Source organism: Mustela nivalis (genome assembly GCF_964662115.1).
Source record: "Mustela nivalis genome assembly, chromosome: 6".
Taxonomy (NCBI): Eukaryota; Metazoa; Chordata; class Mammalia; order Carnivora; family Mustelidae; genus Mustela; species Mustela nivalis.
In genome coordinates, this window is record NC_139025.1 from 57,439,352 (window position 1) to 57,583,530 (window position 144,179).

Below are 144,179 nucleotides of genomic sequence, written 5' to 3' on the forward strand. Positions count from 1 at the left end.
TTTGTGTGTGGTATAAGGAAATGGTCCAATTTCATTTTTCTGCATGTGGCTGTCCAATTTTCCCAGCACCATTTATTGAAGAGGCTGTCTTTTTTCCATTGGACATTCTTTCCTGCTTTGTCGAAGATTAGTTGACCATAGAGTTGAGGGTCTATTTCTCGGCTCTCTATTCTGTTCCATTGATCTATGTGTCTGTTTTTGTGCCAGTACCATGCTGTCTTGATGATGACAGCTTTGTAATAGAGCTTAAAGTCCGGAATTGTGATGCCACCAACGTTGGCTTTCTTTTTCAATATCCCTTTGGCTATTCGAGGTCTTTTCTGGTTCCATATAAATTTTAGAATTATTTGTTCCATTTCTTTGAAAAAGATGGATGGTACTTTGATAGGAATTGCATTAAATGTATAGATTGCTTTAGGTAGCATAGACTTTTTCAAAATATTTATTCTTCCAATCCAGGAGCATGGAACATTTTTCCATTTCTTTGTGTCTTCCTCAATTTCTTTCATGAGTACTTTATAGTTTTCTGAGTATAGATTCTGTGTCTCTTTGGTTAGGTTTATTATTCCTAGGTATCTTACGGTTTTGGATGCAATTTTAAATGGGATTGACTCCTTAATTTATCTTTCTTCTGTCTTGCTGTTGGTGTAGAGAAATGCAACTGATTTCTGTGCATTGATTTTATATCCTGACACTTTACTGAATTCCTGTATAAGTTCTAGCAGTTTTGGAGTGGAGTCTTTTGGGTTTTCCACATATAGTATGATATCATCTGCGAAGAGTGATAATTTGACTTCTTCTTTGCCGATTTGGATGCCTTTAATTTCCTTTTCTTGTCTGATTGCTGAGGCTAGGACCTCTAGTACTATGCTGAATAGCAGTGGTGATAATGGACATCCCTGCAGTGTTCCTGACCTTAGCGGAAAAGCTTTCAGTTTTTCTCCATTGAGAATGATATTTGCGGTGGGTTTTTCATAGATGGCTTTGATGATATTGAGGTATGTGCCCTCTATCCCTACACTTTGAAGAGTTTTGATCAGGAAGGGATGCTGTACTTTGTCAAATGCTTTTTCAGCATCTATTGAGAGTATCATATGGTTCTTGTTCTTTCTTTTATTGATGTGTTCTATCACATTGACTGATTTGCGGATGTTGAACCAACCTTGCAGCCCTGGAATAAATCCCACTTGGTCGTGGTGAATAATCTTTTTAATGTACTGTTGAATCCTATTGGCTAGTATTTTGTTGAGTATTTTCGCATCTGTGTTCATCAAGGATATCGGTCTATAGCTCTCTTTTTTGGCGGGATCCTTGTCTGGTTTTGGGATCGAGGTGATGCTGGCCTCAAAAAATGAGTTTGGAAGTTTTCCTTCCATTTCTATTTTTTGGAACAGTTTCAGGAGAATAGGAATTAGTTTTTCTTTAAATGTTTGGTAGAATTCCCCCGGGAAGCCATCTGGCCCTGGGCTTTTGTTTGCGTGGAGATTTTTAATGACTGTTTCAATCTCCCTACTGGTTATGGGTCTGTTCAGGCTTTCTATTTCTTCCTGGTTCAGTTGTGGTAGTTTATATGTTTCTAGGAATGCATCCATTTCTTCCAGATTGTCAAATTTATTGGCGTAGAGTTGCTCATAGTATGTTCTTATAATAGTTTGTATTTCTTTGGTGTTAGTTGTGATCTCTCCTCTTTCATTCATGATATTATTTATTTTGGTGCTTTCTCTTTTCTTTTTTTTCTTTTTTTTTTTTTTAATTTTATTTATTTGTCAGAGAGAGAGTGAGTGAGAGCGAGCACAGGCAGACAGAGTGGAAGGAAGAGCCAGAGGGAGAAGCAGGCTCCCTGCGGAGCAAGGAGCCCGATGTGGGACTCGATCCCAGGACGCTGGGATCATGACCTGAGCCGAAGGCAGCTGCTTAACCAACTGAGCCACCCAGGCATCCCGGTGCTTTCTCTTTTCTTTTTGATAAGTCGGGCCAGGGGTTTATCAATTTTATTAATTCTTTCAAAGAACCAGCTCCTAGTTTCATTGATTTGTTCTATTGTTTTTTTGGTTTCTATTTCATTGATTTCTGCTCTGATCTTTATGATTTCTCTTCTCCTGCTGGGCTTAGGGTTTCTTTCTTATTCTTTCTCCAACTCCTTTAGGTGTAGGGTTAGGTTGTGAACCTGAGACCTTTCTTGTTTCTTGAGAAAGGCTTGTACTGCTATATATTTTCCTCTCAGGACTGCCTTTGTTGTGTCCCACAGATTTTGAACCGTTGTATTTTCATTATCATTTGTTTCCATGATTTTTTCAATTCTTCTTTAATTTCCCGGTTGACCCATTCATTCTTTAGAAGGATGCTGATTAGTCTCCATGTATTTGGGTTCTTTCCAAACTTCCTTTTGTGGTTGAGTTCTAGCATTAGAGCATTGTGGTCTGAAAATATGCAGGGAATGATCCCAATCTTTTGATACCAGTTGAGTCCTGATTTAGGACCAAGGATGTGATCTATTCTGGAGAATGTTCCATGTGCACTAGAGAAGAATGTGTATTCTGTTGCTTTGGGATGAAATATTCTGAATATATCTGTGATGTCCATCTGGTCCAGTGTGTCGTTTAAGGCCTTTATTTCCTTGTTGATCTTTTGCTTGGATGATCTGTCCATTTCAGTGAGGGGAGTGTTAAAGTCCCCTACTATTATTGTATTATTGTTGATGTGTTTCTTTGATTTTGTTATTAATTGGTTTATATAGTTGGCTGCTCCCACGTTGGGGGCATAGATATTTAAAATTGTTAAATCTTCTTGTTGGAAGGACCCTTTGAGTATGATATAGTGTCCTTCCTCATCTCTTATTATAGTCTTTGGCTTAAAATCCAATCGATCTGATATAAGGATTGCCACTCCTGCTTTCTTCTGATGTCCATTAGCATGGTAAATTCTTTTCCACCCCTCACTTTAAATCTGGAGGTGTCTTCAGGCTTAAAATGAGTTTCTTGGAGGCAACATATAGATGGGTTTTGTTTTTTTATCCATTCTGATACCCTGTGTCTTTTGACAGGGACATTTAGCCCATTAACATTCAGGGTAACTATTGAGAGATATGAATTTAGTGCCATTGTATTGTCTGTAAGGTGACTGTTACTGTATATGGTCTCTGTTCCTTTCTGATCTACCACTTGTAGGCTCTCTCTTTGCTTAGAGGACTCCTTTCAATATTTCCTGTAGAGCTGGTTTGGTGTTTGCAAATTCTTTCAGTTTTTGTTTGTCCTGGAAGCTTTTAATATCTCCTTCTATTTTCAATGATAGCCTAGCTGGATATAGTATTCTTGGCTGCATGTTTTTCTCATTTAGTGCTTTGAAAATATCATGCCAGCTCTTTCTGGCCTGCCAGGTCTCTGTGGATAAGTCAGCTGCCAAACTAATATTTTTACCATTGTATGTTACAGACTTCTTTTCCCGGGCTGCTTTCAGGATTTTCTCTTTGTCACTGAGACTTGTAAATTTTACTATTAGGTGATGGGGTGTGGGCCTATTCTTATTGATTTTGAGGGGCGTTCTCTGAACCTCCTGAATTTTGATGCTCGTTCCCTTTGCCATATTGGGGAAATTCTCCCCAATAATTCTCTCCAGTATACCTTCTGCTCCCCTCTCTCTTTCTTCTTCTTCTGGAATCCCAATTATTCTAATGTTGTTTCGTCTTATGGTGTCACTTATCTCTCGAATTCTCCCCTCATGGTCCAGTAGCTGTTTGTCCCTCTTTTGCTCAGCTTCTTTATTCTCTGTCATTTGGTCTTCTATATTGCTACTTCTTTCTTCTGCCTCATTTATCCTAGCAGTGAGAGCCTCCACTTTTTATTGTACCTCATTAATAGCTTTTTTTATTTCAGCTTGGTTAGATTTTAGTTCTTTTATTTCTCCAGGAAGGGCTTTTATATCTCTTGAGAGATTTCTCTAACATCTTCCATGCCTTTTTCAAGCCCGGCTAGAACCTTGAGAATTGTCATTCTGAACTCTAGATCTGACATATTACCAATGTCTGTATTGATTAGGTCCCTAGCCTTCGGTACTGCCTCTTGTTCTTTTTTTTGTGTTGAATTTTTCCGTCTTGTCATTTTGTCCAGATAAGAGTATATGAAGGGGCAAGTAAAATACTGAAACGGTGGCAACAGCCCCAGAAAAATATGCTTTAACCAAATTAGAAGAGATCCAAAATCGTGAGGGGGGAGAAAGGGGATAAAAAGAGGTTCATAAAGAAAGAAAGAAAAAAAAAAAGAAAAAAAAAGAAAAGAAAAGAATTTAAAAAAAAAAGAAAACACCTAAGAAAAATTTAAAAAAGAAAAAATATGTATATTAGATAAACTAGTAAAAAATCGTTAAAAAAGAAAAAGGTAACAGTTAAAAAAAATTTTTTTTACCCGAAGGCGAGAAAAAAAAACAAGAAATGAAAAAGAAAAAAATTAAATTACCTGCAAGACTAAAAAAAATCACAGGGAAAAAGCCATGAGTTCCGTGCTTGGTTTTCTCCTCCTCTGGAATTCTGCTGCTCTCCTTGGTATTGAAACCGCACTCCTTGGTAGGGTGAACTTGGTCTCGGCTGGATTTCTTATTGATCTTCTGGGGAGGGGCCTGGTGTAGTGATTCTCAAGTGTCTTTGCCCCAGGCGGAATTGTACCGCCCTTACCGGGGCCGGGGGCCGGGGTGAGTAATCCACTTGGGTTTGCTTTCAGGAGCTTTTGTTCCCTGAGCGCTTTCCGTAGAGTTCCGGAGGACGGGAATACAAATGGCAGCCTCCTGGTCTCTGGCCCGGAGGAGCCGAGAGCCCAGGGCCCCACTTTTCAGTGCGCCCTCAGAGAACAGCGCCCAGTTACTCCCGTCTGCCTGACCTCCGGCCGCGCTCCGAGCTCACCGAGCCTGCGACCAGTTCAAGGTAACACCAAGCTGTGAGCTCACTGTCGGCTCTGTCTCTGCAGCCGGCTTTCCCGTTCCAATACCTGCAAGCTCTGCGACACCCCCGATCCTTCTGTGACCCTGCGGGACCTGCGGCCACACTGACCCCACGTGGGCTTCGCCCCGGTTTAGCCTCTGGCGCGATGTCCCTCAGCGGAACAGACTTTTAAAAGTCCTGATTTTGTGCGCGGTTGCTCCGCCGCTTGCAGGGAGCTGGCCCCTCCCCCCGGGGTCTATCTTCCCGTCGCTTTGGATTCACTTCTCCGCCGGTCCTACCTTTCAGAAAGTGGTTGTTTTTCTGTTTCCAGAATTGCTGTTCTTCTTGTCTTCGATCTGCCGATGGATTTTCAGGTGTTTGCAATCTTTAGATAAGCTATCTAGCTGATCACCGGCTAGCTGAAGCAGTCTCAGCCTGCTACTTCTCCGCCATCTTGACTCCTCCCCCTAGTTATACTTTCTTGTTTTACCACATAACCTGCAAATAATGTTACCTTCCATATTGTACCTATATCACAATAGCATTTTTTATTCATTCATAGTCAAAGGGAAGTATATAAGTACAATATTATATAATTTTATGAATTTATTTAAATATTAAAATTAATGTTTGACATTTTTACCCATAAAATAAAATTTAAATAATTTAAAGACATTAAATACATTTAAAATGAAATCTATATTAGGATGTTAATAAGAGTTTAATATATTCTAGTTATCTGTTGAGAGTCTTTGTAAATTTTATATTCCTGAACTCAGTATATTTCAGTCTTGCTCAAGTTCAAAATTTACTTGCATAGAAAGTTGATTGAGTCAGTGTCACAAATTTATCAAATTATAAAATCTAACTCAACCTTAAAAATCTTCATGTAGGACCACTGTTTAAAAGAGAACAATTTATCAATGTCTAATGAGAAATATAAAGGTTTATAAGAATAAACACACATCTTCTGGTTAATGCATTCTACAAAAATCCAAGATACATAGATATAAAATCATTCTCAGAATATAGTCTGGCATGGATAGCATCACAAACAGGAAAATTTATAATAGATGTTTAAATTGCAATGCATTATTTAGTTTGAAGCATTTATTTATCTTTTCATTTAATTGCATTAATTAAAGGCCTTAAATGTGTGATGCACTGGGTAAGGTATAGAAATTCACTAAGATGCTACACCAAACTCCAGTATTATCTCCTGGAAATCTGTCAAAATTCTAGAAATATATGTTAATTTTAACCTGTTATCAAGGCGAGAAAAACACATAGCATTGTGTGGGAGTACAATGTGGTTAAGTCTACAAAAGTAAATAAGTAAAGACTAATCAAGTAGGTGGCAATATGTTTTTACTAACAAACGAATACTGTTACCTAGACAAATGGGTTTAGATTACAGAACTACATGCAGCATTTTCAACTGAAACATGCTTGGATGGACATCAATACACTTTTCCTTTATTACTTTCTTTCTTCTGTACCTTTTTGCTGCCTAATCCTTCTGTCAATTAATTATGTCTATTTGCTCATGCATTCAGTAACTTCTAGTCAAGTTTTATGGTCTTAAAGGCATTGTTGTGTGATATTATATACCTCTTTGTAGATATAATATGGGCCAATTTTGTGACTTAACAACAGGTAATTATGTCAATTTTCAAAAACTCAAAAAAGGAATTTTACTTTAAAACTGAAATATCATCTACTGAAAGATCACCTATCATCTCAAATAAGGGTTTCTGGTTTCAATAACTTATTTTGTATGAAAAGAAATAAAAGAACCATAATAGTATGGTAGTATATGGTAAATCTAAATGAATAATCATTTAATAAAACTGGAATCATGTTTTAGTGGTGCAACTTAAAATATGTTTTTAATCTTTAAAGAAAAATATAGACATGTAAGTATTGAGATTAAAAACTTGAATGAAATACTCATTGAGGAATTTTGATAATTAATATAAACTTTATCTTATAAAGAACTGTGTACATACTAGCTAGGTATCTTCAAAAAAATTTATTTGTAATCTTACAGAAATGGATTATTTTGCAAAAAAATTATATAGTTTATTGTTATTATTAAATATGGGAATTATAATGTTAATATAAACAATGTTTTCTATTTATCTTTCAAGATTTTCAAATAAAATTCAATATATATGAAATACTTTTATATGATATAAAATGATGTGATTTAAAATATTTTAAATAATTAAAAATGAGACATCTTAAAATATTCAAAATGACTATGCACCAAATTATATTCAAATAGACTAATTTGTCATAGCTTATATGTTATTAACACATTATAAAATATTTTTCTCTGCTATTCTGAAAATATTCTTCACAGGATGCAAAGTCCTGATTAAATAGTAAATAGTTTTCCTCTAAAATGTAGGACATGTAGGTGAATGAATCTTCCAAAATAGCTGGTGTATAACTTTGTGTAAAATAAACTGATCATTCAAAATATTAAGCATCATACCTCCATTTACAAGAACAAAAGTTATTCTTAAACAAGGTTGCCTGACATTTCTATCATCAATTTTTAAACCAATAAATAATAGCTGGCATTTTATAAAATTCTCAAAAGAAATAAAAACTAAAAACACAATCATCTGCTGATCTACATTATATTCCCATTATTTTGATAATCTAAGTTCAGAAATTTCCTACTGGAGTATCCATGACTTTTTTTATAGGTGAAATCAATAAATGATACTATTAGTAGGAACATTTACACAGTAAAAGTTGATCTAAGAGACAGGGCAAGGAGAAAGCTGTTTGCCTCTTATTTCCTTATCTTAGAAATAACACCATTATTTTTACCACATTCTATTATAATTTATATAATATATTATATATTTATTAGAAATGAGTCACAAAGTAAAGTCCACCCTTAAGTGGTGGAGAATTAGCTTTCACCTTTTGAATGACAGAAATATCAAAGAATGTGTGGACGTGTTTTCAAACCACAATCAACTCTCTGGCTATAAATTATTTACACCCATCCACATACAAAATACAGATACATTCCCCCCCTTTCCTAGCTAACTTCTTTAATACTTCATCCCCAAACAGCATCTGCTCAAAGGCTAGAATCTTGTTATGTAAGTCAGGTACATGGGAAGAAGTAGTTCTCCTTAAGTATAGCTTCTTGATTATAGTTTTCTTAAACTATAAAACTAAAGACATAAATTAGCTTCTCCACATACATATGGCATACAATAATAAGATAGGTTTGGGATAACTGCAATAGGCATTTCTGTTCAAAAAGGAGAATATTTGGAAACACAAAGGACTTCATAGCAATTTTGAAATTCAGCCTGGTACACACTGAAAGTTTGTTGGTTACATCTCAGGGACTGGGAATAATTTTTTATGGCTTGTAACTCTGAACTCTTCATCACCATTCTCTTTTCATGAAAGATAGTATGTGTTTGCAGGTAAGTAAATCTCTCAGCCTACTTCATATTTACAGAAATTTGGGGGTCCAAAGTTCTCAATTCATTTTGCATTTTCTCTCTTACAGTCTGATCCAGTGTGTTTCTACAAATATAACATGTTTGAAAACTGTGTGGTCTTCTGATAAATTTTACTGAAATCCACTTCAGTAGATAAAAGCTTCCCATAAATATTCTTTCAGATAATATCTACCTTTAGCTTCTACTGAAGGAAAATGTCCATAAGCTTATTAGGATCTCTATTACTTAAAATGCCTGGGGAACATCCTCAAAATCTATTCAGTGCCCCTTGTCTGACTTCATGCCTTCTGAGGCACCACTACTGATCTTTCTGGGGTCTTTCTTATTCCCTGAAAGTTATCTCCTTTTCCAAACCCCCTCCCATTTTTTGAGGTATAATTAAATAATACAATTATATTTAATGTTGCACACATGACCTGGTATTTGTATACACTGTGAAATGATCACCACAGTCAGGTTAATTAACATATCTATAACTTCACATAGCTACCTTGTGTGTGTGTGTGTGTGTGTGTGTGTGTGTGTGTGTGTGTGAGAGAGAGAGAGAGAGAGAGAGAGAAAGAGAGAGAAAGAATGAGAGAGAGAGAGAGAGAAGAACACTCTCTTAATTTTAGCATTAGTTGCTATCTGAAGAGGCTGAAATTTTCAAAATCAGAAGTTTAAGCTTATTTTTTGGTAAGAATCTTTTTATTACCTCACCTTTCCACTCTGAAATCTTCATGTAAATGTGAAGAAGATAGGTGACACCTTCAACATTTTGTCTGGAAATCTCTAGCTACATCACCAACTTCATGACAAATTTTCCTCACTTCTCTTTAAGCCCTCACTCATAGCCTCTTCAAAAGCCATCATGTCTTTACAAACATTTACTTCAACAACTTTCAAACTTTTAATAAGACTTTCCTCAAGGTTCTTTCAGTTGATGCCTAGTATCTAGTTCCAAGGACACTCAAATTTGGTTCCCTTTCTCTAAGGTAATGCTTCTGGTACCAAAATCTGTATTAGTTATCTACTGCTACTAATACATTACCCTAAAACTGAGTGCCTTAAAATAGCATTAATATTAATATTTATTATCTCACAGTTTCTGTATTTCAGGAATCTAGGGACAGTTTAGCTGAGCTTAGCTGGGTAATTATAGCTTGGAGTCTTCTTAAGATTGCAATTAATTGGTCAGCTAAGGCTGTAGTCATCTGAAGGATCCAGACAGAAACTGAAGGATCCAATTCCAAGATGGATATTGGAAGAAAACCTGTATTCCTTTTTGGCTGGGTTTTCTTTTTTTTTTTTTTTTTTTTTAAGATTTTATTTATTTATTTGACAGAGATACACTGAGAGAGGGAACACAATCAGGGGAGTTGGAGAGGGAGAAGCAGGCTTCCCACCATGCAGGGAGCCCAATGCAAGGCTGGATTCCAGGACTCAGGAATCATGACAGGAGCCAAAGGCAGACGCTTAGTAACTGAACCTAACTGAGCCACCCAGGCGCCCCATCTTATTGGCTGTTTTCAAAAGTCTCCGTTCTTTACCCCACAGATCTCTATAAGGGTTACTAGTGTATTCTCACATCATAACAAGTGGCATTCTACAAAACTAGTGTTCTCAGAGGAAGGAACATATAGGTGACAATGAATTTAATGACTGAGCCTCAGAAATCATTTACCATTACATCTGCTAATTCCATTGGTCACAATGAGCAACCCCTATATAAGGCAGGAGAGTATACACAAGGGCATGAATACCAGGAGGTGGTAATCACTGGGGGGCCTCTTGGAGGCTGGCTGCCATATCCACCAATTAAATGGAAATGTGAAGAGGGCAAATAGCATAATATATGCTAAATGTAGATTTAATTTCCTCTCTGAAGCTACTCTGAACTTAAAAGATAATCGTATTCATTTTACTGTAAATAATATGGAACAATAATATGGAACAGCATGAAGGAAATAATTAAGCAGTTAAAATCCTAATTCGATTCATACTACTAGTGGCAGAATGATTTAAATAAGAGATTGTGATTTGTATTTTTTTAAAGGGGGTATCTGCTATGTATTTTTTACATAATTAGTAATGATCTTAAAACAACAGGACACATATGGAAGACATAAGAATGGATTTTATATTTGCCTACAAAATCACAGAAGATTACATCTGCTTTGTTGTAAACATCTTGGAAAACACAGAGAAGAAAATGTCAAGGTTCTTCGTATGTAAGCTCCTTTTTTCTTAATCTCCTCAGGGACAATTGTATTTTTTATTTTTTTTAGGGGAAGGAAGTGAGCAGGAGGTAGGGTGGGGGGAGATGTGGAGAGGGCAGAAGGAGAGGAAGAGAGAGAATCTCAAGGAGGCTACACACCCAACACCAAGCCTTTTGCCGGGCTTCATCTCAAGACCCTGAGATCATGACCTGACCTGAAATCAAGAGTTGGATGGTTGACTGAGACACCCAGGAGCCCCAGTGGCTAATTTTAAATAAAATAAAACAAGTCCTGGCTGATTAAAGAATCTTTATCATTGGCTTTGACCATTCTGTTTATCAAAACTAATACACACACGCCACACACACAGACATACGCACGTGTGCACACACACAACTGATCAATGCCAGAGAAGAGATACACAATTCTCATTTTAAAAAAGCAATAAAAACGTCATTTTTTTCAGAATCATAAAATTCCATGTGGTTTTTCTTAAATAGAGACATTATCTTTCATTTCCACATGAAATTGGCTAATTCTTATACTGGTTTATATATTTCCAAATAGTATCTGAAGACTGAGTGACTAAAACATACATTTACAAATATTTTGATGCTTAGTAATTTAAATGAAACATCTATATTATTTACTATCTTTTCTTCTGTTAGAAAAGTTTGAATATAGGTTTAGGTAATGGTAAGAAGTCTATTTTTTTTTTTTTTTGCCTTTAAGAATGCCAATTTCCAACTCAGAGACAATTATTACCCAGTCATGTCTGCATCATACAATTTTTTTTTAAAGATTTTATTTATTTATTTGACAGAGAGAAATCACAAGTAGTCGGAGAGGCAGGCAGAGAGAGAGAGGGGGAAGCAGGCTCCCCGCTGAGCAGAGAGCCCGATGCGGGACTCGATCCCAGGACCCTGAGATCATGACCTGAGCTGAAGGCAGCGGCTTAACCCACTGAGCCACCCAGGCGCCCCCGCATCATACAATTTTTAAAAATATTCTACTCCTCTATGTATAACCAAGTTGTCATGTTCAAGGGGCCACAGTAAATGATTCAAAAATAGCTTCTAAATGTTTTGAAATACACAAAACCAAATTTAAACACAAGCAAATATAGATTATTTAGATGTATGTGTATCTGCAGTTCTTTGGCAGAACACTTACTAGAATGTGTAGTTTAAACTGTCTTATACTAAATGGTCAATTTAACTACAATAAACATTTCCAGGCTTATTTTTTATTAGACAGTCTGATAGGAGACACATTGGTCTGTCAGCCTGAGAGGTTCATTTTTGGTTTTGGTAGATATGTCACGAAAAGAATTAGGCAAAAGAAATACTGATAAATGGAGAATTGCCTCAACATAAAGCAGTCTTTGTTGAAAGAAACTATACAGGAAAACTGATGAGGAAAAGCAGTAAATCTATACAGATATATTTTTTGTAAAGACTTTATTTGTTAGAGAGACAAATAAAGCAAGAAGAGTGGCAGGCAGAGGGAGAAGCAGACTTCTCGCTGAGCAAGGAGCCCAACGCGGAACTTGATCCCTGAATCCTGGGATCATGACCTGAACCGAAGGCAGATGCTTACCCGACTGAGCCACACAGGCCTCCCTATAAAGATACATTTTTATAAACAGATGCTACATTCAGAATAATTTTTCCTTAAATAGCAATGTACCATTCTTGAATTATTTATTAGGAATCATTTTCTTGGCCCTCCTATAATTTGAAGTTTCGAATCACTTTAGGAGTCTTCAAAGAATATTGCCCAAGGAGGACTTTCCAGAACAGTTCATTGTTTTTATTCTGAAATAATTATAGATTCAAAGGGAGTTGCAAAAGGGGGGGGGGAATCCAGGGGGTCTCATGGTACCTTTCACTCAGTATACCAAAATGGTAATAACCTATGTAACTATAATACAATATCAAAGACAGAAAATTATCACTGGTACTATCCACTGAGCTTATTCAGATTTTATTAGTTTTACGTGCATGTGTATGTGCATGTGTGTGCATTTAAGACAATTTCAAATTCAGAGATGATTACAATTAACCAAGTATCATCTGCCATATCATATTATTCAACTATATCTTTTTTAAAAAAATATCCTATCCTTCTACATATAACCAAGCTGCCATATTCACGGAATCACAATCAATAAACTAATTTAAAGATAATTTTTAAATTTGTGTGTGATAGAAATTCTAGTAATCCCATAAATCCATTTAGAGAGAGTTGATATCGTTGTAACATTGAATCTTCCAATCCATGAACACCCTAGTCAATCTTTTTACATAGGTTTTCTTTCTTTCATCTTCATTTTGTAATTTTCAGCATATAGATCTATACAAGTGTATACCTATAGTTTTTTCATGTCTGATTTGAGTAGCAGCTTAATTCTGGTCTCATAAAGTGAGTTTGGAAGTGTCTCTCCTCTTTTATTTCCTAGAAAAGACTGTATAAAATTGGTGTTCAATTTAAGTGGTTGGTATAATTCTCCAGTGAAGTCTCTGGACATGGAGAGTTCTTTGGGGTGGGGAGATTAAATATGAATTAAATTTATGTAATTGTTATAAGGATAGACACATTATTTCATCTCAGTTGATTTTTCCTAGTTTGTCATTTTAGAGGAAATCATAATTATCTTCTTCCAAATTTTCAAGTTTATAAATGTCCAATTGCTCATATTTCCCTTATTATTTTTGCAATGGCTGTAGGATATGTAATAAGGCCCTTATTTCAATCCAGTTACAACTGATTTGTAGGGGGAGGGGGGTTTCTCATTATTTTCATCAAGACCGTTAGAGCCTATCAATTATATCGATTTTTCTTGAAGAACCATATTTTATTTGCTTGATTTTCTGTATCCTTTTAATTTCTCGATTTCTTCTCTTATATTTAGTATTTCCTTTGTTCTTCTTGCTCATGGTTTCTTTTCCCTGTATTTTTCTGTCTTCTTGGGTGTGGGTGGAATGGAACTTGGGTTACTAAATTGAAACTTCTCATTTCTAATGTAAGCTTTTAGTGGTATAAATTTCCCTCTTGATAACTACCTTTACTGCATCCCAAATGCCTTTTTTTTTTTAAAGATTTATTTACTTATTTTAGAGACAAAGAAAGAGAATGTGAGAGCAGGTCAGGAGCAGAAGGACAGAAAGAATCTCAAGCCCACTCCCTGCTGAGCTCAGAGCCAGAAGCAGGGCTTTCTGTGGGTAGTCAGATGCTCAACCAACTAAGCCACCAGGCATCCCCCAGATGCTTTTAAATGTGTATTCATTTTCATTTAGTTCTATATTATTATTTCATTTTCTCTGAAACCCCCTATTAAACCCTTAAATTATTTAGAAGGCTGTTAACTTCCTTCTATTTAGAAATTTCCCCCACTTTCTTTCTGTTACCACTTTCTGGTTTGGTTCTAGTACAATCAGAGAACACGTACTGAGTAATTTTAGTTCCTTTAAATCTGTCAAGGCATGTTTTATCATCCAGAATATTGACTACCTTGGTGAATTTTCCTTGGGCACTTGATAAACAATGTGCAGGGTTCTATATATGTCAATTAAAACCTGTTGATTGTGCCTTGTCAGATCTTCTACCTTCACACTGATTTTCTTTCTAAGCAGTTCTATCAGTTCCTGAGAGGGGGTGTTAAATTTCTACTCTAACTATGGGTTTGTCTATTTCTCCTTTCAGCTCTCTCAGATTTTGCTTCATGTATTTTAAGGCTCTGATTTTTGATGCATACACTTTTACAATTATGTCTTCTGATGGATCAGTACTTTTATTGATATATAATGTTTCTCTTTGTCTCTAGTGGTTTTCTTTTTCTTTTTTCTAAAATCTATTCTGTCAAATATATAGCCACTTCTCCTTTGTTTTTCTTAATTAAGATTTGGTATGTCCTTTCTGTCATTTAACTTTTAAATTTACCTATGTGTTACTTTGAAATGAGTTTGTTAGCAGTATATAGTCATCTCATGCTTTGTACTGAAACTACCACTCTCTGACATTTGTTTAAGTCATTTATATTAAAGTAATTATTAAAATGCATTTTACAGTTCCAGAAAGTAAAAGAGCACTAACATGCAACATACATGCACACTGATGGGGCTATGTCATAAAGATGGGGTACAAACCTAATATATAAAAAACACATAAGTCTACATGAATTCTTAAATAAATAACTGAATAAATGAATAAGTGGGAAAAATAGGCAATCACCCATGCAAAAGGATTCAAAAGAAATTATGGAGATATTCCAACTCAAATATGTGGAGCATAACTCCTCAGTCCTCGAGTATGGGTTGTGCATAGTAACTTCCTTCCAAAAAGCAGAGCATGGCAAGTGTAAAAAGAGATCTGACAGCACTGCCAAACCCCCATAATCAAGGTCAACATTAACAGTATCAATAGAGTGAAGAGTCATGTTGATAGCATGTACCCTTGATATCCTTGATTAAAATGGCACTTTATAACTCTCTTGTCTTCTTCCCAAAAATCCATAGCCCAAATGTAATCATGATGAAAATATCAGACCAGTCCCAAATGAGGGATATTCTATAAAACACCTGACCAATTTGACTTCTTCTTTGTGATGCAACATGGGGGCTTAAGTGGGTAGGAGAAGAATAAATGAAACAAGATGGGATTGGGAGGGAGACAAACCATAAGTGACTCTTAATCTCACAAAACAAACTGAGGGTTGCTGGGGGGAGGGGATTTGGGAGAAGGGGGTGGGATTATGGACATTGGGGAGGGTATGTGCTTTGGTAAGTGCTGTGAAGTGTGTAAACCTGGTGATTCACAGACCTGTACCCCTGGGGATAAAAATATATGTTTATAAAAAATTTAAAAAAAAAAGAAAAGAAATAGGGAAATTGTCCTTAAGCCACATTAAACATTAGAATACCTTAAAAAAAAAAAAACACCTGACCAATACTCTTCAAAAGTTTCAAATCATAAAAACCAAAGAAAATCTTAGGAATCTCATAGCCAAGAGAAGGCTATAGGGACATGAAGAATAAATGTAACATTGTTTCTGGTTTGTATTCCAGATCAAAAAACTGATATCATTATAAAAGTAAGAAATATGAATAAAGTTTGGCCTCTAGCTAATAGTAATGTATCAGTATTGGCTCATTAGTTGTTATAAATATACCATACCAACACAAGATATTAACAATAGTGAAAATTAGGTGTCTTTATACTATCTTCACAATTTTTCTATAACCTAAAACTCTTTCAAATATAAAGCTTATTTAAAAATAAAATAATAACAAAATAATTCTTCATAATGCTCTGGTACTATGTACCACTTTAAAAAAAAGAAATGATTTTCTGGTTCTTCACAGAGAGTCTATTCTGTCCACTTCAAAATCCATGATATCATACTTTAAATATCTGAACCTCTTTCTCCATTATTAGATTATCATATAAAATCAGCAAAAAGTTTTCCTGATTGTAATTACTTATGTATTTCCCATTTCAATGCATTATTAATAAATCACACTAATTCTTTCTATTCTTACCCTCAGTTCTGACAACACTTTGAAATAAGACTTTTCAATTACTATTTTGTGTCACTGGCTCACAAAAGAAAGAATTCCACCATCCATAGCAACTGCTCAGAAATGAATGTCAGGAATTCTTCCCACCTACTTTCAAGGTGATCATTGAATGAGGAGGGTATATGTGTTCTCATTTTATTTTTTCACTCAAATTCCATATCTCTGGGAGGAAAGTGATTTTGATCATGTGGCTGAATGAGCAGAGAACAGAATTTATAAGACTCTTGGGGAAGTGACTGAAATACAAAAATAGTATAAGAGTGCTTTACAGAAAAATTCCTAGGAACTTAAATTCTCTAGATCAATTATAAATGCCCTCTGATAGAGAACTTAAAACTGAAAAAAAAAATTAGAAGGAAATGTTATTGATAACAATGACATCACTGATTTTTCTAATTAAAGCCACAAATTATAATAATGATGATAATACATAATATATAATATATAATATCACTATAAAGACTCATGAAAAATATACATGAAAATATTTAGTAAACTGTAACAGTTGCTAAGTAAGTCTTTTGCTCTTCCCCAGAATTTGTCAATAGGACTCACAGCTGAGAAAAAAAAGAAAGAACACTTTTGAGTCTCCTCAATTCAGCCAAAGGCAGAGCACACTGACTTAACAGATTTCAACAAAAGACAGAAAATGATAGACAAATATGTTTACAGTGCCACTTGACCATATGCCAAAGTAAGCTAAGGCTTAGATGGAATAAAAAGACTAAGAATCATTGGGGTTGGAGGGCTTATTAAAAACATGGTATTAAGGGGGCTTCTGGGTGGCTCAGTTGGTTAAGCATCTGCCTTCAGTTCAGATCATGATCCCTGGGGTCCTTGGATAAAGTCCCACATTGTTGGGGGGGTCTCTACTCAGTGGGAAGCCTGTTTCCCTCTCTCCCTCTGCCTGAATCTCCCCACTGCTCTATTTGTGTCAAATAAACAAAGAAAATATTGAGGAAAAAAAACCCAAACCATGACATTAAGAAAAGAGCTTTTTCTCTCTCTGACTCATGGGAAGAAGTGAAAGTTGTCCCCTTTTCAAGGAACAAGCTGAGCATTCTAAATGTCATGGGTAAAAAAATAGAGTTTGTAGGGTTTGTGTACATAGAAGACAATGAAACCTAGTTTCACCATTAGAATTTTACTGAGCCCTTGAACCTCTAAACCAAGCCTTGGCACTATTGACACTTTTAACTTGATAAATTTTGTTGTAGGGTTTCTCTTGTGTGTTGCAGAATGTATTAGCAGCTACCCCTAGAAACCAGCAGAACCCACTCTCCCCTAATCTTAACAATCAAACATTTCTCTGAATGTTGCCAAATGTCCCATGGAAAGAAAAATCATGCCAGTTTGAGAAAACTGCTCTTTTTCCCACTGTAGTTCTGTTAATGTAGCACAGTGTAAAATGCAAGCGAGATGTGAAGGACATAAATAAACATAGATAAGTTGTCTGCATTTTGCCCATGAGAGTAGCCTGTAGCAGAAAGATTAAACTGTTCTCCAAGAAAATCACAAATACATCAATACCATTACTGAGAGAAAACAACTGGCTCTTATATTTATCCCAGCCTTGGAGTTGGTAAGAAAGGGAGCTATGTTCAAACACGTTGCTGGTACCATAAGTATTCCAAACAAAAGCCTACCTGGTTTAGGGGAAGAAGATATATTGAGAAATAAGATATGAAAATTTTATTATGCCACTATAACCCTTATGCCAAAATCAGAAAAGAATACAACACAATGGAAGTAAAAACCAGTATCATTCATGGATATAAATATAAAAAATTCTTTTTTTTTTAAAGATTTTATTTATTTACTTAATAGAGACAGAGAGAGAGACAGCGACAACAGGAACACAAATAAGGAAGTGGGAGAGGCAGAAGCAGATTCTCTGCTGATCAAGAAACCCGATGTAGGGCCCTATCCCAAAACCCTGGGATCATGACCTGAGCCAAAGGCAGACACTTAACCTAGTGAGCCACCCAGGCACTCCATATATAGATATAAAAATTTTTCAATAAAAAGTTAGCAAATAGGGGTTCCTGCGTGGCTCATTTGATAAGTGTCTGCCTTTAGATCAGGTCATGACCTGAGAGTCCTGGGATTCAGCCCTGTGTGGGGCTCCCTAATCAGCAGGGAATCTGCTTCTGTTTCTCCCTTTACTGTTTCCTCCTCTCATGCTCTCTCTCTCTCTCTTTCAAATAAATAAATAAATAAAATCTCTTTTAAAAAGTTATCAAATGATATCCAACAATATATAAAAGAAAGATATGGGATAGTCAAGTTGGAGTGCAGATTATTGTAACACGCAAAAAACAATGTAATTCATTATATTAAGTTAGAGATGTTAGACAAGCATTTCTATGGATGCAGAAAAAAGCATTTGGCAAAATACAATATTCATTTCTTTTAAATATTTATTTATTTACTTACTTGAGACAGAGAGAGAGAGCAAGGGGAGTGGCACAGGGAGAGGGAAAAGCTGATTCCCTGCTGAGCAGGAAGTCATACACAGGGCTCAGTCCCAGGACCGGGCTCAGATCATGACCTGAGCTGAAGGCAGCCACTTAACTGACTGAGCCTCATAAATGCCTCTGAAACTCATTTTTTAAAAATGTTCAATACACTAGGAATAGAAGGAATTTCCCCAACCTGATAAAGAACATATATGGAAAATCTATACTTCACATACTGGTGAAATCCTGCATGCTTTGATTTTAAGACAGGGACCAATACGAAAATGTACAATCTCACCATTTCTATTCAGCATTGTAATGGAAGTCTGTCAAAACAATAAGGAAAAAAAAGTAAAACAAGACTAAAAAGAAGGAAAACTCTTGATTTTCAGGTAAATCCTTAAAACTTCTAGAACTGAGAAATGAAACTTAGCAATATGCAATCAATATGTAATCAATATACAGAAGTTATTTCTATATACTAGTAATTAAAAATTAGAAAGTAAAATTAAAATATTATTTTAATGCTATTAAAAAACTAAAGAACTTATCCATAAGCCTAACAAAATATATGCAAACTCTTCATATTAAAAACTATAACAGAGGGACACCTGGATGGCTCAATCGTTAAGCATCTGCCTTCTGCTCTGGTCATGATCCCCACCCTCACCTCCCCTCCCTCCCAAATCCCCCCACCCCCCAACACCCTCATTGGGCTCCCTGCTCTTCTGGGAAACCTGCTTCTCCCTCTCCCTCTGCCCCTTCCCCAGCTTGTGTTCCCTCTCTCACTGTCTCTCTGTCAAACAAATAAATAAAATATTAAAAAATAATAATAAAATAAAAACTGTACAGAAAACAAGTGAGACAAATCAAGAAACAGACCGAATCATAGAGAACAAACTGATGGTTAACAGAAGGGAGGGGGATGGGTTAAAAAGGTGAGGAGGATTAAGAAGTGCACTTGTCATGATGAGCACTGGCTGATGTATGGAATTGTTTATTCACTATACTATATATCTGAAACTAATATAACTGCATGTTTACTAACGAGTTAAAAACTTTAAAATTTTTAAAACAGAAAAAAATATTGCTAGGGGCACCTGGGTGTCTCAGTGGGTTAAGCCTCTGCCTTCGGCTTAGGTCATGATCCCAAGGTCCTGGGATCAAGCCCCACATCGGGCTCTCTGCTCAGCGGGGATCCTGCTTCCTCCTCTCTCTCTGCCTTCCTCTGCCTACTTGTGGTCTCTGTCTGTCAAATAAATAAATAAAATCTTAAAAAAAAAAAAACTGTTGCTAAAATCAACTTGTAGTAAAGAGAAAAAACCCATTTAAAAAAAAAAACTATAGAGGCAAAGGAAGAAGAATAGCCAAAATAAAAATAAAAAGAAACACAAATTTAAATAATTTGCCCCACTCGACTTCAAGTCTTACTAATATGCATGCTATTCAGGATAGTGTGGTATCATTGAAAAGATAAACATATAAAGCAATTATACAAAAAGAGAGTTCAGCCATTCAATATGATTAAATAACTTTCAACAATAAGGTCCAAACAACTGAGTATGATAAAATATTTCCAAGAAAAGGTGTTGAAACAGAAGGTAGATTCTATAAGAAAAAGAACCCCAGCCCCTACCTCACACCAAACACAAAAATCAATTATATTAAATAATAATCCTAAATGTAAAATCTAAAACAATAAAGCTACTAGAGGAAAACATCAAGGAATGTCTTTAAAACCCTGGAAAGTGAAGATTTCTTAGACAAAATACAACATAACAGAGAAAAACATTCTTGATAAACATTCTTGGTATTCTTGATAAAAATTAGTGGAAAACATCTGCAACATATATATTTAAAAAGGGATCTATATTTAGAATATAAAAGAACTTTCTGCTTTCAGAACTAAAACATTAAATAATGAAATAAAAGATGGGCAGAAGACTTAATGAGGCACTTCCCAAAAGATATGCAAATGACCAATAAGCACATGAACAAGTATTTATCATAAACCATAGTAGATGAGATGCAAATTAAAATCACAGTGATATAGTGCTACACATCTACTAATACTGTTAAATGGAAAAGACTGAAACACCAAATTTTGGAGATTAATTTATAGTTGGTAGGGGAGTGGAATTAACAGCCACTTTAGAAAACTATTTGCCATTTATTAGAAAGTTAAACCATGAGTTAAATTCCAACCCTAAGCATTTATCCAAGAAAAAAGAAGACTTACATCCACAGTCTTGCAAAAAACGTTCACATTAGTGTTCTTCCTAATAACCAAAAATTTAAAACAACTCAGAATTCTATCCTAGGTAAACAAATATTTGTAAAATGAACTACTATAAACCAAGGAAAAAGAACTTCTGATACATGCAAAAAAAAAAAAAGAAATATTTTAACATGACAAACTTTGTGGCAAGTGAATGCAGCCACGCAAAAAGGGCTGCATAATTCCAAATATATAAAATTCCAGAATTGAAAAACATGGCCTATGCATTGGAGGCTTATCCCTGATTTGTAACTTGACCGTGGGTCTTATCAAAGCTGTCCCCTCACACACCTGTCAGGCAACAGTGGCTTCCTTCCTAAAGTGATTGTGTTGAACACAAACATGAGCCACCCAGAATCTGCATCAAGTAAAGGCTTCTTGCTCAGCCCTCAGCAAAGAGCAGGGCAGCGGAGCAGCCAGCTTCCAGCTATCATTTCCTTTATAGCCTCCTTCAGCTGCACAGTACCTCTCCCCTGAGTTTACACCCTGGCCAGGGCAGCTTACATATGGTGACTGAATAAGAAAGATATGTGAAGGCGGGTACATTTCATCCAATGTGGGATACTGATGGGTCAACATTTGTTGCAGTGCTCCCCACCAGGTTGTCTAAGGCTTTGTAGGGCCCTGGATGGCAGTATGCCTTCTCTCTCTAAGCAATTCTCCTTTGTTCCCCTTCCTTTCATGGTGTTGCTCCCTAAAAAGAGATTTCACTCCTCAGGCATTGCCTTGGTATCTGCTACTGAAGAATCTAAAATCTTCCTTGTGATTACTAAACTGTTTAATTATGCAGTAATTCATTTTCCCAGAAGTAGTGAGATAAGTTATGTACATTAAATAAAATAAGCAACATGGGGTCATATCAATGTTCATATTTAACTATTAAAATCCTTAGAGCAAAATTTTCTGTATGTTATTCTAGGGCTATTGGTAAATCACGCTAAATTTACTAAAATTACTTTTTCTGTGCAAGTGGCTGAGGCTGGAAAATCAAGACTCAGTATGGATGTCTCATAGCAACACAAACACCAGGAGATAATATCTCTGTTATTTATGGATTTGAAAAAAATATACTGTAAAAACTTATAGTGTAAGCTGACTTGCTATCAATCAGACCCTTTTGTCAAAAGCATTTCTGCCTAGACTGCCTAAAGAAATGTTGAAGCAAAAACCTGAAAGCATAGAAAGAATGTGATTTGTGATCCCACGTTACAATAATGATCCTTTCTTTGTGTCTGAATGAATGTAATTCTTTCCAAAACTTTGGTTTGTCATTCTGTAGATGCCTGAATACAACTAAATAGAGGCTGTTTCTGCACAAGATGGCACTGAGATTTCCCACACTATAATAACTAAAACACAATATATGTGTGTATATATACATATATATGTATATATATATATACTCACTATGAGGAAAAACACAAGGTGTTTTTTCCAGAATTGAGTGGAGTTTGTACTTAGTAAAAATTTTAAATGTTGAATATTAAGAAATCATCTTAACATTTAATTTCTATTTCAAGTGAAAAAGGGATTTGTTTGTAATACAGCTGTACAGCTATTTACAGCTTATATTTTTCTTTGACCAATAGATCTAAAATATTATTATCCATCAAGGCAGAGGATTTGAAGATACCAGTAATTATGTATCCACAAAATATCTATAAGTTAAGTTTAATTGTTTGCCATATATAATACTTAAATATGGCTATACATGCTTGGCACAGTAAAATAGTAATCTGAAAAATATGCAGCTTTCTAGCCAGCAGAATATTGGTATCTGTGCCTTTTCCTTTTTATTTAGTTGAAACCTCTTAAAAAGTCTATGCTATTGACATTCAAAAGCCAAAAGGGAAAAGAAAAGAATTTTTGTTTAATCTTATCACCTACGGTAATAGCTAAAAGAATTCATTTATTTACAGTGGATTTCTAGAAATTATTAAATTATATGCAACCTGCGATTTCCATGTAACAACACACTGCTCTAAGTATACACATTTAACATAATACTAGATATTGTGGAATTGCAAATAAAATACTCCCACATTCACTGTTCCTAAAAACAGGTTTCTATAATATTTAATATTTCATAGAATTTTTAAACTCCAGTGGTTCTTTCCATTATGATAACCTCTAGAAAAAGATGGACCCATTACCTTTTGGTTTAAAAAAAAATGTTAATTAATGTTTTCTTCTATACCCAATGAAGTTTTTCAGTCTGATAATAAAAGACCAATCTTTCATTTCATAAATAAAACCAAGTAGGTTATCCACAGAATGATGTCCACCATAAAGCAAAGTTCTATCAAAATGTATAACCATTTTATTGGGTCACAAAGTTATTTCATGAAGAATTTAGGGTTATAACTAGTTTATGTCAAACAGTGTCAGTTACTGTATTTCAGACTAGACAAGGAATAAATCTAGTCTGCATATTTTGAATGCACTCTTAATATCCAAATCCTCATACTTTAACCATTTTAAATGTTTGCCTATTTCATATTTAGTAGCAAAAATAAAATATGCAATTTTGAAATTACTTATCCAGTTTAAAATATATCCCAATTTCTACTTGGATCAGATAAAGAAGAATACTTTTACACCCAATTGACTTTAGTTAATATTCAATCTTTGTCAACAAACTATTTAAATAATTGATTAAAATAATCCATCTTATAAATTTAGGACTCATAAAATTATCTTTTTAGAAACTATCACTTAACAGGTGTGCTCGGGTGGCTCACTTGTTTAAGCGTTTGCCTTCAGCTCAGGTCATGATCTCAAGTCCTAGGATTGAGCTTCTCATTGGGCTCCCTGCTCAGTAAAGAGTCTATTTCTCCCTCTCCCTCTGCCCCAAATCCCCCCACCCATGCGCTCTCTTTTCTCAAATAAATAAATAAATAAAATCTTTTAAAAAAGAAAAGAAGGAAACTATCACTTAAAAACACATTATGAGGGGCTCCTGGGTGGCTCAGTGGGTTAGGCTGCTGCCTTCGGCTCGGGTCATGATCTCAGGGTCCTGGGATAGAGTCCCGCATCGGGCTCTCTGTTCAGCAGGAAGCCTGCTTCCTCCTCTCTCTCTCTGCCTGCCTCTCTGCCTACTTGTGATCTCTCTCTGTCAAATAAATGAATAAAATCTTAAAAAAAAAAAAACACATTATGAGGAGGTCTTTCACAGCGCTAAGTTAGCCTGTTAAGGTCTTTTCCACATTCTGAAAATTAAATGAGAGACTTTGTGTTATTGTTTAAACACTTTCTGGTTCCACTGATTTCTAGTAAGTTAAAAATTAATTCCATTACTTTCACTCCTAACAATAAATCATTGCAGACACAGTTAATGTTAGAATTCTTACTTTAAAATCTCTTTGTAATAATGGGACTGTTGTTAAAATTATATTTTATGTTAAGATTTAGGATTACATTGATATTACAGCTTTCTTTCACTATGCTACAGCAAAAATCAATAGCAGTTAAGGGATAAAAATGTAATCCACACTCCATATAATCTGACACATTATCATCTAAAATGTCTAACAGAAAATGAAAAGAATTATAAATTATGGAAAAAGGCCAAAAAATATGGTCTAAAATCAAGAGAAAAAAAAAAAAAGATGTCAAGATGACCCAGATGTTGGGAGTCAAAGAAAAGGACTTTATAACAGTTGTTAGAAGTATATTAATGGGTGCCTGGGCTGCTCAGTGGGTTAAGACTCTGCCTTCCACTCAGGTCATGATCGAGATTCCTGGGATCGACCCACATCAGGCTCTCTGCTCAGAAGGGAGCCTGCTTCCTCCTCTCTCTCTCTGCCCTCTTCTCTGCCTACTTGTGATCTCTGTCAAATAAATAAATAAAATCTTAAAAAAAAAAAAAGAAGTATACTAATGGAATTAAAATAAAATAAAAAATAATTTAAAAGATTAAATTCTTTGAATTCTTATGAGACGTACGGATACCATAACACAACAATAAAATGTACAATTGTGAATTTGCTAGAAATTTAAAAAATGTTAGAATTGAAAATTATAGCATATGAATTTTAAAAATTCATTCTAAGTTCTTAATAGCAGGTTGAACACTGGCGGGGAAAGCCAGTGAATCTGAAGACAGGTAAATAGAAATTATCAACCTGAAGAACAAAGAAACAAAAGAGGCAGGGGGTGATGCGGAGCAGACCTTCTGTGACTGGAGATGATATAAACTACTCTCAGAAGAGTCCCAAAAGGAGAGAAGAGACAGAGAGAGAGAGAGAAGCACTATACATTTTTTGAAGAAATGACAAGTGAACACTTCATACATTCAGTGAAAAATCTACAAAGCCAAGAAGTGCAACAACCAGAAAGATAAATGCTCTCTCTCAAGTATATCAAAATCATATATATAAAAGCAGAAATAAAGATTAAAACAGATGAGAGCTGCAAGAGAAGAATAAAAATAAACAAATTACACAAACAGGAAAACAAAAATGATAGGCTTCCTTCTTTTTACAAATAATGCATGCCAGCAAAAAAAAAAAACAACCCAGAATACAGTATTCTGAGAAACATTCATCAAAAATTTGGATGAAATAAAGACATTTTTGAATATTTAAAAGTTGAAAGATTTTATATTTGCTTTTTTTAGTAGATGTTATATATGACTGACATACAAGAAAATGCATAATTTTAATGTGTACATTTTGATGAGTTTTGACATGTGCACACACATAAAACTATTGCCACTTTCAAGAGAATCAACATTTTCACACTCCCAAAAGAAGCCTTGTGCTCCTTGGTAATCCATCCATCCTCATTCCTTCTCCTGTACACTTCCCCTTGTGTCCCTAGAAAAATTACTGGTTAGCTTAATGCCATAAGTATTTGTAGATGAGTTTGCATTTTCTAGAATTTTATGGAATCTCACAGTAGGTACAGAGAGAGGGAGAGAGAACCTAAAGCAGAGTCCACATAGGCACAGAGCCCACACAGGCAGAGTCCACCTAGGCACAGAGCCCACATAAACAGAGTCCACATAGGCACAGAGCCCTATAAGCTGCTCAATCCCACAGCTGCAAGAGCATGCCCTGAACTGAAACCAAGAGTAGAGGCCCAACCAACTGAGCCACCCAGGGGGCTATGTTCTTATTTATGAGCTCATTCATTAGTCAACCCAGTATTTTTAAAACTAGGTATCAATTCCACTGCCAAAGATGTCCAGTTAATGGCAATGTCACTCATCCAGGTACTCAAAAATTGCATCTGATTCATTACTTATCCTATTGCCCAAGGTCACTGTTGGGAAAATAAAGATGACAGATTCAATTTAAGATTATATAATTTACTATTATTTCTTATTCAGGAGAAACAACGTGGATAGAAAGACACGTAGGGCGCCTGGGTGGCTCAGTGGGTTAAGCCGCTGCCTTCGGCTCAGGTCATGATCTCGGGGTCCTGGGATCGAGTCCCGCATCGGGCTCTCTGCTCAGCAGGGAGCCTGCTTCCCTCTCTCTCTCTCTCTGCCTGCCTCTCCATCTACTTGTGATTTCTCTCTGTCAAATAAATAAATTAAAAAAAAAAAAAAAAAAAAAAAAAAAAAGAAAGACACGTAAGCCTACTTACTAGCCTACTCCCCAGTCTTCTTAGGACCTAGAAGTTAAAAATGTTCTTCATGTGGAATGAGAGCATCAGCTTTCCAACTTAAATAAGCCAAAGATCTCTCTCAAGTAGTACTTTTTTTGTGTGCTTGAGAATCTCTCTCAACATAGGAAACTATGGAAAAGTGTGTTGAACACATGGAGCTGCTGGTCCAGGATCTGTGTGGACTTTCCAAACTAGAAAGACTGAGTAAAGTTCACAAAAATTCAATCTTTTGTGTTACACATTTAGACATTTAGTACGATTGGTAATATATTGTATGATTCCTATTATAGTTGACTATTTAAAAAAATGTACAATCACATGCTGGGATGATAGATGAAGACTGGCTTTGGAAGAGAGGAAAATTTCTCCCCCCCCCCCCACCACAGTGAGAAGGAATATTGACAGAAAGGAGGTAAACTGATGGAGAATGAATGTTTTCACAGATGGGAATAAACTATAAAAATAAAAAATTATATTGAACTCTCCTAAATGGTATTAATCCAGAAGTTTTTAAAGACCATACCACAAGCACTGAAGTCATTTGCTCAGTGTTTCCAAATATTTCAAGGCTTTGCAAAATTCCCTATTTAGTCAATCTGTCCTATATATCACTGGGCAATTCCTTTTCAATCTAGGTTGGAATTTTCACAGTACTGCTGAGACTCAGGTATTTCTTCTTAGATTTTGAAATTTATCTTGTAAATCTTAATTCCTATTAATATTCATAGCATATGTTAACTACTTTTAAAGTCTATGAATAATGTCTAACTTATAAACATAAGTTTATAAATTCCATTCCTTTTATGAACTAAATGTCACTTTTATGAACTTTAGTTTCTTACCTAAAAAACAAAATCATCCATAATATTAAATACTTCTTATAAATCTAACAAATTAAATAATAAATAAAATAAGCCCAAAGTCATTTTAATAAATGTAGATTTTAATTTAAATCAGGGTAAATATATTATTCAGTTAAAACTTAAACTGGAGTTATAAGATTATAAATCTTACAATCAAAATTATGCATTATAAATAAATAAAATGTCAACTATGTACAGTCTCTTGGCAAAAAATATATATTGTGATTCACACAGAACATATCTCTATATTTAAACTATGTCTTCACTTATTTGGTCTCAAAGAATTCTGCTATATGAATATGAATAACTTTATTGGATTTTTTTATTCAGAATCTTAAAATATGAAATTTTCTTCTACTAAAAAGTAAAACAATAGAAACCTGAATGTATGTTTACATTTTTATGTGCCCCTTAAATTTGATGGAATCTTTAATTTTCTTATAACCTCAGAGTTTTCCAACCCACAGATATTTTAAATAGCATTCATTTGAGATTTGAATATAATATGTAATTTTCTTACTTTAAATGACAATACATGGGCTGTTCAATTGACATTTATGTAGAGAAAAAATATATATATCCACTCAACATTAATTTCTGCATTTTACATTGACATAATAAACGGTTAAGAAGTGTGGACATCTTGATGAAATCCCAATAGTTCATTTTTTCCCTTGCTTCCCTTGCCTTTTGCGTTGTTCCTAGGAAGATGTTGCTGCGGCTGAGGTCGAAGAGGTTGCTGCCTGTGTTCTCCTCAAGGATTTTGATGGATTCCTTTCGCACATTGAGGTCCTTCATCCATTTTGAGTCTATTTTTGTGTGTGCTGTAAGGAAATGGTCCAATTTCATTTTTCTGCATGTGGCTGTCCAATTTTCCCAGCACCATTTATTGAAGAGGCTGTCTTTTTTCCATTGGACATTCTTTCCTGCTTAATCTCACAAAACAAACTGAGGGTTGCTGGGGGGAGGGGTTTGGGAGAAGGGGGTGGTATTATGGACATTGGGGAGGGTATGTGTTTTGGTGAGTGCTGTGAAGTGTGTAAACCTGGTGATTCACAGACCTGTACCCCTGGGGATAAAAATATATGTTTATAAAAAATAAAAAATTATATTAAAAAAAAAAAAAAAAAAGAAGTGTGGACATGACTAACAAGATTTAAAGAGTAATAAACTCTCTTCCATTTCCCACTAAACTTTTTTTATTTAATCTCTTAAATATGTCATTATAGATTCTTGGCTTTTCATAGATTCAGAGTGATTTTATGAACTACAATTGCTGTTCTTTTCTTGGGTTAATTTCCCATAAATTTGTACAATGTGTGCTTTTATAGCATAGTTGTTGCATATTTTTGACATGATCTCCTTAATCTATGAACTATTTGTTTCTGCCACATTAAGATATATCCGGATCATCTTGCATAATTTGCCTTAGACATAGACTAGTTATTTCTTTAAGAAACCTTGCTCCTTTTGTGGAAAATGGCATAGAATTTCTATGAGAATTAAGTTAAAATATAAGAAATATTTTAATAATAGTTAAACAATATTATTATTATTAATGGTTTCCCAATATGTAGTAGTCTCTTTCAAACCAATCTCTATTCCACTCTGGGGAGAAAAATAAATGACAAATACTTCCTATTTCATTATTATTAGATTTGATCCTGTGCACCTCTTTTCCCATTCCTGCTGGTAAAATTAAACTCCATCTACAGAGATGAATTTTGCTTCTATAAAGCTAACAAATGAAATTTTAGAGATCAAATGTGTAACTCTTTATAATTGCCAAATAGTATACAAAATGAGATAAAAGAGCTCAATATTCCTTCTTACCTGCAACTGTAGAAGGAAATATCGCAGTGCATTATTAACTAATTTAGGTAATCTGATTTGATAAAGTGTGAAATTGAGAACTTTTAGAAAAATAACAATTTTTTTTGCATTCCCCATTTATTATTCCCCATAATATAAAATAGTCTCTGAAAGTATAATTTGAATAAGGGGATCTCATAGGACTCCCTAGGCTTTGAAATTATTTCTGTACCTTAATAAAATAACTTCAAAAATAAACATAAGGGTCTAGGTTGGCTCTAACCTGATAATCACCAATTATCACAGTAATAATCTTATAGCTGATATTTCTGTCACCCTAATTTGTAAAAATGCTTATAAAATCATCTGTTAAAACAAAAGAAGATAGTGACATTTTTCTATTTTCCCTACCATGATAGAAAAATAAAGGATGATGACTGTGCTAGACTTATTATTTAACAAAATAATTACAGAACACACGTTTTTGTCTGAATTTCACTTATTTGTTATCTTTCTAAAACCTAGAGTCAGTGCATTTATGCCAAACCTCTGTCTCTTTTTATGAAGACTTGACATCACCTGCTTAAATACCTGAGAAGGATATTTGAGCTCTTTTAAAATCTGGCATCAGGTGACATTTTAAATTTATTTCTATTGGGATTTCTAACTATCCAGCTTTTTCCTCTCTTTCCAAAACTATGCAGGCTCATATATCAGAGTATTGCCACATCCTGAGCATCATTCTGAAACATCACTGAAAAACACTGACCATTTACACAATTTTTTTTGCTGCAATATAGAATATAAATATGTATCTATAAATATATGTTGATATATATTTATTTAAATATAAAGCATCTACCATCTGTCTTGCTCACACTCCCAAGAGACACAGCACAAGGAACAACTGAATGCATCAATTCTATACAATCGCTACTCTGTACTTATGTTTATTTTTAATTTATTTGACTTTTTTCTCTATACATATCTTGGTTTAATTGCTGGAAAAAGAGTTGTAAGTTTTCCTCACTTTTCTTATGTATGTTAGAAGTCTAAGGATAGTCCAATTAGAACCCAAGAGATTAAAAAAGATTTTCAATAAATACCAAATAAAATCCTTGATATACTTAAAATCAAAGCCAAAAGTCTTTTAGAATTTGTTATTTATTCAGAAATCTGCTAGAGATCTCAGGCAACCCTGAGAAAGGACATGTTCAGGGAACTGGGTGTTGTCTTCCTGTTTTCTCCCTATATAGAGCACTTCCTTGTGTGTGATGGAGAAAAAAAATTACAATTGAATTTTATTTTATTTCAGTTCTTATTTTGTTTTTCATCTCTGGAGGGCTTTAGACATCTTACAAAATATTTATTCAATGCATGTCTTTAATAACTATCAGAGACTGTGCCTCTTCTCTGCCCGCCTTCTCTCTTGCTTAAAAAAAAAACAACCTTATTTATTTTTCATGAGTGAATTAAGACATCGTCTCTTTTAAAAGCCTTACTTAACAGAACCCTCAGATTACCTATCAGTACTTTCCAGCACTTTGGCATCAGTTAGAATTACTTTTTATCACATATATCAAAACAAAATAAAAGAAGAAAATAGTTTGAAAATATACGTTGTACTCTTAGAAAACTGCACTGAGAATTAGGCAGACTTGTGGAATGACATGATCAACAGGAATGTACACTCCTCCATCTTAGCACTTTATTATTTTTTTATTATTTTTTAAGATTTTATTTATTTGAGAGGGAGAGAATGAGAGAGAGAGAGGGAGGGAGCACAAGAGGAGGAAAGTCAGTGAATGATGCAGAGTCCTTGCTGAGCAAGAAGCCGGATGTGGGACTTGATCCCAGGACTCCAGAATCATGACATGAGCCAAAGGCAGTTGCTTAACCAACTGAGCCACTAAGGCACCCCTATTTTAGCACTTTAAATCACAATTTAAAATGGACAATTCTTGCAAAGTATTTTGACTTTGTTTTTATATTTTAATTGAATTGAAGGCAGTTTAAAGAAGTATCCATGAGAGGGAAAGAAAATACATGAGCAAAGGCTGGGGCTTGAGAAGAAAACTCTAACACATTTAGGTAGTGCAAGGGTGATTGGAGTATTGATTGAGTTCCTGGAAGGGCTAAGGGAGGACTGAGAGGACAACTAGGGTAGAAACAAAGAATGTACTAATTTATATGCCATACAACAGAGCTTGGGTTTTCTTTGGAGATACATAATCATTTTAGCATGATTAAATACATTCTATCAAAGTAACTAAGCCAATAGCATGAAGATAAAAAATGCAGTGCTAAAGGATGTACAGATTTATAGATTAAGAAATTCATCTTGATGAGAGGAAATGGAAGCTTCAGTTAGGTCCAAGGGAGTGGAATTGGACAAGCTTACATTAGATCTTATATTTAAGTCTCATTGCAGAAGGCACCTTCCCTTCCCAATAAGCAGTTTATGTTCTTACTGCCACAGGGGAGTGCTATTTTGTTTCTTTAATAAGGAGATTAAATATTTAGATTAAGTGGGAAAATCAGGGAGATGTCTTTTGCTGTTTTGAATGTAGTTTCTGTGGTCTTAATGAAGAAATTCTAAGGAAATAACAGTTTCAAAGGCAGAAAATGAATAAGCAATTATACTGATGAGCTCCAACTTGACCTCTATCAAATACAAAACATGTATCTACATAAATCAAAAAGTTTAACTGAAATTGAGCCAACAAAATTGTTCAAGGACATAAAAGAAATTTATCTGTAAATATTTCATTTTTCATCTTGTTTCACTCACCATTTTATATGCTCTTTTATGTTCGTATTCTCCTTTAAACACTTCCAGTGTTACTACAGGGCATGTCAGTATAAATAGCAAAAAACTACATTTTCATTCCAAGAGGAATTCAGGAAGGTAGATGAATTTAATGAACTTAATTCATAACTTCTGACTATAAACATCTATGCTTATTCTTAAAGTTATTATTTAAAGAGAGTGAGCATACACATGTGTATATGTATATAGTAGGGGACAGAATATATTTTCCTTCCATTTTCTATAAGCCTCGTAATATCAGTTTGAAAATCATTTCACAGACTTTTATATACATATACAAATATGTAATTATGCTACATAAGTAAAGCATTACACATAGATAAACTAGATATGTGTTAAAACTAGAAGGAGCTCTGAATAAATCCCTTCAGTCAATTAAGATCATAACAGAGATCTTGAACAATGTGGGGGGTTGGGGCACTAACTCCTGCACAGCCAAAAATCTGAAAATTCGTATGTAATTTTGGCTCCCCCAAAACTTAACTACTCAGAGCCTACTGTTGACTAGAAGCCTTATCAATAACAGAAACAGTTGAGTAACACATATTTTATATGTTATATGTATTATATACTCTTACAATAAAGTAAGGTGAAAAAAAGAAAATATTAAGAAAACCATAAGGAAAATAACTTGATAGTACTGGACTGTTTTTATCTGAAAGAATCCGCATATAAAGGCACCCACACAGTTCGAATCCATGTTTTTCAAGGGTCAACTATATATGAATGATCACACCCATGCCAACACTATTACAGTCTCATATCCAGTACAAACAAACAAAAAATGAAAATATTAAACATGTATGGATATTGGTGGAGGTCAGCCTCAAATATTCAGGTTTCATATAATAAGTTGAAATATACATATATATATATGTTTCAGACTGAAATTCTCAGGGACATCTCTTCCAATACATAATTTATATTTGACTCTAAGCACTCTGGAAGTAGGATTTGTGCCTGAATCATCTTCCTCTTCTAACTGTACTCCAAATACCTACCATTGTTCTTTTATTATAGTAGGCATTTGGGAAATTACATAAGGGTTTTTCAGGCATTTGATGAAAAGACAATAAATCAGACATCGCTTGATTCTAAGATTGGTAAAAAAAAAAAAAAAAAAAGACAGTACTGAGTTAGAAATAAATTTATAAAAATTCTAGGATTAGCTCTAACACTGACTAACTCTAACCTGCTGGTATCACTCAATTTAAAATCAACTTAAGTTTCAGTTCTATCCAAACCTGAGAAAAAATAATTATTCTAATCCTTACTTTTATGTCAGTGTAAGACACAAATCATGCAAAGATTGTGTAATAAGCTAGTAACTTTCTGCAACAGTTCTCTTACGCATCTGGAGAGAAAACTAACCCTTGCCACCTTTTCAGGTGAAAGGATTTTGTTAACAACAACAACAAAAAAAGACAAGACAGAAGTGTTTTACAAGAAAATAATACATATACAACTATACATCTGTAAGAATGATAAGTTACTTACAGAGTTATATGCATAAGTGTATTTAAGTAATTCTTCAATATGTTTATTCACTTCAACCAAGGGAATTTTTCATATAATCATGGGACTGAAGTTGTTAATGACTCTGATGATTCTGTGAATATCATGGTCAAAAATTTGTAAGTTTCACACTGACAGCTGACAAGTTGGAAGTAACCTTTGCATGCATTTCTGTGGTTTTATTTACTTAATGATTTAAAATCAATCAAAAAAACTATCATGCCTAGAGTTAAATACATGTGCCATTATGAACATTTAACCACATAAACAAGTTTATAGACTATTAGTTAAGGATGGCAGAATGACTGCATGCATTTCTTTCTTTTCAAAAAGCCACTAACACGACAGTGGGAAAGAACAGAAGAAAGTATGAAAATTTTGGCAGAATTTGTTTTAACTTATGAAAGAAATTATAAACTTAATGTTTGGAATGGGAGAGATAAGTGAAAAAGGGAGATGATATTACCTACCATACTCTGAAGGTGTGGCAGTTTGCACTTCTACATAAAATATAATCAGTGGTCTGGAAAGGAGCTAAAGTTCAGAAAATGTGTGAAAGTTTTGTGTTGAAACAGGACCACTTATATCCTCACTCTTCCAAAACAGTTGATGAACTATCACAAACAGAGTTTGTGTGTCTTGCACACAAAATGCTGGTAGTGAAGTATCAATTCCAATGTTAAGACAACACACTGCCAAGCTATGGAAAATAACAGCTAAAAAGATGATTAAATAAAAAGGTTGATCTTTGAGAGCATCTCACTGGAAAAGCTGGCTTGTCTCTCAGTTACCCTATACTAGAACCATTCACATAATAAACTTAAGTCATGGCAACTCAATTCCAATCTGTTTAAAGTCTTATTGTTAAATTTATAGGCTCTACCAGAGATCATCAGACATTTCAGAAAAAGCCCCCACCATAAAAGGGAGAAACTAAAATAGACAAGGCAATTTACAAGGCAGGGAACATGAAATAAATATACAAATTAAGCGAGGAGAAAATATCTTTTTAAAAGCCAAGCTATAGGGGGAGAAGTCAAGATAGCAGAGAAGTAGCTGGCTGAGACTACGGAGATCAGCTAGATAGCTTATCAAACACCTACAAATCCAAAAGGAGATTGAAGAGAAGAAGAGCAGCAATTCTAGAAACAGAAAATCGACCACTTTCTGAAAGGTAGGACTGAGGAGAAGTGGATCCAAAACAACGGGAAGATAGACCGTGGGAGGAGGGGCTGCCTCCCGGCAAGCGGCAGAACAACGGAGCACAAAATCAGGACTTTTAAAAATCTACTAAGATTAGAAGAGGCTAAGTTGGGGTGAAGCCCACGCGGGGTTAGTTTGGCCCCAGGTCCCACAGGGTCACAGAAGGATCTGGGTGTCTGAGTGCCGCAGAGCTCGCAGGTATTAGAATGGAGAAGTTGGCTACAGAGACAGAGCCAAGGAATGAGCTCTCAGCTTGGGGTTACCTTGAACCGGTCACAGCCTGGGTGAACTTGGAGCGGGCCAGAGGCCAGGGAGATGGGAGTGATTGAGTGTTTTTCTCTGAGGGAGCACCGAGGAGTGGGGCCCCGAATTCTCAGCTCCTCCAGGCTGGAGACTGGAAGGCCGCAATTTTCATTCCCGTCCTCCAGAACTCTACCGAAAGCGCTCAGGGAACAGAAGATCCCGAAAGCAAACCTGAGCGGATTACTTAACCTGGTTCCTGGTAAGGGCGGTGCAATTCCTCCTGGGGCAAAGACACTTGAGAATCACACAACAGGCCCCTCCCCCAGAATATCAACAAGAAATCCAGCCAAGACCAAGTTCAATTACCAAGAAGAACAGTGGAATTCCAGAGGAGGAGAAAGCAAAGCATGGAACTCATGGCTTTCTCCGCATGATTCTTTAGTCTTGCAGTTAATTTAATTTTTTTCTTCTACTAATTTTTTTAACTTTAACCCTTTCATTTTTAACGTTTTTTTAAATAGTTTATCATAATAATAACTTTCATTAAAAAAATAATAATAATCTTTTTTTGAAACTTCATTATTATAGTCATATTTTATCCTTCATTGTATCTAATTTTATTTTTTGTATATACATAGGGGTTTTTTCTTCTAAAAAATTTGAGGTACAACTTCTTTTAATAAATCAAAATATACCCTAAATCTAGCTCCGAGATTGTTCTAGTCTCCAGCCCAAGCAAATTTTATCCACTTTCTTTTTCCTTATTCTCCTAACCAACTTACTTTATCAACTCCTTTCTTAGAAATTAAAAAAAAATGTTTTTTCATCTTTATAGGCATATTCCATCCCTTCATTGTGTTTACCCTTATATATGTTTTTCATTCTTTAAAATTTTGGGAGGTAGTTTCTTCTAAGAGACCAAAATACTCCAAAAATTAAGTGTGTGACCATGTTCAGTCTAATATATACATTTTTTTCTTTTTTGTATTTTTTCTTTATTTATTTTCATTTTTAAATATTTTTTTCTGAACTTCTTTTTATCCCCTTTCTCCCCCCCACAATTTGGGGTCTCTTTTGATTTGGTTAAAGCACATTTTCCTAGGGTCTTTGCCACCCTTTTAGTATTTTATTTGCTCTTTCATATATACTTAACTGGACAAAATGACAAGATGGAAAAACCCACCACAAAAAAAAGAACAAGAGGCACTACCGAAAGGCTAGGGACCTAATCAATATGGACATTAGTAATATGACAAATCCAGAGTTCAGAATGATGATTCTCAAGGTTCTAGCTGGGCTGAAAGAAGACATGAAAGATATTAGCGAAACCCTCTCGGGAGATATAAAAGCCCTTTCTGGAGAAATAAAGGAACTAAAATCTAACCAAGTCGAAATTAAAAAATCTATTAATGAGGTGCAATCAAATATGGAGGCTCTTACTGCTAGGATAAATGAGGCAAAAGAAAGAATTAGTGATATAGAAGAACAAATGACAGAATAAAGAAGCTGAGCAAAAGAGAGACAAACAGCTACTGGAACACGAGGGGGAGAATTCGAGGGATAAGTGTCACCATAAGACAGAACAACATTAGAATAATTGGAATTCCAGAAGAAGAAAGAGAGAGGGGAGCATATCTATTGGAGAGAATTAGTGTAGAGAATTTCCCTAATATGGCAAAGGGAACAAGCATCAAAATCCAGGAAGCACAGAGAACCCCCCTCAAAATAAAAAAAAAAAAAAAGGTCCATCGCCTAATAGTAAAATTTACAAGTCTTAGTGACAAAGAGAAAATCCTGAAAGCAGCTTGGGACAAGAAGTCTATAACATACAATGGTAAAAATATTAGATTGGCAGCAGACTTATCCACAGAGACCTGGCAGGCCAGAAAGAACGGGCATGATACATTCAGAATACTAAATGAGAAAAACATGTAGCCAAGCATACTATATCCAGCTAGGTTGTCATTGAAAAGAGAAAGAAAGATAAAAAGCTTCCAGGACAAACAAAAACTGAAAGAATTTGCAAACACCAAACCAGCTGTACAGGAAATATTGAAAGGGGTCCTCTAAGCAAAGAGAGAACCTAAAAGTAGTAGATCAGTAAGGAACAGAGAAAATATACAGTAACAGTCACCTTACATGCAATACAATGGCACTAAATTCATATCCCTCAATAGTTACCCTGAATGTTAATGGGCTAAATGCCCCAATCAAAAGACACAGGGTATCAGAATGGATAAAAAAATAAAACCCATCAATATTCTGCCTACAAGAAACTCATTTTAGACCCAAAGACATCTTCAGATTTAAAGTTAGGGGGTGGAAAACAATTTACCATACTAATGGACATGAGAAGAAAGCTGGGGTGGCAATCCTTATATTAGATAAATTAGATTTTAAGCCAAAGACTATAATAAGAGATGAGGAATGACACTACATCATACTCAAAGGATCTGTCCAACAAGAAGAACTAACCATTTTAAATATCTATGCTCCTAACATGGGAGCAGCCAACTATATAAACCAATTAATAACAAAATCAAGGAAACACGTTGACAATAATACAATAATAGTAGGGGACTTTAACACTCCCCTCACTGAAATGGACAGATCGACCCAGTAAAAGATCAACAAGGAAATAAAGGCCTTAAATGACACACTGGACCAGATGGACATCACAGATATATTCAGAACATTCAGTCCCAAATCAACAGAACACACATTCTTCTCTAGTGCACAAGGAACATTCTCCAGAATAAATCACATCCTGGGTCCTAAATCAGGTCCCAACTGGTATTAAAAGATTGGGATCATTCCCTGCATATGTTCAGACCACAATGCTCTCAAGCTAGAACTCAATCACAAAAGGCAAGTTGGAAACAACCCAGTGGAGACTAAAGAGCATCCTTCTAAAGAATGAATGGGTCAACCAGGAAATTAAAGAGAATTGAAAAAATTCATGGAAAAAAATGATAATGAACACACAACTGTTCAAAATCTGTGGGACACAGCAAAGGCAGTCCTGAGAGGAAAGTATATAGTGGTACAAACCTTTCTCAAAAACAAAAAAGGTCTTAAATATACAACCTAACCCTACACCTAAAGGAGCTGGAGAAAGAACAAGAAAGAAAGCCTAAACCCAGCAGGAGAAGAGAAATCATAAAGATCAGAGCAGAAATAAATGAAATAGAAACCAAAAAACAATAGAACAAATCAATGAAACTAGGAGCTGGTTCTTTGAAAGAATTAATAAGATTGATAAACCCCTGTCCAGACTTATCAAAAAGAAAAGAGAAATGACCCAAATAAATAAAATCATGAATGAAAGAAGAGAGATCACAAACAACACCAAAGAAGTATAAACAATTATAAGAACATACTATGAGCAACTCTACACCAACAAATTTGACAATCTGGAAGAAATGGATGCATTCCTAGAGACATATAAACTACCACAACTAAACCAGGAAGAAATAGAAAACCTGAAAGACCCATAACCAGTAATAAGATTGAAGTAGTCATCAAAAATCTTCAAACAAACAAAAAAGCCCAGGGCCAGATGTCTTCCCAGGGGAATTCTACCAAACATTTAAAGAAGAATTAATTCCCATTCTCCTGAAACTGATCCAAAAAATAGAAATGGAAGGAAAACTTCCAAACTCATTTTATGAGGCCAGCATCACCTTTATCCCAAAACCAGATAAGGATCACATCAAAAAAGAGAATTACATACCAATATCCTTGATGAACACTGATGCAAAAATTCTCACCAAAATACTAGCCAATAGGATCTAACAGTACATTAAAAGGATTATTCACCACGACCAAGGGGGATTTATTCCAGGGCTGCAAGGTTGGTTCAACATCAGCAAATCAATCAATGTGATACAGCACATTAATAAAAGAAAGAATAAGAACCATATGATACTCTCAATAAATGCTGAAAAAGCATTTGACAAAGTACAGCATCCCTTCCTGATCAAAACTCTTCAAAGTGTAGGGAAAGAGGGCACATACCTCAATATTATCAAAGCCATCTATGAAAAACCCACTGCAAATATCATTCTCAATGGAGAAAAACTGAAAGCTTTTCCTCTAAGGTCAGGAACATGGCAGGGATGTCCATTATCACCCCTGCTATTCAACATAGTAATAGAAGTCCTAGCCTCAGCAATAGGACAACCAAGGGAAATTAAAGGCATCCAAATCAGCAAAGAAGAAGTCAAACTATCACTCTTCACAGATGATATGATACTATATGTGGAAAACCCAAAAGACTCCACTCCAAACTGCTAGAACTTGTACAGGAATTCACTAAAGTGTCAGGATATAAAATCAATGCACAGAAATCAGTTGCATTTCTCTACACCAACAACAAGACAGAAGAAAGAGAAATTAAGGAGTCCATCCCATTTACAATTGCACCCCAAACCATAAGATACCTAGGAATAAACCTAGCCAAAGAGGCACAGAATCTATACTCAGAAAACTATAAAGTACTCATGAAAGAAATTGAGAAAAACATAAAGAAATGGAAAAATGTTCCATGCTCCTGATTGGAAGAACAAATATTGTGAAAATGTCTATGCTACCTAAGGCAATCTACACATTTAAGGCAATCCTTATCAAAATCCCACCCATTTTTTTTTTTCAAATAAATGGAACAAATAATCCTAAAATTTATATAGAACAAGAAAAGACCTCGAATAGCCAAAGGAATATTGAAAAAGAAAGCCAAAGTTGGTGGCATCGCAATTCTGGACTTCAAGCTCTATTAAAAAGCTGTCATCAAGACAGTATGGTACTGGCACAAAAACAGACACATAGATCAATTGAACAGAATAGAGAGCCCAGAAATAGACCCTCAACTTTATGGTCAACTAATCTTCGACAAAGCAGAAAAGAATGTCCAATGAAAAAAAGACAGCCTTTTCAATAAATGGTGTTCCGAAAACTGGACAGCCACATGCAGAAAAATGAAATTGGACCATTTCCTTACACCACACACAAAAATAGACTCAAAATGGATAAAGGACCCCAATGTGAGAAAGGAATCCATCAAAACCCTTGAGGACAACACAGGCAGCCACCTCTTCGACCTCAGCTGCAGCAACTTCTTCCTAGGAACATTGCCAAAGACAAGGGAAGCAAGGGAAAATATGAACTATTGGGATTTCATCAAGATCAAAAGCTTTTGCACAGCAAAGGAAACAGTTAACAAAACCAAAAGACAACTGACAGAATGGGAGAAGATATTTGCGAAAGACATATCAGTTAAAGAGCTAGTGTCCAAAATCTATAAAGAACTTAACAAACTCAACACCCAAAGAACAAATAATCCAATCAAGAAATGGGCAGAGGACATGAACAGACATTTCTGCAAAGAAGACATCCAGATGGCCAACAGACACATGAAAAAGTGCTCCACATCACTCGGCATCAGGGAAATACAAATCAAAACCACAATGAGACACCACCTTACATTAGTCAGAATGCCTAAAATTAACAAGTCAGGAAGTGACAGATGCCGGCGAGGATGCGAAGAAAGGGGAACCATTCTACACTGTTGGTGGGAATGCAAGCTGGTACAACCACTCTGGAAAACAGCATGGAGGTTCCTCAAAATGTTGAAAATAGAGCTACTCTATGACCCAGCAATTGCACTACTGGGTATTTACCCTAAAGATACAAACGTAGTGATCCGAAAAGGCACGTGCACTCAAATGTTTATAGCAGCAATGTCTACAATAGCCAAACTATGGAAAGAACCTAGATGTCCATCAACAGATGAATGGATCAAGAAGATGTGGTATATATACACAATGGAATACTATGCAGCCATCAAAAGAAATGAAATCTTGCCATTTGTGATGATGTGGATGGAACTAGATGGTATTATGTTTAGCGAAATGAGTCAACTGGAGAAAGACAACTATCATATGATCTCCCTGACATGAGGAAATGGAGATGCAACATGGGGGCTTGGTGGGTAGGAAAAGACTAAATGAAACAAGATGGCATCTGGAGGGAGACAAACCATAAGTGGTTCTTAACCTCACAAAACAAACTGAGGGTTACTGGGGAAAGTGGAGAGGGAGTGGAGGGTGGGGTTATGGACATTGGGGAGGGTATGTGCTATGGTGAGTGCTGTGAAGTGTGTAATCCCGGAGATTCACAGACCTGTACCCATGGGGATAAAAATACATTATATGTTTATAAAAAAAAAATTTAAAAATTTTTAAATAGTGAAAAAAAAGAGAAAAAGCCAAGCTATAGTTCATATGCTTAGAAAGATTAAAAACAAAGCAAAAGAGAAAAAAAAATAAAAGAAAAGCATTCTTTCCACAAAACAAGATGATAAAATAATAGAACAAGAAAGAACTTCCAGGGGTCTCTGGGTGGCTCAGTGGGTTATGCCTCTGCCTTTGGCTCAGGTCGTGATCTCAGAGTCCTGGGATTGAGCCCCACATTGGGCTTCCTGCACAGCGGGGAGCCTGCTTCCCCCCTCTCTCTCTGCCAGCCTCACTGCCTACTTGTGATCTCTCTGTGTCAAATAAATAAAAATCTTTAAAGAAAGAACTTCCAGATATTAGAAAGAGGATGCCCAAAATAAAATAAAATAAAATTTTAAAAAAGCAGTAGGGGGAAAAACATAAGAAACAAAATTAGAATAAAAAGACAAGAAGCTTTAGTACAGGAATTCCAAAAAGAAAGAGGTCAGAAAACAGAAAGAAACAAGCTGTCAAGGGAATATTACAAAAATACATCTTAAAGTCCAAATGTAATTATTGAATAGGCACACTTAATTGCCAGCTAAATGCATGAATGTAGTTCATATTAGTGAGAAAGTTCTAGCTATAAACACGTTGAAAAAGAACCAAAAACTTATGCAAACACACACAAACAGTATTCAGGATGGTATCTAAAAGCTCAATAGTATATTGTATTCTAGAAGACAGTGTCAATAAAGCCTTCAGAATTCTGGGAATATTACTTCATCCCAGAATTCTATTAATAGCCAAATTAGGAAGGTCTTCAAAAGCAATTTTGTTACCCAGTAAAATGAGAGAGTTAATGAAAAAGAAGATCTAGAATTCAGAAGACAGAATTCACAGGAGTCAAGGAGTGAAGGAAATACCAAGACGAAGACTTGTGACTGGCAGAGAGAGCTCTCAATCCATATTGTAGAAAGAAGTCAGAGAAGTGTATAAGGAAGACTATTAAAAAACAAACAAACAAGCAAACAAAAATAACTCCAAATGATAGAATAGTGATGTTTGAGATTAAAAAGTATTGGTATTTGCAAAAAAATCTGACAGAAGTTTTGGACTCTAAAGATTAAAGTAATCAAATGGGGAAAAGTGAAATAGTGCGTAAGTCAAGGAAAAAAGAAGGTTTTATAACTTAAAAATTATAGTTCACTAATATCGTTATTCAAAATTTGGTTCTCTGAACTGTTTGCCAGTCCTCAAACTGTGTATTTCAAGTAGCAAAGAGTAGCTTCAGCCAAAGTTGCTTGAGCAAATCAAATACATCAATAAGCACACTGCTTTTTGTTTTTTGTTTTTTTTCCATGGGTATCCTTTTTCACAAAAGACTTTCTCTAGGAAAGAAATGTATTGATTTTCTTTCCACATGCATTCCTTATTCTGTTGTAGCCCCAGCAGTCTGAGTACCATTGCATTAGTACAGTTTATTGGCTAGGAATTTAAATGAATATTCTGATAAAAGTGTTATAAGACAAATGGGAGAAAAGGAAATAAAAATGGCTAATGGGGAAAGAAAGCTAGATTTTCCAATTATATAGCAGGAAATTAATATTTATCTAAAATGTACAAGTCAAAAACAACAGTATACGAAAATTATTAAGATATATTGAGGCAAACTTTCAAAAATAAAATATGCTAACATTGTTCTTGCAAACAGTAGAGAGCATATGGATGTGCTAGATAGAAATGATTCCCATTTTTCATTATAAGCAACTTGGCACTAGGATATCTTCAACCATATACAGTTATTACTTTGATAAAATTTAAATTAATTTTTAAAAAATGTTTATTTATTTAAGAGAGAGCATAAGTGATGAGGATGGGCAGAGGGAGAAGCAAACTCCCCGCTGAGCAGAGAGCCTGATGTGGGACTCAATCCGAAGACCCGGGATCATGAGCTGAGCCGAAGGCAGATGCTTAACAGACTGAGCCACCCAGGCACCCTTAAATTAATCTTTAAATAAGAGTTTATAAGATTGCAATCTTCATTAGGAGTTTATTATCAAATAATTTTACACATATTAAGAACTTATTTACATATTTTCAGAAGTAAAATGCTGAACCATGTGTAAGACCTTTGACGAAATAATAAAACATGATAAAACCTTAGATGAGCCAGACATAAAATTAGAACAGATAAAAATACTAAAAAAAAAAAAAAAAGAAGAAGAAGAAGAAGAAGAAACACTGCAGAGAAGAGGAAGAACAAAAATTGTTAAAACTAGGAAAGATATAAATAAATAATCATTACCTTGTAATAAACACAGAAAATTTAATACAGGAACAATGTCTTATATTTCTGAATAATACTGAAAGGTATTGGGGAGCAGAGTTAAATTCATTCCGTAAACACGACAGTACTTTGTAACTAAGAATTTCTAAAACAGCATACCTTGAACAACATAAAGCTTCTCAGAACTTTATAACCACTAACTTCGTGGAGCAAACACAAAACATTTTTAGGAATCTGGATCTAACAGGAAAGTGAGGTAAGAAGACACAATAAATATGTGACTAGATTTTAAAACTGCTGTGGAAAAGGACTCTTTTTCTAAGAATCCTTTGTCTTCTAAAGACCCAACCTGAAATAGCAACTAAAGTCTCCTGCTGAATGCTGACTAGATTAATTAAAATAAGCAGAGCTGAGTGCTGTAATTGAATTACAGTCTTTTCTAAGAGCAGTTGTTGCCTTATTCTCTGTATTTTATTGACTCTTTTATGAGTTCTACTGCTAAATCAATTCTAATCACTGCATCAACTGGAAAAATTCCACTTTCCACTGCCAGATCAATTAGAGTCACACAATCAATAGCTGGTACTTCAGCCTTTTTGATTAGAAGAAGGCAAAAAAAAAAAAAAAAAAAAAGAAGAAGACTGAAACAAAAAGTAAAAATAATTCTATTTCTGTATTAAAAGGAGAGCTAATTTAACACACAAATACGTTGAATTTAAAGATGACAAAAATTATTTGCATTCAAATAATATTTTTAAAGTAATTATGTAACCTATTCTGATTTACTCAGGAAATTACTAGACAGTTTATAAAAATCTTTTGTGATGGTTATATATATCAGATTGAAATTAATTACAATGCCTATATTCCACATTAAGTCTAGGACCCAATGGCTCCTCTTGTGTTTATTTTATCATTTCTTTATTGTCTTTGTTGTCTCTCCAAGAATTTTCTCCTTTGAAGACCACACTACCTCTTCTTTTTTAAGACAAAACTTCTAGGGTACATTCTCACTATTCTCAATAGTTTCAATTTAATTGATAGTTCTCTTTTTCCTTAACATTCATTATCCTAAGTGATTGCAATACCATTTTAAGTAACTAATCATGTATTTATCTTAACTTTTTAATCTCCTCAAATATGACATTTATGTATATGATATAATTATAACTCAGAACACTAGGAGACATCCAATTTCCAACACATCAAATTTTATATTTTATTTTGTCTTTTATGACTCTAAATACTTGACTGCTGTGTTTTCCTCTTCCTGTGACTATTGAAAATTTCTTATTAAGAATTGTGTTCAGTCTCACAGTGGTTTTGCAAGCCATCTCCCCTTCCTTAAGTAGCTTGACTCTGGCATAGTCAGAAACAAGTGGAGTTTTCTTCCTTAATCTGCATTATTTTGATGAGCCTCAAGCAGCATATTTTCAGTTCTGACATGATAAAGATGGCACACACGTGAATAATATTAAAAGGGCGTCTCACATTCCACTGTGATTCCACAATCCACTTCATTCCCATGAAGCCTGCAGCTACTTCGACTACAATGTAAACACATCGGCAGCATACAGCCCATCTTCTCTAGACTTCTGAGGGTCACAGGAACATAGGATTGGTGAAATCATGTGAATTATCTTGGTTTAGACTTTCATTTGAATGTCCAAGAAAAACACCATTTAGGGCTGTTGGCGAGATTAGGAAAGGTATTACTCTAGTATTTGCCTGAAATGATAAATTTAGCTATCAGTTTGTGGGTGGTAATTGCAGGTGTTGGTTGAGGACATGGGGTCTTGGAGAGTACCCAACAGTTTCTCTTTCTGCCATTTTGTCAATATATATTCTATAATCTCCCAGTTAGTAACAACATAAAATTCCAATTAAATATATGTCTTTTTTAAACATCTGAGTAAACTTGCATCAAATAAGACAAATCCTCATGGCTGTGGTAAGCTGAATAATGGCCTCCAAAAATGTTGATGTTTATGTTCTAATCCCGAGAATCTATGATTATGCTATCTTATATGGCAAAAGGAACTTTGTAGATATGATTAAGGTAAGAGACCTAGAGATGGGGAGTTTTTTCTGGATTATTCAGGTACGCCTAATCTGAATACATGAGTACTTAAAAGCGGAAAACCTTTCTCAGCCATGGTTAGAAGGGGATGTGAAATAAGAGTCAGAGAGATGAAATGTTCCTGTCCTAGAAGATGAAGGAAGAGGGTCACAAGCCAAGAGAGGTTAGTAGCCTTAAGGCAGAAAAAAACAAGGAAATGGATGTCCCTCCAGAGCCTGCTGAAAGGAATGCATTCCTGGTAACACCTCAATTTTAAACCACTGTGGCCTAGGTCAGATTTCTGACCTCCAGAAGTGCAAAATAATAAACATATTATTTAAGCTACAAAGTTTGTGGTAATTAATTACAGCAGTGATTTAAACAAAAAACAACATCCCCAAAACACCAGTATAGCCATTTATGAAGTGACTCCAGGGAAGAGATTACTGACTTTGCAGAATACTTGGCTTGACAGTACCTATAATATAGAGTGGATTGACATTTTGGTTAAATTGCCATGTAAAGAGGTTAAGACAATTATTTGCATCCCCACAAAGTGGGTAAACCTAAATCAATCAATCATTCAATTAATCAATCAAACTTCAGCCAAAGAAAGATATTTGTCTAGGTAAGATTCAGCTTTAATTCGAAATAAAATTACATCCTTCCTTGAGTGTTAGTGTCCAGAGTGCAGCTGTTAAGCTGTATCTCTTTTATTATCAGATAAAAGAGATACAATGAGTAGTATGTACATGCTTAAAGAAATAAAGAGGAAATTTAAAAAATAGTAGGAAAAGACTATTAAAATTACCAGATACTATTTAAAAATACAATTTCTAATAAGGAAATATAATATCTGAAATTAGATCTATCTTTACTAAAAGATAGAACCCAAAAATTACCTCAAATGCAACTAAGACAAAGAAAAACATTTTTGAAAGAGAAGTCCAACAACTAGAAGTTTCAGGACTAAGATAAAAAAATATTAAGGGGAGAGACAATATTTGGAGAGATAATAATAGAGGATGTTTTTCCAAAATGGATAAAAATATTATTTCTTCAGACTCAATAAGCACAGAAAATTTCAATCAGGATAAATAACTTTGCCTAGATACACTATAATAAAACACAGACTACTCAAGATGTTGAGGCAATATTACTAACAGACATAGAATAACAAGAGGTATAAATAATTATAGATATAAATAATAATCTCTAAGTACTTCCTATATCAAAACAGAAACCAAAATAAAATGAAATAATACTTCTAATTGAATATCAGTGAAAATATGACATCAGATTTGTAGGATATATCAATATCTGTACTTGGTGAGAAATATATAGCATTAAATAATTACATTAGAATAGAAAGATCTTAAATATTAATGACTGAATAAACCAATAAAATAGAAAGCAAATAAAAGGAAACAAAAGGAAAAATTAAATTAATATAATAGGTAATACACAATAAAAGAATCATCCAGAACCTGGTTCTTTGAAAAGATTAATAAACTTAACACAGCGCTGGGAAGAGCCCAAGAACAATATGGAGAGGACTCCCTCAAAATTCTGTATTTGGAAAAATAATGGAACATGGCCAGCCAATTTTTTTAAATTATAAGATAACTTAGTGTACTAATTTTCTTTCTCTGAAATTTTATGAGATATACAGACACTGCCTAAAGAGAATAAATATTATAGTAGGTACAACAACAATTTGATTTTACTGACTGAGATTTTGATTTCAATTAAATTTAAAACACCATATATTAGAAAATGGGATTGTAATATAACTACTATATGAATCTCAGCTTTTTAAACTATCTTTCTTCCTTTTCCTGCCATAGAACACTGGTGTATCACGTTTAAAGTAACACTCCTAATTTTCCTAATTTAAAATACTGGTGTATCACGTTTAAAGTAACACTCCTAATTTTCCTAATTTAAAATGCTCATCCAGTATTTTAGTAAGGAATCCAGTCTTATCCTCCCTCTCCTCCCCATTACTTTCCTGAGGTATTTCCAGAGGGGAATCTAGAATATATTTAATCCTCTGTCATTTCTCCAGTCCTGTTCCTGCTGTTCCCCATTTTTGTGGCCCACTGGCCCCAGCTTCTGCACCTAGTCACTTACTTACCATATCACTGTTCTTACAAAAGTCTTTTTTGAATTACTGAACTTTCATTTGGGTTAACAGCTCTTTCAGTGTGGGCTTTTGTCTACCAGTATTGTTGCTCCTGCCCATTCTATTTCTTCCTTTATTCCACACTCCCTCTCTTCTGTATGTTACATTGGCCTTCCAGGGATAGGCTAAACCAGAAAATGGTTAGGAACCGCTTCTAAAATATACATGGAATCCATTCTCTCTCCCTCCCCAAGGCTTGCTGTTGAGTATGGCCCACTCTCAAGGCCACCTCAAAGAAATCTCTGAGAAGTTCTACTACCTTTTCAGTCTCAAATTTCTTGTCCATCTGACAGGTCAATACACATATTAAATACAATGCTGGACTGAATGAAATTAGGGACCATTTCACCTCAAGAAGATCAATGGATGTGGCTATCTCAATGTCTCAGAAGAATCAATTAGTGAAAAATCTCCCTAAAACTTTTATGACTATCGGTTGGTTATGACTAAAATATGTAACATATTTCTACTCTTGTTAAAACACTGTATTACAATAGTGATTATTTGTCTTAGTCAAAACATGCATATTTAATATGAAAACTTGATTCTACTTTAACTTCTGTAGCTTTCTCTTATATACATCTTATTTTAGACTCTCTGCTGGAGGTAGAGATGTGTTATCTTTTGCATTTGCTCCATGCAGAGAGAGAAAATGCTGACAATGCAGTATGAGTATAATTTGAAGATTCATGAAAATGTCATTTGCTTGAATAATATTGATTCCCTCAGACTTGCTACAGAGGTGAAATTCATTTTTAATAACTCTTTTGGTAATTTTTTAAAGCCATAGTACAAAAGCCATATTATATCTGTTGGGCTTTTACTGTTTATAAAGCACTTTCATAGACCTTTCTGTCCTATAATTTCTATTTAAAAATCCTCTAAAGTAGACAGGATGGAGTAAATGGTTTGCACAATATCAGTCAAGCAGATAGTAGCAGTCAAAAATGGAACTCAGAGCATCTGCAATATGTAAAAGTTAGAGTCATTCTCTACTTTCATTCTACCTACAACTACAACAGCCCACAACTAAATCCTGTTGCTATTTCTTTAAAAACATCTTTTAATCATTCTTCATCTTCATTTATATTACCAACCCTCTAATATAATTATCAACTCATTCCTAGAGTAGAGTAATAATCTGCCTATGATCTTGAGATTATCATATGACTTTCTTAATCAAATGCTTTCAAAGGTCTATTATCCCCTAAAGGATAAACTCCACAATTCTTAGCCTGCCTTTCTCCTTCTTCCTAGAATCCTTGGTAACACTAATTGGTTCACCCTAGAGGATCAGGGAAGCATACTATAAAAGATACCAACTTGAGAATCAGAGTCATCAGGAAAATTCTCCTTCTACCTCTTCTAGCTTTTAGTCGCTAGCATATTTGTATCCTTCGTTAACTCAACTGTAAAACTAAAACAACTGTACTTAAGCCACAGTATTGTTTTAAACATTTGAGGTAATATATAAATACATGCTATACATACAAGTAAGTGGCTTTATTTATTTTTTTTTAAGATTTTATTTATTTATTTGACAGAGAGAGATGGCAAGAGAGGGAATACAAGCAGGGGAAGCAGGAGAGAGAGAAGCAGGCTTCCCGCTGAGCAAGGAGCCCAATGTGAGGCTCAATCCCAGGACCCTAGGATCATGACCTGAGCCAAAGGCAGATGCTTAATGACTGAACCACCCAGCATGCCCCGTGGTTTTAATTATTACCAAAACTTATTTTCTACTACTCCTTGACACCAAAATGTTTCATCTTTTTTAAAAAGGAATTTATTATTTGAGAGTGAGAGCATGTTGGAGGGGGAAGCTGGGGCAGAGGGAGAGGGAAAGAATCTAAAGCAGACTCCTTGCTGAGTGCTGAGCTGATGTGGAGCTGGATCTCACAAGCCCAAGAATTTCACTTGAGCTAAGAGTTGGATGCTCAACTGACTGAGCCACCCAGGCACCCCCTATTGTTTTATCTAAATACAATTTAAGAATTCCACAGAAATATTTTTCCTTGGGGGCCCGAGTGGCTCAGTCAGTTAAGCATCTGCCTTCTGCTCAAGTCATGATCCTGGGGTCCCGGGATCAAGCCCCATGCTGGGGCTCCCTGCTTAGCGGTGAGTCTGCTTCTCCTACTCTGTTTGTCCCTTCTCCCACACATGCTCACATTCTCTCTCTGAAATAAATAAAATCTTTAGAAAAATAAATAAAAAAATATTTTTTCTTGCCACATGTCTCCCTTATTTGCCTATTTGTATTATGCTGTTTCACCAAAATCTCAGAACAAATGGAGGCAAAGTGTAAAATTAAAAATAATAATAATAATAAAAGTCTCAGGTGAAATAGCTTTGAAAACTATAATTTAACAATTATTTTTATCACAATAAATAAATAAACAAGATTAACAATGAAACCAAGAGTATGTTTTTATATACTTAAAGTACTCCAACAACAAAGGTAAACATCTGAAATAACTAATTTGGATAGAAGTTATTCAAAGTAATGTCAACAAACATGCTCAAAATGATCACATTAAATGACAGAAAAAGTAAATGAAGAGAAAACTAGCTTTTAATATAGTCAAGTATGATGAGTTTGGGTTGTAAAATCAACTAACCAAAGGAAAGATATTAATCTTCACTACAATAAATTTAAGCGTTACCAGTGAATAACATGATGACTTTCAGTATATTCAAATATTAGTTTGCTATATCCATCTGCCCAGCACTTTTTTTTAGTTCTTTAGAATGGTAATGATATATTTCTTCTAGCCTCCATTAAACTTTTATAAGCTCAATGATCCCAGATAATGTATATCTTCATTGGTTTACCAAGTGCTTATTTTTATATTCTATCAGTAAGCATATTTTGCATTTACTAGCAATGGCTCTAAATATTTCAGTAGCTCACAGTCCATTAAATACAATTAGTATAAAATGTCTGCAAGATGACAAAATGAGGACTTAAGTTATTAGCAAATCAATCAAAGAATACTGCAAGGATAGCAGAAGTAGATAACAATAGCTGCATGGTGGAGAAGCCCATAAAAGCAAGTATGTTTGATGGTTTTAACAATTGAAGACAGGGAAAACTAGAATTACAGGTCTATTCTTTGATAATGATTCATATTTTAGATGGCATTTGACAGCAGTAAGAGAACATAGTAGCACCTCCACAAAGAAAAAATGGTGGATTTTCATTCTGTTAGAAAATGGTTACATTACATCATGTGGTGAACTTGACTCTAAACTACATTAGGTCTAATTTTGAACTAAAATATTAGCAATTTTGCTATCATCCTTGTAAAGCCTGAGAAAAATTAGAGGAGTCCAATTTTCTGGTTCCCCTACCCCCACATTCTCTATTCCCTAATTGTGCTGTAATGTTTTATTTTTTCCATAGGATTTACTTCATTATCAGTCTCTCTGCAAAAGTGTAAGCTTCACAAGAACAGAGGTCTTTTTATTTTGTTCACTGATAAACCACAAGCACCTAGAACAGTGCCTGGCATGTAAGATCTCCATATAATATTTGAGGAATACATAGGAATGCTCTGTAAACTTAGTAACTATATTAATAAAGCTTAATAATGCAATTTGTACAAGCATCTTTGCTTAGGTAACAATTCATAATTCTCTCTTTTCTTCTTGGCCAGCAGTTGAGTGCTTTATCAATCGTCAAAAATATGGGCTCCAACTATTCACGAGAAATACACACAATAAAAAATATAGAGGTCTTACCTTTTAAAAAATGCCTAATAATCACTGTTTTATAAAACCAAATCATATTAACTAAAGGATTAAATGAAATATATACAATGAAGCATACTATGCTATATTCTATACTATAAAGTGACTTTTATTCATGAGTTTCCTCTTGAGAGTGGATAATAGTTCAATAGGATGAACAAATCAAAGCTGATCTAATGAAATGGATAATAGTTCAATAGGATGAACAAATCGAAGCTGATCTAATGAAATGAAGAGGATCCAGATATCTGTGTACTTTTGAGATACTTATACATTCTTTCTCAAATAACATTGCTATTATTATTAGGATTTCTTATTCCTCCCAAACATAATAATAGTGCTGAGGTTCTTTGTTTTTGTTTTTTTTTTCTTTTAAATTCCAGTATAATTAACATACAGTGCTATATTAGCTTTAGGGGTACAATATATACTGATTGAACAATTCTATACATCACTCAGTGCTCATCATGGTAAGTGTCTTGATTCTCTTCACCTGTTTCACACATTCCCCCACTCACTTCCCCTCTGGTAACCACCAGTCTGTTCTCCATAGTTTAAAGAGTCTGTTTCTTGGTTTGTGTATGTGTCTCTCTCTCTTTTTCTTCTTTTGCTTGTTTGGTTTGTTTCTTAAATTCCACAAGTGAATGAAATCAAATGGCATTTGTATTTCTCCAAGGGACTTATTTTACTTAGCCTTATACTCTCAAGCCCCACCCAAGTTGTTGCAAATGGCAGGATTTCATTCTTTTTTCATTGGCTGAATAATATTTCATTATATATACACATAAATACATAAGAATGAATGAAAATAAATATATATATATATATATTATATATATAATATATATATAAAATCTCTTCTTTGTCCATTCATCTATCAGTGGATACTTGGGCTGATTCCATAGTTTGGCTATTGTAAATAATGCCACAATAAACATCAGGATGCATGCATCCCTCTGCATTAGTGTTTTTGTGTTTTTTCGGGAATTACTGGATTATAGGCAATAATGAAATCTTATTCTCTTTGTCTTGCAAAACTTGTGCTAAGTCTATTATAGAAGAAACCTCAAATGGTTTTAAATTCTGAGGAACCTCCATACTGTTTTCCACAGTGGCTACCCCAGGCTGCATTCCCACCAACAGAGCACAAGGGTTCTTTTTCTCTACATCCTTACCAACGTTTATTGTTTCTTGTTTTTGATTTTACCCATTCTGACAGGTGTAAGGTCATATCTCATTTTAACTTTGATTTGCATTTCTTTGGTGATGAGTGATGTTGGCATCTTTTTGTGTATCTGTTGGCCTTCTGCATATCTTCTTCGGAAAAATATCTCCTTACATCTTCTGCCCATTTTTAAACTTAATTATTTGAGTTTTTTGGTGTTGAATGGTACAAATCCTTTATATATTTTAGATACTAATACTTTTTCAGAGGTGTCATTTACAAACATCTTTTCCTATTCGGTAGCTTGTCTTTTTTTTTTTCATCCTACTTTTTTTCTTCTGTTTTCTGAATTTGCAATGCAGTTCTCTTTTCACACAACTATCCTTTTTTTCCCTTCCTCTTCTTAAGCACTTCTACCCACAATGGCCTAGATGCAAGGTACTGTGTGTGGTCTTTTCAGGGTTTATCTGTCTATAGTTCCATGATTAAATAGTCTCTCTGTCAAAAGCATATACATTTCCATTAGGATACTATCTTTGGGGCTATGAAAGTGCTGCTTTCCCAAAACTCAAACCTCTTCTTCTTAGACTTTAAAGCATCCCAGCACATTAGTTGTAACAAATTATTTATAATCCTTCTGGGTACACTAGGTAAGTAATATGTATCTTCTTTAAAATAGAGTGTATTTAATGTATTTCCTTTTTATCAACTTTCTATTATACCAATTAACCTTTGGATTGAAACTGCAATATTTGCCTCCCTTTATTCCCTTTAATAATCCAAGAGTTCATAAAATCCCAATGGTCCTGTAAAATAATATTTGCATAAGCATTCTTGCAGTGAATTAAACTCTCTGGGAAATGCTTTCTCTTTAAATGACCTTTATAGCTGTGGCTGTATCCATATGTATGTGTACAGATTGCATAGGAACACACTCTATTGTTATTTACTTGGATCTTTTTATGCTGCCAAATGATCAGATGCAAAATTTTGTTTGACCCATTCCATCTCCTCCAGATCATCACTGCTCATCATTTTATCAGCTTACTGGAAACAATATCAATTCCCACTTCTTTTCACTTAATCAAGAGATTTATATATATTATATTACATTATTATATATAGTATAGCATATATTACATTCTATATTATATGGAATGACAGAGATTACCAAAGAATGGTATGTATCATAATAGTGAGCTTTTGGAGGCTTTGTCAAATTGTTTGGGGTCTAGCAGATATCCCCTCTTCCTGTCATTTTACAGTCATTCAAAGCTAGGCACATCTCACCTCTGGGATAATGTCAATGACAAACAAGCCTCCATTATGAAGAGAAGTTTGCTCAGTAGTTCAGGCACCTGATTGACTTTATAAGCAGCAATCAAAATATTACCCAAATAGCTCAGTGAAAATTAAAAAAAAAAAAAGTAGAAGGATATTTGTCCTTCTACTTTTTTATCTTTTTGCCAAGATAATTCCCCAGTAATTCTTTACACTGAGAACTCAGAAATTTATCTAGTAACAAAGTCCATTTTAAGAGCATAACAGCAAATACCTTCCTAGGAATCAAAATGATAGAAACTATTTGTATGTTTAGATGCCTAGGTTTTTGTAGGTGCACAAATTAATAAATATCACTACATGTTTTATCACAAGTAAGACAACTAAGAATCATAAGATTTATCAGTATTTTACATCATATCATATGATGTATCAAATATTTGAAATTTCTTGAATATTACCCTTACTAACTTTAGGCTCAGGAGACGCTTTCATGGTACATTTTTCATCCCAAAGGATATCCTAAACTCCATTCCAGTTTGCCTGGGATTTCTCCAGTTTTAGCTGTAGAAGTCCTGCACTCTGAGTGTATTTGTCTTCTGTGCCTCCATAACAAAATATACAGATTTCATTGCATAAATAACAGGGAAAAAATTTTTTTTCACACTTCTGGAGCCTGAAAGATCCAAAATCAAGGTTCTGGAAGGTCTAGTTTCTTTTTTTTTTTTTTTTTGGAAGGTCTAGTTTCTGATGGGTGCTCTCTTCCTGGTTTGCAGAGGACTGCTTTCTCACTGCATATTCTCATGGCCTTTCCTCTGAACGAAAGCAAAAAGAGATATCTCTCTCTCTTCTTATGAAGTCACCAATCCTTTCAGACTAGGGCCTCACCTTTACTACCTGTTCAGCCCTAATTATGTCTTAAGGCCCTATCTCCAAATAGTCACATTGGGAGTTAGGGTTTCAACATATGAATTTTGATGGGACACAACTCACTCCATAGCACCAGGAAACTCCTCAATCCCGAGGAAACTGAGATGGTTAATGATTAAGTCATACTTTATTAAACAAGATTAAACAGAAAATCCATTGATTTTAATTCTTATATACAATTTTCAAAAATTAATACCATCTTAACCATAGATAAAATAGTTCTGCACAACTTATTTTTTTTCTTAGACTAATTGGTGTGTAAATTATTTAAAAACACAAAGAATATTTTAGGCATACGGTAGAAGATACAGGCCATCAGATTAAATCAGATTAAAAGATCACTGACCACAGAGTAGATAATTATACCAGGATGTGTGAATCATTCTTCTCACCTCAATACTCTCCTTGTTCTGCGTAGTACATTTTATAGAATCCATGGCCAGCAGAGTTCCAGCTGAGGTTTCTTTTATAATAGAGAGACAAGTTTTGCACAAGGTTTGAAAGACAAATAGAATAAGATGTCATTATTGCCCCAGAAACTTATGGTCAATAACTTTCAGTGATCTGGAAAGCAACAACTTCTTTGTTTCTTGCAGCTGAAATCATCAGGAGTTTCCTGGGATTCCTATTTTCTGACACCCTGCACACCAAGAGCATCGTCTCTAACCTTCATTCCCATAAGCTTATCATTCCCTCTATTAGATATCCTTTTCTTTGAAATACCTAGTGATTTCTACAATGTTGAAGGAATTATAACAAAATTATGTAAATTGGTTTCTGGAAATAATTCTGAAAAAAACTTAGTTTACTTATCTTATTTTTCTTTTCCTAATAAAACTTGTAAGAAAAAAAAAATGAGTTAATTCAGTGAGGTTGACTTTCAGATACTGGAACATTAATTGCTTTTCTCATAACACTTTATAGCCTCCCACACTTCCTAAAGAGAAATAAAGACATAAAGTTATCTTATTTTTTAATAAAGCTATAAATTTTAAAGAAAAAACAAAAGAATGATTTTCCTCATTGCATTCAATATAACATCATCACTTTAAATTTCTTAAGCTTTAGATTTTATTTTCTAGTAAGGAAAAATTAATTAAAAATCTTGATAAAAACCACACACAAAAAACAAAAACAACAGGCCTCTTCCATTTATTTCATCCCATCATTTTTTGCCCTGAGAGATGAGATCTCCATCTAAATGTCTTAGAAAATGAGGCCTAGGTATGTATGTGTGATGTGCATTTAAATCTTTTTCAATTCAATTTATTCCCACTGGAAAGAATTAAGAAAAAGAATCTCTCACGTAAGTTCATAAGGTCAGTCCACTAAAGTAGGTAGGTAATCTTCAACAGTATCTTTTTTCTGTTTATTTATATGTAAGAAATGCTACCTTAGTTTCAAAAACAATTTTGAAGTACTTCAATTATAACCTCATTATCCTTCGATGTCCAAGCCAAAAGGACTTTCTGTCCCAGAATGAAGATTTTTTTTTTTTTTAAGGATAAAAACAGGGGCGCCTGGGTGGCTCAGTGGGTTAAGCCTCTGCCCTCAGCTTGGGTCATGATCCCAGGGTCCTGGGATCGAGCCCCGCATTGGGCTCTCTGCTCAGCAGGGAGCCTGCTTCCTCCTCTTTCTCTGCCTGCCACTCTGCCTACTTGTGATCTCTGTCTGTCAAATAAATAAATAAAATCTTTAAAAAAAATAAAAATAAAAAATAAAAGATAAAAACATTAGTATAAACTGCTTGAACTGGGAAGCTCTTTTTAGATTTTGTCTTATCAGAGTCAAATCAATTCAGCCACTACTTAGTGTTGAATTATTTACTTATCGTTAGTCACTTTGGCATTGTATAGACATGTTTGCATGCTAACGTGTTTAATTTAATTCAAATAACCTTCTAGATCCCATAGCTGATAAGCTTGTTGAAAGACTCTCTTCTCTGGTTATCAATATAGATTATGCCATTAACTTTGTAATACAAGTAAATATATAACTCAATTTTCTTGTGATTTTTTAAATGTTACACCAAAGATAAGATTAATATTCAAGAGATAATTATGATTTAATACCACATGCATATCTGTCTAGCAGTTCTAAGTTATTGTTTGCTTTGAAAAATATAACTCAAAAATAACAATCAGAAAAACTAATTGTGCTTTGGAAATGAAGCCAAAGAGAAGCTAGGCAATTTTATCCTACATCACTGAATATTTGGCAAGGTCTTCACAAACATTTCTTTATGTGTACAATTACAGTTGGCTCTGTTACCATTGCTAAATATGGGAATCAAAGATATTTAGGCCAAGGAAGTTAATTCTTTATATGTCATTTATGTTTTACTCTGAAATTTATTATGTGACATTTTAATACATCACTTTCTTAATTTCATTTGCACAGACTAATATAATCAGGCTATGTGAAGCAGCCAGAATATTAATTTGAGTGTATCTAATACCAGGTATTTAATAGCTAAGGCAGGACTTAATATGAGCTGTACCTGCCTAAAATCACATGTTCATAGATATGCCATCTCATCCAGTGTTAAGCATGTTATTTCACTGCTTGCTAGGGAAAATGTATGTGTTTAGGGAACTAATACGAAGTCACAGAATATAACATGAAAGTCAGTTGAATAGGGAAACAGTCCTTTCCCTGTATACAAATCATCTACATATTTCATGAAATTAAAAATATATGTTCCTTTATTTAATCTAGACTGTGTACAGATTAGATTGCAAATACAGGAAAATACAAATGTTTCATATGGTTTACTATTTAAATTTCCTTTATGTTTACCATCATCTCTCTAAGAAATAGATTGTTGTCATTGTTTAAGACAGAACACCAGCTGAATAATGAAACACAAACACTTTTTAAAGCAATAAGGACTCCTGACAATAACTGATTGGTATGCCCTCATTGAAAGGCTACACATGCACCTTGTCCAGATACCAAAGCTAATTAATTGGGAGTAGTCTATTTTCCCATGGAAACTATAAGATTCTAAAAGTTACTTCCTTATTTTTCTTTTTAATTTTTTGAGGGAAGAGCATAAGAGATATGAGGAAGAAAAAATGTTAGATCACTTACTATGTTTTTACACAATTTTTCTCATTCATTTTTTTTTTAGGTCAGATTGATGAAGAAAGATGTTTTAGTTTGGAGCTAATAGCCAAGAAAGAATTCTTAAGACAGGGTGCCTAGGTGGCTCAGTTGGTTAAGTGACTGCCTTAGGCTCAGGTCATGATCTTGAGTCCCAGGACTGAGCCTCCCATCAGGCTACCTGCTCTGCAGGGAGTCTGCTTCTCCTTCTGAGCCTCCCCCTCTCTCATGCTGTCTCTTTTTCTCATTCTCTCTCTCAAATAATAAATAAATAAAATCTTAAAAAAAAATAAAATTTAAAAAATTTTAAACAATTAAAAAAAGAATTCTTAAGACATCTTCAAAGGTGTCTGCAAAAGCACCTTTTTATTTATTTATTAAAGCACAGGGACAAGACCTGTGGGCAGAAAGAGCTGCACTGGGGTACGGAGGAGGGGCTGAGTGTATACTTCAAGTTGAGAGGGAGTTAGGGATAACACAAGCTTCCAAGGTATTTTGGAAACAAGGTTTCCAGGACTTTGAGGGGGTCAGCTATTGTTAGGAAAAGATCATTTATTATTCTTTAGTAAAAACTCAGTCATGAGAGCCTTCAGATGTATATAGGTGGGTCATATGCTTGGGAGATGACTGCCAACATGCATCTTGGTGGGCAGAGACTGTAAGGGCCTATTTAGCCAGAGCGATTCCAGCTCTGTTAAACAGTGATTTTGTTGTTTATGCAGTAAAACTTAAACTGACGCTGTGCTCCGCTCCCCACCTCAAGGAACTTACTTAAAAGCAAATCCGGGAAACCAGTAAAATATGGTCAACCAGTCCCTAATAATGGAGCCCAGAATTCAAGGACGAGTCAGGCCAGGTGGAGATACAACAGTAAAGTACACATACTATCTCCCTAACTACCAAAGAATGTGGACCCTGCCTTTTGGGCAACTTTTGGGCGCCAATTTTGACCAAGGTGATAGGCTAGTTCAAATAGCTACTATAGGGTGAATTGTAATTCAATTGTCCACCCGTGTGTGACTTAGCATGATTATGCAGCTTTCTCTGTGTGTTATAATCTCAGTGGCCACCTGTGTGTGGCCAGTTTCAACCACATGGCCTATGCTCTACGTAAGTTAGTCTATAAGGCTGGGAGGGGTCATTCTCTCTGTAAGAGGTGGCCCCGATCAGTTGGTTTGATTTTCAGTGCTGGCGAGAAATAAAGCTTTGCTTGACCTTTGCTTTCTATCAGTCCTGCTCCTTTTATCAGGGACCCTAACAAGACAAAGGAAATTTTCAAAGGAATTTTTACATGTTGAAGTAGACTCCCCAGATCCTGGGTGGGGACAGAGGGGGGAGGAGTGTTTGGACTGAGATTGCCTTTGCCCTTAGTAAAGTGTCAATTTCAAGGCAGCTGAAGTCCCTGCAGAATGTTACTTTGTTTCAAGGATGGGTCAATTGGCTGAAGGAAGTAAGGAAATTTAATTTTTCTTTTGCCTTTGTTTCCCACATCAAGATCACTTGGAGAAATCACGTAACTCTTACTTAGTTTGAATGTTAGACCAGCCAACACAACAATTCCATTTCTAGAAGGAAAACAAAGTCTTTACAATAGTATTAATAGTAAAAAATAATCACTAGCATGTACTGAGTACCTGCTAAAAAGCCAATCTTATTAACACATTTGCATGCATTATCTCTTTTACTCTCTCAAATTCCTGCCACCTAAGTGCCATCTCATTTCTGTTTTACAGGTAAAGAGACGGGGTAACAGAAAGATTATCAGAGAAAGAAAGCAGAATTGCTGTTCATACAGTGTCCACCACCAGAAGCTGAGCTCTTAAAACTCAGTACTAAGTAATGTCTTAAGAGTTTATTCATCATGGCTGTGATTTATCTCCCTTAAATCATTGTGCCTTTCCTTGCTATCCCTGAGAAAGTAAAATAATATTTTTGATCAGCTTTAGTACCTCCATAGCAAGAGAATGACTTTAAAAGGCAGACTTTGTGGCAAGGGGAAGTTCCAAATTCCAAATCTTCTATTTGAGCAAGATATGCCTGACTAAATTTTTGATAGGTGTATTCCCGGCTATAGGCCCCTGATGTCTCTTTATACAGCATTTACTTTAGAAAACTTGTAACTGTAAATTCTTTTTCTACTCTTTTGTGATGTAAATCTTATACAACCCAAGAAATGTCTTTCTCAAGGATCAGGAAACCATCCCTTTGAAATGTAATCAAGAAAGGTAGGACCCCAGTGTCCCGGTCTCTGTGGAAGGGAGGAGTATAACTTCAATAAGCCACAATTAGAAAACACAGATGGCCTAATCACTTTGACCAACCCCCCCCCCCCTCCGCCCCAGCCATGAAGTTCCTCTATTACTTTCCTTTAGCTCACCCCAGGGTTTCAAAATCCACCTTTTGTTTCAGCTTGAGTTCAATCCCTTTCCTCTATTATAATAGTTTTTAATAAAGTCTGCCTTGCTGTTTTTAACAAATGTCCAGTGTGTGTGTGTGTGTGTGTGTGTGTATTTTTTTTTCCTTTTGTATACCAAAGACTAGGTCATGAAGGCTCTAACTTAATAGCTTCTCTTCCATGTCCAGAAACAGAGCAGAGAATCTAGAGGAGGCTGGTGAGGTGAGGTGAAAATTAAATCAGGTCTTTGTCAACCTCATGTTAAGAGTACTAGTTTGTATTCCAAGAGGAATAGGCATCCACTGAAGGTTTTTAAGCTTTGCATACAGGGTAAAGGGCAAAAAGATTTTTTTTTTTTTTTAAGATTTTATTTATTTGAAAGAGAGAGAAAGAGTGAGGGAGAACATGAGAAGGGAGAAGGTCAGAAGGAGAAACAGACTCCTGGTGGAGCTGGGAGCCCAATACCAGACTCAATCCCAGGATTCCTGGGATCATGACCTGAGCCAAAGGCAGTGGCTTAACCAACTGAGCCACCCAGGCATCCTGAAAAGATGTGACTATGACATAATATAATGTACAGGTTGAAAAAAATAAATTTAAATAACAAATGTGTAGAGGCTATTTTTAAGCTTGAGCAACAGAAACTTGAGCAAGGCAAAAGGGCCCACAGAGACCACAGAGCTGAATGCAAGCAGGCTCACTGAGTGACCCACTCTGAAAAAGCCATAAGCTACAACTGACCAATTATAATCAGACACAGTTCTAATATTACTAAAAAGGGAAATTTCCATACATCCCCATGCTTTATCACTCTGACCTGCGACTGTCACCCTCACCACTCACTGCCTTTTGGCGCATAGTCTCTCCTTGTCAGGCCTGCCCGCCACTCCCTTGAGGTGTACTCAGTAAACTTCTATCTCTTTTGTTCTGCCTTAGGTTAATTCTTTCACCACCCACAATGCCAGCCCCCATCTGATTAGAGTGCCCCATATTTTTCCTTTTGTGTTTTGGGCAAGGGTGATCTGGCGGGCTCCTCCTGGGGATTTAGACCTTCATCAAAGAGTAACCTCAGTCAGAAGTCATCAGGTTTCCAAGGAGTACTAGCATTGGTCCACTAAAATCCCAAGAAATTCTAGAAGAATCTGAGGAGAGTCCTAGATTGACACAGGGTCCCTGTGCAGGCCACCATATTTGGGGCTCAAGAATGTTCCTAAAGGCAGCCTCCACAAGATGGTATATGAGGGGCCCTGAGTTACAGAAGTGAGTTTGAAGGGTTTTAGATTAACCAACTGAAGAAGACTGTAAACTGAAATAGGTAAGAATTATAATTATACAGTATATATTTAGGAGATAACACTTGGGACTGGGTGATGAGACTGAATAAGGTATGAGGGAAAATAGACTAAAAATTCCTTTGAAATATAGTCTTTGTTCTTGGCACATACTCAGTATATCCAATCCTGCATATTCTATATAAACATGAATGACTGATAAGTGTTAGTCAAAATTCCAAAAGAACTGCCTATAAATAAATAAAGCAAAATTGATTTCTAAAAGTGGTAGCCAGATACCTAACACTTAGCAAAATTCATGTTAAAATTTGATTTTCCTAATTTCTTAAAGGTATAGATAGAATTTAACTAAAGAGAATTATGATTCCAATTTACCATGAATAATTTTTTAAGGTTTTTTTTTTAAGATTGTATTTATTTATTTGACAGACAGATCACAAGTAGGCAGAGAGGCAGGCAGAGAGAGAGGGAGGAGGAAGCAGACTCCCTGCTGAGCAGAGAGCCCAATGAGAGGCTCCATCCCAGGATCCTGAAATCATGACCTGAGCTGAAGGCAGAGGCTTTAACCCGCTGAGCCACCCAGATGCCTCACAATTTTTTAAGTTTTTTAATAAATCTGAAAGCTACTTTTAATATTCTGAAAAGCCTTACAAAATATGACTCTGCTACCATTGTTATAATTGCTATTTCCCCATAGATACACATATTGATTTCTTTAATATTCAGAGCCATGAGTTATGATGAATAGTAAAGTGAAATAGATGATGAGATTATTTGTTGTTTGGTGGAGTTTATGCTGTCTAAATCAGAGGAAAAATGCTAAGATGAAAACATATCAATGCACATTATTCATACTATACAATAATAAAAATTTGACTATGCTTTAATATACCTTAAATATGAAGGTTGCGACTACCCTACATTTTCTTTCATTGAATTTTTATCATAAATAACCTTTCATGATTTCCAAAAAATAATCAAAAATTTAAAAATATAATTGTGAGGGGTGCCTGTGTGGCTCAGTCAATAAGTGTCTGCCTTTGGCTCAGGTCATGATCCCAGGTCAGGATCGAGGCCCACATCGAGCTCCCTGCTCAGTGGGGAGCCTGCTTCTCCCTCTCCCACTCCCCCTGCTTGTGGTTCCCACTCTTGCTCTGTCTCTCTCTGTCAAATAAATAAATAATATCTTTAAAAAAAATAAACAAAAATAAAAATTTAATTGTAAGAAATTAAGAAAGACCAATATTATAATAGAGGAAGATTAAATACCCCTTAAAAGTCATTTAGTGATCCTTTTGATTTGAAATAACATGAAATAACATTTGTACCACAAATGGCCCATGTATATAAACCAAGAGAGAAGCTATCCTTCCCAGAGTTCTATGAAAAAACTGCATTTATAACTGTACCTAACAGAAGATTTTTAAATTGAATAAAATCATGGGGTGCCTGGGTGGCTCAGTGAGTTAAAGCCTCTGCCTTCAGCTCAAGTCATGATCCCAGGGTCCTGGGATGGAGCCCCATATCGAGCTCTCTGCTCAGCAGGGAGCATGCTTCCTCCTCTCTCTCTCTCTCTCTGCCTGCCTCTCTACTTACTTGTGAAACAACACCAACAACAACAAAACCTAAAAAAAGATGTGTTTAAAAAATTTTTTTGAATAAAATCAGTATTTAAAATCTTTATACAATATGGTTTCACTCACACCCCTTGGTTTTTCATCTCTGCATAGGTTTCATTCAGCAAAATATTTCTTTGAATGTTTCCCATTTAAACTTAGTTTCAAGAATTCTAAAACACACTCACAATCCTTCCTCCCTGCATACATTATCAGTGTTCATGAAACCGCCTTGCTTCTAGCAGTTAGGTTTTAAAATCATTGATTCTCTTGAATCTCCACTCTTTAATATTTTATCAATCCCTAAATTCTGTTGATTTTTCTTTTTCCACAATATTATTCACCTCCACTTTTCTCTTCTATCCCCAAAGGCAGCATATTAAATAAAACAGGTTTAGGTTCAAATTACTGACTGACGACCTACTATATCTATTAGTCACAAAGTACAAAGATTAAGAGCTGGCTACTTCTTTCAGGGAATTCATGTTCTGGATTTCAACATGGAGGATTTGTAATCTGGAGAACTGGTGTGCAGATTGATTAGCTACTTGTTAGGTCTTTCCTTCAAAATGATTTGGATTCCTGTAGAAAAAGTACATAACCATTTCCATCTAGAAGGATTAAGATAAAAAGGAGGGGAAGAAAGAAGATCGAATGTATGCACTGCTAAGGGGGACATCAAACAAGAGACAACAGGAGGAAACAAACCATGAGTAGTGGAGGGAAAAAAAAGAGAGAGAGAGAGAGCTGCCCACTGGAGTGAAAGCTCCCTGAAGTAAATCCAACAGAAAAATAAAATGGCTTTAGAAACAACAATTAATTCAATGAGGAAATTAAGTGGACCATTATAGGAAATTCCAGCAAAAAATAACATACAACGAGAGACTGCTAGACAACTAGACATCTAGTCACATCTTTCTAATAAACTCTTTGTCAGTTCTTCATATAAAGAGGAAATAAAGGTTTATGAAGATGGGATTGGGAGGGAGACAAACCATAAGTGACTCTTAATCTCACAAAACAAACTGAGGGTTGCTGGGGGGAGGGGGTTTGGGAGAAGGGGGTGGGATTATGGACATTGGGGAGGGTATGTGCTTTGGTGAGTGCTGTGAAGTGTGTAAACCTGGTGATTCACAGACCTGTACCCCTGGGGATAAAAATATATGTTTATAAAAAATTAAAAATTAAAAAAAAAAACTACAAAGGCTAAGATACTTGAGATTTCAGAGGTGTAGTAAATTATGATATGAACAATATGACTATTTAACTCAAAAGATTAATCAGTTATTTAATCTTAACCAAATAATGTATACACTGAATTATGTTTAAATTATTTTTAATTAAATCTTCATTTAAGATCAGTATCTAATGTTGATTTATCTCCACTGTTACCACTGACTGGCTAGAAGAAAGATGAACAGACAGTCATGTGTATAATCTAAGTGTTGGTAACCCTCTATGAAATTAGAGAGTTAATAAAGTTTGAGCAAATTAATATCTGTCTCATCCAGGTATCTCCATAGGAATTCTTAAATGTTTTTAAAATTTCATGATCATTTCCTTACCTTATCCTGCAGATCCAATTATACTGGGATAAATCTTTTTTTTTTTTTTTTTTTTTTAGCTATAACAAGGTAAATGATCCTAAAGAAGCAAGAATATCAAGTGCTATATGGGCTTCTTTTTTCCCCTAAATTTTTGTATTTCCTTTCATAATAACTAGCATATGCTTCATACGTGCTTCATGCCAGACTGGCAGATGTAGAGAGTGTGGTCTATCTGAAGTCTTTCCCCTTGGATATGCCAAGAGTGGAATGCATGGATTCCACTTTAACAGAACTTTTCTCCTACTCTCTTAGATATTTTTAAAGAATTTTTACTTTTTCCACTATCTCATTCTTTTATAAGAAGGACTAAAGAGCTGGTATAAAATTTAATTACTCAAAATATTACAAAATACACTTTCGTTAATTTCCTGAAAATCTCCTGATAGGGATTCATTTAAACAAAAAAATAAAAAGAAAAATGAAATAGGGGCACCTGGGTGGCTCAGTCAGTTAAGCATCCATTCTTGGTTTTGGCTGGGTCATGATCTCAGGGTCATGAGATAAAGCCCTAGGTGGGGCTCCACACCCAGCATAGAGTCTTCCTAAGGATTTCTCTCCCTCTCCCTCTGCCCATCCCCCTGCTTGCTCTCTTTCTCTCAAATACATAACTTTTTTAAAAAAAATGAAATAAATCCCTCATGAAATATGTATTCATTGTGACTTTGTGATATACCTAAGAGCATTTTAATATTTTTTAAAAAATAAGAAATATTAAGACTATAGTTCATTCAAGCTCTTCAATATAAAATCCTTATTCAGCTACATCTGTCTTGCATGGTATGCTCTTTTCAGCCTGTAACTGTGTAATAGGAGAAGGTGATTTGGTTCCCTTGAGGCCCCTTTCATAAGTTAAAATATATTTTTCTGCATTTAGAATTTCTTTCTAGCAGGTATTCTATAACCCTAAATATATGCCTCACACAGTAGCCACATCTGTTCCACCACAGGTGATAGGGGCAAAGCTTCCACAGAATTGCTCAAACATTCAATAAAGCAGTTAGGCAGATGTCTTTGAGTTTCTCTGATACCCAGTTTTGTTGGATTTCATGCTGATTATGCAACAGACAACTGCTAAAAGTGTGCAACAGTGAAATATTATTGACTGTATTTTGAAAAGCTGAATTTAAATTCCAAATCCTAATTGTACAGCTGCTTACACAATGTGCCTAAAAGAGACTAAACATTGAAAGATTGACTCTGGTGAGATGCCTGGAAGAAAAGCAGTTATATGAAACTCTTATATAGCATTTATATAACACTTACTCAATATTAGGCATGTTAGTCCTTTTACAATGTAGCTTCACATTCAACCAATGTCATCATTAAATAATGATGCAACTTGACAGCTCATGTTGGTCTATTTTAACTGCTAGGATAAAAGGAAGATAAAGTAGGTCATTAAAGTATTTATCTATCTCCACTCCCCAAGCTATCCTGATAATGCTAACAGAACCTGTGACTCCCCATATAGACTATGTTGACGTAAGTAAAGAGGTAAACTGAGGCAAGCTCAAAAAGATGAGTTTATTTGGGAATAGCAAAGAAAATGCAGTTCAGGATAAGCAAACTGTAGCAAGCCACGGGTAACTCTGTTGAGGATTTGGGGTAGGTTATATTTATGGACAGGAAATATAAACAGGGTAGGGTTCAGTATGTGTCAGTTAAAAAGCAAATGGAGACCAGCCTTAGAAACTTCCTGAACAGATAGAATCAGTACAGTCACACATACAAAGCTCAGTTCCACCCAATTTGTGGAACCAATGCAACTGGGGTCATCTCCCATTCCCACCTCTGGCCAAAGTTCCTAAGGTTGATACTTCTGATCAACCTCCCATCATCCAAGAAAATTCCTGTTTTCCATGAGAAAACAGCTTTAGTCCTTACGTTTTGTCTTCCTGAGTGCACATGCCTGAGATGCACCATTTTATATCCTCTGGTTCCATTTTATATTGAAATTCTTTCACAGCTGTAAAAGTTGGGTAATCACTTAGTTAAGTGAGAAGTATAATATTCTATTAGTCTGAGTTATTCCATACTTAACTGAACAATGAATGCTGTGGCATTGATATTAACATATATATAGTAATATTGGACATATTAATATATCCTCACTTAGGTTTAAAATTGTCTGTGTTGTATTTTTTTTTTTTTAAAGATTTTATTTATTTGTCAGAGAGAGCGAGCGAGAGCGAGCACAGGCAGACAGAGTGGAAGGCAGAGTCAGATGGAGAAGCAGGCTCCCCGCGGAGCAAGGAGCCCGATATGGGACTCGATCCCAGGACGCTGGGATCATGACCTGAGCCGAAGGCAGCTGCTTAACCAACTGAGCCACCCAGGCATCCCATGTGCTGTATTTTTAAAGGTAAGAGAAAATGGTCTTACAGATTTAGATTTTTGAAGTGATTGACTATTGTGCCCTTTTCCCCAGATTTTTTCCCTCTCAGGTGTGCTTCTAAATGATGGAAAATTCTACCTTCTTTTCAACTTGTATGCAGATACTATAGATTGAAAACATTCTCTTTCAAAACTGCAGAGCTACCCTACTATCTCTTTCCATCTGATCTGTTGGTAGTAATTATACGCAAGCCAAGAGTTCTATTTTTCATTCACTCAAAATTCAAGTTATTTTCTCCTTGAACATTCAATACATAAAAAAAGATAACAAAATCTTAACAAAGAAACAATCATTAAGTATTATGTCCATTGATCCATTTAATAAATATGTATTGAGTACATATGCTGTTACTCTCAGCACTAAGTTACTACTCTAGGAACTAAATTACTACTCCAGGAACTAAGACTACAAAAGAAAAAAAATCCACTCTTTCCATGGAACTTACATTGTAGTGAGAGATGACAGATAATAAATATATAAAGGGATATACAAATTATGTGTATATATAGATTATATTATGAATTACATTTAAATAAATATAATTCTATATTATAAATATATAAATAACATGACAGGTGACAGTGAATGCAATGTAGAAAAATATAGAAGGAAACAGAAGGCCTGTCAGGATTTGGGAATTGAAAAAAATAATTTTACTTTGGAGTCAAAACTTTTGTACAAATACTTGAATAAGAGAATAATGCCTCTAGGCAGTTTTGCTATGTGTATATATACACTCACATATATGTGAATATGTGATATACAAATGTAATTCCTCCAAGCTTTATTCAGTAAAAATATGTTAACAACATTGCTCCTCTATTTCTAGGTAAAAGGTTTAAAAGTACAAATAGATACTGTGGCTAGAATTTGACTTCTTTAAGCAATCTAGAAATTTGGGAGCCAGATTTAGAAGAAAGAACGGGGTTGACTGGTTACTGCTTATTTTAGATAGCTGAAAATTGAACTAAGAATCTCTGAACTAAATCCAATCTGAAAACAAATAATCAATCAAATGTAAGAGACTAAGTCTACGAACAAGTCCAGAGAAGATATGAAACAAGCGAGAGCTCCAGAGCGGGGGCTTCTTTTATGTCACATCTACTTCAAGGTCAGGCTACTGGCTAGTAGGGGACAATGTAGGCTGGAATATCAAATATGGAGGATTATCAGGGCTTCTGTGTAATAGCTATAATGCATTCTAAAGCACCGTCCTAGGATCACCTTGGAACTGAGTGATGTACAATAAATAGACATGTTCCTTGAACTACCACCTTGGTCTGCCTATGCAATTACCCTTCTATATTTTTTGCTCATTTATGTTATATTATTTTGAAGTGTATTTGTTAACATTACAAAATTACATATATGAAGTAAAGATTTTGAAAGCCGAAAGAATATGTAATCAATCAAGTATAATTTTCAGACACATAAGGTATTATATAATCAGAATTTCTATAGAAATAGCTTTCCTAAATATTCTTACAATGAAAAATGTATTTCAATCTTACCTTTTATCTAGTGACACATTATTCTGGAAAAAAATCACAAGAGAATCTAAAATTGTATTTCCATAATAAACTAAATTGATACCAATTTTGTGAATATTTTTTAGTTTTTCATAAAATGAACAATATTTTAATGTTTGTAGTAACACTTGACACTTAAAGTTCAAAGTCTAACATGTATTCTAAAATCAAAATAATTTATCCTTTTAAGTAAAAAAGCAGGTTACAAAAACAATGAGAATATAAACATATTTTAGGGTACAAATATAACACATTCATGTTTATATGTACATACAAATATATAGAAGTATATGTGTTAATGGACTAACAATTATTTCCCTTACCAAATAAAATTATGAATTTTTAATATGATAATTTTATTCTTTTCTATAACAAATATTTTTATATAGGAAAATAAATAACTTAAATGATGGTGAGGAAAAGGAAATGTAGAGAATCCACTTTATAACAAAGGTATAAGGTGTTACCATATTTTTTTTCTCTCCAGTTTTTATTTAAATTTCAGTTAACATATAGTGTAATACTAGTTTCAGGGGTAGTATTTAGTGATTCTTTCACTTATATACAACACCCAGGGCTCATCACAGCAAGTGCCCTCCTTAACACAAAACACATTTCACCCATCACCCAGCCCACCTCCCCCTCAATGAACCCTAATATGTTCTCTATAGTTATAAGTCTGTTTCCTAGTTTCCCTCATCTTTTAATATGTTCACATTTTTTGTTTCTTAAATTCTACATATGAGTGAAACCATACAGTATTTGTCTTTCTCTGACTTATTTCACTGGCATAATACAACCGAACTCCATCCATGACTCTATAAATGGCAAGATTTCATTCGTTTTTATGACTCAGTAATATTCCATTATAGATACCACCTCTTCTTTAACCATTCATCAGTCAATGGACATTTGGGCTCTTTCTGTATTTGAGTGTTGTTGACAATACTGCTATAAACATCGGAGTGCATGTATCTCTTTGAATCAACACTTTTGTATCCTTTGAATAAATACTTAGTAGTACCATTGTTGGGTTATAGGGTAGTTCTATTTTTTTTTAATTAATTAATTTATTTATTTGACAGACAGGGATCACAAGTAGGCAGAGAGGCAGGCAGAGAGAGAGGAAGGGAAGCAGGCTCCCTGCTGAGCAGAGAGCCCTACGAGGGGCTCGATCCCAGGACCCTGGGATCATGACCCGAGCGGAAGGCAGAGGCTTTAACCCACTGAGCCACCCAGGTGCCCCAGGGTAGTTCTATTTTTAACTTTTTGAGGAAACACCATACTGTTTTCTGTAGTGGCTATACCAGTTTGCATTCCCCAAAACAGTGCAAGAGCGTTCCCCTCTCTATGCATTCTCGCCAACACTGTTCTTTCCTGAGTTGTTAATTTTAGCCATTTTAACTAGTGTGAGGTGATACTGTAGTTTTGATTTGTATTTTCCTGGTGATTAGTAATGTTTAGCATCTTTTCATGTGTCTGTTAATCATCTGTCTATCTCCTTTGGAAAAATGTCTATTTGTGTCTTCTGTCCATTTCCCAACTGGATTATTTGGTTCTGGGTACTGAGTTTGATAAATTCTTTATAGATTCTGGATACTAACCCTTTATCAGATATGTCATCTATAAATATCTTCTCCCATTCTGTCAGTTGCCTTTTAGTTTTGTTGACTGTTTCCTTCGCTGTGCAGAAGCTTTTTTATCTGATGAAGTCCCAATAGTTCAATTTTGCTTTTGTTTCCCTTGCCTCAGGAGACATATCTAGTAAGAAGTTGCCACAGTCCAAGTCAAAAAGATTATTGCCTGTGTTCTCCTCTAGGATTTTAATGGTTTCCTGTCTATATATAGATCTTTCATACATTTTGAATTTATTTTTGAGAACAATGTAAAAAAGTGATGCAGTTTCATTTTTTTGAATGCTGCTGTCTGGTTTTCCCAACACCATTTGTTGAAGAGACTGTCCTTTTTCCACTGAATATTCTTTCCTGCTTTGTTGAAGACCAGTTAACCATTTCTATTTCTTGGAATAGTTTAAGAATAGGTAGAGCTCTTTACATGTTTGATAGAATTCCTCTGGGAAGCCATCTGGCCCTGGACTTTTGTTTGTTGGGAGATTTTTGATTAATGATTCAATTTCTTTTCTTTTTTTCTTAATTTCAGTTAATTTATTTATTTCAGTGTTCCAAAATAATGATGCAGTTTCTTTCCTGGTTATCAGTCTGTTCAAGCTTTCTATTTCTTTTTATTTCAGTTTCAGTAGTTTGTATGTTTCTTGGAATTTATTTCTTCCATATTATCCAATTTGTTTGCATATTATTTCCCATAATATTCTCTTCTAATTGTTTGTATTTCTGTGGTATGGTGATTCTTCCTGTCTCATTTGTCATTTTATTGATTCGGGTCCTTTCTTTTTTCTTTTTGGTATGTCTGTTTAGGGGTTTATCAATTTTATTAATTTTTTAAAAGAATCATCTTCTGGTTACATTTATCTGTTCTATTGTTTTTTAGTTTCTATATCATTTATTTCTGCTCTAATCTTTATTATTTGTCTTCTTCCACTGGCTTTAGGCTTCATGTGTCATTCTTGTCTAGCTCCTTTATGAATAAGGTTAGGCTGTGTATTTTTGATATTTTTTCCTTTTGAGGTAGGCCTGTATTGCTATCTACTTCCCTCTTGTGACTATTTTTGCTGCATTCAGTTTGCATTGGACAATTGTGTTCTCATTTTCATTTTTTCCCCATGTATTATTTTTTATTCTTTAATTTCCTCGTTAACCCATTCCTTATTTAGGAATTTTGATTAACTTCCATGTTTTTGTGGTCTTCTCAAGTTTTTCCTTCTGGTTAACTTCAAGTTTCACAACATTGTGCTCAGAAAAGCTGCATAGTATGATCTCAATCTTTCTGTACTTGTTGAGGCGTGATTTGTGACCTATTATTTGATGTATTCTGGCAAATGTCCCATGTGCACCTGAAAAGAATGTGTATTCTGCTGCCATACGATGAAATGTTATGAATATATCTGTTAAGTCCATCTGGTCCAAAATGTCATTTTAAGCCATTGTTTCCTTGTTGATTTTCTGCATAGGTGATCTGTCCATTACATTAAGTGGGGGTGTGAAAGTCCCCTACTGTGATTGTATTATTATCAATGAGTTCCTTTATGTTTGTTATTAACTGTTTGACATAATTGGGAGCTCTCAAGTTGGGAGCACAAATATTTACAAGTGTTAGATCTTCTTGTTGGGAGTTCCCTTTATTATGATATAGTACCCTTCTTTTTTTTTTTTTAATATAATTTTTTATTTTTTATAAACATATATTTTTATCCCCAGGGGTACAGGTCTGTGAATCACCAGGTTTACACACTTCACAGCACTCACCAAAACACATACCCTCCCCAATGTCCATAATACCACCCCCTTCTCCCAAACCCCCTCCCCCCAGCAACCCTCAGTTTGTTTTGTGAGATTAAGAGTCACTTATGGTTTGTCTCCCTCCCAATTAGACTCAAAATGGATGAAGGACCTCAATGTGCGAAAGGAATCCATCAAAATCCTTGAGGAGAACACAGGCAGCAACCTCTTCGACCACAGCCGCAGCAACATCTTCCTAGGAACAACGCAAAAGGCAAGGGAAGCAAGGGCAAAAATGAACTATTGGGATTTCATCAAGATCAAAAGCTTTTGCACAGCAAAGGAAACAGTTAACAAAATCAAAAGACAACGATATAGTACCCTTCTTGATCTCCTGTTACAGTCTCTTGTTTAAAATCTAATTTGTCTGATATAAGTATGGCTACTCTGTCTTTCTTTTGATGTCCACTTGCATAATAAATGGTTCTCCATCCCCTCACTTTCAACCTGCAGGTGTCTTTGGGTCTAAAATGAGTCTCTTGTAAGCAGCATATACATAGGCTTTTTTTTTAAATTTAATATCCATTCATATACCCTATGTCTTTTGATTGGAAAATTTAGTACATTTATATTCAGAGTAATTATTGATAAATATGATTTTAGTCTTTTGTCTTTGTTTCTGGAGATTTTCTCTGTTCCTTTCTAGTCTTTGTCACTTTTGGTCTTTCCTTTTCACTCAAAGAGTCCCCTTTAGATATCTGTCAGGGCTGGTTTAGTGATTATGAACTCCTTTAGGTTTTGTTTGTCTGGGATACTATCTCTGCTATTCTGAATGAAAGTCTTGCTGGACAGAGCATTCTTGGCTGCAGATTTTTCTTATTCAGCGTGTTTAATATACCATGTTACTCTCTTCTGGCCTGTCAAGTTTCTGTGGAGAAATGTCCAGCTAGCCTTATAGGTTTTCCTCTGTAAGTTAGGAACATTTTCTGTCTTGCTGCTTGCATGATTTTTTTCTTTACCACTACATTTTGCAAACTTAATTACAATACATCTTGGTGTTAGCCTGCTATTATTGATTTTGATGGGAATTCTCTGTGCCTGCTGGATTTGGATGTCTGTTTCCTTCCCCAGATCAGGTAAGTTTTCAGCTATCATTTCATCAAATAAACCTGCCTCCTTTCCTTTTTCTTCTGGGACTTCTATGATAGAAATATTATCACATTTGATGGAGTCACTGAATTCCTTAAGTCTTTTTTGTTCAGCTTCATTATTTTCCATAATTCTATCTTCTGTGTCAATTTTTGTTCCTTTGATTCTTCCATCCTTGTGGTCATTACATCTAGTCAGTTTCAAATTTCAGTTATTACATTTTTCATTTCTGCCTGATTGGTTTTTAGTTTTTTAAATTTCTGTGGTGAGGTTCTCCTGATGTCTTCTTTCTCAAGCCCAGTGAGTATCCTTATGATCATTTCTTTAAGTTCTGCATGAGGCATATTACTTATACCTATGTTGATTACATCTCTGGCTGTTACAGGAAAGGGTTCATTCCTTGGGATGAATTCCTCCACCCTGTCATTTTGTCTAGGTCTCTGTCTTCTCTGTGTTAGAAAATCCTGTTATGCTTCCTGCTTCTGAGAGTAATGGCTTTTGAAAAAGTGGTCATATAATACCCATGGCCTGGTGCTTAAGGGAAGTGTCTCTGGTGTGTGCTGCATGCACTCTGCTGCTGTGTTTGGCTGCTCTATCCCTCGCGTCAGTGTCTATAGAGGTTTTCCTTGTTTACAGTGGGCAGTGTTTGTACCTTGGCCAGAGTTTGGCGAGTTTTAACTAGGTGTGCTCTGTGTCTACTTGTTAAATGAGACTTAATGTTATTTCCACTAGAACTGAGAGTTTGCAGAAACTATGGCCAGTAGATATGGTGTGCGTGGGGATTCATGATGGTCTTCTGGGGAAGAGGCCTGCTGGTCCTTAGGCAGACTTGCCCAAGAAAAGCAGTACCAACAGGGCATGGGGGGCGTGATTTGGTGTAAATAAGGAGTTTAGGCCACCAGTGTTGGCACTGTGCTGTTTACTGAAGTTGATTTGTGCTGAGGGTCATGGGAGGGAAATTGTGCCAGCCAGCTCCTTTGTTCCCACAGAGGGGAATCCATGCTTACCGCTCTCAGGGAAACACTTTCAGAAGAGTGAAATACTTTCTCCTCATGTGGTCTAGGAAGTTTTCAGATACTCTTTTCATACCGTCTGTCTGGGTTGCTTACTTGCCTTGAGCAGCACAATGCATGCTGGGTTCTACCCCAAGCCTGCAAACTTTTAAAACTCCACACTTAGGGACCTGGTGTGGCGGAGACTTGTGCTGGTCTTCTTGGAAACGGTGTCACCATGTTGGAACTGATGAAGGTTTGACCCAGGAGGGCACACACACCAGATTTTAGGGGTATGGGATTTGAAGCAAAGCAGGCTAAACAGCCAGTGTCCCAGTTAGTCCCCCTCAGCAGGTATCTCTGCACGTATGTTAAGGGACAGCAGAGTGAAATGGCATCCACCAGTTCTTTTATCCCCAGAGAAGCAATGCCACTTCTCACAGATGCACTCTAAGAAGTACAAACTGTCTCTTCCCATGCCTCTTAGATGATCCTCAGATTGGACAGCTGGCCCGGGGTTGTTTGGCTGCCCTCTCTCCAGGAGTAGGGTAGTGCCTTCAGGTCTCTATCCCAGCCAAGCCTGGTGACATATAACTCTTGAGTCTTTGAGCCCCACTGGTTGTAAAATCTCAAGAAAATCAGCCCCTCTCATTTTCCCAGCCAATGGCTTTGGGGAAGTGTTCTTGTGCATATACCTTGGGCTCTACTCTCTCTTACCTTTCTCCACAACCTCCCTCTCCTCAGCAGCACATGCAATCTATTTCTTCCCCAAACCACATCTCTGTACTTCCTTCTTCAGTGTGGCCTCTTCTCTCCCTTTAGTCTACAGTCTGTTATATCAGTCCTCGGGTCAATTTTTTTCATTATTCAGTTTGATAGTAGGGATGAAGCGAGCCTAGCATTCTCCTACTATGCCACTATCTCATTGCCTTAAGGTATTATCACTTTTAATTCACCATGAGAAATGCTTTTATGTTTCTTGGTTAAGTGGCCTATATGACATGACAGATGCACTAGGGTTGTGTTTGCATCCTAACAGCACTAATATATTTTTCATTGCTCCCATAACAGAAAGAAAATATAAATATATATTTTTTCTCTATACTAATAAATTAATTTCCATTTTTCCTACCATGTATCATGTTAGTTTCTTCTCAAAAGTATAACAGAACCTTCATCTTCATGTTGTCCTTAATAGTTTCAGGAATGCCATAGCAATGCTTCTGTTCCCAACAACTTGTAAAATTCATCGAATATTTAAATATTTTAACTGTTGAAAAACAATAACCTCCTAAAACCCTGACAGATAACAGCATTAAAATAACTAACTCATTCCTGATATTCCTCTTCTTTTCTGAACATTTTGCCTCACCACAGCAGAGACATTAAATTAAACAATTCCTCCTTTGACTTTTCATCTTTTAATACTTATATATTCTCACTAAAAAGTAACTTGATAGGGTATTGATAGAACTATAACCTGAGTTATTTTTAAAAGATTGTTCAGAAAATTTAATTTACTAAAAACAACTTTTGCTACAATGGAATCCTATATACTTCAAATAACTCAGATGTGGCTCAAAGAAACTTGAAGCTTGCCATGATTTCATTTCCAAAGACTAGTGACTTTAATATTAAGGAACAATATGAATCCTTCCAATGTTCAGTAAATTGGCTATGCAGGAAAAATGCTGATTTTTACATTAACAAAATAAAATTCAGGTAAAAGGAAAAAAGTTTTATACTATCGTAAATAGTGCTGAATACATATCCTCATTAGTACACTAAAAAGGGAATCCTCAAGGGGATAAAACTTCTACTTCTATCAGAGAGGCACTATTTATCACAATACAAGACAAGTTTCCAAGAGTGCTTCAAGTGAATGACAGTTTCATATTGTTGCATTCTTAACAAATGAAATCACTCCAAATAACTCAGCTGTTGTGTAAACATGATATATTCACTCACTAAAGATGTTTTATCACTTCTAGGTACAAAGCAGAACTGAAGCAGACAGCATGAAATTAAGGTCAGAGTTAGAACTAAAACCGGCACATGATAATAATTGAATAAGATTCTTTTTCTACTTTTTAGGAGAGAAAATTTTCATTCTTATAGGCTTTACTTTTTATTCTTTTGGAAGGTTTAAATTTTTGATACTATACGCAAAGTGATACAATATGTAAATTAATTTTAGTATAGCATTATTCCAAATAAGCCCTCTCAAAGTTAGGTAAACAGGTAACTCCTAAGTTTGCTACAACCATACAGAAAACCAGTTGCTACAGTACAATATGATTCACTCAATTAGATGGCAAAATATGATTTATATGTTGTCAATTAGGTAGGCAGAACTTTGTGGAACTCTTATCCCAGAAGGAAAACATTTTTACAAATCAGATTTTTTTTTATAAAGATTTTATTTATTTATTTGACAGACAGAGAGCACAAGTAGGCAGGGGGGGGGGGGGAGCAGGCTCCCTGCTGAGATCATGACCTGAGCTAAAGGTAGAGACTTAACCCACTGAGCCACCCAGGTGCCCCTATTTCTATGCATCTAGTTAGGACAGAAAATGAAAAGTTCAAAATATTACTCGAAATGTGCAATGTTGGGATTATATCTTTGTACATAATTATTTTATACATTTTGTTATTGGCATATTATATCCTCCTCTATTTGACAACAGGATTTTTAAACAATATTTTAAAATTACATTTACATTTAAAATATATATAGAATAGTTATTTTATCTGAAAATTTTCAAAAATACTTTATTTTTCATTTTCATTATGTTAAAAATATAATTCCGCTTACATATTTAAAAGTCAAACCTATCTATATTCAAATAAAACCTACCCATAGAACTGGGGTAATATGTCCAGACAAATGACAGAATATAAGAATTTATTCATGTATTAATATAATAAAGTCTGCTAAGAAAAAAAAATATATAAAATATATAAAATATATATAAAAATACATAAATCAATGTTGCCATTTATTATTTTTATACTATCTTACTTATATTTCTTTATAAGGAATTCTAAGTAGTATAAAATTTTATAACATTTCATAAGCTCTGTCAAAATATTTCAAGTATATTTCAAATATATCTATCTATATTACTCACAGAGAAATTGAAATTGCCTTGAATTTATCTCAAAAATATCTATATTACTCACAGAGAAAGTAGAATGGCCTCCAATTTATCTCTAAACTATAATTGGAATGTGATCATTATAATAACTCCATTGTATCACATTAACACCACTAATGTGTCACCTAACTTTTGGTTTCCCTAAAGTTACAAAAGGACTTCCTGGGGAGGGGGGATGAGTAAGTATGTCTTGACTCATATACTGAAGCAATATTCAATCAAAAGCTGATTAATAAAAGGATGAATTTCAACTTCTATAATTAATCTAATGAATTTTCATTGATAACCTACTTGTGACTTGAGTATAGAGCTAATTCAGAATATATAATATTTTGGTAGCCAGACTGACTGCAGGGGGGCCAAATGTGGCCTGGAAACACAGTAATTGGCAACACCACAATCCTGTGCTTTTGATACATACTGCCCTCAATGTAGTTACACATTTTCTTTGCACAGTTGGCCTTGACAGTATATGAATTTGGGATACTTGCACCAGAATCTGGGACTACAACAATGATGAAGACATATGCAGGCCCTCAAGGATTTACAGTTTTGTATAGGTGACACAAACAATAGCTGGTAAATAAGATGAGAGAAGTAAGGATATGGTGCTTTGGGACCACTGAGCATAAGCAACTAACCCAACAACAGAGGATCTGGAACATCTTCACTCTGGGTGAGTGACATCTGGGGTAAATATGTATCAGGACTTGGTCTCATCCATGAGGAATGGGTGGGGAGGAATTCTAAGCAGAGGAATAGAATGTAAAAGCCTTGAAAAAACACATGGCAATTTTGAAGAAATGCATGCAATTCAGTGTGATGTGAGAAGAAAGGGCTTAAAAAACAAATATGTTAAGAGAACAGTCCATCAGCTATTCAGTTCACAAGGAATTTTGACTTTAGCTGGAGAAATCAGTGATGGTTTAGTCAGGAATGGGGATGGGATATGGTATTGTATATTGAAGGAGCTGATGTAGGAGGCCATGTAGGTTTAGCAAAAGCATCTTGATAAGAGCTGAAGAATATAGTCCAAGAAACAAGACAAGAATGAAAGAGAGAAATAGGCAAGTTCTTGAGTGTTGTAGGCAGGAGATAATGGGGACTTTAATGAAGGTAATGACAAGCTGAACAAATTGGAAAGATTCAAGAAATACAAAGTAGATAATCTCAAGAAGACCTGGTATAACTTTGTATGTCACGGTAAGAGAGGCAGAAATTCAGGACTAGATTCAAAATTCTGGCTTGGAATATTCATGCTGCCCCTCACTCGAAGAGAACTAAGGTAAAGGAGAAGGTTAAGATGTTTTTTTAAGTAACAGATTTGTACTTTGAAGCTATGTGCCTGCAGAAAAACAAAGTAGAAAAGTCACTAGGCAGTTGCATACCCATGTTTGAAATTTAGGAGGGAGAACAGGGCCAGAAATACCCATTTGGAGTTAAATGATTTATAGGTGGTCAGTGAAACTATAGGAATGGATGGGTTTGAATAACAGAAAAGGAGACACTACCATAAATAATCAGAGGAAAAGTAGCTCATATAAAAAGATGAAAAATAACAGGAAGAGATGTAGGAGAAAAACTATTTGCATGTGGGTATAATGCAGGACTCTATTCGTTTGAATCAGTATTTTCTATCCAACATTATGAATCTTCTCCATTAACTCCCCCAACAGATAAAGGCAATATTTGTTTGGCTTCTAAATCTGATATGTGAATTACTCTCTGTTTTATATAATTCAGTCTTTAGATTTTCTGAAAATGACAGCAACAACTATAAACACCTGTCACTTAAACAAGGAAAGACTGATTACACCTTTCACTATTGACGTAGAGGAACACATATAGAAGACCGGTAGCTACATGTAAAGCAAACTCATTGGTGTTCTATTAGCTCTTTAAGCATCTCTCAATTCATACCTCCTATTTTAGAGATATTCAACCTCCAGACTGTACTCAGCAAAAAATGTCAAAATTGATTTTGTATGGATCAAGTCCCCAACCCTTTAGGTGTCATCCAATTAAGTTATAGGTCTCAATTATATCATTACTTAAAGACTTAAGATTGCTATTCCAAAATGCCTTTAACATTTATATTAGTTTCCTAGGGCTAGTGACTTGTTACATATTACCACAAACTTGGTCCCTTAAAACAATGGCAATCTATTATCCCCCAATTCTTAAGGAAAGATGTACAAAATCAAGTTGTTAGTAGGCCTTCCCTCTCTCCAAAAACTCTAGTGGAAATCATTTCCTGCCTCTTGGAGCTTCTGGGAGATGCAAGCATTCTTTGGCTTGTGGCTATGTAACTCCTGTCTCTGCCTCAATCCACACGACCTTTTCTTCTGCCCCCTTGTCCCTTCTCTATATCTTTTATAAGGACTTTTACTAATGGATTTAGCATCCATCCAGGATAGTCTAAAATGACCACATTGGAAGATCCTTAATTTATATTTCCAAAGATGCTTTTTCCAAATAAGATCATAACCACAGGTCACAGGGTTTAGAATATGGACAGATCATTTTGGAGGCCAGCATTCAACCCACTACAGTGCCCATATATTAGGTCAAATCTCTCTGATGGTATAAACTGCTCTTAATACACACATTTTGAGTTGCCTCTTGAATTAGATTTCTAGTTTAATTCTATGTGGTCAAAAATAAACAAAATAGATTACATTCCTTGAAATTTGTTGACACTTGGTTACAGCCAATTATTTGGTCATTTATTCTAAACTTTCTTTATTCTTGGAAAAAAGTATATTTAAATTGAATATATACATATATACATACATACTCAAGGAATATTCATAGGAACATATATAGTTCTTTTAATATATAAATATACATAAAAGAATGGAAAAAGTGTATTTTAAATACATACATTCGTGTATATATATATTCCTTGAAAATACAAATATTTGAGGAATATTCATAAGACGTATGTGTGTTTGTGTGTGTGTGTGAATATATATATATATTCATTGAATGTATAAGAGCCTTTAAACATTAAGTTCCATTTATGCACTTATTTTTTTCCAGTAATACCTTTATCCCCAAATTATCTGTATTTTAGGTGTTTTTTATTTTTTTCAAGGTTTATTTATTTATTTGAGAAAGAGAGAGAGAGAGAGCATATGAGCAGGAGGGGCAAAGGGAGAGAGAATCTCAAGGAGACTTTGTGATGAGTGTGAATGAATGTGCTCTCCTCTGAAGAGGATTTGTGTTTACTTTAAGTACTAGGGGATCTACAAGTAATACTCATCTCAAATTAAGTTCAAACTTTAAGAAACTTTGGCCCTTGTAGACTATGTGCACCCAGGGAGAGATCATAAATCCTAAGGAAGGGGTGCAGAATGGTCATTACCACCCAGAGAAGGTATCTGTTTTATTCTTTCTTTCTCCTCCAGTGTCAGTATTCTCAGATCTGCCCAGCACTTTTTGTTTGTTTTTGTAATAATTTTATCAAGACATAATTCACGTAGCAATAATGTGAAGAAAGGGAGTTTAAATCTTTTGCATGTAAATATGGATGTATCCCTGCACACTATTTGTTCAAAACACTAGTTTTTTTCACAATTGAATTATTTTAGTACCCTTGTTGTATATCAAATGACCATAAATGCAAAGGTTTATTTCTGGCCTCTCAATTTTTTTCCCCTGATAAATACAACTATCCTGAACCCAGTCATACATTGTTTTTGACCACTGTAGCTTATAGTAAGTTTTGAAATCAGGAAATAATGAGTCCTCCAACTTTGCTTCTATTAGGTGTTTTGTCTATCTTGTGTGCCTTGCCTTCCATTATGAATCTGACATCACCGAGAAGCCACTTAAAAGCAATTGTTTTCTGAGAATATTATTTTTATGCTGAGATTTCATCATGGGCCTTCTCTTCTTTTTAGAATTACATTGTGATGCTCTCCCTTTTCTTTTACGAATATAATTTGCAGTTTAGGTTAATTCAATTTGATCTCATGGTTTAAAATGCCATATATTCACAAAACATATTTCTATAACTGTGCCTCTTACTGACTCTTAAATTCAATAATTACTCCTCAAATCTGCCTTGTTTGATGACTCATTTAAGAGAAATATAATGCTAGAAATCTGAAAAAAAAGCAGCTGGGATCTCCATAAAGATTGTGCTGGCTGTACATCAAATAGGGGAGTATTTCCATTTTAGCCAAATGGAGAGATTCAGTAAATGAGCATGAGAGATAATTCCATTTATTTAGGTTGCTGTAAGGCTGCTGGTCATCAAGGCTACTGCAGGCTTAGAAAGATGTGATGGAGTGGTGCAAGCTAATATGCCACAGAATTTGCTGTTCTTACCAAATTTCAGTAATTGTTCTTGATTAGACACTTGGGATTTTTTTTTTTTTTGCAAGGTTTTGGTTAATTTCAAAGTTCTGAAAAAAAGTTGATTTTGAAAATTATTGTCATTTTTTTATTGCTTTTACTGAGAAGTTAACTTTTGAAGGTCCTTACCTTGCCATTCCAAAATTGCTTCTTCCTTTTATTTTTAATGTCATTTTGGCAACGGAAGAATTGTAATCCAGATATAATGGCCCCTCAAGTCATTGTTCCATCTAATCCACCTCACCGAAATGAGAGCTCTGATAAAATGTTCCACCCCAAGAAACTCTGGTCACAATCTCTGCTATATGGGCAAATACTTATGTGATATAATACATAACTTTAATGCTCAGAAACTACCTTATCTCTTTGATCACAGACTTCATGCATAAATTGTCCTTTGAGTTTTTCATTGTGTTATATCTTTGTATCAGATCTTCAATAATATGAAGAATATATTTTAAAAATTTATCTTATGCAGCGTTGTTTATTATCAATAAATAGATTAATCCTTGAAGACTTAAAGCGATCTCATTTAGTGAAGATATGTGGAAAGAGAATTTTAAAGAGAGAAAATAATATGAAGAGAAACAAAAAGGCAAGTTTGAAAAAAATGTTTTTCTTTCCTGAGTGTGGATATACAAAGAGGGGAAAAAGCCTTTAGTCCAATGAATAAGGACAGTGGTGGCAGAAAATGTGGCAGTGAAAGAGAACAGAACAAGCGCAGTGAGAGCTTAGGGACTGTAACAACCATATATACTCTTTATTCCCTCAGTCAGGTAAACCATTATCATGATCTGTACTACAGTCTTTAAAATGGTTACAAAGAGTAAAAAACATTAAAAAATATACAACTGATTTTACATTAATACATGACCCTTATAATAATTAATGATTATCCAGATATTATCTAAAGTTGTTCTGCTAATCAGCAAGGGGATTCATTACGGTAAAAAACACTTAGGAAACACATGATTTCCTTTGTCCAAGATTCCACAATGACAATGACCGATAAATAAAGGTTTCTTAAATTTATTTAGCTAGTATTCTAATTTAATAGGATTTGTTTTGGAAAAATATGGGTTGGTTATTGTATACAAGGTCACTCTGCTTCTCTAGGTTTTGTGTAATATAAATTTAATTTTTGAAGAATTTTAACGTTGAAATAACAAGACATTTTATTTTGCTTTTTAGATTTTATGTGACTATTTACAAATTGGAATTTCATAGAAGAAGACACCTGGAAAGCTGTGTCATCCGAATTAAGGTCATTGAATCCTTGTGAACAGATGTTATTTGCAATGGTGCTATGGTTTTCATCTTGAAAATGTATTATGAGAGTGAGAATTTCACAGAAAGTGTACAAAGTTCACAGAGAGTTTAATGCTTATAATAGACCCACTCAAGAGACTAATGTATATACTATATATTTGTCCTTCAGTAATATTTTATGGCCATGTATTTCTCTAAAATAACATAAATAAAGCACATTAGTATGAATTCTCTCTTTAGAGTTTGAAAGTTTGGAGAAAAGCTGAGCCATGAGGAGTAGCATTTTTCTTTTTTTTCATGCAATCATTTTTTTTTTTTTTAATTACATGTAGTAAGCTTGACAACCCAATTATCCACTTGGAAAAAGGCTTATCTAGTTTGACCAACTTTTATGAATTTGGAAGTTATGATAATCAGTTCTATGCTTTTATAAAATACGTAACTATTTTTAAAAAACTGCAAACTTACAGATAATTTCAACATTTTTTGCTTTACTAATCATACTATTTTTAGAAAGATATATATTTATTTATTTGACAGAGAGAGAGAGAGAATGAAAGAGAGAGAGTATAAGCAGGGTAACAGCAGAAGGAGAAGGAGAAGCAGAGGGAGAGGGAGAAGCTGAGCAGGGAGCCCAATGCGTGCATGATCTCAGGACTCTGGGATCATTACCTGAGCCATGGACAGATGCTTAACCGACTGAGCCACCCAGATACCCATAATCATACCATTTTGATATTTAAGAGCAATGCAAGAAAATAGCCATGTCCAGTATTAATGCCACGATTATACCAAAGTGTTTTCTGTGGAGGTTATCTTCTATCTGTGAGAAATTGCATCCAACTGATATTTTTTGCACTGTATTTCACCATACTTACCTTTTCCTATGAGCAGAACAACTAAAAATGTCAACACTTTAAAACATTAAACCGCATAAGATATTTTGCCTGAAAATTTGTCTTTATTAAAAGTAAAGCCTTTCTCTTTTTATTATTAGAAAATATGCCTCATATTAAAAGATCTAAAGAAATAAGTGTCAAGAATTTCTCACTTGTAAGAAATGCCTTGGGGAAATAATTTACTTACATTTATTTTTGAATAAAGGCTTTATGGAGCATATATCCATCTCAGAGCTAATTCCTGATTTTTCAGAGTATATAATTTTCAAAATCACTTGAAAGCAAATTTCATCCACACATCAGAAGAAAAATTTTAGACATTTGGAGATAATAAATGCCCATTAACTTAAATACAATTTCCCAGCCACCTGAGAACAATTGTCCCCAAAGCACTACATTGAGTAACTTTTGTGATATCAAACATCCTTATTGAATAAGCTGACATTGAGATAGGACTAAATATACCCTTTATATTTGCCTCTGTACAAAGAAACAACTTCTTGACCTCTGAGTCTTTCTAATGATAATATATAGCTGAGATTTGGGTGACTGTTCTTACTCCAATCAATTCAGATTTATCTTACATCTCCCACTTCTCTCTTACTTTTCTCTAAATAAAAGATTATATACAAATTGTATCTCATTGAACTATTTAAAATTAATCATTGGCAATTCTCTAATTCAGATGAAAAATAAGATAAATATGTGGAGTATTTTTCATTGGTAAATTTTTGATAAACGTATCAAGAAAATTTTTGGATATACTATCTTTAAGGCAAAAGTTTATTAATAAATCACTTCAAATAATGTCCTTCAACTTATGTCCTTCAATGTCCAACATTTCTGTATAATATTTAGTGCACAAGGAGTAGGGATTGTATTTCTTGTCAAACTTGACTGTTTTGCTGTAAAATCTCATGGCTATTTCTGAGAGATTTAACACCAAGAAGCCAATGAAAAGCAACTTGTTTTCTGAAAATATTATTTTTATGCTGAGATTTCATCATGGGCCTTCCTCTCTTGTTTTTAGAATTACATTATGGCATTCTCCCTTTCCTTTTATGAATATAATTTGCAATTCAGGTGAATTCAATTCAATCTCATGGTTTAAATTGCCATATATTCACTGATGTAACAAATCATATTTCTATCACTTCCTTTACTGCATCTCTTACTGACTCTTAAGTTCAATAATAACTCCTCAAATCTGCCTTGTTTAATGGCTCATTTAAGGGAAACAGAATGCTAGAAATCTGAGAATTAAGACAGCAATTCTTCTTTATTACTCAAATATTGCAGTTTATGTGCTATGATTTCTCATTGTGAGTGCTTCTCGGAGTCATTCTCTCCTTTCTGTCCCACTTCTGTAATCTAGTTTAGGACTTCATCATTGTTTGCTTAAACATGTATAAAAGCCACCCAACAATTCTATGTGCTCCCAGCTCCTTTATGTCTACAGTTAAACTGTTAAAGACTACTAATATTTTTAAAATATGGATCTGATTATATTTTTCTCATGATAATTACAAAGTAAAAGTTTTAATGGCTTTATGTTGTCTTTTATATTCAGGCCCCAAAGTTAATATTCTATGTTTATATTTTCCAATCAGTCCTTTTCAATTTACCTCCGGCAAGCTGAAATACTTGCTATGTTTTGGTCTCACATTTTCATGTAGTTGATTATATGCTGTATGCTACACAAAATATATTTATATCAAAAAATATAACCTTACTCAACACCTCAAGTCATGCATTATCTTTGTAAAGCCCTCTTCTTGTTTGTTTGTTGGTTTGTTTCTTCATTTTTTGTTGTTCTTGCTCATGGAATTAATTGCCTTTCCCTGTGCTTTCAGAACATTTTGTGGACAGCCTGGCTAAAGTACTCAGCATGTAATATGAGAATGAATCAATTTTGTTTTTAATTTGTGGTACCAGGGTTTATATATTACTCATATTTATAGTCTATCACCTAGCACAACGTTTACTAAAAAAATACACATTTATTTAAAGGTTTTATTAATTTTTTAATCTCATAAGCAGTCTTGACATCTAAAGGTAGTTATTGTTTATATTCCCAATTAAAGGCATCAATGGAAATAGAAGCAAATATTGCTTATAGTGACAAAATATATTGTTCATCAGTTAATAAAATCATAGCTACCAACTGAATCACTAAACCCCTCTTAAAGTTTCTGAGTAGATTAAAATAATTAGTAAGTGATTTATTAATATGCACAATATTTTCTATATGCTCACAATGGCATTGCTGATTGAAAGCAAATTATAAAGCAGTAAGAGAAAGGGGGAAGAGTCCCAGTCTTCGGTTAAAAATTCAGGGTGATTTTGCCCTTAGTTAGTACTCTAGATACAGGAAATATTTTAGTGTGCTTCTTTTTCTCTAAAGAGAAAAAATGATTTCATTTGGTTTAGGAAACCTTGGCCTTGGCCCCTCTGGCTAATGCAGCTTAACTAAGGAGAAAGAAGGTCCTATCATTTTTATCAGTGAAGCTATCTCATTTCTTCTTCTTCATAACCTATGAACAGACATTAGACGATCAAAAACATGAATTCTTGGCTAAAATGAACAAGAAACAAGGGGAACTCTATTGCACTGTTGGTGGGAATGCAAACTGCTGCAGGCACTGGAGAAAACAGTATGGAGGTTCCTCAAAAAGTTAAAAATAGAGTTACCCTATGACAGCAATTGCATATTAGGTATTCACCCAAAGAATACAAAAATGTTCATTCAATATGCACCCTGAAGTTTATAGCAGCATTAACTACAATAGCCAAATTATGGAAACATCCCCCACCAATTGACAAATGGATGAAGAAGAGGAGTGTGTGTGTGTATGTGTGTGTGTGCGCACGTGTGTGTGCGCAACTTCTTTTCTGAGAATATTTATGCTGAGATTTCATTATTGACCTTCTTTTCTGATACATATATATGTGATAGAATATTAGCCATAAAAGGGAATGAAATCTTGCTATTCGTAACTACATGGATGGAGCTAAGGAGTATTATGCTAAGAAAAATCCATCAGAGAACGACAAATACCATTTGATTTCACTCATATGTGGAGTTAAGAAAAATACAAATAAGCCAAGGTGGGGGGAAAAAGAGAGGCAGACTAAGGAACTATAACTATAGAGAACTTAACTCTAGAGAACACACTGATGGTTACTAGGGGGAGATGAGTAGCGAGGTGAGCAAAATAGGTGATGGGAATTAAGGTGTGCTCTTATGATGAGCACAGGGTGTTGTTTGGAAGCATTGAATCACAGCCTTTTATACCTGAAACTAGTATTACACTGTATATTAACTAACTGGAATTTAAATAAAAACTTAAAAAGCATGAATTCTTAAGGTATGCAACTTTTAATATTTACAAAATGTCTCCTTAAGCTTGGATGATACTAAATATATAGCAAAATAATCTGGCATTTAATGTGCAAAGTTACATATGAACATATTCCATTATAATTGAAAAGTACAACAGGTTTGAATCAGTCCTGTCACTTAAAAACTTGAGTGTAGGTTCCTCTTAAATACTTTAGAATTACTGTAGAGATTTCAAATAGATAATTTCCAATAAACTCATAATTATCTGAGAAATGTGAACTACAATTTATGACTGGAAAATGTTTTAAACTCTTTTTTCTTTTTTTTTAAGATTGTATTTATTTATTTGACAGAGAGAGATCACAAGTAGGCAGAGAGAGAGAGAGGAGGAAGCAGGCTCCCCACTAAGCAGAGAGCCTGATGCGGGACTTGATCCCAGGACCCTGGAATCATGACCCGAGCAGAAGGCAGAGACTTTCACCCACTGGGCCACCCAGGTGCCCCTAAACTCTTTTTCTTAAACAATGAAGTTTAAGATGAAAAGATTTAAGTTATTTTGAATTATTGAGTATACCATTTTAAAATGTGTTTCAATTTCAGATTTATGTTACTGAGAGTGCAATATATTAGGAACCCTTCAGCTATTCATAGTGTTTCATTAATATTTATCTATGACAAGAGAATGCATCCATATCTAACATAGTATTTGTGAGTTTCACTTGCATGGTGCAAGAACTTGACTGAACAAAGACAAATTCTCAAAGATTTTCCTATCTTCTAAATGTGACCTTATAAGACACTGACCTCTTCTTAATGCATTATTTGTCATACTGCTTTCTTTCTGTAATATTTCTAATTTTTAAAATTTGGAAATAAGCATATTTTCTACAGCGAGTTAAAAGCCTGAAAGAGATAAAAGAAGTTAATAGTATCTCTTTACCTGACTTCTCCAAATCTACTCTCTTAAAGTAATAAATAAAAAAATAAATAAAAGTAAAAAAATAAAGTTTGATGTGAATATGCCTAGACCTACATCAGTTAATCATATAAAATATGTATATATTACCTACCTACTACTTATCCCTCCACCTATTTACCTATCAAGAGTTCTTAATGTTTAATGAAGCACAATACACATACATATAACTTAAAAAAAATATACAACTCAACTGATTGTCACAAGCACACCCATATGACAATCACCCAAACAATTAACAGAATGTTGACAGCCCCTAGAAGCTGCATTCTATTATCAATCACCATCTCAACGCACATTTCAAGATTAATTGCTAAGCTGATTTCTAAGACTATATTTAAACTTTCTCTGATTTTTTTTGGAAACCTATCCTGCAATATTTATTAAGAACATATATTTTTGTGCCTGCCTGTTTATCACATATAATTGCTACATAGTGATACTGTATCAACTTTAATTTATCTTTGTTATTCCACTGTATTAAATTTATCCATCATTCTAGTATTATTGAACACTTGAAATGTTTATGGTTTAGAACTTCTTATGGGTTGAACTGTGTCCCGCCAAAATCATGTTGAAATCCTACTCCCCAGTACATCAGAAAATGACCTCATTGGAGATAAGGTCTTTACAGAGAGAGTCAAGTTAGAATACTTAGTCATTAAGGTAGTTTCTAACCCAACATAAATGATTTCTATAAAAACTAGAAATTTGGAGATACATACACACGGGAAGAATGTAAAGATGAAGGCAGCAATCTGGATGATACTTATACCAGCTAAAAATTGCAAAAGACTGCCAGAAAACCACTGTAAGCTAGGGAAGAGAAGTAGAAAAGATTCTTTCTCTGAGCCCTCAGAAGAGTGCAATATTCCCAACACCTTGAGAGCAGACTTCTAACTTTCAGAACTGGGAGACAATCATTTGTGCTGTTTAAACCATTCAGTTTGTAATACTTGTTATGACAGCCCTGGCAAACTAATATAGAACTATTATGAATAATGTGACTGTGAACATTTTTGTATAGGTCTTCTTGTACACATAAATATGGATTTATATTGGGTATATAGATATGAGTACAATTGTTGTGTCAGAGAATTTATATGCTCAACTTCAACAGATAATGCCAGTTTTCGCAGCATCTATGACAATTTACTACCAGGAGTATGAAAAGATTCCCATTTCCTTATATTTTTAGTATGACAAGGAGCTGTAGCGAGTATTTAATATTAGTCATTTTGATGGATTTTTATGGCATATCATAATGATTTTAATATTACCATAGTTACTAACAAGATTAAACTCTTCATATTTTATTAGACATTTAATATATTCTTTTGTGAAATACATTCTTATATTTATTGCCCACTTTTCCTTTGTATTTTTGTTTCTTAATGTATTGTGGAGATTCCTTATATATTCAAGGAAAAGAACATATTGCATATTCTATACCTTACAAGTAACTTCTGTTCCTTTCATTTTCATTCACTTAATCATTTTTTTAAGTGAACAGAAGTTTTTAATTTTAATGTAGTCAATTAACTTTAAGAAAACAAAGAAAGCAAAATTTTCCAGACCCCCATATCTTTAAAATACTCTCATTTTGTAACTTCTAGAAAATTATTGAGTGTTTTGCATCTAGTTGGGTTTTTTATTCTGTTTGCTTGAAAGTGGGCATAAGTTTGCATATGGATATCTGATTGGCCCAGCATGGTTTGTAATACAAAGCCAATCTATGGTGTCATGTTTGTTTTAAATCAATTTCCACATACGCAGTTTCTGGATTGTCTAATTAGCGCCACTCTTCTATGTGTGTATTCTTATATTTTAAAACCTTAACTTAGCTTTATAATAAATCTTTAAAATAAAGCTTCATAAACAAGTCCTCAAAATGTTTCTACCTTCTTCAGAGTGCCATAGCTATTCTTTTCTTGGCTTTCTGTATCTCCATAAAATTTTAGAAACATCTTGGCAATTTAGAAATACACCAACATACACACATATGCACATGCACACACAAAGGAACATACAAACACACATCCTACTGAGATTTTGTCTGCTACCAAAAGGAATCATTTTGGTAAGAACTGATAGCTTTACAATGTTGTATTATTTCCCAATCCATGAACAAGTATCTTCCCACATTTAGTTAGGTCTTTTTAATTTTTTTTTTAATGAAACATAGTTGATAGTTGCTAGGTAGAAACACTGCACATATTTTGCTTGACTTATTAGTCTGAATTTTGTGAGACTGATGATGTTGCAAATGGCAACCTTATTTTTTATTTCATTATTAAAATTTGTCTGTACACACAAACACAAAATATTTTTTACATTTAACCTGAATTTTTAGAAAACATGGTAAAAATCACTTAATAATCTTAATAATTTAACTGCATATTCCTTTAACATTTTTACATAAAAACAATTTCATCTGCTAGTTGTGAGAGGTTTTGGGGGGCAGACTTTAATTTTTAAAATCTGTTTTTCTGCTCTCACACTGATTACAATTTGCAGTGTGATGAACAGTAGTATTAATAGAAAGCATACTCATCTTTGAATATTTTTCCTTAAGGAAGATGTTTTCCATTGACATTTTATAGATACCCTTAATTAGATAAAGGATTTCTAATTCTTTCATAATGAGTGGCTTAAATCATGATTATATGTTAAATTTATTAAATGCTTTTCTGCATTTTTTGCCATAGTATTTGGAATATTTAGTCTTTATCACAATTTTGTTACTTTGTTCAGATGTATTTTTAAATTTTGAAGCAAATTTCTTTTCCTGCAAAATTTAATTTGGTTGTGATGTGATGTATTACCTGTGTGTGTACGCATGCATGTGTCATTATACTTTTTATACACTGCCAGATTTGAAATGACATTATTTTGTTCAGAATCTTGGCATTTATATTCAGAACTGAGATTGCCCTTTAACTTTATCCCCCATTTTTTATTGCCCTTTCAGGTTTTTTATATTGGTCTTCTACAATTTAATAATTTAGACAGTGGTTTCTCATGTCATATTTTCTGAAAGAGTTTCTCTGGCATTATTTATTCCTTAAATATTTGAAATGGGTCACTGATGACATTTGGACCTAAGGTTTTCCTTGTGGAAGGTTTTTAATAATGTATCCAATTTTTGTAATATCTCCAAATTTTCTTTGTATTCAGATTTTCTGTTTTTCATTCTGACATCATTTATCTAGAAATGTGCCCATTTCATCAAATTTTCAAATATAAATAATATATAAATTTATTTATAATATCAATTTAGGTCTTTTTATTTTCTAAGTCAATTCCCTTTTGTCTCATTGAATGTTTTTTCTCCTTTGACTTTTATCGATTTTCTTTGCTCAGATAACTTTATGCCTTTTCAAAGAAGTAACTTTTTAACTATTTTTTGGTATGATTTTCTTTTATATCATTAATGTCTGCTCTTGATTTTAAAACTTCTTCATTCTTTCATTACTTTGAATTTGCTTATCTTTTTTGAGATCAATGTTAATTCATTTCAAATGGCTTTTTCTTTCTCCTCTTCTCTAATGCACGCTTTTAAAGCTTCAAATTCTCTTTAAAACATAGCTTAGATTCATCACTCAAGTTTTGATATATTGTATTTTATTATAATTTATTTCAAAATATTTTTTAAGTTCCACTGTGATCTCTTCTTAAGTCTCATGATATTTAGAATTGTGTTTCCTTTTCAAAATCTAAGATCTTTTGTTTTCAATATTTAGCTTAACTTCACTGTGTACTCATAAGATTTCCTTTATTCCATTCCTTATGAATATGTTGAGACTCTTTTTGAAGTGCCAAGTAGTCATTTTATTTACAAGTATAACATGTGAATGAAAAAAAAAAATAGATATTCTCCAGCTGTTGAGTATAATCACAAATGTCTTTAGGTCAAGTTTGGCATTTAAATTGTTGCTTCTTATACCCTTCTGAGTAATAGATGCTAAAATCTCCCCAATCCAATAAAGTAATCAATATGCTTCTTACAGATCATTAATTTTGACTTATGTATATTTGAGCCATGTTATTACATAAAAAATAGTTTTGTTTCACCTTAATAATGCATTAAATATTTTTAATATTTCTTTTTCTCTAGTAATTATTTTTCCCTCAAAATCTACCTTTTTTGGGGCACCTGGTTGGCTCAGTCAGTTAAGCATCTGCCTTTGGTTCAAGTCCTAATACCTGAGTCCTGGAATTGAGCCCAGCATCAGGCTCCTGCTCAGTGCAGAGTCTGCTTCTCCCTCTCCCTCCACCCTCTCATTCTCGCTCTCAAAAAAAAAAAAAAAAGAAAAAAATCTATTTTTTTCTTTTTTTTTTAATCTTCTTTCTGACATCACTATATATCTATACAAACTTTCTTTTTATTAGCTGTTACATGGCATATCTTTTTACCATCTTTTCATTTATATCTGCTAAAAAGCATATGGATGGGTTTCATTTTCTTTTTTTTTTTTTAAGATTTTATTTATTTATCAGAGAGAGAGGGAGAGAGCGAGCACAGGCAGACAGAATGGGAGGCAGAGGGAGAAGCAGGCTCCCTGCAGAGCAAGGAGCCCGATGTGGGACTCGATCCCAGGACGCTGGGATCATGACCTGAGCCGAAGGCAGCTGCTTAACCAACTGAGCCACCCAGGCGTCCCGGGTTTCATTTTCTATCCCGTTTGACTGTTTATCTTTTAATCGGCTATGGTATTTTGTTGACTTTCACTAAGTATTGTTTTTATGAATAAATCCATAAGATCACTAGCTACATTCTTTGTCTCACATGGCCTACTATCTTTTCTCTCCTTCTGCCTTTTTTTAGGGGTAGAGGAGGGATTTTTATTACCTTTTTTATCCAGAGAGCCTCACTTCAGCCTATATATTGGCCTATACTGGTCTTCTCAAGGCCTAAAACCTTCTATTGTCCCCTCTGCCCATAATCTCTTGCTTTCAGGTATCTGTGGGTCCCAAATACACATACCAAAGTACCTATCACTGCCTTGTTTAATTTGGTATATACAGGTTAAAATTTGACTATTGGACTATTTTAACTTATTGATTTTTAACTTATTCTTCAGAGTAGGATAAGTTTATGGGAATATAAAATAAATTTATAGGAAATATATGAGTGTTATAAAATAAATTTATAAGGAAATGCATAGTTTGTAGAATCCAAGAGAACAGACACAGACCACTCAACTGGTGGAACAGTCAGGCTTCTCTAATGCTTTAATATTTTCTACTTCCTAATAGTTTTATCATCAAATAAAGTACATACTATTTCAGAATTTCCCAGTAATTATTGAGTAAGGGCTCATGGACATCCATAAGATAGTCGATAGGCCACATAATTATTCTAAATAATAAAAGAGAAAATAAAGCTAAATAAATGTCGTATTATTATATTTGAACTCAAGAGATAAAATAACCAAATAGAAATGGTGTATCAAGAATACATCTGAATTCTCAGAAAAAGACCTCTATTTAACTACTATGAATCAAATGATTCAAATGAATCATTATCTTTTCAAAGGACATGGATAGTACTGATTTTTTCCAATAATTGTTGTACCAAGAACACTTTTCTTGGAGAGATACTTGGTGTCTTTTCTTTGTAATAAAACCTTTCATTCCATTTAACAATACATTGATAAACATCTAAAGTAATTAATAAAGGTTAGCAAAATACTCCAAAGAAGAACTTCATTAGGAATAGATTTGAATTTATATAAAAGGAACCCATTAAGTGACTTATTCTTTACCATATATCTTCAAGTATTCATTAGAATCCATTTTCTTACCTTCAGTATTTGTTCCACCTCATAGACATAATCTTTTTGAAAATTACCATTTTGAGTACTTCTTTATAATCTGTAGTTTATTAAATGTTAATGTAATTGCAAAAGGAAATGAACCAAAACAAATTGTTCACAGAAAATGAGGTACATTTGAAGGTTTGTGGGCACATTTCACTGAATTTTAAAGAAAGATGAAAACATGCAATTTTTCATGTTGTCACAAAATCAGAAGATAAGATAGGTATATCTTCCACCGTTGAGGTTTTATTATACATTGGTGTTCTTGTTTACATAATAATAGAAATATGTAAATTCATCAAAATCCATGTCTCTTTCACAAAGATTTTCACAGGCAAGGGGTGAGGGAAAGTAAAATTTATATTGTATTATTCAAAGAATCATGGCAATTATTCGAAATATATATGTGTTACTTAAGACTAGAAGGGATAATTAAAAAATTATCCACTTGAAATCAGTAGATCAGTATTTAAATAGAAAGAAATAAATACCCCATGAATACCCATTTAGAATATCCTATTTGATAGGGAAACCAAAGTTAACTGTAACTAGAATGTGTAGCACTATATATTCTCTAGAAAGTGAACTCTCACTTTAGATTTACTATACAACACTGGTTCACATGTTATTTTGAGTTTTCAAATATGCAAGTAAAATGTTTTTATTTTTATTTATTGTAGATAAGATATTTCTAAACAGTAAAGGGGAGACAAATTTTATGTAAATGTATGAAAATAAAATTATCTTTAATAAGTTCCTAAATGGATATTCTTAGCCATGTGTTCAATAAAATAAGATAGCTATAAATATATATTTGCATTAAATACAAATCCCTAGAACTCAATAAAGTTTATGCCTAATCATTTTGCTCACTCTGAGACCCAGACTTTTGACACTAATGATCAGTTTACTTTAACCTTACCTTTACCTTACCAGAATAATACATACAATATATGAAGTAGCTTTTTCTTCAAAAACTTTATGAAAAATAAATTGAAAAGTCACATTATTTAGTCTAAACATTCCATCAGTTCTCCCTCCAAAAACTAATAATGCATAATTACTATGCCTGTGAGCAAAAGTCTGGACAAGCCAGGACTTTCATCTTTCTGTCTTACATTATTTCAATTACAACATTTATCTATTACTGTGTCACATACTACTGCCAAACTTAATGGCTTAAAACATTAAGTCATTTATTTTGCTCACAAATCTGCAATTTGTGGCAGCTTCGGTATGGCAGTCTATCTTTGTTCCGTGGGAGCTTGGGTAAACTGACTGGGAGCTCTCAGCTTTCAAGATGGCATACTTCCATGGCTGGCTAGCTCATCCCAGGAGTTGACTGGGATTCCAGTTGGGGCTCTCCATCATAGACCTTGGTTCCTGCAACTCACTATTCCCCAAATCATGGTGGTTACTTATGTTGTAAGACCACAGGAACGAGACTGTGATAATATGAAATATATTATTTGGTCTCTACCTCCAACTCCTGGCCAGAGCTCCCAAAAACATTATAATATCCTAAATGATAAGGATGATAGAAGCATCTTTTATTATAATATTTGGTTTTTATCTGCAGCTCCTAAAATAGTTCCAGAGCAGTAAAGGCAAAAGGAAAATCTTCTGTTAATTATACCAAGCTTCTTTCAACTTTGCCTCGGTTCATGTTAATAAGGTGACTTCTGGAAAGTCCTAAGGATGAGAAACTAGTTGACAAAGAAACCAAATACGTGATTAAAGAGTGGGATTTTTCATACCCACTATCCAGCCTCAAGGGAGGGAAGGACTGGAGGTTGAGTTAATCACCTATGGCCAATAATTTGACCAATCCAAGCTTATATCACAAGGCCTCCATTAAAAATCCTGACCAAAGTGTTTCAGAGAGCTTCCTCACTGGTGAAAACATGGAGGTGCTGGGTGGATGACATTTCAGAGAGAGCATAGAAACTCCATACTTTTTTCCCCATACTTTGTTTTATGCATCTCTTCCATCTGGCTGTTCCTGACTTGTATCATTTTATGACAAGCTGATATCAGTAAGTAAAAAGTTTTCCTGAGGTGCCTGGGTGGCTCAGTGGGTTAAAGCACTGCCTTTGGCTCTGGTCATGGTCTCGGGGTCCTTAGATCAAGCCAACATCGGGCCCTCTGCTCATCCAGAGAGCCTGCTTCCTCCTCTCTTTCTCTCTCTCCGGGCCTTTCTGCCTACTTGTGGTCTCTATCTGTTAAATAAATAAATAATATCTTAAAAAAAAAAAAGTTTTCCTAAGTTCTGTAAGCTGCTCTAGCAAATGACTGAAATTGAGGAATTCAGTCACAGCAATGAAGAGTATTTATACCTTATAAGTCAGAAGCACAGGTAACAACCTAGACTTGTGACTGGCATCTGAAGTGGTAGTGGAAGCTGCAGGGTTGGGGGTGCCTTTTGTGGGACTGGGCCCTTAAACTGTGGGATCTGATGTTATCTCTAGGTTGATGGCCTCAGAGTTGAGTTAAACTGTAGAACACCCACCTGGTACGGCAGAATTACTTGGTGTGGGGAGACTCTCCTATGTACATTTGGAGATCAGATATGTCAGAAATGAAGTATTCAGTGTGCTGAGTATTGAGAGTGGAAGAGACACATAAGAGTTTTGTTAAAACAGAAGAAAAAATTCATAAATGAATAAATGATAGAAGTGATTTACAAATTTTACTTGATGCTTCAAATAATTGATCTGTTCAGATAGTTTCATGAATTACTTTATCTTTTCATTGGAATCAAAACTTTTGAAGTTATTTTCTAAAAAATATGATAATAGACTCAATGATTATTATAAATTCAATTAAAAATCTCAACTAAGAAATTGGAAGAAGTGATGTCACCAAGACGGTGATATGTCATTCCTAACTTCACAGCCCCTCACAAAAAGAAATAACATCTATTCAAAAACAAGACACCACTGAGAGAATTCTAGACCACAAAAGTGAGACTGAAGCAATTCCTTGCACCACAGAGACCAAGAGACCCTTCATTCGAAGGGAAAGAAAAGTGGCTACATCTTGACCACATTGTTCCCCCTTTCCCTGCCCCCAACAGTACAGCACTACATGGAGAGGCCTACCTCTTGTTTCTCCAGTGGGAAAAAGAAACTTGGGGGGCCAACAGGTCTCACCCAGTACTTTGTGGGATATCCTACTCTGACCTTGCACCACAGGGATTGCAGGAATATTTGGGGTCCAGTCACTGGGAATCTGAGCATGATGGATAAGTAGAGGAAGGTTTCAACAACCAGCACACAGATCTTGACAGAACAAATTCACACCTGCAGTGCCCAAGTAATAATCCCAACCACTGTCTTTGTCCATATACAAAACAAAGTATACTCTGACCAGGGAATTCTGGTGGGGTGCAGATCCACCTGATTCAGGTCCTCAAATAGTTTTGCCAGCTCTAGATCCTGGGTTGTTCATGCCCATGCAAGGTGCTGAGTCATAGCTGAACCTGTAGGGTCTACCAAAAGGTAATCCAGCTCCAATAACTGAACCTAAAGAAATGGAGACCTTGAACTGTCAAAAAATTCAGAGTAATACTCTTAGGGAAGTTTAATGAAGAATAAGAATACACATACAGATAATTAAACAAAATTTGGAAAACAGCACAAGAACAAAAGAAGTTTGACAAAGAAACAGCAACCATCAAAAACAAACAGAATTATAGAGTTGAAAAATACACTAGCTAAACTGAAGATATCAATAGTTTCAAAAGTAGACTCAACAATAGAGAAGAAAGAATCAGAACCATGGAAAATAGAACATTGAAAATTACCATCAGAGGAGCAAAAAACAAAAATAAAAACAAAAACAAAAAACAAAACAGAAGGAAGGAAGAAAGGAGGGAGAGAAGGAAGGAAAAAAACAAGAAAAGAAAGCTGACAAGATTGTGGGATACAAGGAAAAAATTACATTATAGGAATTCCAGAAAAAGAGAAAAGGACAGAATGTATATTTAAAGTAATAATGGCTGAAAACATCTCAAACTTGGGGAGAAAAATGGACATCCAGATCCATGAGACCTAAAGGACCTAAAATAAGTTAATAGGTTAATAGGCTACATGGAGACATATTATAATTAAACTGTCAAAAGTCAAAGACAAAGAAAGACATTTAAGAGCAGTAAGAGAAAAGAGAGAAATTACAAACCAGGAAACCTACATAAGATTTGGGGCATATTTCTCAACAGAAACTTTTTAGCCCTACAGAGAATGGGAAGACATATTCAAAATATTGACAAGAACTGTCAACTAAGAATTCTATATGTGACAAAGCTCTCTTTCAGAAATAAAGGAGGTGGAAGAACGTCCCCCAAAAAAGCTTAGAGAGTCTGGTAGCACCAGACCTGCCTTATAAAAAATGCTAGAGAGGAATCTTTGAGTGGAGATAAAAGAACACTGATTAACATCATAAAAACACAAAAAGGTAGGGGCACCTGGGTGGCTCAGTAGGTGAAGCATCCAACTCTTGATTTTGGCTCAGGTTATTATCTCAGGATTATGGAATCAGGCCCCACATCAGGCTCTGGGCTCAATGCAGTCCACTTGAGATTCTCTCTCTCTCTCTCTTCTTCTGCCCCTCCCACTCCCCCTGCTCCCTTTCTCTCTCTCTCTCAAATAAATTAATAAAATCTTTAAAAAAAAAAAAACCCACACAGAAAGTTAACATAAATATCACTAGTAATGGTAAATATATAGTCACAGAATCTGCAATATGGTAATAAAGGTGAATAACTCACCACTCTAGTTTAAAAGTTTAAAAAACTAGGGATACATAGCAAAAATAACCATAAATACAATAATCCATTATTAGTTACACAATATTTTAAAAAAAACATGTAAATTATAACAAGCAGTAATTGAAAATGTGGGGGAGTGGGAGAAGTAATAGTGTGAAGTATACAAATTTTATTGAAGTTAAGTTTTTATAAGTTTAAAAAGGTATTGAAAGTTTAAGGTATTTCATGTAAGCATGATTACAACTCCAGGAAAAATCTTACACTATTTCTTTAAGAGAACACAATATAGAAGTCCCATCCGTGCATGAGAGACTGTGGACTCCAAGAAACAAACTGAGGGTTTTAGAAGGGAGAGAGTGGGAGATGGGTTAGCCTGGTGATGGGTATTAAGGAAGGCACATATTGCATGGGGCACTGGGTGTTAAACTAAACAACGACTCTCAGAACAGTGCATCAAAAACTAATAATGCATGGTATGGTGACTAACATAACACAGAAATACACGAAAAAGGAACACAATAAAGAAGTCAAAGTACATTGACGCCAAAAGACATCAACATACAAAAAAGGACAGCAAGATAGGAGCAAAGAATAACGGATTTACAAAATAACCAGAAACAATTAACAAAATTGCAATAGTAAGTTCTTATCCATTAATAATTCCTTTAAAGATAAACAGAATAAATTCTACAATCTAAAGACATAAAATGAATGAATGGATAAAGAAAAACTGAACAAAAACACAATATCCAACAGTACCTCCTAAAAGAAACCTATTAGCTTTAAAGACACAAATAGACTGAGAGTAGAGGAATAGAAAAAGATATTCCAAGCAAATGTAATTTTAAAAAAATGAAAAAGCAGGGAAAACTTTACTTAGACAAAATAAACTTTAAAGATAACAAAAAGAGACAAGCTCATCATATAATAAACAGGCCAACCCATCAAGAAGATATAACTATTATAAATAATTATGTATTTACCATTGCAGCACGTAAATGTATAAAGCAAAAACTAACAGAGCTAAAAGGAGAAATAAACTGCAATACAATATTAGTTAGGGGCTTTAATATCCCACTGTCAACAATGGATAGATCATCCAGACAGAGAGTCAATAAGGAAACAGTACATTTGAACGGCACAATAAACCAAATGAACCTAATAGACCTACACGAAACAGTCTATCCAACAAAAGCAGAATAGAGAATCCTCTCAAGCACCTAGATCATATGTCACACCACAAAACAAGTCTTACCAAAGAGATACCAAGAGTTATCTCTGCCCACAATAGCATGAAACTAAAACCCAATAAAAAAAGAAACACTGGAAAATAGATTAAACGCTCTCTTGAGCAACCAATAGATTAAAAAGAAAGAAAGAAAGAAAGGAAGAAAGAAAGAAAGAAAGAAAGAAAGAAAGAAAGAAAGAAAGAAAGAAAGAAAGAAAGAAAGAAAGAAAAGTGGCCGGGGGAGGGGAGTTTCCTGGACCACATGAAAATGGAAACATATACAGAACTTAAAAGGATACAGAAAAGGGAGTTCTAAGTGGGAATTCATTGCAATATATGCCTACACTGAAAAGCAAGAAAGATCCCGAATAAACAACCTAACTCTATGCCTTAAGGAACTGGAAAAGAGAGACGAGAGAGGGAGAGGGCAAAGAGAGGAAGAGAAGAGGAGAGGAGAGAGGAGATGAGACAAGATGAATAAACTGGGCTCAAAGCTATAGAATAAAGATTAATAATAAAGATTAGAGCAGAAATAAATAAAATACAGAACAGAAAAACAATAGAAAACATCATGCAAACCAAGAGTTGACTCTTTGAAAAGGTAAACAAAATTGAGGAACCTTTAGCTATACTAACCAAGTAACAAAAAGAGGGGACCAAAGTCAACAAAATTACAAATGAAAAAGATACATTACATCTGATACCATAGAAATACAAGTAAGAGGCTACTATGAACAACGATATACCAATGAACTGGGCAACCTAAAGGAAATGGAAAAATTCTTAGAAACATACAGCTTACCAAGATTGAATAAGGAAGAAATAGAAAATGTTAATAGACCAACTGCTAGTAAAGAAATTAAATCAATAATCAAAAATCTCTCAGCTAACAAAGCCCTGGACCAGAGGGCCTCACTGGAAAATATTATAAAACATTTAAGGAATTAACACCAGTTTTTCCCAAACTGTTCCCCAAAATGAAAGAGAAGCCAATACTCCCAAACTCATTTCATAAGGCAAAGATTATCCTAATAACAATGCCAGATAAGGATATTACTAGAAAATAAAACCATAAGCCAATATCCTAGATGAATACAGATGTAAAAATTCTCAACAAAATACTAGCAAACTGAATTCAGCTGCACATTAAAAGGTTCATTTATCATTATCCAGTGGGATTTATCTTTGAGATGCAAGGATAGTTCTGACTACACAAATCAATCAATGTGAAACATCATCTGAATAGAATAAAATTTAAAATCATATGATCATCTTTAAAGATGCAGAAAAAGCACTAAAAAATTGAACATCCATTCATAATAAAACTTGTTAAGCATAGAGAGAACGTATCTGAACATAATAAAGACCACATATAACAAGGCCATGGCTAACATCATACTCAATGCTAAAGGATAAAGCTTTTCCTCTAAGATCATGAACAAGACAAGGGTACCCACTCTCACGACTCCTATTCAACATAGTACTCTAAGTCCTAGGTAGAACAATCAGTCAAGAAAAAGAAATAAAAAGCAACAGAATTGAAAAGGAAGAAGTAAAATTGTCTTTATTTGTAGATGACATGATTGATACATAGAAAATCCTAAGGACTCAAAAAAAAAAAATTGTTAGAACTAACTAATGAATTCAATTAGCTGGCAGAATACAAAATTAACATACAAAATTCAGTAGCATTTCTATTGTATACATGGACAAATTTCTAGAAAGAAAGAAAGAGAGAGAAAGAAAGAAAGAAAGAAAATTGAACTCATTTACAATGACATCAAAAACAATAAAATGCTTAGGAATAAACTTATCCAAGTAGGTGAAAGATCTCTACTCAGAACTACTAGACATTGATGAAATAATTCAAATACAAAAATAAATGGAAAGGTAACCTGTGTTCTTGAACTAAAACAATTAATATTGCTAAAATGTCAATATTACCAAAAATCATATATAAATTCAGTGCAATCCCTATCAAGATTGCAATAGCATTTTTTTACAGAATTTTTTTTTTTAAGTCCTAAAATTGGGGCACCCAGGTGGCTCAGTCTGTTAAGCATCTGTCTTTGGCTCAGGTCATGATCTCGGGGTCCTGGAATGGGCTCTGCATCAGGCTCCCTGCTCAGTGGAGTGACCGTTTCTCCTCCCTCTGCATCTCCCCCAATTTGTGCTCTCTCTCCCTTGCTCCATCTCAAATAAGTAAATAAAATCTTCAAATAAATAAATAAAAGCCCTGAAATTTATATAGAAACAAAAAAGACCCTGAACAGTCAAAGAAATCCTAAGAACAAATCAGGAGGATCACACTTCCTGATTTCAATTTATAATATAAAGCTATAATAATTAAAACAGTGTGGTACTGATATAAAAGCAGATAATAGACCATTGAGAGCCCAGAAATAAACCTGTTAGCACTAAACTTATATTTGACAAGGAGTCAAGAATATTCGTGTGCAAGTGATAGTTTGTTCAATAAATGGTGCTATGGAATTGGATATTCACATGTAAAAGAATGAAACCAGACCGCTGTCTTACATACTCAAAAATTAACTTCAAAGGTATTAAAAATTAACTTCAAAGGGATTATTTAGAAATTTAGAAGAAAACACAGAAACAAAACTCCTTGATATGGATCTTCATAATGTTTGTTTGTTTGTTTAAATCACACCTAAAGCACAGTCAACAAAATAAAAAAGTAGGACTACATGAAACTAAAAATTTTCTGCATAGCAAAAGAAACCATTAATAAAGTGAAATTCGTCCTGTGGAATGGAAAAAAAAATTTTAACCACATATCTGATAAAGGGTTAATGTGAAAAATACATAAAGAACTCACACAACTCAATAGCAAAAATATAAATAATCCAATTAAAAATTGGGCAAAGGAACTAAGCAGACATTTCTCCAAAGAAGATATACCAACAGCCAACAGGTACATGAAAAGATGCTCAATATCAATAGCCATTAGTGAAATGCAATTTTAGAGGTATCACCTCATGTCTGTTAGAATGACCATCAATAAAAAGCCAAGAGATAACAAATGTTGGTGAGGATGTGGAGAAAAGAACACCTTTGTGCACTGTTGGTAGGTCTGTAAACCGGTTCAGCCATTACAAAAACAGTATGGAGGTTCCTCCAAAAATTAAAAGTAGGACATACCATATAATCTGGCAATTCCATTTCTGGGAATATATTCAAAGGAAACAAAACTACAAACTTGAAAAGCTGTTCGCACCTTCATGTTCCTTGCAACATTATTCCCAGTAGTCAAGATAGGGAAATAACCCAAATATCCACTGATGGATGAGGGGATAAGGAAGTTGCGGTATATACATAAAATGTGATATTATCAGTCATAAAAAGTAAAAAAATCTACAACTTGAAACAACATGAACAGACCTTAAAGCATTATGCTAAGTGAAATAAGTCAAAGAAAGACAAGTACTGTATGATCTCACTTATATGTGGAATAAAAAAGAAAAAAACATGAAACTCAGAAAAAGAGCAGATTTGTGTTTACCAAAGGTGGGGGGCTGGGTAAGGGGAGAATTGGAGGAAAGTAGTCAAAAGATACAAACTTTCAGGTACATGATAAATAAGTACTAGGGTAATGTACAACAGGAGAACTACAGTTAACACTGCTATATGATATAGAGAGATGTCATTAAGAGAGTAGATACTGAGTTCTCATCATAAGGGGAAATTTTTTTCTTTTTATTGTATCTATACAAGACAATGAATATTAACTAAACATATTATGGTAATCATTTCACAACATGTATAAATCAAAGCATCAGGCTGTATGCCTTAAACTTAAATGTGATGTATGTCAATTATTTCTCTATAAAACTAGAAAAAAATTACTAAAATAAAGTCTTTAAAGTCTCTAGATATAACTAGAGTGATCTCTATTTTCAGTGCAAATCCTATCAAAACCCCATCAACTTTTTTCACATAAATAGAACAAATAATCCCAAAAGTTGTATGAAACCAGAAAAGACCCCAAATAGCCAGAGGAATGTTGAAAAAGAAAACCGAAACTGGTGGCATCACAATTTCAGACTTCAAGCTCTGTTACAAAGCTGAAATCACCAAGACAGTATGGTACTGGCACAAAAACAGACACATAGGTCAATGGAACAGAATAGAGAACCCAGAAATGGACCCTAAATTCTACGGTCAACTATTCTTCGACAAAGCAGTAAAGAATGTCCACTGGAAAAAAGACAGTCTCTTAAACAAATGGGGTTGGGAAAATTGGACAGCCACATGTAGAAGAATGAAACTGGGCCACTTTTACACCGCATACAAAAATAGACTCAAAATGGATGAAAGACCTGAATGTGAGACAGGGATCCATCAAAATCTTTGAGGAGAACACAGGCAGAAATCTCTTCACCTCAGCCACAGCAACTTCTTCCTAGAAACATCACCAAAGGCAAGGGAAGCAAGGGCAAAATGAACTATTGGAACTTCATCAAGATGAAAAGCTTTTGGGGGCGCCTGGATGGCTCAGTGGGTTAAAGCCTCTGCCTTCAGCTCAGGTCACCATCCCAGAGTCCTGGGATTGAGCCCCGCATCAGGCTCTCTGCTCAGTGGGGAGCCTGCTTCCTCCTCTGTCTCTGCCTGCCTCTCTGCCTACTTGTGATCTCTGTCTGTCAAATAAATAAGTAAAATCTTTAAAACAAAAAAAAAAAAAGATGAAAAGCTTTTGCACATCAAAGGAAACAGTAAACAAAACCAAAGACAACCAATTGAATGGGAAAAGATATTTGCAAACGACATATCAGATAAAGGGCTGGTATCTAAAATCTAGAAAGACTTTATCAAACTCAACACTCAAAGAACAAATAATCCAATCAAGAAATGGGTATAAGACATGAACAGACATTTCTGCAAAGAAGATATCCAGATGGCCAACAGACACATGAAAAAGTGCTCAATGAACTTGGCATCAGGGAAATACAAATCAAAACCTCAGTGAGATACCAGCTCACACCAGTCAGCATGGCTAAAATTAACAAGTCAGGAAATGACAGATGTTGGCAAGGATGCAGAGAAAGGGGAACTCTCCTACACTGTTGGTGGGAATGCAAGCTGGTGCAGACAATCTGGAAAACAGTATGGAGGTTTCTCAAAAAGTTGAAAATAGAGGCACCCTATGACCCAGCAATTGCACTACTATTTACCCCAAAGATACAGATGTAGTAATCCAAAGGGGCACATGCACCCCAATGTTTATAGCAGCAATGTCCACAATAGCCAAACAGCTTAGATGTCCATCAACAGATGAATGGATAAAGAAGATGTGGGAGATACATGAATGGAATATTATGCAGCCATCAAAAATGAAATCTTGCCATTTGCAATGACGTGGTTGGAACTAGAGGGTATTATGCTAAGCGAAATAAGTCAATTAGAGAAAGATAATTATCATATGATCTTGCTGATATATGGAATCTGAGAAACAAGGCAGAGGATCATGGGGGAAGAGAGGAAAAAATTAAACAGAAGAAACCGGAGAGGGAGACAAACTATAGGAGACTCTTAATCTCAGGAAACAAACTAAGGGTTTCTGGAGTTAAGGGGAGTGAGAGGGATGGGGTGGCTGGGTGATAGACACTGGGTGGGCACTCTGAATTGTGTAAGACTGATGATTCACAGACCCATGAAACAAGTAATACATTAAATTAAATGTAATTTAATGTTAATTTACATTAAATGTAATTTAATGTTAATTTAAAAAAGGGAAAACATAAAGTCTCTAGATAGATGATAGATAATAGATAGACAGATATTGGCTAGTTAATAGAAAGATCGATCTCAATATCTATAACTGTCTTTCTGTCTATATATTCTTATAACAATCTCATAGAGTTTCTATTTAATCTTTCAATTTCTCCTTTCAATCTTCTTTCTCCTCTTGGAATCCTATTTTCTGCCTATCTCAAATTACTGATATGTCCTGAATATACCATCTTATTTTCCTAAGTACTTTTGCAGAGAGACTACATGTACCTAAAACACCTTCTACTTTCCTCTTCTACTCACATTCATCTGGCTCATTCTTGATTCCTACTATGCTTAACTATAAAAGAATAATGAATAAATTCTCCTATACTCTATTTTCCAATTCACTTTTATAATTTATTTTGGTATCAGTACTCACTTGTATTCGGATTATCCATGGAAATACCTCATATAAATTAAATACCACATAAATATAGCATAAAACAAATAGGAGTATAGAAACATACAATCAAAGTAATAATTCAAATAGTTCAGATTTGAAAATGAATATTTTGCCTACTTTATTCAATTTGCTAGCTTGAACCATCATTTTGTTCAAGGATTAAAAGCCATTAGCATTTTTCCAAGTCTCATTAAAAATAAATTAATCTTTATGAAGCACATTTTAACATTTATTTCAAATTAAACCTGAAAACTGTAATTAGCAGAAATGCAGGGACAAGAGACTCATTTTCATCATGCATCATTTACAGAAAATTTTACTTAAGAAATAAAGCAAAGTAAACATAAAAACAAGCAAACAGAATAAAATATTCCCTTATCATTGGTATGACCTTGACTCAACCTCTAAGGATGTTTCACAATCTTGGAAGTTTACTAAAACACTACAGCTTTCCCATAATATTGACCCTATCAATATAGTCAATTTTCCACCAAAGAATAAAAATAATTCTCAAATATAATCTACATTTGAAACTAAATTTTAACACAAAATGCCAAAGAAGAAAAAAAATACCTTTTAAAAAGTCACCACAAAACCCACTCTGCTTAAGAAGAAATTATTTCTAAGATTATGATTCAATTTTACCTATAGACAAGTGATAAGCCTGATTATGACTGAGGCCATATCTTAAATCAATAAAAATAATTTTCATTTTCATGCAAATATTAGCTTTCAATCAAATGCCATCTCTCAACTGGTTCTACTCAAACCATCCTCCTGCATCGAAAAGGCTAACTCTTCTTAGCCTGTTCTACTTTCCCCATAGCACATTAGTTTTCTAACATCCTATGAAATCTATTTGCTTATAAAATGTAAAAGGCAAGGAGGTTGTGTATTTTATTCTTTAATGTAGCTAAGAACTAAGAATACCTGCCATTTAATAGCTGTTCTGAGTAAAACTAGGGCAAGTCAATCAAATTAAAAAATAAAATAGCAAAAGGGATTTTCTCTTGGTTGAAATACAATAAAACAAGCAAACAGAATTGTACTGGTCCTGGATCATGTCATAATCTAAACTTCCCTATCATTAGAACATGCCATCAACACCCATTATTCTACATCATCTCAGCACACTCACAGAAGCAATTGTGTCTATTATGTCCTGGTTTCTGCACTTGAGAGTACCACAGATATTTACTATCTCAGATAACTAGGTCATTTCATTGTTGTTTATTTTTATTTTGAATTCTAAAAGTTAAATACTATGTATGACTTCTTCAAATTAAATCAAATTTTTATCCAGATAATCTGAAAATATTTTACCTTCTCTTTATCTTATTGAAGGTATCTTTGATTTATTAGCCTTAAAATAGTAGTGAAGCAAGAAAATTGCAATTATTGAAGGACTTATTATTTGTTTTTCTTGATATGATGGACAGAAAAATAAATCTTAATAAAATCAAAAAAATGCATAATTACTAACTTATTGATGCTTTTTATGCTAATAATTATAAACATCAGTACTTTATAGATGATGCTTCATGCTAATAATTACAAACATCAATACTTTAAAGAACATCAGTACTTTATAGGTGGAAAACCCTATTATTTACACATCAAGATTTATTTGACACTAAACAAAAACTGTGTTGATGCCTATGCTTAATCTGTAATAAACATGTCACTCATGTTTCACTACTGAAAAAAAACAAAATAATGTTTGTTGGTTGATTGGTACATTTCCTTTTCTTTTGAGAATTTTCTAAACATTTTACAAGCTTATTATTAACTGATTCTGAATAAACTACTTTGAATCAAGACACTATCTCTTTCATCATAAGCCAAGGTGAGATTTATACAACTGAGATAAATATTTCCTAATATTACTTCATGAAAATATCGAAAAATAAAGCTAGGCATTAGTATAGCTCATAATGTTGCAAGTGGTGATAAAACGAAGTTCATCATTAAACTTGACATATCTTTTCTCCAATATAGAATTTAATTAAAGTAAGGTATTTTTGCTCCTATATTCTACTGTTAATAAAATGGTGTCAGGGATGGAAGTGACCCATTGGCTTAGCACATGGACTTCCACTAACCAGCGATGACCTGGCTACAGCCACTGCTGAGTGCCTAATATACCAGCAGCAGAGACTAATACTAAGTCCCTTTCTCCAGAGCTAACACTAGTACCTTTCCCCAGGACTGATCAGCCAGCTACCTGGTGGTAAGCTAATTACACTATGTAATTTCCATCATGGAAGTTTTTGTTTGTTTGTTCGTTTGTCTTACTGGAATAGACACTTACTCTAGGAGCATATTTGACTTCTCTACACACAAAGCATCTGCCAAAACTACCATCTGTGTACTTACAGAGTGCCTTATATGCTGTCATGGTATTCTACGTAGCATTCCTTCTGATCAACAAGCTCACTTCACTGCAAAATAATTGCAGGAGTAGGCCCATGCTCCTGGAATTCACTGGTCTTATCCTATTCCCCACCATTCTGAAGCAGATTTGGAACAAGATTCTCCAGAAGGCAGTAAATGCTCTGAATCAGCATCTAATATATGGTGCTCTTCCTCCCACAGCCAGGATTCACAGGTCAAGGAATCAAAGGATGGAAATGGAAGAAGCATCCCTCACTATACCACAGGCAATCCGTAGGAAAACTATTGCTTCCCATTACTATGACTTTATGCACTGCTGACCTAGTTCCAAAGAGAGGAATGCTTCCACCAGGAAACATAATGATTCCATGAATAGGAAGTTAAGACTACCCCTCAGCCATTTTGGGGGGCACCTCATGACTCTGAATCAATAAGCAAAGAAACAAGTTACTGTTCTGGCTGGGTTGACTGATCCTGATTCCCACGGGGAAATTGGATTTCTGCTCCACAATGGAGGTAACAAAAACTACATCTGGAATCATTTAGAACATCTCTTAGTTTCACCATGACCTGTAATTAAAGTCAATACAAAACTATTACAACCCAATTCATGCAAGACTACCAAGGGCCCAGATATAACATGCACACACACACACACACACACACACACACACACACACACATATAAACACCCTATTGGATCTGTTTGTTAGAGAATTCTGACTAGTACAAGAGGTTACCTCTGTATTACAGATAAAAAAAGACGTAGATGAAAATGAGTTGACTGATCTGCTTCCAATGATCTGACCTGTTCAGATTCATCTCCAGACTAATTACCCCCAAGTAACTTCCCATCCCCAAGTAAGTTCCCACCCCAAAAGCCACATTTCTTCATGTCTCTGCAATTTTATCTATTCTGACTACCACTCACTGGAATGTTATTCTACCAATACTCTGAAAACCTAGTTCTCGTTCTTTAATGTTCAGAACAAGCAGCTCCCCCTAGCATCACTCCTTGACATCTTCCCCTCTAGTTGAGTGTGGGTTATTTGCTATTCTTCTAGATATTTTGAGAACTGTGCCCTGTTTATTATCAAAATAAATTCTAATTATTTGTTTTATCACCAGTCTCCTTTAGTGAGTTGAGATCTCATTTAAATTTATAAAATATTTTATTTCCTTAGTATTCTCCATGCATATGTTATTGTACTATATTAGTACCCACTTTTATGAATGTGGTATGAAAAAAAGCTTGGAAAATAATTACACTCATTATATGGCTCTCTATCCTAATTATAATGATAGTATGATACCTTACATTCTTGTTTTTAATGGGTTTGGCCTTCTAGTTATCTGTGTGCTCTTTATTTTTTTTTTCTATTATCAGTTAAGTATCACTAGGTTTTACTCTAGGATAAGAAAGCATCTATTTTACACCATAAGTTTTCTTGTCTCCAAACCCTGCCATTATGGCTGAACCTGAATCAGACAATTAGTATTTTTCAGAGTCAGGCAGGCAAAAAGTCCAAAGTAACTAGTGAATAGATAAATGTCTATGATGCTTAATTACATCTCTGATGTACACTGAAATAAAATCGTCCAAATTATCTGAATCAAATCCCAGGTACCCATGAAGATGGCTCTGCTCCAGTATTGGCTTGAATTTTATGAAACTGTTAAAGAGTATTGTTTAATAAATATTCTCTGTTAATTGGCCACCTGGTCAGGTCAGTTTGCTCTGTTGTATAAATCATCTTGCTCCCATATGGCCTTCCTGTTGTGAAAGCATTAAACTTCCTCAAACATTTGTTTCATGTACTCATCATGTTAATATTGGGGGCACTGCTAGTGGTGGTAATGGTGAAAAATCCAGCATTATTTTAAGGAAATAAAAATCCTATAGAAGATAAATCCCTATCTTTACATTTATAACAAAAGAGACTCAAACATAAATTAAACAAACAAATTAGTAGTAGTATAATTTTAGATCAAATTATGTAACGATGATAGTGCAGTAGTTAGAATTGTAGACTGTTTGAGGGGCTTTCAGACATAGGTAAACAAACTTCCTTGATTAGAAAGGTAAAGAACAGAAGCCAAAGAATCTATTTTCAACCAGGTTGTCCCTAAAAAGTACAAAAATAAAATAAACATGATCAAGTCCATTTTTATATGAATATACCAGCTATACCTTTTTTTTAAAAGATTATATTTATTTATTTGACAGACAGAACAAGCAAGAGGAACAGCAGGAAGAGTCAGAGGGAGCAGGAGAAGCAGACTCCCTGCTGAGCAAGGAACCCAACATGGGGCTTGATCCCAGGACCCTGGGGATCATGACTTGGGCTGAAGGCAGACTCAGCTACCCAGGTGCCCCTGTACCAGCTAGGCTTTGAAGAATATTATCTCAATACTGCTGGTAGCACAATAATACACGACAATCCTATTAAATTTCAGAAATCAAATCAGCAGCTGGAGAAAGTTTACCAGAATTCTCACTAAAGGACACCTGTAACTCAAGTAAGTTGTACTTTCTTTAAAAAAATAAAAACTATTTACTTGAGAGATAGGGAGAGACAGAGAAAGAGCAGGGGGAGGAGCTGAGAGAGAAAATCTTCATGCACACTCCCTGCTGAGTACAGAGCCCAAGATGGAGCTTGGCTGCACTACCCATGAGATCATGACCTGAGCTGAAACCAAGAGCCGAAAGTGTGCCAAATGAGCCATCCAGGTGCTCCTAAACTATACTTTCTACCTATAGCTTTCCTAGCAGTAGGGATCATCCCTCAATTTGATTCTTTTACTGGAATCTTCTAAAGGTGATAAAGAAACTAAATTACTCTCTTCTCCCTTCCTTCACATCCAGGACTTCAGGTGCTGAATAATTATGACCAATGGCATGTATTAAGAAATTACATCCATAACTGGAAACCTGTATCTCCTACTCCCCTTCACTCATTTTTCCCATCCTGCACCCCGGTTATATTATGAATGAGCCGCAGAAATAAAAGTTACAGCACAGGAAATATACTCAATGGCATTGTAATTGTTGTATGGTGACAGATGGTAGCTACACTTGTGTTGAGGACAGCATAACGTGTAAAGCTGTTGAATCACTATGTGATACACCTGAAACTAAGGTAACATTGGGTGTCAACCATACTCAAATAAGAAATAAATTGTCCATCCACAGAAGAATGGATAAAGAAAGATGTCATACAAATACCCACACACCCACACAATGGAATATTACTTGGTTATAAAAAAGAATGCAATCTTGCCATTTACAACGACATGGATGGATCTAGAGGGTATGATGCTAAGTGAAATAAGTTGTAGAAAAACAGATACCATATGGTTTTGCACATGTGGAATTTAAGAAACAAATGAGCAAAGGATAAAGGAGATAAAAAAACAAACCTAAAAACAGACTCTTAAATGTGGAGAACACAACTAATGGTTACCAGAGGTAGGTGGGTGGTGTGATGGGTGAAATAGGTGAAGGGGATTAGGGATACATTTACCATGATGAGCACCGAGTAATATATAGAATTGTTGATCAGTTATATATTATATAACTGAAACTAACATAACACTGTATATTAATTATACTTGAATAAAAAATTACATCCAAATTAACCATTATTGTGAAGTTATCAATGTTTCCTATTTCAGCAATCACACAGATTTTCATAGTATTATGCAATTACAAAAATACCTGCTGGCATTATACCAATAACGAATATGAAGTAAGTTTCCACAAATTACTTGTACATTGTTACTGACTTGGTTAAATTTGACTGCCACTTGCCTCTTTAGCCTAAACTCTAACAACTGCCTCGGGCACAATGAACTACTGCAATTTTTACCAAGAAGTGTTCTGTTCCTGCCTCACGTTTTTATATATATTCTATCCGTAAAGATCAACTTGTCAGTCTCTACCTAAATTCTGACTGTTCTTTAAGACTGGGCTGAGGCATTCCTAGGAACCAAATCCTATCTCAATTCCTAACTCAATCTGAGTTAAGGATCCTCCTTAAGATATTTCCCTGGGACCCAGTGTTTCCCTTATCAGAGATCTGTCATATAAGGTTTTGCATGGCTCTTTTAACTTTGCTGCCTTCTCCCACAATAAGTTTCTTAAAGGCAAGGACTATATTATAACATACTTTATATTGAATATAATTATAGTCTAAACACAGTCTATGAATAAAGATCCAGTTTCTGTGCTATTATTGCTACCTAATAATACCTAATAATGCCGGATTGCGGACATTGTTTTTTCCATGGTATTGTAGTATTACCCTAAAAATTCATGTAATATCATCATTAGTTAAAAAGAACTCATTATGTGATATTGGGGTTCTCAATACACACCTTATTTAATTTCAGCCTAGTACAGTATTATATTAGAACTCAGTTATGAAATTTCTGTGATTGCCATCTATTATTTTTTTAATATTAAAAGCAGGTAAGCACTAACCAAATTATAGCTTTCACAGATTAGTAACATTCAAATGTTTCAAATCTTAACTCATTGTTTTAGATGTTAAGAGTCATCCTGTGCCCATGAAAGATTTACCAAAGACCTAAGAATTACAGGTAAGTCTATGTGATAAACGCTCTTAATCTCATTCTCATGACTAAAGAAACTTAAACTACTTTTTAAAGCTCCCTATAAGGCAAAGTGAGAATAAAATGGACATAGTATTTTCAAAATAAAAACTTTCATTTCCATTTCATCAAACAGCAGTATTTCACCCAGCCAATACTATGATTATAATCTTCTTGTGAATCTGACCATATTTCATTGAGAGATCAGAAAATATAAGTAATCTATAGCCAATAATATGGAAATAGCTGAATTTAAGTAGCCCCAAAATAAATATTTTTCAGAGTCCCGTGAGCAAATATACAAATATAATTTTGGCTCTAGTTTAAATTTTATATTCTTTCAAAATCTGTGTAACTCCCAAGCCCTGCAAAGGGAATCAGGCTTGAGTTTACCAATAGTTATATGAAAATTAAAATTTTTTAAATGTTTGATTTTTTAAAATGAAATTCACAAAAAGCATACTCCAAGAAACTAATTTTTAGATTGACAAAAAAATTGAGGAGAGCATATAGAGTTCACATACTGGTACTCCCTACCCAGTTTGCCCATTGTTACCTTACATTAGTATGGGATATTTGTCACACCTAAAGGATCATTACTGATATACTATTATTATGTAAAAGTCCACAATGTATTCATATTTCCTTATATTTACTAATGTCTACTTTCTATTAAAGTATCCCATCCAGGATATTATGTTACTTTCATTTGTCAAACCTCCTGAAACTCCTCCTAACTATGGCAATTTCCCAGACTATTCTTGTTTTCAATGATCTTGACAGTTTTAAGGAGTACTGGTCAACTACTTTATAGACTGTCCCTCAGTTGGGTTTTGCTGACTGATTTTTCTCATGATCAGACTGGGGATAGATTTTTGAGGGAGAAAGACCACAGAGGTAAGATGTTATTTTCATGATATTATATCAAGGGAACATTCTACCAATGTGATTCACCACTGTTAATGTTGACCTTGATCACCTGGCTAGAGTAGTGCTTAACAGGTTTTTCCATTATAAAATTAAACTTTCCTTCCCCCTTTCCGTACTGTACTCTTTGGAAGCAAGTCACGAAGCACCGCCCAGATTTAAGGGTTGCGGCATCATGTTCCACCTTTTTGTGGATAGAGTTTCTACATAAAATAATTGGAATTAAACTGAATAAAGGTACTAGTATATTCCCTTTGATTACTTATTTATTCACTTATTTATATTAGTATGGACTGTCTGGATTTTGAGTTATAGCCTAATATGACTTAATTTTGGGAGGAGGATTTACTAGGAAATGAGTCCAGTTCATTTCTGCTGAAGTAGGTTTTTCAAATTGCTCTTTAGCTTTAGCCAAGGATTATTTCTAATGAAGCAATTTTTTGAATTAGAATTTTGTTTGGAGAACCCTATATACTAATAAATAATGCTGTCCATCCGGCCTGAAACATCTTACTCACTTTCTTCTCTAAGGAGACTCTCAAATAAACAATTTTATTCAGATTAAACATTCCTCACAAATAATTTTTGTTGACATTATGTCACTTGTAGAGACTGAAACAATAATTAGGATTGTAAGGAGAGTACACAAGAACGTAAGAAGTAGGAGCTTTCCCCGGAAGAGCATAGGATTTAGATTTAGATAACCCCATGAAAGGTAACAACGGTAACTCTAAAGCAACACTTGTATACTTTACATCTTGGTCTTCCAATCTGACTGGCAGGCCACCTCTGAACACAGACCTAGCAATTGCACCTCCATAACCAATGGCAACCTAGAGAGGACATTCTCACTGGTCTCAGGATAAAAATTTCAGGAGTAAGGATAAACTTGTCCAGGTTTCTTGCTGACCCGCAGCAAAGTTTGTTCAAATAGATAAATGTTTGATAAGAGCCACAAATTCACTAGTCTTGTAAGGCTAGCTCCAACAATAGGCTTATAAGGCCTCTGCCTCCTTTTTATTTGAGATTCAACCTGTGATTCTCCTTATCACAAGCAGCTCTTGTTAGGCAGCACAATACAAAAAGAGAAGCACAAAAGAACATAAAGGGATGACAAAAAAAAATTGCCTGTTTCTACCATAGATGCTAAAAAAATTGAAACAAAATCTGAGTACCAAACTGAGAATAAATAGCTGAGGAATTCAGTCCAAGAAGAGCAGAGCTTTGATCTGGTGCTGACTTAACACATAGGCATCCATAAACCATGAACAAGAACGCACAAGAGGCCTCTGAATATCATACCTGGTTGAAGACTGGAAACCATAGCAATGGGCAGTGTAAACTCTATCTCCATAGAACCGCCAGGAAAACTGTGGAAAAAAAACAAAGACCAACCAAATGAGAATAAGTGGAGGCAATTTATCCAGAGTTTGCTATTATCAAGGGGGTCAGCCACCATGAATTAGATTTGGCAGAAACTCAAAGACTGCCAGAAGTGTAGGAAAGCTTGAGAGTGGTAGGAGTGGGGAGAGAGAGAGAGAGAGGGAGAGAGAAACTGGGAAAGAGAGAGAAAGGTGGGGAGGGAGGGAGAAAGGCTTCAAGTTAGGTTCTGATTCTAGGTTGCTCATATGGGGAAGCTGAGAGGGGGCTAATTAGAAGTAGGGGATCTCAGGTGATTGATTTCAGAAATATTTCACTCTATCTTGTTGGTTCTGTGTTGGAAACAGGGACTAAGTTGATAATCACTGAACAAGTCCTGTCCATTCTGGACTAACTGCTACGAGCTGTAGTTTGGCTTTCTTGGCTGGTTGCTACAGAAGTTATAGATCATATATTGTCATACATACTCTGGCCAGTGTCCATTTATATATTCACTTTTTTGATATTTTGTCAGGTAAACTTTTATCAAATTTAATCATATTTCATAATCATTTATCAGGAATAATTTAACTTTAATAGATTAATATTTTCACACTACCAAGCATCCCTGTATCAAATCAGTCAAGGTTCTCCAGAGAAACAGAACAAATAGCATATATAAAAATACACACACACATACTTATATGTGTATGGCTTCAAGGAAATGTCCTTATACTCAGGGATTGGCTTACAAAACTTGCAAGGCATGCTGACATCCTGGAACTCTTAGACAAGAAGTTCATACTATACCTTGAGGGAGATTTCTTTTTCCCACAGGAAGAACCTCAGTTTTGCTCATCAGGCTTTTCAACTGATTAGATGAGGCCCATCCATATTTGCAAGAAAAATCTCTTTTACTTAAACTCAACTGATCGTAGATATTTACCACATCTTCAAAATACCTTCATAGCAACACCTATTTGACTGAATAAGTAAGTACTATAGACTAGCAAATTTCACACATAAAACTAAATATCATAATCCACAAACAGAAACACTTTTTTCCATTTGATTCTCTCCTTAAAATGATAGTATTATTTTAAGTAAAATTTGGGGGGGTTATATATTTTACTTTTGTAAAATTTTTGTTATTTCTTTTGAAAACATCATAGGGCTCTTCACAAATTATATATTATGACTGGCTATTATGGTTCTAACAGATAGCATTTCTAACATAATTATATTGAACCAGCTAACCATTGGAGAAGCAACTTTTCATAATAATATTTACTTAGATATGGAAATGGAGATATATCATTTGTTGTATTCTAACATTTTTTATTATACAAAGAAGCATTAAAATTCAAATTCTGACAGGCATATTTAAATATTGTAGTCTTACCCCCACCACCACCAAAGAGGAAAAAAAAAAACAAAACAAAACAAGATCACACATCAGGAATTTTTGTTAAAATTCTGGGAGTCTTTTTCTTTCTGATTTTTTTCATATTGAATTTTCATATGTGTAGTGAGATGTAGAATAATGAAACTGATGGTGTTCCAGAGACATATCAAAATTTAGATTACTGGGGACAGTTTCCAAAGTTACACAGTACAGAAAGCTGGTGATAAGACCAAAGATAGAGAAACAGACACCATCTTCTGAATATTTTCAGCACAGCATGAGAAAATGCACACCTGCGGAGAGCTGGAATTTTCCACAAGGCAATGGGACTTCTTTGTACTTTACATGAAATTCATTTCATTGGCTACATTTTAACACCTGGTAACCTAAATCCTATTCTCATTTATTGTTCTCTTATCCCCATATTTTAGTAAAATATGGATAAATGACCCTCATTTAAATTTTGTCACAACAATTTAAAAATAATTCTTAAAGATTGACTTATTTTTGGAGAAGAGAAGACAGAGTTAAGGCCAAAGGCTTACAGATAGAAAAAATAACTTATAATTTCATTTTCTTTCCATTTTAAACCACTCAAATTATTGAGAGAACATGTTGAGATATTTATACTGTACTTGGAATATGTATTTACTAAACATTCCTCTAAAAGCACAACTGAAATTCATTTACTTTCTTTCAATATCATTTATTCCTTTCCACAGAGAGACAGTGCTTAAACACAATGTAATTCTAGAGTGATCTAAATCTTAGATAAAATCAGACACATCTCCCAAATATAGTAACAAATTGTATTAAAAAATCCCCCAAATTAGAGGTTTATTTCACATTCTCACCACTTCTACATGGACTTAATAACACAAAAGTATGACCAAAGGAAGAAGCAGTAGCATCTCCACTATACAGTTTAAGAAAATAGGTTGTGGGGGTGCCTGGGCGGCTCAGCGGGTTAAGCCTCCGCCTTCGGCTCAGGTCATGATCTCAGGGTCCTGGGATCGAGCCCCACATCGGGCTCTCTGCTCTGTGGGGAGCCTGCTTCCCTTCCTCTCTCTGCCTGCCTGTCTGCCTGCTTGTGGTCTCTGTCTGTCAAATAAATGAATAAAATAAAAAAAAAGAAAATAGGTTGTAAAGGAAAACAACAGGATAAGTATAAAGAATACCATATGGGACAAAAATGTTGTATGTGGCGGTAGAGAAGAGGAGGAAAGGAAGAGGAGTGTATGTAGTTATATATATTTCAAAGAACACAAAAAAGGTGTCTGTAAGAAGGAAAATTTAAACTAAACTTGTTTAAATGCGATTCTCCAAGTAAGTGGCCTTCTTAGTGTTATTGGAGTGTTTAGTTTATGTGGCTCAACCAGTTCCTAAGAAACAGGAAAGCTGTTTCTTCTACTGGAGCCAACTGAACAGAAATTACAAACAAAACACCTGTGGGAACAATTAACCAATTATTGTATCTGAAAGTACTTTACTACAAAGAGATAGTCTTTGTAGATATGTTCTCACAGTGTTTTCATGAAGCCCTCAGTTTTCTAAGTTACTTTGTTTTTTTTTTTATGACTGAAGCTATGATTAGTGATGTTTCCTGAGCACCTCTTGGGTGAGGATGCTGCAAATCTTGGAGGAAAGGGCTTATGCCTCCCTAAATCTGTCCTCTCAGTTATCCATCTCTTTCTAATCTTCACTTTGACTAGGAAAGTTTTTTTTTTTTTTAAGATTTATTTATTTGAGAGAGAGAAAGAGGGCACGCACAGAGTAGGGGCAGAGAGATGGGGAGAATCTCAAGCAGACTGCCCACTGAATGCAAAGCCTGAGGTGGGTATGGGGAGTGGCTCAAGGCAGGGCTCCATCTCCTGAGGCTGAGATATGACCTGCGATGAAACCAAGAGTCAGACACTCAACCAACTGAGCCACCCAGATGCCCCTAACTCATTCTGGAGAACTGTACCAACCTACAAGATTCTAAAAGCTTTCTGAATTACCAACGAATACAGATTTTTAATTAGGGTTGAGTGGTAAATATATTGTGGTCCTTTGGTTGCTATAATTATGTAAGACACAGGCGATAAATATTAGTCAAAAAAGTCATCTCTAATATTATTTTACTAAAGTTTGATAAACAATTTTTCAATTTCAGTTACTTTGCTCTCATTCATAATTAACCCACATTAAAAAGGCACACATGAAAATGATCCATCTCGAGAACAGGAACAGTAAAGAGATCGGGCATGCTAATATGGACATTTTTTTAAATAACCAGCTTCCCAATGCTGAACATCCTTTCAGAGACCTTTTATTTTCCCTCCTTCCAAACACTTACTTTCTTTTCTTTGCCCAAGATACCTTTTCTCCACCCCTCTATATTATTTGTATCCCTCAAATCTATGCTCATATTCCCAAAGGCTTATAACCATAGAGTGACAAATCACCTGCATCTTTGCAGACACAGGTTTGTGTATCTATAGGGAACCCCCCACCTGCTGACTGAAAAAAACAAAATCATTAGGTTCTATTTTTTAAAATTAAGCTGCTATGCCTCCTGCTGATGTAATCTGTTATGGAATATAGGTAGGTCCCGCTGCCACAGCATAATTAAGTAGCAGACTCCAACAGCAAGACCTCTGACAATATCAATTTAAAATGCTTTTAAATAAACAAATCTAATATCAAAGATGCATAGCACTTTCCATAAAAGAACCATCAAAACACATGTTTGTTTTGTATCTGCAGTCCTGCTGGCTCCCTCAAAGGAGAGAGAGAGATGGCATGAACTCTAAGTGGCCTGACGAAAGGAATCATGCAGTTACCTGTGTCAGCATGTTTTCTTGTTCTACTGAGAAAAGATAAAACAAAACCAAAAAAGCTAATGTCAAAATAAAAATTTTTTTTTCAAATAAAAATTTGAAAAAAAATTCTACTATTATAATTATGGATTTTGCACTAGGCAAAACAGATGCACTACTAAAAATTTTAAAAGAATAGAAAAGGTATTGCATATCTAGTGTTTTTCAACAAGTATATACATAAATCCAATTTTTTAGGTGTTTTTTAATTGGTAACATGAAAAGTTCCACTTAGATCTTTCCTTGGTTCTCTACAAATAATCAGCTTTACAGGAGAATATATCCATTGCTTAGGCATGTGTGGGTTTGAATAACTGAAATTATCTACTGAGAGATTCCAAGCGAAATATAGATTCCTAAAGCCTATGTACCAATTTTGTTTCTGCTTGCTATTCTTGGGATTCGCACTGATGCATTCTGATTCTCTTATAGATCATACATCAATATACTGTGCTAAATATCCTTAACCATATGTGAATAATAGAAGAACAAAAATTATTTCAAACACACACTATAGCAGAGTGCCATGTTTACATACATATTAATCAGTGAATGTTACTTTATAATATAATCAGTTTGCTGTATTTTTTTTTTTAGCTTAGCCTTTATACAGCTTTTAATCATGTTCTTAGTTCTTTCATTGGCTTGAAGCAAAGCTGTGTTGGGAAATGTCATACTCCTTTGTATAAGGGGTGTAAGTGATGAAGAATGAAGTATATATAGCTAATTGTCCAGCTTGAAAGACTAGTAGGACGTAGTTTAGGCATTCTCTGTCTTCTCCTTTTCCTGGCAAGAGGGAGTTGAGTGGTTAGGGATGGGGAAAGCTGTATGAGCAGGCCCAGATCCGTCAGTCCAAGGCAAGGTTGGACCTCACTTTTTACTGTGGAACAAGAACAAGAACCAGCTGCCACCACCCCATGCTCGAGCACCAGAGTGCCTGGCTTCTCCTTATCCGTGGGCTTGGGTGAAGACCAACTTAATTACGATGCAGCCAAAATAATTAAGAAATGCATTGTCTACTTTTGCACATTTAACCATCATTGAAAGAGTGTGGTTTGGGATTGGGGTAATCTGGTTGATTCATTCAATCCTATAAGATATAGATCAAGTCCTCATTTAGAATGAGAGCACAAGAGTGGGCAGGGTTTCAGTAGTGGGTATTTCAGTAAGCAAATATTTGTGGCATAGGTAGGTGGAGGATGGGGTAAAAGGATCAAACACTGGAAATTTTGAATTTACGACTGTGCCTGTTATTCTTCCAGTAACTGTATTTTTTTTAATTTTTAATTTTTTATAAACATATATTTTTATCCCCAGGGGTACAGGTCTGTGAATCGCCAGGTTTACACACTTCACAGCACTCACCATAGCACATACCCTCCCCAATGTCCATAACCCCATCCCCCTTCCCCCAACCCCCCTCCCCCAGCAACCCTCAGTTTGTTTGGTGAGATTAAGAGTCACTTATGGTTTATCTCCCTCCCAATCCCATCTTGTGTCATTGATTCTTCTCCTACCCACTTAAGCCCCTATGTTGCAGCACCACTTCCTCATATCAGGGACAGTAACTGTATTTTTAAACATCTGCTGACTGAGCTTTTCTTCCTTGGGTGTTTGGATTCTGCCTAAAGAAAAGTTGGTTGGCTGCATCAGGGTCCCATTTATCTTGTCTGTGTCTCCTCTGACAGTCACCTGCACCAGTGTGTCCATCTTTAATTGCAGTCTCCTGAGGATAGAACTGTGGGGTGTCTGCTCCATTCTTCTTTTTTTAATTAACATGTAATGTATTATTTGCTCCAGGGGTACAGGTCTGTGAATCATCATTCACATGTGTGAATCAGCACACATTTCACAGCACTCACCATAGCACAAACCCTCCCCAATGCCCATAACCCAGCCACTGTATCTCTACCTCCCCACCCCCCCACACTTTGCTATATATATACATATGTGTGTGTGTGTGTGTGTGTGTGTGTATATATATATATATACATATATATATATATAATAAACTATATTCCCAGGGGCATTTTTCAATATTTAATAGTAAGTACATGAATTATATTACAGCAGTAACAGAATTTATTTCTTTGAAACCAACCCTTGTCATGTAGTTTTTCAGTGATTCCAAGCTCACGCCAAGAAATCTATAAATGTTCCTAGAATTGTGTTTTTCTCTTTTATCCATCAGTGCCCAGTATATAGTATATAGACAGTATCATTCTGATTATCTGGAAAGCTTCGGGATTAATATGATCTATTCAAGTCAGTAAAGAAGTCAGGTATATAAAATAGTGGTGTCAGTCAAGTCAGAAAAATAGGAAAACAGAAACCACACATTTTTTGGCAGTGAATGTTATGTAAGGAATTGGTTAAACAGAAACTGGAGGACTTACTATATACCTCTAGAGCAGAGAGAACACAAGGAAGAGAACCTAGAGCTATAGGATTTTCCTGTCTCAGAAAAGGAGGGGTCACCTGCCGATGTTGATAAATCTGAAATCGGTTGGGGAAATACGGATAAATCTAACTTGGGAACTGAAACCTACTGCCTGTACTGAGACTGCGGAGACAACATTAATGGGAAGAGTAAGGAGCAAGTTTCTTCTTCCTTTCTTTCTTCTGCCTTTGGACGTCCCTCAACTGCCTTCTGGTGGCAGACCCTAAGAGAGATCCAGCAGGGGAAGGAGAAGTGAGATTTGCAGACTCACAGCCCCAGTGTTAACAAAGCAGGATATAGGATTAGCTAAGGCTGACACATAACAGCCTAGTAACAACACTCACAGAAATCCCAGTTCTTAAGAGAAGTTCCAATATATTCATATTTCGTGTTCCTTTTACTCTTAAACATGCAGTGATGTGGATGACAAATTATATGGATACTCTAGAGATAAAGCTGTTTATCCAAATTAAATCAAATAAAGTTCTGTGGTAAATAGGTTCCAAAGATAGCCAACCTCAATTTCAATTTCTCCCCTCCAATTTGTATGGTCCTGCTTCCCACATGAGGAGTTAGAATCTATATCCCTTCACCTTGAATCTGGGCTGATCTTAGTAACTTGCTTGATGACAAGGATGTAGTAATAGCAACCTTCTAGAAATTCTGAGGTTAGTCACAGCTTTGCAGTATCTGCCTGGGTCTCTTGAAATGTTTGCTCCAGAGACACTTTCCATCAGAATCCAGCCACACTATGCTGTGGGGTGCCCAAAGGACATGAAGAGACCATGTGGAGGGGCTACACTGGACAGCACAACTGAAATCCCAGCTTAGAACCAGCATCAAGTACCTACCTTGTCTTTCACGCATCCAGCAACGCTAAGGCTTCAGATGATGAATGGCCCCAGCTGATAGCCAATTACCACCACATGAGAGACAGAAATAAGAACTGTTCAGCCAGGCCACATTAACAAACATAAATATCAAAGATAAGAAATGGTAGTTTTGAGCAACCAAGTTTTAGGGTGTTTTAGTTATACAGCATATACAACTACGACTCCCTATCTATTTAGTTTTCCAAGAACTTTTACTGGTGAATTTTGGCCCACCAAATAAACAATTCTATCCTCACCCAACTAATATTGGGCTCATTAATAACTTGGGTTTATCAATAACCTTAGTTTTCCTCACCACGGTTTCCAGTATTTTCCGTTTCACTCTCCAAGAAATTATAAACATTAGTGAAAAAAAGGAATCATGTTCTATTTCACTTCCATATCTCCCACTTGATAACTGATGCTTAAATAGGTATAATATCATGTTAGTTCTGCTGCATAACCACTAGACTCAAAGTCTCACATTCATGGGTCAGCAGATTGACTGCAGTTCAGCTGATCAGGCTGGGATTAACTTCAAGCTCTGTATCAGCATGTGTTTTATCTGGACATAAGTATATTCTGGACATATGCAGGACATAAGGACATATTCAGGCTGTTGGTTATGTTTAGATATAATCCATATGTTTTTCTTGGAGGCTAAGGCTGAAGGGCAACAGCTCCTGAGATCATTCTCTTCTTGTGTTTTTATTGCATTTATTATTTCTAAATTTGTAATTTTATTAGTATTTACTGTTAGGATTACCTATTTAGATGAACACTGGTTAAATTTAAAAGCCCTTTAAAGCACTGAAAGCATACCTTGTAAAAAGTAAGTGAGCTGGGAAAAATGTGCACTCGAGTACTGCATCATTTTTCTTCTATTTTGTAAGGACCAGAGTAAATCCACTGATACATCAATGCCTTCAAAATAAGTGATTAAAATATTCTGAGTTCACTCTTTATGGATATCCATAGTTGTCCCAAATGAATATTTGAAAACACAGAAAGTGTTAACCACACACATACAGGTGAATATTATTAAACAGAATAAATCAACTCCAAATACTTTGTATTCTCTGCTGTAAATCACTGGTTCACATTAGAATGATGCATTATTTTAATTCAAAATGAATTGTGGAGGCATGTCTAAGATTTATATGATAATCCATGATAAATACCTACACGGGTAAGGATATGCCCTGAACCATAAAAATAAACTATGGAAAAGTAGTAATTTTATTTGTTTAGTTAGATTTGTACAATTAAGTATTTATATATAGACTATGTTTGATCAAAATATTATTGGATTTTTTAGTTAAACTATTACTGAAACACTAGAAGCCTTTGTTTTTTTCTGGCAAACTACCAAGTAGCTCTGGTCTCCGTGTTTTTATTATTTATATTATGATCTACAACAGTTGAAAGTAAACGTAGTAAAAAAATTAAAAAGTGAGGTTTTATGAGTGTAAGGCATTAATTAGGAAAGCACATGAAGGGAATTTCCAGTGTGGTCAAAATGATCTATAATGTGATAAAGGTGTGGACTACATGCCTGTGTGTCTATGTTAAACTCACTGAACTGTACACTTACCGCTAGATATTTGGAATGTTTCTGGTTTGGGTCTATTTTGAATAAAGCTACCATGAAAATTTTTAAACGCTTTTTGAAATATATGCATACATCATCTACCAATTATATACTGGGAAGTGAAATTCCCTGGAGAATTAGTCTGCTAGGACCACAATACCAGGATGTTACAGACTGGGTGATGTAAACAACAAAAACTTGTTTTTTCACAGTTCTGAGGGTTAAAAATCTAAGATCAAAGTGCTGGCTGAGTTGGTTTCTGGTAAGGCCTCTCTCCTTGACCTACGGACGTCCACCTTCTTACTATGTCTTTTTTTTTTTTTAATTTACATATAATGAATGTTATTGTTTCAAGGGTACAGTTCTGTGATTTATCAATCTTACACAATTCACAGCACTCACCATTGCACGTACCCTTCCCAATATCCGTCACCAGCCACCCCATCCCTCCCAACATCCTCCCCTCCAGCAACGTTCAGTTTCCTGAGATTAAGAGTCTCTTACTATGTCTTAACACAGCCTTTCCTCCATGTATGGGCACTTGAAGGTATCTCTTCTTCTTATAAAAAAAAGTCCTATAGATTAGGGCTCCACCCTTACTGCCTCAGCTAGCCTTAAATACCTCCTTACACAACCTATCTCCAAATGCAGTCGTGTTCGAGGTTAGAACTCCAACACATAAATTTGGAGGAAACAATTCAGTCTATAACACTGGAGCATGGTATCTGTTTTTGCTTTCTGTTTTTTTAGGGTTTTTTGTTTGTTTTTGCTTTTTCAAGTGTGCATTTTAACAGCTTTATTGAGGGGGCACCTGGGTGGCTCAGTGGGTTAAAGCCTCTGCCTTCAGCTTGGGTCATGATCCGAGAGTCCTAGGATCGAGCCCCACATCAGGCTCTCTGCTCAGCACGGAGCCTGCTTCCCCTTCTCTCTCTCTGCCTGCCTCTCTGCCTACTTGTGATCTCTGCCTGTCAAATAAATAAGTAATATCTTTAACAGCTTTTTGAGGTATAATTGACATAGGAAAAACTGCACCTATTTAATGTATATAATTTGATGATTTTTAACATTGCATACACTCATGAAAACATCACTACAAAGTATTAGACATGTCCATCACCTCCAAAAGTTTTCTTGAGTCTCTTTCTTCTTGTCATTTTAAGAACACTTAACATGGGATCTATCCTCAATAAATTTTTAAGTCCACAATACGGTATTGTTAACTACAGGCACAAAGTTGCACAATAGATCTCAACAACTTATTAATCTTGTATAACTGAAACTTTATACTAATTGAATTCTCCATTTTCCCCTTCCCCCGACTCCTGCCACCACTATTCTCTTCTCTGCTTCTATGAGTTAGATTATTTTAGATACCTCATATAAGTGGAATCATTTGTCCTGGTTTATATCACTTAGCATAGTATCTACCAAGTTTATCTGTTGTCACATATGACAGAATTTCCTTCTTTTTTTAAGGCAGAATAATATTCTGTTGTATGAATATACCATATATTCTTTATTCATTCATCTGTTGATGGACATGTGGATTATTTCCCTAGCTTGGCTGCTGTGAATACTGCTGCAATGAACACTGGAGTGCACAGATCTCTTTGCATATATTTGAGTATGTTTTGCATATATACTCAAAAGTGGCATGCTGTCCAACAATTTTTAATCATATTTTAATACATCTTTAATGTGTTACTAATAATAGATTCATTGAGATATAATTCACATACTATAAATTTCACCCTTTAAAAGTACCATCTTCTCCTAGATTTGTCCCATATGCCTTGAAGCCATACTTTTTTGTTTATTTACTACAGTTGGCCTTGTTTTATAATTATATGTATCTGTCACATAGTCTCATATGCTACCTGGCTCTTTTATTTTTTTTTAACTTTTTATGTGAGTATTGTTGGCACACAATGTTACATTAGTTTCAGATGTACAACATGGTGATTCAACATCTCTGTACATTGTTATGTTTACCACAAGTGTCGCTACCATCTGTCACCATACAATGCTATTGCAATATCATTGACTATATTCTCTATGCTGTACTTTTTAAATGAGATATCACCTTATAACTGTCAAAATGGCTAAAATTGAAAAGAAAAATAACTTGTGTTGGCAGGACATGGAGAAAAAGAAACTCTTGTGCACTGTTAGTTGGAATGTCAATTGGTGCAGCCACTGTGGAAAACAATATAGAAATTCCTCAAAAAATTAAAAATAGAAATACCATATGATCCAATAATTCCAAAGAAAACAAAAACTCAAATTTAAAAAGATATATGCACCACTATGTTTATTGCAGTATTATTTACAGTAGCTAACATATGGAAGCAACTCAGTGTCCAGCAATAGATGAATGGATAAAGATGTGTGCATGTCACATACACACATATTTGACTATGACACAGCCATCAGAGATCTTGCCATTTGCAACAACATATGTGGACCTTGAGGGTATTATGCTAAATGAATAAGTCAGACTGATATGACAAATATCATAAGATTTCACTCATATGGGGAATCTAAACAATAAAGCAAATGAATAAACAAACCAAAAAGCAGAATAAGACCTACAAATACAGAGAACAAACTGATAGTTACCAGAGGGAAGGGTACTGGCGGAAAGGCAAAATGGGTGAAGAGGAGTGGGAAATTCAGGCTTCCAGTTATTGAATGGTGCCCATGTTTTTGGTGAAAAGGGGATACTTCTGGGACACCTGGGTGGCTCAGTCAAGCATCTGTCTGCCTTTGGCTAGGGTTGTGATCCTAAGATCCTGGGATTGAGCCCCACATCAGGCTCCCTGCTCAGTGAGCAGCCTACCTCTCCCTCTCTCACTCCCCCGCTTGTGTTCCCTCTCTCGCTCTCTCTCTGTGTCAAATAAATAAACAAGTCTTTTAAAAAAAAAAAAAAAGAAAAGAAAAGAAAAGAAAGAAAGAAAAGGGAATATTTCAAATTACTTGGGAGCTTTTCGGATTGAGATGGGCATAGACTCAGATCTGCAGGTCATAGTTTTATGGAAATATAATTTCTGAAGAACCTTATTATGAAGCTTTTTAGTGTCTTCCCTGTGTTTCAGAATTAAAATAAAAAGGCAACATATTACACCACTCCTCACAGATCACCACATACATTTGATAGTCCTTCTGTAACAGCTACAACTCTGCCTCAGTCGCCACACCTAGTATACAACAGAATGTGCCCTGCTGTCTAAACTCAAACATATGTTACTGTTGCACAGTTGACCTAGCTTGAAATATATTTATTCAGAAAACAAGACAGAACATAAGATACTGCAGTCAGCATTAACTTAGCCAAGTACAGCAGAGGTTCTGAACCTTGGCTCAACCTTGGCTGTGTATCAAAATCACCTGGGGAGTTTTTAAAGTCCCTAGCCTCATTCTTAACCCCAGACAAATTAAATCAGAATCTTTGCAGGTGAGAACCATGCATCAGCATTTTTTTAAAATTCCCAGGTGATTCCTATGTGCAGCTGAGACTGAGGGCCACTGATATAGAGCTTCCAATAACTGCAGTTCACATGAGGATAATTTTATTAAGTCTGATTATTCACTCAGAATTATTTTTAGACTCTTGCTACACTATTCCCTTGCATGCAAAGCACAGCTGGTAGTTATATTAATGTAAAATATTTCAAATTAAAGACCTTTTTTCAAAGGATAAATGTGTCTTATTAATGAATCTTATGTTCTATATAAGAATCTTATGTTCTATATATGTTCTTAAGTCCCACTCGCAGGTGGTGCCAAAAAAGATTAAATGCAGCAAAAATTTAAAATAAAAAATTTTAAATAAAGTATATTTAGCTAAGTTTCTCATCTTCAGAGAGAGAAATTATATATAATTTAAAAAGGTGATAATAAACCATGTCGTACTAAATTAGAGTCAGGATCATCAGAATAAACAAATGTTCAGCTTAATAAGATTGATAGACAGCAAAACAATTACAGATATATTCTTCACATAGGTTATTACATCTACATATATATTTATAGTTTGTTTGCAGACAAGACCTAAAAACTTGACCTAGCTTGAAATATATCTCTTCAGAAAACAAGACCAAAGATACTGCAATCAGCAACAAGTATACCCAGTGCCCTAAACTTAGCTTCTAAATACCATTCCTTAATAAAAGAAACCAAGTTCCTTAGAAAAATTACTGGTTCTAGGGCTGAACAGGCAAAATACAAGATGAGCTTTGAGCATCTTACAGTACCAGAAATTAAGGACATACTCCAAATGCAAAGGAATGGGGACATGTTATAGAGACAAAGGATCTAACTGTAGAGAACTCCCAGTGGCTAAAGTTGGAACAATTTGAGCAGCAAAAGATATCACAGTATTAAATTACAACACAAAGTATAAAATAAATATACATGAGTCCATACTGACATAAATAAATGAGTAAATAAATGGTAGAGAACAGATGAATCTTTCTTACAGAAGAATCCATTTAATATATGCAGATATTCCCACTTCCAGGGGGTAGAGCTTGTAATACACACACTGTAGGGTGGGCTTGACTTAGTAATTTGCTTCCAAAGAACAGAATAGGAAAGGGGAGAAAAAAATTACTTTACACTGAAGAAACCTAGCAAACACTACCTTAAGCAAGTGATAAAACTTAATATCCTCAGTGATGTCTGGGGATCATGTACCCCCTTGACATGATATGATATGATGTGATAAAAAGGCATTTTGCCTCTGCTCATAAACCCATAAACTCAACCTAATCATCAGAAAAACACCAAAAATCAGACTGGAGGATGTTTTACAGGATACTTGGTACTAGTCTCATCATTCAAGTCCTCTAAAAAACAAAAAACAAAAACAAACCAACAACAAAAAAAAACCACCAAAAACAACAACAACAAAACAAAACAAAACAAAAAAAAACAGGAAAGCATAAGAAAGTGTCACTGACCAGAGGAGACTAGATGCAATATGGTACTCTGGACTGGGTCCTGGAACAAGAAGAGAATATTAACGGCAGAACTGATGAAACTGAAATTAGAACTGTAGTTTAGTCAAAGACAATGTACCAAGGTCAGTTTCTTAGTTTTGAAAATGTACTATAACAACGTAAGATGTAAACAATGCAGAAAATTGGACAAGGGGTATATAGGACATCTCTGTACTACCTTTGCCATTTTCTGAAAATCAAAAATTATTCCAAAATAAAAGTTCATTTAAAAAAAAAATCTATGTAATTGGAAAGCTATCCCTCTCAGAATAGAAATGTAGACAAGCACATTTAACTATTATAGGCACCACAGAGATTTTTTTTTCCTTTTCCACAATTAAAGAGTATGTTTTTAAAAGAAGGAAATGTGATAGCCATTAAAACCTAAATTGCTCTTCCACAATAAGTGAAATTGTATTTTATACCATTCCCAAGGCAGCTACTGGGTCATGTGCTATGCTTATTCTGGGTATAAATCAAGTATTGAAACTAAAAATCCATTTAGATAAATGTTGCTTCAAAGCTTTTCAAAGCTTTTTTTTGTTTGTTTTTTCCCCTCTTCACTATATGTGTATCCAAGAGTTTAAGTACATTTAAGCACAGGGAAGAAATCAGTTGCCTAAATTCTTTTTCTTGTCACAGATTTAGTAGGTGGAATTTTATTTCTCTCATCTCTTGCAACTGATATCAATTTTACAATGTTATTTCTTTAGAAGAAGTTTAGTTTAATATTGCTCCTGCCTCAGGACATATTGTTTCTATGGAATTTTATTTAGGTCTTAGAATTCATTTGGGTTAGAAAATGTTCCAGAAATTACATCTCAACTTTATTTAAGTTTTAATTCTACTAAGTCACAGTGGACCTAAGGATTGTGTGAAAGACTGCTACATAAAATTTAGGGTTTCACCTAGTCAAGATCTATATATAGAAAGTCAAGTGAATGGGCTCTTCAATAATTTCAATCAAGAGAACACTACAACCATTAAAGTTTCAGATCCAAAAAATTATAGTATATTAAGTATTACAGTAAAATATGTAGAATACTTTTCACAAATGGAATAGAACAAGGACAGTCCTGAGTTTTATTTTGGTTTTTGAGTGTATATCTATGTCTGTGTGTGTATTTGTGTTCTCCCACTTCCATAACATTATTTTTCTTTTCATTCATTCTTTTCTGCTGTTTTCTATGTCTACTTTCAAATAAGAAAATCAGATTTTGCTTTCCAATGAGCAAATAGTTGATAGATAAAAAGAAAATGAATGCTAGAAGGGAAATGACAATTAACTAAAATTAAACTCATTCATCTTCTCAGTAACTACATTCATTTCTCTAAACATCTATGCTGGACTGTTACTTTGATGATTCTTCAATGAACCATGCTTCAGAGATTTCAAGTTTTATGTAACTGCCCTCTCACTACTGTGACTGTTTTGACATATTTTTTTCTTAGAAAAAGCGACACAGAACTGACCTTATGCCAGTTCTGAGCCTAGCCCCTAACTGACCTGATAACTTTGTGCTTTCTCCTCTTTGGAATGTCTGCTCTAGAATACTTCTTGAAATTCAGCTGCCATGCTGTGAAGTAGCCCAAGTAGCCACGTAGAGGAAAACCTTGGCCCTGACTAAGAACTCTAGCTGAGAAACCCACTAGAGCCTCCAGATGACTATAGCTACTGCAATACCCCTGACACTATGTGGAGCAGAACAAACCAATCAACCTATAGAATCATGAAGGATAATAAACTGCTGTTTTAAGACACTAGCTTTTGGGATGGCTTCTTTTATAGTAATAGATAACTAAAACAACTTCACAGTAATGCTTAGACTGAAAGAAGAGCCATTGTTAGACATGGTTTTTAGGATGACTGCTTCTATTGTCAGTGAGTCCCTGAGACAAAGAAAGATAGATGACAGTTTGGAAACTGCCCAGAGAAAGGATGCAATATGTTAATACCTCTTATATGATTATGTTCTTCTAAGAGGAATTAGGAGGCCTTTGACCCAGTAATTTAGAACCATAGTGTAGCACACTGCTACTCAAAATACAGTTTTCAATTGGCAAAATTAGCATCATCTAGAAACTTGTTAGAAATAAAGAATTTCAGACCCCATAAAGACCTACTAAATTAGATTCTGTATTTTAGCATGATCCCTGGGTGACTAGTTTGCACATGCATATAATAATAAGTGATCTGACTAAATTAAATCACACAATTACCTAATAGTGTATGATCTTATCTTTCCATCCAAATGAAAATGTTCTTTCTACCCAGGCTAATGGCTCCTCAAATAAAATTTACCTAATGTAGAAAACAAAGTCTAAAAACAAAAACAAAAACAACAACAACAACAACAAAAGAAAGTCTAATCATACTTTTCCAACTCTCTAATTTCATATGGAAACTATAAAATTATACCTTTTTGATATGATATGGGGCCCACATCACTTCTCATCTGATCTATTCCAGTGGTTACTGCCACCCTTAGATGGACAAGTGAGGCCCCTGCTCTGGTCTTATGTCTCAAAGGCCTATGTTTGAAGTCTTTCTTCAAAATTGTTAACCCCTCGTCTGGTGGTTGGGACTAACCAGAGCCAATACTGCCATCCAGCAAGCATGGAGAAACTGTTCTATTCTTTGGATTCTATTGTCCATCTAAGCCCCAGTGTTTCTCCCCTTCAGCTCTATACTTGCCTCCTCCCTCTCCTTCTACACCCCTCACCATGTACAGTCAATCAGATAACCCCAAAGTGCTTTCAAAGTCATGCCTCTGGAGTCATCTGTGGCCCTCGTGCCCAAAATGATAGCTCCCAGTGATAGGTGTGATGTCTTACTTGGGACTGGATGAGATTAGGCTACCAGAATGGTGCTGACATACTGATTTTGGTGATTCTTACTCACATTGGACACAGGTGAGTTCAGGGCCCTAGGGCTTAGAAGCTATGGATGGTCAACAATGACCCTTGGGCTTAACTGTGTGTACAGGCCCATGAGTCAGCTCTCTCCTACTCATGTTCCCAATCTGGTGACACCTCCAGTCTAGAGCACATAAAGGTGGCAGGAGTAGCATCAAAAATCATTCATCCTATGCCTACCCACCCTACCCAGGCTCTCTATCCCATGTCAGTCATTGGCCACGCTACATGAATGATACCATTCTTCTTATTCTACACCGACACCTTTCCTACCTTCCCCACTGGTTGCAGTATATAGAAATATAAGGATGACATCAGCTTTGAAAGAGACTATATTCTAAGAATTCACTGATGAAACCCTGAAGAGTTCAAGAGAAGACATAGTCTTACCTCTATACGACATCATGATGACCAGTGGATGGATTTAAAATAACCAGAAAACAAATTATTGTTCACATATTGCTGTAGCAAGACTCATGTATGTAGTTATCATCAACTAAGCAGAGTAACAACAATGGTATGAGTCTTTGGAAGCCACTATTCATTGGTGGTTTGATGGATGATACAGTATCATGACTAATGATATAACCCCCACGAAATAAATGGTTTTACAGATTGGCAGAGACAAGATTTATGTTGTTTCGGTAGGGGGAAAAAAAGCCATGCTGTTGAAGTAGAAAGTGTTGCTACTATTTACTCATGATAGGAGAAGTGAAACTAGTCAGGAATAACACATTGGACAATAAAGAACACAAAGAGATAGTTCCTAGACCTAAACAAGAAGAGACGGTATCTTGACAATGCAAGGAATCTTCATGTCACTGACTGGATTAAGTATTTCTTGTCTTCCCGTTATTTTCTCCCCAATCTCTCCCGACTCCCCTCACGATCCCCCACCCCCACCAACCCTTATGGTTTTTCAGGCATCCCTGTGTTTCCTGTGCTTGGCTAGTTCTTTTTCATTCTTGAAAACCCACATCAGGTATCCACTAATCTAGAACACTTTATTCAAAAGATATTTAAGAAAAGATAGTTCTCTTGCTCTTTATAAAATAGCTATAATAGAGATAGGGATAGAGGAGATTACAAAAACAGAGATAGATACCTATGCGTGCTAGATCAGTCTTTTTTATGAGTCTACCACACCTTCAGACTATGAACTCCTTGTAGAACCAAATGTTATCATTCTATCTGACAGGCAAGATGAATGATATACAGATAGAGACCAAAAATGAATTTTAAATAAATAAGTGAATACACTTAAACCTGTGATTGGACCTCCTCTGAATTACTTTCACAACATTTATTTTCACTGATAATGCAAGATATATAATTATTGTAAAAATGTTGAAAAATATAGTACATTTTTAAAAAGGAAATAAAAATCATTCATAATTCTTCCATAGTCATGTTAACATATTTCCTCTTAATTAAAAAATATTATAAGGCAACTGCTGGAAAATGAAAAAAAATAAAATTTTTATCTACTTTCCTACCAATTAGATAGATTAGTGAATATGGGAAACAAAAATCCTCAAAATATTTTTTGGTTGAAGTTAAGGAGAGAAAATACATATTTTAATACTCCTCTCGTCTTTATATTAAAAATGCAAGCAATTGTGGGTAAATGGTACAGTTATGGGGCATGACTTTTAGCCTGGTTAGGTTTCACTGCATGGAGGGAGAAAGAAGAATAAGAAAATATCAATGAAATTTTTCTGCATAATAATGTAAAATGCTATTCACATCATAGGCAGGGCAAGTTTTTAAGTCTATTATCTCTTGCAGAAAGGTTTACTCTCATTAACATAAATTTAGCTACAGTATCACCAAGACTAATAATTATTTTTTAAAGATTCTATTTATTTAACTGAAAGAGAGAGAATGAGAGAGAGAGAGAGAGAGAGCAGCAGGGGGAGGTGCAGAAAGAGGGAGAAGCAGCTCCCCACTGAGCAGACAGCCAGCTGCTGGACTCAATCCCAGGACCCTGGGATCATAACCCAAGCTGAAAGCAGATGCTTAAGCGACTGAGCCACCCAGGCACCCAATAATTATCTTTTACCTTGGGTTTGTATATGTGTGTGAATGACTGCATATTTGTAACCCAACAGTTTTCCATAAGAGACTAAAAATCCAATGAAGAAATTAATATATACATCTTCACAGGATGCCGGGAGTAAAGCCAGACTGCCGAACATAATACAGCAAAGCCCACTCTGAATCTGTCATCCAAAGCTGCCCCCTTGATCTGAAGCACTATGCCCACTTCAACCCTGCTATGTGGATTATGGTGCTCAGTTGAATGGCTCTAGGCATGGTTGCAAGACAGTTGTCTTGGGTGAGACCTCTTCCTATGGATATAAGGACACTGTCCTACAAGAAAGTGGAGTGAGGGTAGAGGCTCTCAGAGAAAGGAAATAGGAGGAATCTAGGTAATATACTGAGGGTTACCAATTACGATATCCATTAGGTTCCTATCTTTTTTTTTTTTTTTTTTTTTTTTTTGGTCTGATCTTGGAGTCCAGAAACAGTCATATCCAACATTCAAAGCTTCATATCCAACATTCACAGCTTCCAATTTTATTTGTGTTTTTTTTTTTCTTGAAATTCCATCAGGTTATTTCCAAAATTACTGTTAAACACACAGCTTCATAGTCCAGGCAGAACTAATAGATGAGGCTTTGAAGGAAATGGGGCCAGTTGGGTTATGTCAAGCACTGGATTGAAGGAAGAGTCCCAGAATACCAAGTGGAAGTCTCTAGCCTCATTTTAAAATTTACTTCGTTATATTTCCTTCACTTATTCCTTAGAGAAATGAAATACTACCAATATTTCCCAGAATTCTATCCCCATCTTACTTCCTACAGGAGTAACTCCTCAGTTGAGGTTCTACAAATCATTCCTTTACATTTTTTACCATACAATACATTGTTCCTAACATAAGATGTAGCAATTTTCAATGCATTTTTAAGATTTACTAAAATTGTATGTAATATTTTTCAAGTTGCTATATTTACTCATGACTATATTCACTCACACTAATACAGTTTATATAGTTTACTTTAAATACAAGGTGGTATAGCATTTTATAAATATAATTTATCCATCCCTCAGCTGTAGGTTGTCTCATATTTACACCCTCTCCTATTGCCAACAGTGATAAAATAAACTTTATTGAGATTACTTTGTGCACATGTTAGACGTTTTCTATGGACTACACTTCAAACCAGAATTGCTCAGTTGTATGTTATGTGCATTTTTAACTTTAACTGGTATTTAAAAATTATTCTCCAAAGAAAAAGAATAACATTGTGAATGAATGAAGAAAGGAAAAAAATAGATCATTTTTTCATTTCCCAAATACACTAGAACAAGAGCTTCTCCAATCTAGCTGCACATATAAATAGCCAAAGAACTCTTTAAAAAAATCAACAAACTCTAGGCCCAGACTGGAGATTCTAATTGTAATTGGGCAGGCATTGATCCTGGCCATTAGTATGATTTTAAAGACCCCATCCCCAGATGATTCTGACATGAAGTCAGGACAGAAAACAATTTCACCTGGTGTTCTCAAACATTAGCTAACATCAGAATCACCTGGACCAGAGGGTCTGTTAATACAAAGATTGCTTGGCTCCACCTCCAGTTTCTAATCCAGCAGGCTGGAGTGGGTTTGGGAATTCACACTGTTAACAAGTTCACAGATGATACTGATGCTACACTTTGAAAACAATTCCTCCACAATATAGAATGTGAAAATGAAAAAAAATAACTTTCACAGCTAGTACTAGCAGGCTACAGTGTTCCCACTTAAACAGTGAACATACACAAAAATAATTAGTCACTGAATCCATAATGAACAAGACAAAAACAAAACCATTTTATAACAACATCTTAACAGACAAAAACTAGAACTCAGTGCAAACCACAAAAATGATGAAACATTTTTGTTTCATTAATAACATTAACATTATTGACTCCTAACATTAATGACTGTTTCTTTATCCATTACAACTTTAAACCCCTCTCCTTTTTTCTGCCTCTTATATAAAAATTACTAAATTAATCATGAAATAACTCCCACTTTCATCCACGACTCAATCTAGCAAAAACTCCTAACATAAGCCCAAATACTGCAAAATCCTCCTCCCCCCACCTCCCTACCCAGCATATCCTCTGACTGAAACACTCATATTTTCCCAAGGTTTTCAGTCTCGTTTCCTAGAACAAGAAATAAACCCAAATTTGTCTGACTGCTGCTGTGCTTCTGTTAATCTTTAGTGGACAATGACAAAGGTTACCAATAAGGTAGGAATGGAAGCTATATATACATAAATTCAAGTATATATATCTACTGAAATACTGTATACACTTAAAAAACATATTTTAACACTTGTTTCTGGTGGTCTTTGGTGGACATTGACAAAGGTTACCAATAAGGTGGGAGTGAGGATATATATATATATATATATATATCACACATAGACATACTTAAATACTGTGTACACATAAAAAATACATGTTACCATTATAAATATTAATATTAGGCATATCCATTGTACAAGTAGACATAATTCACAAAGGAGAAAGAAGAAAAATAATCAACTAAATATCTGTCACATTGAGAATATTATTGTAGTTTTTTCTCAACGCAAAGATAACAAATTAGTTATCCAACTATTCGTAATACTTTCACTTAACAGCCATATACTTAGGGACACCTGGGTGCCTCAGTTAAGTGTCTGTCTTTGGCTCCGGTCATGATCCCAGGGTCCTGGAATTGGGCCCCGCATCAGGCTCCCTGCTCAGCAGGAAACCTGCTTCTCCCTCTCCCACTCCCCCTGCTTGTGTTCCCTCTCTCACTGTGTCTCTCTCTGTCAAATGAATAAATAAAGCCATATACTTAAAAAAAAAAAAAAAGCCATATACTTTTCCATGTTACTAAGTGAGAAATCATTACTTAATAATATTGGTATTAATATTAACTAGTATTAATATTAGCATATACATCACATAATTTAATCACTTGTGAATTTCATCACTCTCAGAACAGAAATTCAGAATTTTCTAAAATACAAATAATTAATATAAGTGACTCCAAATTCTTAATATTGGTCATTATTCTTTTTGTTTTCAAGGTAATTTTTTCCCTTTTTTTTTTTTTGAAGATTGATTTTTAGAGGGAGCGAAGAGAGAGAGGGAGAGAACATGGGGCAGAAGGGGGAGGGGAAGAGGGAAAAGGAGACAGTCTCAAGCAGGGGAGTTCCTTCTCACAACCCTGAGATCATGTCTGGAGCCAAAACCAAGCATCAGAGGCTTGACTGAGCCACTCAGGCACCCTAGGTTAATTTTCTTTCTTTTTAGACTTTGAAAAGTATTTCTGTAGAGTAAAAACGCCAAGGTGGGCCAGATTTGACCTGCAGACTGTGGAATGCCAACACCTGTACTAGAGCATTAAGATCCCTCACTCTAATGGTGAACTTTAAATGCAATTATGTGAAACATGAATATGCTCTCACTTTAGGCCTAAACTTCTGTCATGAGTGTTCTAATATTGTCCCTTACAAGTCTGACCAACTCAAGAAAACCGTTAGGGATACAGATCCTAACCTCAAGTTAGCTTTATTTTAGAATATTCAGAAGTTTGCTTTTGGCTTAGGCAATTCGTGTTCAACTTATTAAAGCTACAGTTTTAAGAAAGGAGTTCTTTAGGCTACTAAATTCAGCAAGAAAATTATTTTTATTCTGTTTAATAGTATAGTATATTTTAAAAATCACTTTCTAGGAAGTTCCACTTTACAATATTAAAGAAACACCTTCAAGTGTTTCACAATGCATCCCATTTTAAATGAGTTTGCCCATCCAGGAAGAACACAGGCATTATCCCCATTAATTGAAGTTACCCACAATCAGGTTCCAGTTGAGTGTGAGACCTGGAGCTGCAGACATGCATACTGAATATTCTCAATGAGCTATTTTAGAAATAATTATTGTATCTTCAGCTACAACAGTCAAAGGGTGATTATCTAATTACAAAGCACATAATTCCTACCTAGGTAGACCAGTGGAATGAAATTTCATAATCTGTTTTTCTTGAAATGTATGCCTGTATTTACCCATTTGTCTTTAACAACCCTTAAAAGGATAAAGGACTCCTAAGGTTTAGTTTCAATCTAATGACAAAGACCTTTGAATGTCATGAAAATACGACATTTCCTCATATATCTACTATCAATATAAGTAATTATTATATTCTAATTGAATTTTGGATAACTCACATTGATTCATCTGACTTACAGTGAAACTCCTGAAGTCATTCTTTTGGAGCCAACTAAAATAAACAATGAGATATAATATTCAGAAATCTGTGTTTAGTCTGTTTTTCTTTTCATTCTTCTTTAGAGCCACTTGTGGCTATAACCTCGATTTATATTTGCTTATGTGGTGCAAATGGTTTTGTCTGCTCAGGGAATTTTTAAGTCTTTTCTACATTTTGTATTTAATTTTAAATATATACATATGTTCATAATTACATATATATTTATATTACATTTATAAGTATATATATCATTATATGACATACATTGTAGATGCATTATGTATTTATTATATATACATGTATGTTATATATAAATATATATCATAAAATGTGTGTGTGTGTGTGTCTGTGTGTGTGTGTATACATGTATACACACCTATACCTCAGCAATGTTCTCAGAAACTGAGACAATGGTTATACAAGAGTCTTTGGAGAACATGATTCACAGCATGTATCTGTAATGTCATAGGAAAAAAATCCCTCAAGAATAACTGATCACTCTTTTACGACCTACGAATCTTTAAAGAAACTCAGGTCTTAGAATCAGGTGAACAATCATAAATTTCAAGCATTATGACTTAGGACACTTAATTCCCACAAGTTAGGAATAGTACCTTAATGTAGTGAACATCTACTAGGGATCCTAGTGAAATAAGTCAATAATTCCATCAGTTTTGGCCTTTTTGATAATCATACATGCTTGCTAAGCATTATTTTAATTAATAGAAGAATATTGATGGGGAAACTGTTCAAGTATGTAGAAGAGAACTTAATTTGTTTCAAGATAGAAAATTTACAAAGACACTTATAAAAGTGAAAAAATCATCATATCTAAAAAAATAAAATAAGAAATATAGTTGAATAAAAATAATATTAGAATGTGATAAAATAGGGGCACCTGGGTGGCTCGGTGGGTTAAAGCCCCTGCATTAGGCTCAGGACATGATCCCAGGGTCCCGGGATCTAGCCCCACATCGGGCTCTCTGCTCAGCAAGGTGCCTGCTTCCACCTCTCTCTCTATCTGCCTGCCTTTCTGCCTACTTGTGATCTCTGCCTGTCAAATAAATAAATTTTTAAAAATCTTAAAAAAAATAAAATAAATATTAAAAAAGAATGTGATAAAATATATATAAATCATGAAACATGAGTAAATTACACATATCTTTGGTGATAACCCTTGCAATGGGTGAAATAGGGGATCTATTTTGTAGACATGTAGTTGAGTGCTGCAGTCTTCGTCACTGACATTAGACTAGAGTTGATCCGCTAGTGTTCTTGTTTCTTTGCATCAGTAGCTGTGCTGAGGGAGCAGGAGGCTGGCTGAGGACAGAGCAGGGGCTGGCGCCTTGCATCCCCTCTCCACCACTCCCCTTGGTAATATGTGTGACATTCCTCCAGCACCCCTGACTGCCCTAAAAGAAGAACAAATGGTTATCTTGCAGAGATCACAGTCCTGTAAGGCAGGAGTCTCCCTTGGTTTACAAATGTCCTTGAGATTTACAACAAAGAAGTTACCTTATCAATAGCCCAATTTCCAAGGACACATAACTCAGTTCCTCAAGCCCTAACATCACCCTTCCTTCCATAAAAAAAAAAAAAAAAAAAAAAAAAAAAAAAAACAAAGGAGGCAGAGGTAAAAAGAAAAGTAAATAAAGTTAAATTTCTTCTAAACCTAAATCTCACTCACAAGGATGCTTGATAGCAGGAATGTAACGTTCCACCAGGAGACTCCCAATTGTCTTTATGTTAGTGCCTCATTAGAGGGAAAATGACCTTGGCTTGATAGTAACCAGGCCTTCAATATCCTGATAGTCTTCTTTACCCCAATAGCCCTTCTGAACACCCCTTTGTCCTCACCTACCCAACTCCTGTGTATATAACCAGCCACTCCTCACAGGCCCTGGGCAACAGCTCTTCCTGCCCACGGGTCCTGTCCCCGTGCTTTAATAAACCACCATTTTGCACCAAAGATGTCTCAAGAATTCTTTCTTGGTCATTGGCTCCAGACCTCAGCCCACCGAACCTCACCTAGGTTCTAGAACTTCATCAGCTGCTAATTCAAAATCCTTGATGATTATTTTGAACTGACCTGGGCTAGGTTAAAGTTATTCCCCATTTTCTATACAGGGTCTGTGTGCCTGTATTTGTGGCAGAGGGAAGACTGAGAGGACTTGCAGTCAAAATATCTTTCTTTTGGTTGTAACAGGTGATGACCTCTCATTTCCTATAATAAGCCTCCAGAGCGTACATTCACTGAAGGCAGTGACTATCGTGTCACTATGGCATGCCCAGTTCAATGTTCACATAGTTAGCACTACATGTATTTGTTAAATTAATTTGTAAATGAATGAATAACAAGAATTGCCTAAAATATTAAGGATTTTCAGATGCTTGGCAGCCAGAAAATGACAACCTGCTATATTGTGTTTCCAGTGTTGCTTTTTCCTTCATTAAACTTTCTTTTTTATTCTTCTGCATTTATTTATAATCTCATCCCAATAACCTCTCCCTTTTCCATTTACAATAGCAGACTAACAAAAAAAAGAAAAGAAAAAAAAAGTGGGTTGGATACTGTAGCATCATAAATTCATAAAGACACTTTGCTCTAGAGATCACAGTGAATATGAAGCATATACTTAATGATATTTTAAAAATAGAAATAATTATGATGTTTTATAATTTTTTAAGTAGCTATTTCTTCTCCTGCAAGTCACTCCTCCCTTTCAGTGACTACCTATGGATAAAACAAAAAATAAGTCTCAATAGACAGCATTTATACTAATTTGATATTTATTTTTTATTGATTGTGAACAAGTTAATCAAATATTAACTTTTTATACCCTATCACATGAATATGCCCCAATCTTTATTATGTTTAAACAGCTATATCTTTTATATATATTTTTGGTTTTCCTGTTTACTGTTTTATGATAAAAAGGGAGTATACAAATTATCTAAATAATTTAAAATATTAGAGCATTAAAAAAATGTTATGATCCAGTTAGGAAGTAAGAGATACTGTGTGATAAAGTATGAGATACTACGCTTCAATCACTGAGTTGTCTATTACTCATTTTTTAGCATTATTACTATTAAGCTACCCAATTCAACTTTGCAAAAAATCCCTATACTTTGCCCAATTATATACCACCTACAAGAGTTAAAAAGCATATACTTTAACCATCATATACTTAAATCACCTCATTTCTACTGAATCACTCAGAAGGAGGATAGATGGAAGAAGCAAGCTGAAAACAAAATAATCAATAAGAAAACTATAATAATACCATATATTAAGAGATAATACAGTTTGAAGGTGTGGTCATTCCATCAGGACATATTTTGGTCTTCATCATCTCCTCTCCACAGAAATACAGTAAGATCTATATCATTCCTTGATAAGCGAAATAGTTGATGTGGAAATACCAACCTAAGTTTCATTTTCTGGAAGTAGAAAAAGAGGATCAGGAAGAAGAAAGTTCAGATAAATGAATTTTCTTCTAATTCCTGTGCAAATGTTTTGTTATTGTTGTTTTTCCCTATAGTTCTGGACGTCATTCTTGGCACAGACTTAGTAAAAGGCAAAATACAAAATGAGACTTTTCTATTTAAACACTTTACTTTTAAGAAAACACAATATGGAATTGTTCCCAAACTATCACATTGAAAATAAATAGTGTTTATTTATTTACTGAGTGTTTACTGTACTAACCTCTTTAAAAGGATTTTCTCATCTAACCCTAACAGTAACGCTGGAGGGTATGTACTATTATTTCTCTGTTTTGCACCTATAAAAGCTGAAAATCACAAAGTTGAAATAATGCCTAATGCCACACAACAACTAATTTATAAATCCAAGTTTCAAATACAGCTATTGTGGCTCCCAAGCTATATTAATTTGATAATCTAACTTTTGAACAATATACAACTGTGTCTTAGTTATGATATTGTAATTGTATCTAGAAATCACTGAAACTTATTGTATGAAAATATGCTGAAGGATTTATATGGATTTTCTTCTTTAATTCTTATTTAATTCTTAACTAATTCTTTAATTCTTAAAGCTGTGATGTTACTGTGACCATTTTTTAGATGAAGTAAAGTGGGAAGTTAAGTGGGAAGGTGAGAAGTGTGCTATCACAGAAAGAATGGAGAGGAAGACAAAAGACAGGAAGTGTGACAAGGATAAATGGTCTACGTTACCACAACTGTGGCTCACTCCTGTCTGTGACTAGTCATGTCAAATAACTTTAGCATCCCTCTTCTGAAAAAGATTACTAGCCTATACTCAATTCCATAAGAAACTGAAGATCACCGATGTTCACTTTTTTTTTCTCATTTGCTGCATTATAATTTAAAGAAAATGTACAATGGTATTTAACTAAGCTATGTTTAAGGGGATATGAGAGTTCATATGTAATCCTTTATTTTCTGTCAATGCTAATGTAACAACCTTTTTTGCTCAAGGTAGCATTTATGAACTGTACATCTCTGAAGGGTTTATTTAAGATGATTTAAATGGCACATACCATCTTTGTTACTACATTATCACTACCTATATTCAGTCAGTAAATAAGATAGCATACCCAGGAAGATAACATAACATCTCACTTAAGCATAATTGCTAGCACGTGTAAAGGACTTGGATAGGCATATAACTCTATGACATGTGTAACATTATTATTACACCTTTATGAAAGAGGTAGTTGAATCTAAAACTAAATTGCCAGGGGTGCCTGGGTGGCTCAGTGGGTTAAAGCTTCTGCCTTTGGCTCAGGTCATGATCCCAGGGTCCTGGGATCGAGCCTGCTTCCTCTTATCTCTCTGCCTGCTTCTCTGTCTACTTGTGATCTCTGTTGCTCAAATAAATAAATAAAATCTTTAAAATAAATAAATAAATAAATAAAACTAAATTGCGCAGTGTTAGGAAAACAATAAGAGGCAAAGCAATGGCTTAAAACTTTTTTTTAAATAAAATCCTGTGCCTTGGTGCATAAACAATGAACCTTGGAACACTGAAAAAATTAAATTAAATTTAAAATAAATAAATAAATAAATAAATAACAAGATAAAATAAAATCCTGTGCTTCATGCACAGAATGATACTGTTCACTTCAGAGAGCAGAGAATGGGCTCAAGGAAGTACCGAACTC